Here is a 130,068-nt window from a genome sequence, read left to right as displayed (position 1 = left end):
TGCTCAAATTCGATAGGTCAAATTCAGATCACAAAATTCAGATTAAAAAATTCAGACTAAACATCCGGGACACGCAGGATGAGCAATCGATTCCAGAGCCGTAGAGAGAACAGAGTAGCGACACTCCCATAGAGAACCGCTGTGACGGGGGCGGGACATTTCTCTGCACAGCTCCGGGTGGAGCTCTGTTCATTTCCACTACTGAGCAGCATTTTCAGCTGTATGTTGCTTTGTTTTAAAGAAATAATGAATTTGGTGTCATTAATATACTTAATACTGTTATTGTTTAGCATTTGCTCAGCACTAAATGTTACATGTTTATCTTATTTAATAGGTATAACTGAATTTAGCTCAGTCAGTTAAGCTTAATTAATGCCACACGAGTCTTTTCACCTAAAATGAGGTGATTAATCAAGAGTCTTGTTACAGAAATGATAATAAAACATTAGAGCCATAATAAATCATACTACTTTTACTTTCACACTTAAGTACATTGGAAGGTAAATAGTTTAGTACTTATACTCAGTGAAGTGGAGGTAAAGAGTATTTTACTTTTACTACTACTTTTACTGGAGTAATATTTTACCTACTTCTAATCAACTACATGGTTTGTGTACCTTGTCCACCACTTACATTAGACAAAATGAACTAGTGCATATTATTATGAATTAATTCATGTATTACATGTAGGAATGAATTATTAATCACTCATGAAATAAGAGATGAATGAAGCTATTTCATGTACCTGCACAATAATGTTAAAGGTACGGGAGTGTGTTTATGAATCTGTTCATTCAGTGCAGGTAAACCTTATGAATCCAGCCACATGGCTCAGTGTTTAACCAAAATGATTATTATTATTATTATTATGAATCCTCAGGAAAGTGAAGGGAGATTATAGTTTATGCAAAAAAAAAAAAAAAAAAAAGCTCTTTAATCTCTGTACTGTATATTGTTTATACTACTTAATGATATCACATTATGTAATGTATGCTAATATAATGTACTGTGTGTTAACAAGAACAACCTATTAAGTCATTATAAAAATCTTCCACTTCATATACCAAACTGACATTAAAGCAGATGCAGTAAATGTAAAGGCAGGTGAAAATACCCAGAAATTGTACAATATTTTATTATTTGCCGTTTAATATTTCACTCACTGCTGCTTGTCCCATGACAGCGCCGGGTTTGTTCGGAACTACTGGAGGGGTACATAAACCACGTGACCGCGAGAACAAGAAGTGTCGCAACTCTCTCTCTCTACGGCTCTGCTGTAAACGAAGCCGCTTCGTTGTCACTTGATCGCTGGAGTGTAACTTGATTGGCTGGGTGTCGGTTCGATTTGAGACAGAATCGATCAGAGCCGTAGATAGAGAGAGTTGCGACACTCCTTGTTCTCGCCGCCACACGGTCACGTGGTTTATGTATCCATCCAATAGTTTCAAAAAACCCCGCGCTGTCATGTTCTCATATCCCAGCTAGCACAATCATCTGGTCCAGCTCCCTCTTTTCTATCGGCACAGTCGGCCGAGTGTCAGAATCGGCCAGAATCAGTGTAGCCAGATCCGGTCCAGTTGTTACCACAGCTGGGTTTGGCTGGTGCTCGTAGAGACGCGGAACAACGTCACCATAGCAACAGTGCGATGCGAGCCGTTAAAAAAGAGGACTAATTATTTGTTCGTGTTTGGTAAATTAACGTTGAATCTTAACATTTTACTTAGCAAAATGTAAGCAGAAAGTCTATTAATGAGTTTTGGATTAAGATAGAGAGCAATTTGGAAATGGAAACTGTTAGGTAATGTTATCTATTGAGTTTCAGGTTAACTGGTAGTCTGAACTAATACACTTCAGGTAACGTTAGCTAAAAGGTAAACAGTTTCTTGCATTAGCCAACAGCTGCAAAATAATTAAAGCTCATTCAATAGTGTATTAAATACTTAATAATAATAATTAATAATATAAAATACTTATTTCCACCACTGTATATATATATATATATATATGTGTGTGTGTGTGTGTGTGTGTGTGTGTAAAATATTTATGGTATGTATGTAGGCTGTATTAGTAGATGTAGTTGTAGTAGTAGTATGTTTAGTAGTATTGTGTATGCGTAGTATAGTATGTATATTTACAATATTGTTCACTTTGATAATTATCATTCTTATATGCAATTATATGTTATTTTCTATATATAATATTAATATAGTTGTCATTTTGTTTCACTTTTATAATTTGTCTTATTTTTAATATTCTGATTATTATTATTATTATTATTATACTTGCTGCAATTATCTTAATAAAATACTTTCTGCTGCACAATCTGTAGTTAATCTGTAGTTAATCTGTAGAATAAATGTATTATTTTATCTATGAGGATGTGAAAGGAGAAGAAAACGGGAAATAAATGGTATCGCAGTGTTTTGGGGGCTATTCCGGCCCAGCTGCGCCGGAAGTGGGCCACAATTACAAGGCTAGCTGGGATGGGACAAGCAGCAGTGAATGAAGTATTAAACACTAAATAATAAACATTTGTACAATTTCTGGGTATTTTCAACTGCCTTTACATTTACTGCATTTGGTATATGAAGTGAAAGATTGATGTTTATAATGACTTATAATGAATAGATCGTTCTTGTTAACACACAGTACATTATATTAGCATACATTAAATAATGCCATATCATTAAGTAGTATAAACAATATACAGTACAGAGATTAAAGAGCTTTTTTTCTTTCTTTTTTTTTGCATAAACTATAATCTCCCTTCACTTTCCTGAGGATTCATAATAATAATAATAATCATAATTTTGGTTAAACACTGAGCCATGTGGCTGGATTCATAATGTTTACCTGCACTGAATGAACAGATTCATAAACACACTCCCGTACCTTTAACATTATTGTGCAGGTACATGAAATAGCTTCATTCATCTCTTATTTCATGAGTGATTAATAATTCATTCCTACATGTAATACATGAATTAATTCATAATAATATGCACTAGTTCATTTTGTCTAATGTAAGTGGTGGACAAGGTACACAAACCATGTAGTTGAGTTAAAGTAGAGATATCCAAGGTAACATATTACTCCAGTAAAAGTAGTAGTAAAAGTAAAATACTCTTTACCTCCACTTCACTGAGTAAAAGTACTAAAGTATTTACCTTCAAATGTACTTAAGTGTGAAAGTAAAAGTAGCATGATTTATTATGGTTCTAATGTTTTATTATCATTTCTGTAACAAGACTCTTGATTAATCACCTCATTTTAGGTGAAAAGACTCGTGTGGCATTAATTAAGCTTAACTGACTGAGCTAAATTCAGTTATACCTATTAAATAAGATAAACATGTAACATTTAGTGCTGAGCAAATGCTAAACAATAACAGTATTAAGTATATTAATGACATCAAATTCATTATTTCTTTAAAACAAAGCAACATACAGCTGAAAATGCTGCTCAGTAGTGGAAATGAACAGAGCTCCACCCGGAGCTGTGCAGAGAAATGTCCCGCCCCCGTCACAGCGGTTCTCTATGGGAGTGTCGCTACTCTGTTCTCTCTACGGCTCTGGAATCGATTGCTCATCCTGCGTGTCCCGGATGTTTAGTCTGAATTTTTTAATCTGAATTTTGTGATCTGAATTTGACCTATCGAATTTGAGCAACCTGAATATATATTATTTGAATTTTATAAACTTGAATTTTTGATTTTGAATTTGTTAACATCAAAAAATGAAAGTGAAAATGAGTTATTGTAAAATGTGTGGGTTGAATTCTGAGGCAAAAAAGTTCAGTAATCAAAATTCAAAGGCTTAAAGTTCAGTAATCAAAATTCAAAGGCTTAAAGTTCAGTAATCAAAATTCAAAGGCTTTTAAATTCAAAATCTGATGAGACAGATTTACTTCCATAACTACTGCCACATCTAAAAAACACTGTTTAAACACAATAAAAATCATCTACTACTGCCACATCTAAAAACACTGTTTAAACACAATAAAAATCATCTACTACTGCCACATCTAAAAAACACTGTTTAAACACAATACAAATCATCTACTACTGCCACATCTAAAAAACACTGTTTAAACACAATAAAAATTATCTACTACTGCCACATCTAAACACACTGTTTAAACACAATAAATATAATCTACAACTGCCACATCTAATAACACTGTTTAAACACAATAAAAATTATCTACTACTGCCACATCTAAAAAACACTGTTTAAACACAATAAAAAATATCTACTACTGCCACATCTAAACACACTGTTTAAACACAATAAAAATCATCTACTACTGCCACATCTAAAAACACTGTTTAACACAATACAAATCATCTACTACTGCCACATCTAAAAACACTGTTTAAACACAATAAAAGTCACTTTTCTTCAATTTAAAGTCTTTGTCTCAATTTCAAACATCCTTTTTTAAATTGGCATCTTCATTCGTCCCACTCTTATAGTACTACTACAAAGATTTAGTTTAGAATTAAAAGTAAGCAAGAAATGTTTGTTAAAAGCCATAAAAGCAACACTTATTTTCCACATGGGTCTAATTTAAAGAATCATACTATTGTCATGTCCCTATAGTCAATAATAGAACATTTCATGCACCCTCTGGCAGTGATAAAAGCTAATCCAATAATATCAACCTCCAATAATAGTCTTCCAGCCTAGTTGGATTCCTAAGAAAGTGCCTCATTGGATTGAGTCTTAAATTAGACTCATTCTTTCTTTCAGGGCTCGGGTGAGATAAAAAAAACCTCACTCTGCATATCTGGAGCGTGTATCCAAAGCCATTATGGCATTACCAAGCCACACCATATTCTAGCCATAATAGGCGAAAAAAAGGCAATTTAGGACGACCACAGATTGACTTTCAGTGCTGTCTGAATTCTGCCTATTCTAATAAAAATTATCATTTTAACAAGATTGTTTTATCAGCTCTATGATAAGGTTTTAAGGCCCTGGTGCAGCCATTTTACTAAAGCTAAATCTCCAGCAAACCATCAGGTCTTACTAAGAATCTGATTATGACTTATAAGGTTGTCTGGAGGCCTGCTATAAGAGGCTTAATATCCTATGATGGAGGGCAGAGGCAAATACAGGTAATATATAAGATTGGTTTCATTACACAAAGCATCATTAAAGGAACTTTATTCTGCTCCCTGTGTGTCGCCTCACAGCAAGACGGTCCTGGGTTCGATCCCCAGGTTGGGCGGTCCGGGTCCTTTCTGTGTGGAGTTTGCATGTTCTCCCTGTGTCTGCATGGGTTTACTCCGGGTGCTCCGGTTTCCTCCCACAGTCCAAAAACATGCAAGTGAGGTGAATTGGAGACACTGAATTGTCCAAGACTGTGTTCAATATACCTTGAGAAGTGATGAACCTTGTGTAAGGAGTAACTACCGTTCCTGTCATGAATGTAACCAAAGTGTTTAAACATGACGTTAAAATCCTAATAAACAAACAAACAAACTGCTCCCTGTGCTCAACATGATTTATTTATCATACTTTGTGCTGGTGTGGATGTGTGCGGGAATGCGATGCAGTATAGAAGCTACACTGACTCACTTAAACACAGTCATATGAAACCACTACATCTGTCCTTGTTTCCAGCTCTGCAGCTCCTATCTCTCCAGAGAAAGAGAGATAGCTCGAGCTCTACATACCTGTAGACATAACACTCAAATTCAGGGGAAGGAGTTGAGCACTTAACAATCATGACAGCTCAGATGAAAGCTGGCTCTGAAGCTTGAGGGATCAGCCCTTAAACTGATACACCTTATGTATCACTAAACTGTGAGGGATGATGATATGATGATGATAAAGATCAAACATCAGGTCTCTGCTCAAAGCAATCCTGTAATCTCTAAGCAACTTCTTGACTACTGCTGTTTTTTAGTAGATAGGGGCTGACATGTGCCTGCCAGTCAAATGTACAGTGGGGTCAAAAAGTATTTAGTCTGATTGTGCAGGTTCTCCTACTTAGAAAGATGAGAGAGGTCTGTAATTTTCATCATAGGTACACTTCAACTATGAGAGACAAAATGAGAAAAAAAAATCCAGGAAATCACATTGTAGGATTTTTAAAAAATTTATTTGTAAATTATGGTAGAAAATAAGTATTTGGTCAATAACAAACAAGCAAGATTTCTGGCTCTCACAGACCTGTAACTTCTTCTTTAAGAAGCTCTTCTGTCCTCCACTCGTTACCTGTATTAATGGCACCTGTTTGACCTCGTTATCTGTATAAAAGACACCTGTCCACAGCCTCAAACAGTCAGACTCCAAACTCAACCATGGCCAAGACCAAAGAGCTGTCGAAGGACACCAGGAAGAAAATTGTAGACCTGCACCAGGCTGGGAAGAGTGAATCTACAATAGGCAAGCAGGTTGGTGTGAATAAATCAAATGTGGGTGCAATTGTAAGAAAATGGAAGACATTCAAGACCATTGATAATCTCCCTTGGGGTCAAGATCTCATCCCGTGGGGTCAAAATGATCATGAGAACGGTGAGCAAAAATCCCAGAACTACACGGAGGGACCTGATGAATGACCTGCAGAGAGCTGGGACCAAAGTAACAAAGGCTACCGTCAGTAACACACTACGCCGGGAGGGACTCAAATCCTGCAGTGCCAGGCGTGTCCCCCTGCTTAAGCCAGTACATGTCCAGGCCCGTCTGATGTTTGCCAGAGAGCATATGGATGATCCAGAAGAGGACTGGGAGAATATCATGTGGTCAGATGAAACCAAAATGGAACTTTTTGGTAAAAACTCAACTTGTCGTATTTGGAGGAAGAAGAAAAACCCAAGAACACCATACCTACTGTGAAGCATGGGGGTGGAAACATCATGCTTTGGGGCTGTTTTTCTGCAAAGGGGACAGGACGACTGATCCGTGTTAAGGGAAGAATGAACGGGGCCATGTATCGTGAGATTTTAAGCCAAGACCTCCTTCCATCAGTGAGAGCATTGAAGATGGAACGTGGCTGGGTCTTCCAGCATGACGATGATCCCAAACACACCGCTCGGGCAACGAAGGAGTGGCTCTGTAAAAAGCATTTCAAGGTCCTGGAGTGGCCTAGCCAGTCTCCAGACCTCAACCCCATAGAAAATTTGTGGAGTCCGTGTTGCCCAGCGACAGCCCCAAAACATCACTGCTCTAGAGGAGATCTGCATGGAGGAATGGGCCAAAATACCAGCTACAGTGTGTGCAAACCTGGTGACGACTTACAGGAAACGTTTGACCTCTGTCATTGCCAACAAAGGTTATGTTACAAAGTATTGAGTTGAACTTTTGTTATTGACCAAATACTTATTTTCCACCATCATTTACAAATAAATTCTTTAAAAATCCTACAATGTGATTTCCTGGATTTTTTTTTCTCATTTTGTCTCTCATAGTTAAAGTGTACCTATGATGAAAATTACAGACCTCTCTCATCTTTCTAAGTAGGAGAACCTGCACAATCAGTGGCTGACTAAATACTTTTTGACCCCACTGTAAGTAGGGTAGTTTACTGGGCTACACTGAAATCAAATCAATCATATATGGCAGTTGTAGCATAGCGGTTAAGGTACTGGACTAGTAATCAGAAGGTCACTGGTTCAAGCCACACCACTGCCAGGTTGCTGCTGTTGGGCCCTTGAGCAAGGCCCTTAACCCTCAATTGCTCAGACTGTATACTGTCCCAGTACTGTAAGTCGCTTTGGATAAAAGCATCTGCTAAATGCTGAAAATGTAAATGTATACTGATCAGCCATAACATTAAAACCACCTCCTTGTTTCTACACTCACTCTCCATTTTATCAGCTCCACTTAGAAAAGCACTATATAGAAGCACTTGTAGTTCTACAATTACTGACTGTAGTCCATCTGTTTCTCTGCATGCTTTGTTAACCCCCTTTCATGCTGTTCTTCAATGGTCAGGACTCTCCCAGGACCACCACAGAGCAGGTATTATTTAGGTGGTGGATCATTCTCAGCAGTACAGTGACACTGACATGGTGGTGGTGTGTTAGTGTGTGTTGTGCTGGTATGAGTGGATAAAGACACAGCAATTCTGATGGAGTTTTTAAACACCTCACTGTCACTGCTGGACTGAGAATAGTCCACCCCATATAGCAGAACAGTTACCTACCTGAAGGGATAAAAACTAGCACATGCTTCCTCCAAGACTTTTGGCTAACGCAACCACATTACGCAGCAACACTTTTATCTGAAAACCAATAATGCACTTGTAGAAAAGTCAATTTGATCAATGAGAAAAACCAGAGTAGAAAAACCAGAAAAACCTTTTTTTCCATCCAGAAAGCAACACACATTATCCTCTCTTTTACTTTCAACCAGGGTTGGCTATATTTCAACTCAAACTGATTTCCAATGATAGAAAAACATATTTTATACAGCACCAGTCTAAGTTAGGGGCAAATGATGAGAAGTCAAAAGTAGATGCATCATTTATTCTAATTCAATCTATAATTTTATAATAGAAAATTATTCCATGATTGTGTTTTGCCCCTTGTGTTGTGTTCAGATCTCTCTAAACATTATGCAGTGGGGAAGAGAGTGCCCCAGCAATATTATAAGAACAAACCCAGTTGCAGGATACTTAACCAAACTACAACAATACCGAGTCATGCAAAGAAATCAATAAACAATAACTCAAATGATATGTGGGTAAAACAAAACAAAAGATAACCAAATTAAAATCTGCAGCCTGGAGTGGAGAGGAGATAGAAAAGGCTCACTCAGGAGAAGAGACGTTCACCCCACATTTACAACAGCCTTAGCTACTCCCAACAAATGTCAGAAAACGCAAGTGGCCATGGACTCACCTCACAGGGGCATAAGCAGCATTGCCTCAAGAAAAACACAAGACCACACAAAAAAGCAGGAAAGGATAAATAAAAGAGACAGAGTGAGAGATGAGTGACCACTAACATTACTTGATCTACCAGCCAGTGGCACCCCAAGCTCTCCAGACAGAACAAAGGCAGAGAACCCAATAAAACCTGGTGGTGGCTAAAAGAGAAAAGGACTGCCACTCTAACACCTGATGCTACATGTATGTAGTATAGACCTCGCGTGGCAGCCATGTGACATGAATGCCCACAAGCCAACAGGTCACTTTCCTTTGACCACCTCTTTCAGTGGCAGGGAACACAGAGCCACCCATTGTAGTTCTAAAAAGAACACATGGAAGGGTGACAGTACTCATTAGCTAATTTAGAGCAGCTGAAACTGCAACTATTTAATGAAGCCTGGAGAGCATAGTGACGCTGAGTCTTTATTTTACTATTGACTCAGCCAGTGAGGTAGATGGCCGGCGCTGCGGTATCTTCCTTTCCCTAATAGAGAGCTCTGTTGTCTTTGGCCTCTTTTGGCATTTTGTATTTGTTATCTTGGATCTCTGATCTGTTACCGCAGAGTCACTTCCACCTCATTAAATCGGCTCCTGAAGTCGGTTAAGCCTTCTAACTTCCTTTATCCATATCTTTCTTTTTTTGGAACCCTGTATAGAGTAATTCTTTACTTGTATTCTTTTGTATTTTTCATATTTTTAACCAGTGACTTTCTGTGTTCTGCCACGCCACCACCCATTAGAGCAGAACACCCTTAATTCAAACCTATAAGTCAAACCCTTACCAGCAAATTTGCCATAAATTAACAATATACATACATATATATATATACACCGATCAGCCATAACATTAAAACCACCTCCTTGTTTCTACACTCACTGTCCATTTTATCAGCTCCACTGACCATATAGGAGCACTTTGTAGTTCTACAATTACTGACTGTAGTCCATCTGTTTCTCTGCATGCTTTGTTAGCCCCCTTTCATGCTGTTCTTCAATGGTCAGGACTTTCCCAGGACCACCACAGAGTAGGTATTATTTGGGTGGTGGATCACTCTAAGCACTGCAGTGACACTGACATTGTGGTGGTGTGTTAGTGTGTGTTGTGCTGGTATAAGCGGATAAGACACAGTAGCACTGATGGAGTTTTTAAACACCTCACTGTCACTGCTGGAGTAAGAATAGTCCACCAACCAAAAATATATCCAGCCAACAGCGCACCGTGGGCAGCGTCCTGTGACCACTGATGAAGATCTTAAAGATGTCCAACTCAAACAGCAGCAATAGATGAGTGATACATCTGAGCATGGATAATGACTCAGCACTGCAATCATTCCCAAGCTTTCCCTAAATAGCCCCGAATCAGGTGTGGTGCATTAGCTCTCAGTAGTGCTACAGCTCCTGGGATTTGGGACTATGTTTGGGACTATGGCGGGCTGATTTACGCTACCTCCCATGAAATGGAGCGGACAATGGTAATTGACTCATTACAGGGTTACAGTGTGGGCACAAAGTCTGTGAACATGCATCTGTTTACCATTTTCCTTGAATATACTTTGATAAATTGTTTTTATTACAATTTATATAATCAGCATAACAATTTTAGTTAAAATTCAGATGAATTTCAGCATGGATTTATTTGATACAGACATATTAATAATAGGTGAAACATTGTTGCAATTTAACTTTAACTTTAGGTTTTGGTAAACAGAACGAATCCACCTACTTGGGTTTGGGCTATCAACTGTAAGTTTGAGAGTTCGAATCCTAGCTCTGCCGTGCAGCCACTGTTGGGTCCTTGAGCAAGGCCCTAAACCCTGTCTCCTTCAGGTGTGCTGTACAATGGCTGACCCTGTGCTCTGATCCCAGCTTCCAAAACAAAAGAAAGAAGAATTTCGTTGTACTGTACACGTGTATACAGTACACCGATCAGCCATAACATTAAAACCACCTCCTTGTATATATATCAGTTTTATTCCATATATATCAGTGTTTGCTATATATGTCCTTTGGCTTGCCATAATACATGCATAATACGTGCAGACAATGAAGGGGGGCCAGTGAGGTGGGTAATTGAGTTCATGTCGTGGAGGCCCCCCCCCCCCCCTCCGTAGTTACGCCACTGTATGAATTGTGAAAGTAAGCGTTGCATCAAACTGGAGAAAAATGAAAAACAGACGCAGTTTACTGGTGATCTCAGACTTCATGTGTTTAATCATTCTGTCCCAGGAAAACAGTTGGAAAAATGTTTGGACTGTCATGGCAAACACGTTCTTTACAAATGTATGTAACCTTTTAACTTGAACTGTAGATGAATAAACTGTACACAGTAAGTAATTATACATGACACAGCACCACGCTCGCGGAGGTTCATGTGGCTGAGAAAACATCACGTGATGAGTTCTTCTTTCTCTCGTGCCAGTTTGCTGATCAGTAGACTCGACACGGTTCAGTCAGGCGCTGCTAACCGCTCAGCAGCACAGTTTGCTGCTAACAATGAGAATTACCACCTAACACGGGATTCGAACCTCTGTGCTGAACTCCGACCTGTGCCATTTCACTCAAGACTTGAAGAAATACACCACACACTTTCAGTGACGGCCACGCTGGAGGTGTTTGTCCAAAAACCGAAGGATGGAGATCTGGCTAAATTCCAACCACCGACTCCGCCAGCTCAGCGCGCGCCGGTAGCGCGTGTGGAGAAAATGCTCGTTGGTTTACGCGCGCGCGTCAGGCAAACACGTCCTCGATACAGTCGCGCGGAAAAACCCGACCAGCACCAGCAGAACTAACTTTCCTCACAAAAGGACTTACTCAGTAAACAAGGACAAAACAGCTAATGGAGTAGAGAAACCTGTAGCGGGGTCGGCGGTGAAAGTGTGGGACAAACCGTTTTTGTAGCTCTAGTGTGGTGTGTGAGAGTGTGAGGAATGTTTGGGGTAGGAAGGCTGTTCGGAGTTGTTTCTTTGCCGCTCATACTGGCACTGATGTGCTGTGCTCAGAGGTAAGTCAAGCAAACGCTTTTATTATATGTTTGTTTGATAAATAAACCAAAAACTAACTATTTTTCGGGCCCTCAACCAAAACAGCAATTAGGGCTAAACTTACACTATATATATATATATATATATATATATATATATACACACCAAAAACGAACACACATTTATGACACTGTATACACGCATATACATATTTATCTATCTATCTATCCATCTATCTGTCTATCTATACATACATATGTGTGTTTGTGTGTATGATGTATGTATGTATGTATACATATATATAGATACATAGATAAAAATATATATGCATGTATAGTTTATATATATATATATATATATATATATATATATATATATTATATATATATGTGTGTGTGTGTGTTTTGTGTGTATGATGTATGTATGTATATATATATAGACACATAAATAAAATGTATATGCATGTATACAGTTTATATATATATATATATATATATATATATATGTGTGTGTATGATGTATGTATGTATGTATATATATATATATAGATAGATAGATATGGATATATATATATATATATATATATATATATATATATAAATAGATAGATGATAGATAAATATGTATATTTGTGTATACATTTTATATATATATATATATATATATATATATATATATAAGTGTGTGTGTGTGTATGTAGAATTGTAAATAATAATCACAACTCTAATAGCATTATATTGCACAATTTATGTTCAGTATTATGTTCAGTTCAGTTCTTGCGCAACTTTTCTTGTCACTTTTGCACACTTGGTTCACTTTAAATTGCTTCTATTTTTTAATTATATTTGAAGTTCCTTTTTTCCAATTTCAATTTTCAATTTTCTAATTTTTCTACACTTTTTACATTGTAAAACATTTCTATTTAAGCATTTTAGTATAAATATTTATTTGGTCTATTTTGTAATTACCAGTGTGGCCGAGCAGTCACAAAAAGCATTTCACTGCCAGTTGTACTGTGTATGACTGTGTATGTGACCCTAAATAAACCTTGATTTGATATGATTTGGTGTTTTACTTTATTTTTTCAGCGTCAATGAACCAGGAAACATGTCTTTCGTGAAAGACACAGTGGACAAGCTGTTGAAGGGATATGACATTCGACTTCGACCTGATTTCGGAGGTAAGCTTAGAGTAGTCTAATGTCACGGTATTCCGCACAATCTTCCAAGCAATTAATTGAGCCATACAGATGACATTTAATATGACATTTTATATAAATGAGTTACTTGCAGGTAGTCTTTCTTGTTTGTTCAACACATATAGAATTATGTTAATGTATTGTTTACTCACGTTTTGTATTGTGAGTAAATACTTTAGGACAGTAAGCAATAAAAGCAGCAAGGGGGACAATAAAAATAATGAATTACTGAAGATTGTAAAAATACTGTCCTGCTGCTGCTTTGGCGTAAATACAAAAAAAGTGTGCGGAATTAGTAAATGTATGGATTACTAAAACCTTAGTTACAATGAAAACCTCTTGTGTTGAATTGTGTTGTAAATCATTCTTAAGTCTTAAGACCAATTCATGGTATACTTAATCTAACTGTCTTGTCCATAAACCTTGGTTTTGACATTTAAATGATACCATAAATATGTTTCGATACATTTAAATAGTTATTCATGACATACATTTTACTTTAATGTTTACATATATTATAATGGACCAGCTTTCAGTTTGTTTTATTATATTTATTTACATAAACAATTAAGTTGCTGTTTTGCTAAAACTCATATCCAGATGGGAATGTACAATAAAGCTGTGTTTTATTGTATATGAATGTATGGAATATCTAACAGTAGCTGCTTTGCCTTGAATAATATAATACAATATGATGATGAACCTTCTTTATAATATAATAAACTTAAATTTGGACACATACACTAAGTGTATGTTAACTAATCCAAACTAAGCATATATTACATAATATTCCAGTTTGGTACAATTGTACACCTCTTACAATTATTACATGATTACCTAATTGTAATTAGGTAATGAAGGTTCAATAAGCTACAATCCCAAATTTCCTTTGCATTAAAAACACCAGTTACACTTTCAAATACTGTAAATATCAAATCAATGTACGATCATCTTTTTTTTTGTCTGAGAAAGACCTTTCTTTAACCTTTTTGGACAATTTGCCACTGTTTTGGTTTTAAATATAGTTATACTTTCTGCCTTACCTAAATAATATTGTTTAACACTGTGTAAGCTATGTGTGTATTTCAGAAATATAGTTTATAGTAATACCGACATGGGGCATATGACAATGTTTGTTCTAAACTAATAAAACAGTTGTGTGAATCTTTAGGGAAGTCAAGAGATTATTTAACACTTGAAATGTTCATTTTGGTTTATTAGCATGTTGTGTGACCTTTCCTAAGATAGTTCTGTGACTAGAAAACAATAAATGATAAGTTGATAAATGAAGTTATCCTTTATTTGTTTAGGGGCTCCGGTAGCGGTTGGGATGAGTATTGATGTTGCAAGCATAGACATGGTGTCTGAAGTCAACATGGTAAGTTTATATCACGCTTCCTTTCAAGTGCATAATAAATATATAAATACAAACCCCATGTTAAAAAAAGATGGGACATTTAGTAAAATGTCATATAAAGAAGAATCATAATTTGATTTGTTATTTCTCTTGAATCTTTATTTAACTGACAAAAAAAATGAAATAAAAAAAAAATTCATCTGTTCAACATGTTTTCATTGATCAGCTTCATTGTGTTTTGTAAATATAAAGAAGAAACACCCTAATCTGGGCCCAGGCTTATCTCAGATGAACCAAAAGAAAGTAGAAATGTGTGACGAGGTCAGATGCGCCCACTTTTTAGCTTGTTTTCAGGAAAAATGGGTGTCAATTCTCTATGCCAAAAACAAACAGGACCATCCAGACTGTTATCAGTGAAAGGTGCAAAAGCCTACATCAGTTATGGTGTTGGACTGCATCAGTGCTCACAGCATGGGCGATTTACATATGTGTCAAGGTTTTATTAATGTGGAGGCATATATTGGCATTTTAGAGAGACTCATTCCTGGTAGGTCCATGTTTTTTTCAGCAAGACGTGGCCAGGCCTCATCCTGCATGTGCCATAACATCATGGCTTTGTAGACACAGAGTGTGTGTGCTTGACTGGCTTGTCTGCTTGTGAGATGGGTTTCCTATTGAAAATGTATGGTGCATCATGAAAAGGAGAATCAGACAATGGCAACCACTGATGGTTGGAGAAAAAATCCACTTGCAAAACTATAACAATTGGTGTCCTGTGTTCTCAAATGATTAAAAAGTCTCATTATTAGGAAAGTTGATGGATCACAGAGTTAAACATGCCTCTGTCCCACCTTTCATCACATTCTACATTTGTTTACATTTAAATAAATACAATAAAGTTTATCAGTTTAAAACAGTTCTTTTTTAAATAATGTTAAATAATAAACCATCCATCCCAACCTTTTTGGAAATGACGTTTGTACAACAAAAAGAACAAATGTGCTTTTGGTAAGATGGTTCAGTTTGTTTTCTTGGTTAAGGTTTATAAAGGTTTTAAATAAACACTTTAAATGATAAGATAGCACAAACCTACATCATCTTTTTACCTTAAGCTCTTCACCATCAGAAAGGGTTTGGTACTTTGTTGCTGAGTGAGAGTGCTGCTGTCCATGGTGCTGAAACAATCCACTCCATTGGCCAGGTCCCAAATGGCTATATAAGTGCATTACACAGGCTATGAAATTATACTATTATTATACTATTAAACCCTATTAGACTCAGTGCAGTGCATTACATATCCGGAAGGGAGACAGTGGTGGAATGTGGGTGGCAAATAGCTGCTTCCAATCTACATAAGTGCACTGCGTAAGAGGATGACAGCAGACATTATTTATTGTCGTTATACATACACACATATAAATGCACAGTTTACTGAGCATATCTAACAGTGTGTTGTTGAGGTCTGCAGATTTGTCCTGTAGACCATGTGCTAATGGTCTGTGTTTAGAGTAAGGCTTTGTGGGATATACATTTCACCTGGCAGTGTAGGAAGAATTAATGTGTAGGAAGACCATATTGCTCTCTACTTTCTGTAATACACACTATAGAAACAATGATCTTACTAAGTGTAGAACATTAGCAAAATTACATAGGCATGCTGATTTACTTAAAGCTTTATAAATGACCTTCCTATCACATAGTGGTAAGTCCCTAATTACAGAGGCACCAGGTGTACTTCCGAACCTGTGATATTAGGAAATGAACCCAAAAGTAGGAGCATCACAATACTGTGGCTTAAAAGACATAAACACAAAAGTCAATCATCACTAAATAAAGGAAGTACTAAAACATGAGGTATAAACAAAACATAACCTACTCATGAGTTGTACCCCAAAGCTGGAATTGACAGGCGTAGACATTGCACTACATGCCACACACTCACCATGAAACCAAAACAGACTTAAAGATTTACAAAAGACAGCAAAAGAGTTAATGCTCATATAAGGAGGTTCAGTCCCAAGTGAAACTTCGATCACTTTGCTTTTATCACTTCCCGAGTGTACACTTATTCTGTGTACTGAGTGAGGAAGTAATTAGGATGTTGCAGAACAAGATTTGTTGGACTACTGCAGAAAGCTTGTGTTCAGAACATCTTTTAGTGCTTAAATTTAGTGCATATTCACATTTATTTTATAAATATTGCTTTTTATCTTTCTGATCTTAGTATTTTTTTTTATTTTTTTTATTTAAAATTATTTTTCAACTCCCCTGTAATTGACTGGCAACCTGTCCTTCGTGTTTTTTGCCTTTCGCCCAATTAATCAGACCCACCGTGACCCTGATCAGAATAAAGAAGTTGTAAAACAGACATTAAATGAATGAATACTTTTTAAATTACGTTGACACTAATGCAATATTAAGGTCCAGTCTTAAAAATAATTGGAAAAGCATAAATATATCAGTATTGTTGATTTCCAGCGGAACAACCTGAACTGAACAGTGTAAAATCTGAAAATGTCATAATTTAAATATTTATTGTTTTGAATACTAATGTATTTAAATCTTAGTTTTGTAAATTGATTTTAGTGTTTTAAGGGCTTGATTAATATATAATAAATATAATAAATAAATATATATATTTGTCCATATTAAGCCCATCATGGCCTAATAAAATATATTACTGCTACTAATTTCTATTTATTTAAACTTTCATACAGTGACATTTTAATTTAACTCCTTTTACCTCTTTTTACCTTTTACCCCCTTTTACCTCTATTTTTATTTTTTAATTAGGATTTTAATGCCAGGTTGTACACACTTTGGTTACATTCATGACAGGACAGGTAGTTACTGGTTACACAAGATACATCAGTTCAAGTTTTAATGTCAAACTCAGTCATGGACAATTTTGTATCTTCAATTCACCTCACTTGCACATCTTCGAACAGTAAAAGGAAACCCATGCAGACACAGGGAGAACATGCAAACTTCACACAGAAAGGACCTGGACTGCTCCACCTAGGAAGATAGTTTATAATATAATTTGTGTATGGAGCATCATCAGTATTACACAATAAGTGTCTAACATAAAGACCAGTATCTACCCCCACTTCCTAACAAAGAACAACGTGATCGCTGATTAAACAGGGCATAACATTTAAATGGAGGCAATATAGGTTGGATATACAGTATGTCTTGTAAGGTGTAATGACTGGAAGTTGTTTTTGGGGACTTTTAAGTCAGCAAATGTGAGGGCCACTGTATTGATTGGACAGACATCAAAGAGCATACTATTCTTCTCTATATAAGGAAAACCATCATACTGTCCATTAGGTTGAATAATGTAATATTAAAATTAGGGTAAAGTAACTGTGTAACAGTGTTGATTTTCTTAATGTCAATCACTGTGCACAGATTGGACCACACCTGGTGTGTACCGAGTGCCAACCTCCCTAAATGGACAGTGAGCATATCACCACATGAGGCCAGGCTGAATTCATGGTATTTATGTCCAGTTCAGCGTGGTAAACAAATAGAAGAACAGATGAGCTAGCACTTCCATGTGGTCTCTGGCACATGGAAAGGGCAGTCTTTCCTGTCTTTCCATAGAAAACTGAATCAGCGTGGTAAACAATAACTGGACACTGTGCACTGTGAATTCAGTAAGCACTGAACTGCATTTAGTAAACATGTACAGTGGGGCCAAAAAGTATTTAGTCAGCCACTGATTGTGCAGGTTCTTCTACTTAGAAAGATGAGAGAGGTCTGTAATTTTCATCATCAGGTACACTTCAACTATGAGAGACAAAATGAGAAAAAAAATCCAGGAAATCACATTGTAGGATTTTTAAAGAATTTATTTGTAAATTATGGTGGAAAATAAGTATTTGGTCAATAACAAAAGTTCAACTCAATACTTTGTAACATAACCTTTGTTGGCAATGACAGAGGTCAAACGTTTCCTGTAAGTCTTCACCAGGTTTGCAAACACTGTAGCTGGTATTTTGGCCCATTCCTCCATGCAGATCTCCTCTAGAGCAGTGATGTTTTGGGGCTGTCGCTGGGCAACACGGACTCCACAAATTTTCTATGGGGTTGAGGTCTGGAGACTGGCTAGGCCACTCCAGGACCTTGAAATGCTTTTTACGGAGCCACTCCTTCGTTGCCCGAGCGGTGTGTTTGGGATCATTGTCATGCTGGAAGACCCAGCCACGTTCCATCTTCAATGCTCTCGCTGATGGAAGGAGGTTGTGGCTTAAAATCTCACGATACATGGCCCCGTTCATTCTTCCCTTAACACGGATCAGTCGTCCTGTCCCCTTTGCAGAAAAACAGCCCCAAAGCATGATGTTTCCACCCCCATGCTTCACAGTAGGTATGGTGTTCTTGGGTTTTTCTTCTTCCTCCAAATACGACAAGTTGAGTTTTTACCAAAAAGTTCCATTTTGGTTTCATCTGACCACATGATATTCTCCCAATCCTCTTCTGGATCATCCATATGCTCTCTGGCAAACATCAGACGGGCCTGGACATGTACTGGCTTAAGCAGGGGGACACACCTGGCACTGCAGGATTTGAGTCCCTCTCGGCGTAGTGTGTTACTGATGGTAGCCTTTGTTACTTTGGTCCCAGCTCTCTGCAGGTCATTCATCAGGTCCCTCCGTGTAGTTCTGGGATTTTTGCTCACCGTTCTCATGATCATTTTGACCCCACGGGATGAGATCTTGACCGCAAGGGAAATTATCAATGGTCTTGTATGTCTTCCATTTTCTTACAATTGTTCCCACAGTTGATTTATTCACACCAACCTGCTTGCCTATTGTAGATTCACTCTTCCCAGCCTGGTGCAGGTCTACAATTTTCTTCCTGGTGTCCGTCGACAGCTCTTTGGTCTTGGCCATGGTTGAGTTTGGAGTCTGACTGTTTGAGGCTGTGGACAGGTGTCTTTTTTACAGATAACGAGGTCAAACAGGTGCCATTAATACAGGTAACGAGTGGAGGACAGAAGAGCTTCTTAAAGAAGAAGTTACAGGTCTGTGAGAGCCAGAAATCTTGCTTGTTTGTTATTGACCAAATACTTATTTTCCACCATAATTTACAAATAAATTCTTTAAAAATCCTACAATGTGATTTCCTGGATTTTTTTTTCTCATTTTGTCTCTCATAGTTAAAGTGTACCTATGATGAAAATTACAGACCTCTCTCATCTTTCTAAGTAGGAGAACCTGCACAATCAGTGGCTGACTAAATACTTTTTGACCCCACTGTATGAGTTAAGTAAATTCAGTGCAGTGGGCCATAAGTCTCATACCACTATTACAAAAGCTTTTTTGCAGTTTTAATAAAAGGATTACAATGTTGTTGTTTTTTACCATGTGTACCATGTACATGAATTTCTTAGTATTTGGTTTGGACCGCTTTTGCTGTTATGACAGCATGCACTTGAACTGGCATTTACTCATCAATCATTAGATGATCCTTGTTATCACAGCATGATTTATATATTGATAAGCTAAAACCACCCACATCAAGCATAATATGCTGTCAAAACAGTTCTGACCTTCAGAAACATGGATTACACAAGACATCTAAAGGGGTCCTGTGGTATTTGCTACTAGTATTTGTTACCTTCAACCTCTGTACATTGCTATGTTGATTATCTCACATTGCAACCTGGTACTGTCTCTTCTGTGGGTGAACGATGCAGATCTGCTAAACAGTTCACATGATCTTAGAGAAAAAAAAGGATTCATCAGTGTAATTACATCCCATTGGTTTAAATTCCAGTTCCGATGCCTATATGCCCAATGGTGCTTTTAACAGGAGTTAGCATGGGCACTTTGACAGGCTTGTAAGCCCCACTATATAGAAGAAGAAAGCCTTTATTTGTGATATATACATATACAGGTGTACAGTACAATATCAATTAGCATATCTCAGCTTATTTTGGAAGCTGGGGTCAGAGCGCAGAGTCAGCCATTGCACACTCCTGGAGCAGAGAGGGTTAAGGGCCTTGACCAAGGGCCCAACAGTGGCTGCATGGCAGAGCTGGGATTCAAACTCTCAACCTTTCAGTTGATAGCCCAAAACCCTACCCACTAGGCTACCACTGTCCTACAGTAGGGATTGATAGATTGTTTGTTGTGATACATTTAGTTTATCACTATTATTAAAAAGTAGAGCAGTTTGAGCTACAGTAGCCTTTCTGTAAGTCTATACTATAATTTTCATGTCATTTGGCATCAGTGAGACTTGACTGACCAATAAGCTGTCAGCATTTTGTGGCTTGTACTTTCATGGACCACTGTTGGTGAGCACTCACCATGTTTGTATATGAGAACCTCTTGCTGTTCCGGAGATACTCTAATGCTGTTCCAGTTGTCTGACTTAACCATTTGGCCCTTATTAAAGTCTTGTATATCTTTATTTTACTTTCAACATTTACATTTACACTTACATTTACATTTTTGGCATTTAGCAGACGCTTTTATCCAAAGTGACTTACAGTACTGTGACAGTGTATTGTCTAAGCAACTGAGGGTTAAGGGCCTTGCTCAAGGGCCCAACAGTGGCAACCTGGCAGTGGTAGGGCTTGAACCAGCAACCTTTTGATTACTAGTCAAGTACCTTAACCGCTAGGCTACAACTGCCCCATTTGTACTACAATTAACTACCAGTAGCCCAACATTTGCTATATTTTAACTGTAACATGCACAGCTGTTATGTAATAGGCATTGTCATGCAAAACTTTGGGGGGTGGTCCTGAAGTTTAAGGACAGGGGTTGTAATTACGCTTGCTGGTAATCTAAATTTAACTTTCACAACGGCAGGGAGAAGGGTACTATGAATATGTGGTGAAAACAATATGCATTGCTGACATATAGTAGGAAGAAGTCATTGAATATAAGTGACTATGACTATTAAATGCTAAATGACATTATTTTATTTAGTTTTAAGAGCAGCCGTAATTAAAAACAAACTGTTAACCTAAACAGTTGATCATTGACAAGCAAAATTAAAAAGAATTTAAGCACTAAGCACTTTGCAAATCTTCCCCATTTGTAAAGATTTAGTACACACGATGATGTGAGAATTATACTATTAAGCCAGTAGAAAGTTAGTGAACCCTACAATTGCCTTTTTCTACATGAATTATTTATACAATGTGGTGTTACTTTCTGAGTAGTAATTCTGCAAGGATCACTTTAAAAGCACAGCATGCACAGCTTGCAATGCACAACATTGCAATAACAGTACAATGCACTGATCATGTCTTGAACAGAGCTCATCTAGACATAGCCAGTCATTTCTATGTGGACTCACTACTGAGATTTGAACCCTGACCTCAACGGTGGTGGGCTAGTGTAATGCACTGCTGCTATACAAAACTGTAGTTTTTCAATGAAATAGTCAAACCTTGCACTTGGTCTTTGGATTTGTTCATTTTCTTAACATAACTAAAGCGAATACTTGATCATTGCAGTATAAAACCAGTCAGTTAAATCTCAGCGATCAATCTGTCCATTTTGGAAGCATAAGCAATTGTGAATCAGTTTCTGCCAGAACCCTATGAAAAGGCCAGTGAGCTACTAGTTAGGGCTGGGCGGTATATCGCGAATATCGATATATTCGATATAACTTTTTACACGATGTTAAAAATGGCCATATTTGATATATCGAGTATGTCTAGGATACACAGGTTACCTTTTGAGAACATTTAAAACAGAGCACAGGTGCTGCGCATAACGCTTTTTCTAGGGCAGTTGTAGCCTAGCAGTTAAGATACTGAACTAGTAATCGAAAGGTCGCTGGTTCAAGCCCCACCACTGCCAGGTTGCCCTTGAGCAAGGCCCTAAACCCTCAATTGCTTAGACTGTGTACTGTCACAGTACTGTAAGTCGCTTTGAATAAAAGTGTCTGCTAAATGCCGAAAATGTAAATGTAAAAATGTAGCGCATGAGCGAGTGGGCGTGTGCACGCACACACATGCAAACTGAATCACTGAGCAAAGAGTCAGAAACGACTCTTTTCAAACAAATTATTCATTGGAATCGAATCAGGGAGCTGTGCTCTTATCTATGGTAAAAATTCATTCGTTTTGTTCACACAAATGAATCAGTTCATTTGTGAAAGAGATTAATTTGTGTTTCAAGCCTTGAAAAACAGATGTATAAACCAATCAGAGCTTTCGAATACAGATTTTGGGCCAAATTTCAATCTCTCTCTTGATTGGTTTCAGCTTTTTACCTTATAGGAGGATAAACACAGTAGGAAATATATTAGTATATTCTGGAAATATTCTGGAAACATACAAGGTGGCCTTCAAGAAGAAAAACAAGGTGATTATATCTCTATGGAAGAACACGCAGGTACGCAGGGTTTATGATTTTATGCTGCTGTGTGGTTGATCTGGGTCGCGATGCTGTTGTTTAACGTGCACTTTCATTTTGCAATGATAGCAAAGCATTATTAAATATTGAACTTTTTCGGGATTTTTTTGATGCTCATGTATTTGAAGTAAAATGGACAGCATAAATGTGAGATTCTGCAGGTTTGTTCGATATAAATATTGTCAATATGAATACAAATACAGCCATGTAATAATACAAAATATAAACACTGTAATTCTGTCAGAATGTATCAGTACTACAGTGTTTTGTGTTTTTAATATAACTTATAAACAATATAAGCTAAAATACGGGCAGTGGTTTGCCACTGTACTTTAAGTTTACATTATATCGTATCGTATCGTACATCGCCACTTCTCAAATATCGATATATGAGTTTTTTTGTCATAAAGTAGTGGTGTGCCCTACTACTGGTGTGCATGATTCTGCTTTATGAAGGAGGCATGAGGGCCTGAAATCATCTAGTGGGACCTGTGCTCACAGCTCAGCACCGCACAGCTTCATTAGCTTTTGCCTAAGAACACCAGAATTGGCAGGTCCGCCAGTGGGGCCTTGTTCTCTTCACAGATGTGAGCAGGTTCACACTAAGCATAAGTGAAACACATGTTTGGGGTCTAGAGACTTGGTGGTAAACATTACGCTGACTGCAACATCATTTAGTTCTGGATGGATGACTAAGGCATTGATGCCATTGACTGGCCTTAAGTCCCCCAGACCTGAATGCAATAAAGAACCTCTGGGATATTATGTATCAGTGCATCCGACACTGCCAAGTAGCTCCACACACTGTCCAGAAGCTTACTGATGTCCTGTTCATCAGGTGCATGATTAGGCACATGGGGCCCGTAAGTTGAAAACCATTGTGCGTTGAAAACCATTGTGCTAAAAATACTACTTAGTAGCAGTGTAGTGCTGATTCTAGAAAACTTGCCAATGTCAATAAAGTCCCTGCTGGAATTAAAGGTGTTAGTAGGTACTGATTGATGGAAGTGTCATGTGTCACGCCCATTTACCATGTTCAGCACTTATTAGTCAAACTCATTTACTTTACCGCGAGTATATTAAAAGTGTGTGAAGCTGGCATGTATTGACTTGACAGTTAACAATTTATTGTTGTGTATCTTTACTCACTCAAAGTGATTGTGCAGTATACACCGATCAGCCATAACATTAAAACCACCTCATTGTTTCTACACTCACTGTCCATTTTATCAGCTCCACTTACCATATAGAAGCACTTTGTAGTTCTACAATTACTGACTGTAGTTCATCTGTTTCTCTGCATGCTTTGTTAGCCCCCTTTCACCCTGTTCTTCAATGGTCAGGACCCTCACAGAGCAGATATTATTTAGGTGGTGGATCATTCTCAGCACTGCAGTGACAATGACATGGTGGTGGTGTGTTAGTGTGTGTTGTGCTGGTATGAGTGGATAAGACACAGCAGCGCTGCTGGAGTTTTTAAACACCTCACTGTCACAGATAGACTGAGAATAGTCCACCAACCAAAAACATCCAGGGACCAACTAGGTAGGAGTGTCTAATAGAGCAGACAGTGAGTGGACACGGTATTTAAAAACTCCAGCAGCGCTGCTGTGTCTGATCCACTCATACCAGCACAACACACACTAACACACCACCACCATGTCAGTGTCACTGCAGTGCTGAGAATCATTCACCACCTGAATAATACCTGCTCTGTAGTGGTCCTGTGGGCGTCCTGACCATTGAAGAACAGGGTAAAAGCAGGTTTGAAAAAGTATGCAGAGGAACAGATTGACTACAGTCAGTAATTGTGGTTTTAATGTTATGGCTGATCGATGTAAATAACAGTGTGTGTGTGTGTGTGTATGTATGTGTGTGTGTGAGAGAGCGAGAGAGACCAGTTCAGGTGCATGCTAACAATATAGGTAACAATATAACTCTGGTGTTTTATTAAGAGAAGAATCTGATGGTACACATTTATTGCCATTGTTTAATGATGTAGTCAGTGTCACTACTTAATAAATACAATCTTTGCTTTTGCTCTCACTGAATAAACAATGTGTTTTTTCTAATGTTCAGAGAAAGCAGTTACTGATTTTCTGCTCTCTCTCAGCAACTTAATTATTTATTCTAGACTAGGTTTAAACATGAACACCGTTTGCATTCAATAGTCACAGAGTGAAATAAATTTTTCTTTTTTCTTTTCTTTATCTGGGCAACACTGGGCACAAGGCACAAATACCCTGGACAGAGTGCCAAGCCATTACAGGGCTTCAGCCAAAGAAAAAAAAATCAGTCAATCATGTCTGTGTAGATGCCCAGCTCAGCACCACTGAGATTCAAACCCAGATCGCAGCTGGGGTGGGCTGGAAATAATGGGATTATTTTTTCCCATCTGCTTGTAAACTTAAGAATTCAATAGACCTAATCTTAGATATCTTCAAAATTATTTACATTTTAAAAATGCTTTGTATTTTTAGTGTTGATGACATCATTCGAAAGAGATAAACCAAATCATTTAGAAAACGCTGATTGATGTACGTAGACATTTTAAGAATTGAGATTGTGAATCTCATACTAATAAATACTAATCATTGAGCAAACAGTGTCATGGGACAGTGTTTGCCTCTAACTGTTTTACATCTTTGAACAAAATCTAATATAAGACGAATACAAAACCAGACTGGGTGAGCAAAACAAAAGGATTAACTTGTCCGGTATGCTAGCTAATGACAATATGATTTGCGTTCATGAGACTTATGATTTAAGTATTGGTGGAGACAGCCCTACTAGTGTTAGCCAATGTTTAATATGGCTATAGAGTGGCGCAGCGGTAAAACACCCTAGCACACCAGAGCTGGGATTTCGAATACATCGTATCGATTCTCAGCTCTGCCATCTGGCTGGGCTGGGCAGCCACATAAACAACGATTGGCTGTTGTTCACAGGGTGGGTAAGCCAGACCAGGGTTCCTCATAACTGGTGCAATTACGACCTCTGCTGGCTGATTGATGGCACCTGCGCAGAGTTGGGGAATAATGCTGATCAGGGTGTGTCTCTCCGTGCACTAGGCTGATTCGCATATGAACTCGCCTCGTGCAGGTGAAAAGAGGCAGTCGGTACTGGCGTGTGTCGGGTGCAAAGCTCCTCATTCAGCAGTGGAGGGTTGTATTGGTAGAGGTGAAGTGTAACGCAGTCAGGGTAATTGGATACGACTAGATTAGGGGAAAAAATGAGGGCGGGATTCAGAGTTTACTGTATCTTTTTTAGGGGTTCAGAGCTCAACAGGTTGGATTGTTGCATGCTGACTTACCTCTGCTGGGATATTTGTGTAAAAACTAACAAAAATGCCCACTACACAGACATATCAAAAGTGTTTTTTTCTTCATAGAAGTGACCAGCACTTCACATGTGTGGCAAATGGTGAATGTTGGTTCTTCAAAAAGTTTCCGCACTTTTAAAAACTCTATTTATTAAGAACTTCAACAAATGACATCACTTTTCTACAAAGTCACCTACTGATGCATTTTTCCAGCATCATACTAACTTTTTAATGCCATCAGCAAAAAAAATGTTTTTGGTTGAGCGTGTAGCCACTGATGCACTGCTGCTTTCACATCATCATCACATGAAAATCTTCTTCCCCTTAAAGCTTCTTTGAGTGTACAAAAAGGTGGAAATCAGATGGTGCTAAATCCGGACTATAAGCTCTCTCTTATTCCCTCAGACACGATCAATTACTACTCCTCTCACCCTCACCGTTTCCAACTATAATATAAAAGTGCGGAAACTTTTTGAAGATCTCTCATATTTTGTAGCATGTCATAAATACTATGTGTAAAAGCACAGAAAAGAAGTGTCATTGTGATCAAAAATAGACCACTGTTCCATAAAAACCGAGAGAGTCTGATCTAGGTCTGACAGACTGTTCTTTCCTTTCAGTCTGATTAGTAGATTGGTAGGTCTGCTCTATTAACCAGTGTAAGTTTGCATAAGGAATGATTAACTTTTAGGCACTTTTAACCACTTCATCTACTGGTAGAAAACACAGCTCTGAAAAATAACTAACAAGGACAAACCTTAAAATAATTTTGGATGGGAAGATTTCTGTGTGCTGGCTAATGAAATGATAAATTGAACCAGGGAGTGAAAAACACTTTTATTAAATATTAAAATCTCACCTTCTGTCTGTCTTTATTTTGCAGACATAAACACAGACTGTCTGGAGAATTTCTGTACTTTATTTTGTGTTTGCAGGTATCAGGATCAATGATATGCATATTTGATGATTGTTCCGGATGTGTGAGATACATTGATTCATTTAAATGTTTTATGTGCTGTTATAATTGTTTAAAATCTAAGGGGTTGCCAAAAGTATGTAAACACCTTCCAGCTGAAGGATTTTACTATTGTATGCTACGTATTGCAAACAGATGTTAAACTAATTTAATTGTCATATTTGTGATGTTAAAATTCCTTGTATTCCAGAAGTGTATAAATACATACGATGGAATACTGTTCCTGATCCTAAGTTCTAAGTGGTGTAGTCAAGTATTAAGCAGTTGGTATGTATACATAAATACAGTGACAAAATTTACCAGTATAAGTTAGTATACAGAAAAAGCCTAGTAAAAGTGAATAATATTAATGTACACCAATTAGACATAACATTATGACCACCTTTTTAATATTGTGTTGGACTCTCTTTTGCTGCTCCTTATGCAACAAACTCTGATGCACTGTGTATTCTGACACCTTTCTGTCAGAACCAGCATTAACTTCTTCAGCAATCTGATCTACAGTAGCTCGTCTGTTGAATCGGACCACACGGGCCAGCCTTCGCTCCCCGTGTGCATCACTGAGCCTTGGCTGCCCATGACCCTGTCGCCGGTTTACCACTGTTCCTTCCTTGGACCACTTTTGATACTGACCACTGCAGACCGGGAACACTTTACAAGAGCTGCAGTTTTGGAGATGCTCTGACCCAGTTGTCTAGCCGTCACAATTTGGTCCTTGTCAAACTCGCTCAAATCCTCACACTTGTCCATTTTTCCTGCTTCTAACACATCAAGTTTGAGGATAAAATGTTCACTTGCTGCCTAATATATCCCACCCACTAACAGGTGCCGTGATGAAAAGATAATCAGTGTTATTCACTTCACCTGTCAGTGGTCATAATGTTATGCCTCGTCGGTGTATATATGTATGGATTCAGCTAAATGCATGCAAATTCTAAATAACCTTTGAAAGCAAAGTCATCATAAAAGCTGTTAATCAGTAGCCTGACGAACTGTGTTTTAATGGATGAGAAGCTTCACAAAGTCTGAAGCACACCATTGGACTCTGGAGGTGAATCATGCTTACCTATCTGCTCCCAAATTAACTATACAATGATTCCATACTGCCAAGTGTAACATTTGGTAAAAGAGGTAGTGTAATGGCCTTGGTCTGTTTTTGTTTTCACTGGGCCCCTTGGTTTTACATTGTCACTTACATTTAGTGGCTTGTGTAGGATTCTGTGATTCAGACTTTGTTTTAACATTTTGGGGAATGCACTTTACTCTTTCATTATTACAGTGCTTTAAAATGGTCATGTCCTTAAATATATGATTTGCTGTGGAAGACCCTGTCTGGTCTGCACAGAGCCTTGACCTGTACCTGTACCTGTATCATTTGAAATGAATTAGATTGCTGACTATGAGCCAGGCTTAATCACTCAAAATCAGTACCTGACTTTGCTTTGGTTAAATGAAAGTAAATTCCTCCAGCCATGTTCCAAAAACTGGTAGAAAACTACTTTCAATAAGTAAAGGGTTGTTATACCAGCAACAGAGGGACAGTTTTACTTTAGCATTATTGGTTTTATGTATGATATTAAGATGTTCTGCCTTTCGCCAAATGAATCAGATCGGATGAATCTGATCAGCCATAACATTAAAACCGCCTCCTTGTTTCTACACTCACTGTCCATTTTATCAGCTCCACTTACCATGTAGAAGCACTTTGTAGTTCTACAATTACTGACTGTAGTCCATCTATTTCTCTACATACATTTTTAGCTTGCTTTCACCCTGTTCCTTAATGGTCAGGACTCCGACCACATTCCTTCCTCAAAGATGATGTTTCCCCACTGTCCTTCCACTTTTTAATAATGCGTGGACAGTTCTTAACCTGATTTTAGTAGTTTCAGCAATCTCCTTAGATGTTTTCTCTGCTTGATGCATGCCAATAATTTGACCCTTCTGAAACAGATTAACATCTTTTCCACGACCACAGGATGTGTCTTTCAACATGGTTGTTTAACAAATGAGAAGCTACTCACTGCATCAGTTAGGATTAAATAACTTATTGCCAGCTGAAACATAATCACCCATGCAGTAATTATCCAGTGGGAGGCTCTTACCTATTTGCTTAGTTAAATCCAGGTGGTGACCTTTTTTTTGGCCAGGCAGTGTATATTCAAATGTTCACAATCCTTTCAGCTGCTAACGTCGCCTTAGCAGATCATCCATCTGCATATTTAATTTTGCACAATTTTGATGCCAGATGCCTTTCCTGATGCAACCCACCTATCCATCCAGGATGATCCTCGGAGGTGGGATTAAACCAGTGTCACATGAAGAAAATGCAGAAATCCCCACAAACACTGTGATATGAGGTGAAGTTTAAACTCAGAACCCTGGAGATGCTTAACATTTATGTTACCTACTGTGTGGCTGCGAAGAACCTCAAAGTACAGAAGTTTGATCCAGGTGGAAGGACGTGTATTAAAATTATGGTTTATATACCTGACAGTCACTGGCTTCTCAGTTGGCAACCTGCTCTTTGTTAAAACTCTGATATAGTCTGAATCCATTCCTTACCTTTTCAGGTAAAATACAGAGGCATACACCGACGAGGCATAACATTATGACCACTAACAGGTGAAGTGAATAACACTGATTATTTCTTCATCACGGCACCTGTTAGTGGGTGTGATATATTACGCCGCAAGTGAACATTTTATCATCAAAGTTAATGTGTTAAAAGCATAAGGCTAGACGACTTGGTCAGATCATCTCCAAAACTGCAGCTCTTGTGGGGTTTTCCCGGTCTGTAGTGGTCAGTATCTATCAAAAGTGGTCCATGGACCGGCGACAGGGTGGGCGGCCAAGGCTCACCGATGCACGTGGAGAGCGAAGGCTGGCCAACAGACAAGCTACTGTAGCTCAAATTACTGAAGAAGTTAATGCTGGTTCTGATAGAAAGGTGTCAGAATACAGTTTTTTGCATCACAGTTTTTTGCGTATGGGGCTGCAAAAGGGGGACCAACAATTTTTTTAGGACACGTGGGCAGCAAGCCGTATGCATCTTATCACCTACACTTTGACGAGTGCAGTGCAGCTTAGCTGCGTGTACGGAGGGACACACCCTGAGAGCACTCTTTTCTCATCTCTGTGCAGGCAACATCAATTAGCCAGCAGAGGTCGTAATTGCACCAGTCATGAGAAAGAGACCACATCCGGCTTAGTTCCGCCCATATGAACAACAGGCCAATCGTTGTTCATGTGGCCGCTTAGCCTTAGTCGGCAGGCAGAGCTGAGATTCGATACGATGTATTCGAGATCCCAGCTCCGGTTCCAGCGTGTGTTTTTATCGCTGTGCCACCTGAGCAGCCCATTATTTGAACCTTTGACCTTAACTATGTTTGTCCTTGGATGCATAAGTGTTTATGGATTTATAAATGTATGGATTCTAACTGCCCATTGTAACTATACTCACCCTATATTATTCCTCATCATGTACCATGTGTGCCCATAATAATTTGGACTGGTTCTATTTGATTGTGACAGTATTTATTTTTTTATTTATTTACTAGGATTTTAACGTCATGTTTTACACGCTTTGGTTACATTCATGACAGGACAGATAATTACTGGTTAAACAAGATTCATCAGTTCACAAGTTTAATGTCAAACACAGTCATGGACAATTTTGCACGGTGGCTCGGTGGGTAGCACTGTCGCTTCACAGCAAGAAGGTCCTGGGTTCGATCCCCAGGCGGGGCGGTCCGGGTCCTTCCTATGCGGAGTTTGCATGTTCTCCCCGTGTCTACGTGGGTTTCCTCCAGGAGCTCCGGTGTCCTCCCACTGTCCAAAAAAACACAGTCAGGTTAATTGGAAACACTGAATTGCCCTATAAGTGAATGGGTGTGTGTATGTGTGTGTGTATGTGTGTCTGCCCTGCGATGGACTGGTGCCCTGTCCAGGGTGTTACTGTGTGCCTTGCGCCCACTGAAAAGCTGGGATAGGCTTCAGCACCCCCCCCCCCCTCACTTGCATGCCTTTGGACTGTGGGAGGAAACCGGAACTCCTGGAGGAAACCCACACAGACACGGGGAGAACATGCAAACTCCACACAGAAAGGACCCAGACCGCCCCGCCTGGGGATTGAACCCAGGACCTTCTTGCTGTGAGAGCCACCACGTCACCCGATTGTAGCATTAAGTCATATAGAGAACACTAAACACACACACACATATACTCAAACCTACACACACGGACACACACAACCCATGAGCATATTGGCATGGCATGCCTGCTGAGTAAAAGCCGTTGTCTTAGACACCAGTATAGTTTCCAGTCACTGTCTGAAAGTGTTTACGCCACGCTGGTAAAGTGGGAAGGTGCTGGAAACTGGTGGGATTTATAAAATTGCTGCTTTCACAGCATGAAGCAATAAACCCCCATCATGTTTCCAAAAAGGCCCAACGAAGACATAAATCTAACCATTATTTAAACAAAGCACTGTTTAGTAGTGTGTAACCAGATGGAACTGTGGGTGTGTTCAAAAACCTAGTGAGCTGCCTTGCTGTCTTACTCTCTACATAGGCAGCAGTGATGGCATAGTTACCTTGAAAAAGTAATCTGATTACTGATTACTGATTACTCCTTTAAAAAGTAATTTAGTTACTTTATGGATTACTTGATTTTAAAAGTAACTAAGTTAGATTACAAGTTACTTTATTAGTTATATAATGCGGAATATTTCAAAGATATTCCTTTGCCATACTTTATCATTTGGCTGCCAACTTGTGTGTACTGATGAGATCCCAGAACATGCTAGTGTGAATGCATGGAAAACAAATTTTAATTTTCTTTCAAGAATATGATACAGACTGACCAACACTATTACGCTAAATCAGCATTGAAAATTGACTTTACTTTTAATAGCCTTCTACAATACTGGAGCTTCTTAAAACGGAAGATTTTCTTTTAAATAGAAGTGTTATTTACCTGCTATTAAATTGTTTTCCAACAAAATCCGCCCAATTTGGCGGATAATCGCCCAATCTGGCAACACTGGAATGCGCAGAGCCAGCTGCCGCTTTTACTCGTAGCGCGCCACGAATACTACTAAATAGTACTACTGTACTACTGTAATTGTGTTGGTGGTTGACATTTATGTTGAGTGTGTTACTGCACTGTTTTGGTGAAGAACTACTCATCTGAGGTGCGCTGCTCCTGCGTGCAGAAATGCTTCCGCAAAAAAATTGCCGGCAAAGCGGTGGTGGAGGGGCCAGAGGGGTGGCCGAAGATTACTTTATGGTGGCCATGGCAACCACTGGCCACCCCCTGGCTCCGCCCCTGCCAAGAAGAAAGCAAAAATATCTTTTCACTAAGGAAAATGACAAAAATAGTAACGCACAGTAACTTGGATAAGTAACTTTAATCTGATTACTGGATTACTCGTTACTGAAAAATGTGGTCAGATTAGAGTAACGCGTTACTAAGTGACGCGTTACAGACCATCAGTGATAGGCAGCTGCCTCAGTAGAAAGGATTCTAATAAGTCATCTACTTAGTCAGGTTATTCGAACGTGCTACTTAGACAGCGATAACATCGGGTTTCGCTTACTAAGCTAACACAGTTAGCATCATGCCATTTAAACCAATGGGATGAGGTGGCACAACGCGCTAGCATGTCAAATAACTTCTCCCTCCGTGTACCGAAAACGGTTAAATTGACACTGACAAGTCTGTTCTTTGCTTCACATAATTTTTTTTGTGAGAAAAGTCTGCCGCACTGAATGCTGGGATTGCTTTCACCACTAAGGAAGCATCGGATGCTCCCTCGTTCTCCACTCAAAATACTGCTGAGATTTTAAGATATCTTACCAGTGAGGATTTTAAGGCATGTAGGATTTTGAGGGAGCACGCATAGGATGACGTAAAATGCCGTCTATGTAGAGAGCTCACTAGGTTTTCGAACACACCCTCTGTGTCACGCATGATGCGTGCTTCTTGATGCCTCGTCCCATATATTTTCTTTATGCATTTTCTCCCCTTTTTCTCCCTTTTTAGCGCGTCCAATTGCCCCATTGCGTCATGCTTCCTCTCCACCAATGCCGATCCCTTCTCTGATTGAGGAGAACGAAGCTAACCCACGCCCCCTCCGACACGTGGGCAGCATGCCGTATGCATCTTATCATCTACACTTTGACGAGTGCAGTGCAGCTTAGCTGCGTGTACGGAGGGACACACCCTGAGAGCACTCTTTTTCTCATCTCTGTGCAGGCGCCATCAATCAGCCAGCAGATCCCCATCCGGCTTAGTTCCGCCCATATGAACAACAGGCCAATCGTTGTTCATGTGGCCGCTCAGCCGGCAAGGCAGAGCTGAGATTCGATACGATGTATTCGAGATCCCAGCTCCGGCTCCAGCGTGTGTTTTTACCGCTGCGCCACCTGAGCGGCCCATTATTTGAACCTTTGACCTTAACTATGTTTGTCCTTGGATGCATAAGTGTTTATGGATTTATAAATGTATGGATTCTAACTGCCCACTGTAACTATACTCACCCTATATTATTCCTCATCATGTACCATGTGTGCCCATAATAATAGCATAGGATGACGTAAAATGCTGTCTATCTAGAGAGCTCACTAGGTTTTCGAACACACCCTCTGTGTCATGCATGATGCGTGTCTCTTGATGCCTCTTCCCAAACCAAAGCAAGTGAGTGGTCTGTTACACCCATCTTACATCAGCCAGGAAACACAGGAACATGTATCATTCTGTGTCCTGTCACAATTAGGCTCATCTGAAAGAACTATTCATCTGACAGTTACAGTAAATATGAAACAGAGCTGTAGGCTGGTGGAACGGTTTGGCTTTTAGGGCTCTGACCCAATTTTACCAAAAAAGAGAAAAAAAGGAAACAGATCGTGTGTGTGTGTGTGTGTGTGTGTGTTTGTTGCACTTTAAAAACCTGAGAGTCAAACAAGGTATGAGCCCAGAGCCCTGGGTGCCTTGTGTGGGTGTGTAGCAGAGAGTGCGTCGTCAAGGAGACAGGAATTATTAATATATTTAGCTGTTTTGTTTGCTCTCCTCCCCTTTATTTTTAGTCTGATAGTTGGCTCCGGGGCCTCTAATTGTCCAATCAGGCATAATGCGGGTGTACAGCAGCTTTAAAGCCTCTTACCAATAGCTGCTTATTACCTCCAGCTCAAGAATAAATGTATACATTTTCTGGAGTACTAGGCAACTGGTGTGTGTGTGTGTGTGTGTGTGTGTGTGTGTGGAGGGAAATCCAGTAAGCTTCATTGCTCTGGTTATGCTTGATCTAAAGTTGCAGGGCAGATTGTGAGGAAGTTGAGCTGTCTGTGTTTTTGACTTCAATACTACACTGTAATTTTTGTGATGCAGCAGAGGAGGTGGGACGTGACCCATCATTAAAAATGGGCCCCTGACAAGTTTACAGCTCCCCATTGTGCGGAAGTTTCTATTAACATTTCAGTTCTAAAGATCATCTTTGGTCCCTCACAAAAGTGCCGCAAAACAAACGTGTTTGTGCTCTTATTTGATGATTGCAATTTCACCAAGGCATTACTGTCCATTCCTGGAGAGCTCTTATTTCCCCTGCTTTTTAGGGTATTAGTACGCTTTGTCCGAGGATTGGAGGTTTGTCCCAGGACTCGTGGTACCCAAGAACAAAATTCAGTTTTCTTTTCACACAGATACATAAATGTAGTGACTATCAGGGCAGTAGTGCATCGGGTACAGTGGGTGCTGGACAACAACATTTCTGAGATCCTAAGTTTGATCTACTCACTGTACAAAGTTTTGCACGTTCTTGCTGTGTCTACATTGTTTTTTTCTTTGCACTCCTGGTTTTAGCTTCCCGAACAACATGAAAAGTTAAATAGGCTGCATTAGGTGTGAATAGGGAAATGAATGTGTGTGTGTGTGTCACATTATGATCAACTGGCATCTTGCTCATAGTGTGTTCCTGCCTTGTGCTCAGTGTTTCTGGATGGCACTGGACAGACTGTGACCTCAAACAGGATTAAGCAGTTAATAAAGATTTATAAGTATTAAAAAAAAAATTCTGAATATGTGTGGCTCCACTTACCATATAGAAGCACTTTGTAGTTCTACAATTACTGACTGTAGTCCATCTGTTTCTCTACATATCTTTTTAACCTGCTTTCACCCTGTTCTTCAATGGTCAGGACCACCACAGAGCAGGTATTATTTAGGTGGTGGATCATTCTCAGCACTGCAGTGACACTGACATGGTGGTGGTGTGTTAGTGTGTGTTGTGCTGGTATGAGTGGATCAGACACAGCATCGCTGCTGGAGTTTTAAAATACCGTGTCCACTCACTGTCCACTCTATTAGACACTCCTACCTAGTTGGTCCACCTTGTAGATGTAAAGTCAGAGACGATCACTCATCTACTGCTGCTGTTTGAGTTGGTCATCTTCTAGACCTTCATCAGTGGTCACAGGACGCTGCCCACAGGACACAGTTGGCTGGATATATTTTTGGTTTGTGGACTATTCTCAGTCCAGCAGTGACAGTAAGGTGTTTAAAAACTCCAGCAGCGCTGCTGTGTCTTATCCACTCATACCAGCACAACACACACTAACACACCACCACCATGTCAGTGTCACTGCAGTACTGAGAATGATCCACCACCTAAATAATACCTACTCTGTAGTGGTCCTATGGGGGTCCTGACCATTGAAGAACAGCATAAAAGGGAGCTAACAAAGCATGCAGAGAAACAGATGGACTACAGTCAGTAATTGTAGACCTACAAAGTGCTTCTATATGGTAAGTTGAGCTGATAAAATGAACAGTGAGTGTAGAAACAAGGAGGTGGTTTTAATGTGTAAATGCAAATGCAACAGGCCAGTTTGGCTCAGGACAGGATTTGACCAATGGGTTGGTGTACAAATAAAATACATTTTGTAACATTTATGTAATGCATGAAAGCATGATACTAATGATACTTTCTGTTCCACTCCCATTTAACTCTGTACTCTATGTGCTAAATGTGTGCTAAACAGATGCTGTTTGGACATCTGATAGAAACACACACAGCCTTCTGAGACAGGAACATGACTCAGGACCCCCCCCCCACACACACACACACACACACACAGACTGCTGCACAATGTGTAGAAATCTGCTCACTTGTGTTGCTATTCTGGTATTCTCAGTAGATTTCGTGGCATTAGGTTGAAGCAGATGATGATGATGTACTGGTGTGTGTGTGTGTGTGTGAGATGTTAAAAATGACAGCATTGTTTTAATCCTCAAAAGAACTAATTATCGTTGGTCTTACTGTCAGTCATTCTCATTTGATTCTCTCTCGATGGTTGCAGATGTATTTTTATAGCAAACACACTCATTTTTTCAACTTTTTTCCAGGGCGACACGGTGGCTAAGTGGGTAGCACTGTCGCCTCACAGCAAGAAGGTCCTGGGTTCGATCCCCAGGTGGGGCGGTCCGGGTCCTTTCTGTGTAGAGTTTGCATGTTCTTCCCGTGTCGTGTCCATGTGGGTTTCCTCCGGGTGCTTCGGTTTCCTCCCACAGTCCAAAGACGTGCAAGTGAGGTGAATTGTAGATACAGAATTGTCCATGACTGTGTCTGATATAACCTTGTGAACTGATGAATCTTGTGTAATGAGTAACTACCGTTCCTGTTCCTGAATGTAACCAAAGTGTAAAACATGACGTTAAAATCCTAACAAACAAACAAACAAACAACTATTTCCTCCTTGTTGGACAGTTATGTAAGAGATATTTCACAAGAGCTTTTTAATTATTACATTTATGATAAAGCATGAGCTTTTAATTCAGCATTATTTCAACATCTGTCTGAGAGTGTTTCAATGTGGAATACTGTCACATATCCAGCCTGTCTAGGCTCCTAGTTTGTTTAAGTGCCACGCCCCTCTCTCTGGAAGCACTCTCAGTCTCCAGTCAACACCCCTTTTTTGATTGGTCCCCTGCTAATCACCCACAGACATATAAGGATGCAGCTGTGGAGGAATCATTGGAGATTATTTCCTTTGATTAGCTCTGCCTGGGCTTTTGTCATGTCAGTTTGGTTCCAAACTCTGTTGGTTAGTTCATGCTTCTGTCTAGTGATGGCAAAATGAAGCCTCATGAACCAATGGGGCTTTCCAGTCCAAAGATTCGCCAAAAGGTTCATTACTCGAAGCCTCTTGAACTGTTCTCACTAGTGACACCTGCTGTTAAAAGAGAAATATGACAATCTACAGTAATCTGAGCCAGAGTATCTTTGAATGTCTATATAGGAAATCAACCATCTTTGCCACTCTGTATCAATGAATATAAAAGGTTGTTTGCTAGGAAATATTATTAGGTATTAAGTGATGATAAACACTTAAAATAAATACAACAATGATGACACTGACACTGAATGTAAATGTGCTTATTAAACTGGGAGTGCAAGAGTGCTTTATGAATAATGTGTTTATTGAACTTTGAGTGAAGGACAGTAAACTACGACAAAGAAGTATGGAGAGGGGACAAATTCAACTTATTGATTTTTATTTAAAAACATAACCTTTTTAACAGTGTTGGGGTTTAGGCGATTCCTTTTTTTGGATACAATCTCCCCAGCCTTAGAGAATTCCCTTTCACATGGCACTGAGGAGGCTGGAATGCATAAAAACGTTTGTGCCAACTTATATAAATGTGGATATATATATTTATGTTTGCTCCAGTACATGAGTGGATATTCTTGTCTGGGCAGGTTTACTTCAGATAAGTATCTGTCAACTTCAATGGTTGCATCAACTATTGCACTTGAACTCTGCCTGCTCTGTCCCACATTGGAGTCCAGCAAATGCCAAAGGTCACCTATAAGTGTACAAGGGTACAAAAACAGCAATCAGTGATTGATATTACATTATACACACACATACACACACACATATGCATATATATATGGAAAAGGGTTGTGAGTCTTTGATGACCATATTGACCAGGGCATCATCCACTATTTTCTTTCTGGAATCTGAAACAATATGTAATTGAAGTTATTACAAGGGCCAAACACATGATGTAGATAATTAAATAAAGATTATTTATTTATTATTTACTTTGACTGGTGTCTGGACCACTGGCAGCAGACTGTGCATGCTCATGTATTGCTCTGTAATGCCTTATCATGGAGGATGTGTTGTTGCTGTAAGTGAGCTCCTTATGACACAGCAAGCACCTTACCTGCATCATGACAGTAAAACACATTATGTATAGGTTATGGAGGATATTGTAATGATTACTTTCTGAATATACAATTTTCTGACAATACAATTATGACATACCTTGTTTTGAGCAAACAATTCAAATTGTTCCCAGACAGGAGAAGTCCTCCTCTTTCTGGGTGGCTCCATGGTGTCTATCTAGCCTACAACTAACCTACACTCTATATTAAAATAATATAGATGTATGTAGATAATATAGATGTACTGTATATAAATGATAATACAGATGTATATTAATAATAATATAGGTAATTAAGATATATAATACTATATATATATATATATATATATATATACAGTGTATCACAAAAGTGAGTACACCCCTCACATTTCTGCAGATATTTAAGTATATCTTTTCATGGGACAACACTGACAAAATGACACTTTGACACAATGAAAAGTAGTCTGTGTGCAGCTTATATAACAGTGTAAATTTATTCATTCCTCAAAATAACTCAATATACAGCCATTAATGTCTAAACCACCGGCAACAAAAGTGAGTACACCCCTTAGTGAAAGTTCCTGAAGTGTCAATATTTTGTGTGGCCACCATTATTTCCCAGAACTGCCTTAACTCTCCTGGGCATGGAGTTTACCAGAGCTTCACAGGTTGCCACTGGAATGCTTTTCCACTCCTCCATGACGACATCACGGAGCTGGCGGATATTCGAGACTTTGCGCTCCTCCACCTTCCGCTTGAGGATGCCCCAAAGATGTTCTATTGGGTTTAGGTCTGGAGACATGCTTGGCCAGTCCATCACCTTTACCCTCAGCCTCTTCAATAAAGCAGTGGTCATCTTAGAGGTGTGTTTGGGGTCATTATCATGCTGGAACACTGCCCTGCGACCAAGTTTCTGGAGGGAGGGGATCATGCTCTGCTTCAGTATTTCACAGTACATATTGGAGTTCATGTGTCCCTCAATGAAATGTAACTCCCCAACACCTGCTGCACTCATGCAGCCCCAGACCATGGCATTCCCACCACCATGCTTGACTGTAGGCATGACACACTTATCTTTGTACTCCTCACCTGATTGCCGCCACACATGCTTGAGACCATCTGAACCAAACAAATTAATCTTGGTCTCATCAGACCATAGGACATGGTTGCAGTAATCCATGTCCTTTGTTGACATGTCTTCAGCAAACTGTTAGCGGGCTTTCTTGTGTAGAGATTTCAGAAGAGGCTTCCTTCTGGGGTGACAGCCATGCAGACCAATTTGATGTAGTGTGCGGCGTATGGTCTGAGCACTGACAGGCTGACCCCCCACCTTTTCAATCTCTGCAGCAATGCTGACAGCACTCCTGCGCCTATCTTTCAAAGACAGCAGTTGGATGTGACGCTGAGCACGTGCACTCAGCTTCTTTGGACGACCAACGCGAGGTCTGTTCTGAGTGGACCCTGCTCTTTTAAAACGCTGGATGATCTTGGCCACTGTGCTGCAGCTCAGTTTCAGGGTGTTGGCAATCTTCTTGTAGCCTTGGCCATCTTCATGTAGCGCAACAATTCGTCTTTTAAGATCCTCAGAGAGTTCTTTGCCATGAGGTGCCATGTTGGAACTTTCAGTGACCAGTATGAGAGAGTGTGAGAGCTGTACTACTAAATTAAACACACCTGCTCCCTATGCACACCTGAGACCTAGTAACACTAACAAATCACATGACATTTTGGAGGGAAAATGACAAGCAGTGCTCAATTTGGACATTTAGGGGTGTAGTCTCTTAGGGGTGTACTCACTTTTGTTGCCGGTGGTTTAGACATTAATGGCTGTATATTGAGTTATTTTGAGGGAAGAATAAATTTACACTGTTATATAAGCTGCACACAGACTACTTTTCATTGTGTCAAAGTGTCATTTTGTCAGTGTTGTCCCATGAATAGATATACTTAAATATCTGCAGAAATGTGAGGGGTGTACTCACTTTTGTGATACACTGTATATATATATATATAAAACACTAAACTACTCAACTAACTAGTCTACTAAACCCTAACCTAATAATATAAATATTAGATATAATTATATTAATAACTGATAATATTACTATAATAATTATAACTGATATAATCTATAATGTTATTACTAAACTTTACAAACTAACTGTAACGCACACTCCAATCGCCTCGCAACCAGACCAAACAACGCCAAATCAAAACCCACAAAGTGCCTTGCAGTTTAAACTCTCTTTATGCGGTTGCGTGCCGCTACCGTAGCGGCACGAAAAATGAAACGATGACGTGTCCCACTGAATCCGAGGCCTCGTTTGTCATCAGTCACGTGATTTTTTACGTCACAATACACGCCTCGAACCGGGGCTTCATTTGACACGCCCCTTTTTGCTCGACACAGGCTCCGAAGCCTCGCTTCAAATGTCACATCACTACTTCTGTCTAGGCCATGCTCTCGTCTGTTAGGCCATGCTCTCGTCTGTTAGGCCATGCTCTCGTCTGTTAGGCCATGCTCTCGTCTGTTAGGCCATGCTCTCGTCTGTTAGGCCATGCTCTCGTCTGTTAGGCCATGCTCCCGTCTGTTAGGCCATGCTCTCGTCTGTTAGGCCATGCTCTCGTCTGTTAGGCCATGCTCTCGTCTGTTAGGCCATGCTCTCGTCTGTTAGTTCATGCTCCCGTCTGTTAGTTCATGCTCTTGTTAGGCCATGCTCTCGTCTGTTAGGCCATGCTCTCGTCTGTTAGGCCATGCTCCCGTCTGTTAGGCCATGCTCCCGTCTGTTAGGCCATGCTCCCGTCTGTTAGGCCATGCTCCCGTCTGTTAGGTCATGCTCTCGTCTGTTAGGTCATGCTCTCGTCTGTTAGGCCATGCTCTTGTTAGGCCATGCTCTCGTCTGTTAGGTCATGCTCTCGTCTGTTAGGTCATGCTCTCGTCTGTTAGTTCATGCTCTTGTTAGGCCATGCTCTCGTCTGTTAGGTCATGCTCTCGTCTGTTAGGTCATGCTCTCGTCTGTTAGTTCATGCTCTTGTTAGGCCATGCTCTCGTCTGTTAGGCCATGCTCTCGTCTGTTAGGCCATGCTCTCGTCTGTTAGGCCATGCTCTCGTCTGTTAGGCCATGCTCTCGTCTGTTAGGTCATGCTCTCGTCTGTTAGGCCATGCTCTTGTTAGGCCATGCTCTCGTCTGTTAGGTCATGCTCTCGTCTGTTAGGTCATGCTCTCGTCTGTTAGTTCATGCTCTTGTTAGGCCATGCTCTCGTCTGTTAGGCCATGCTCTCGTCTGTTAGGCCATGCTCTCGTCTGTTAGGCCATGCTCTCGTCTGTTAGGCCATGCTCTCGTCTGTTAGGCCATGCTCTCGTCTGTTAGGTCATGCTCTCGTCTGTTAGGCCATGCTCTCGTCTGTTAGGTCATGCTCTCGTCTGTTAGTTAATTTACATTTACATTTACATTTTCAGCATTTAGCAGACGCTCTTTTCCAGAGCGACTTACAGAAGTGCTTCCACAGTGAACATTTCATTCCTTAAGTTTAGATAGACAACAGTCGAAGAACACAACTCTGCTAAAACCTGTTAGAACCAAAGTGCCCTTTTTTTTTTTTTTTTTTTTTTTTTAAATGGAAAAGATTGGAATAAAATGTTAGTAAATAAGTACAAATCAGCCTAAGTGTTTAGTAAAAAGGTGTGTTTTTAATCGTTTTTTAAAGACAGCAAGAGACTCAGCTGTTCGGACAGACAGAGGAAGTTCGTTCCACAATTTGGGCGCTAGAACAGAGAACAGCCTTGATGCTTGTCTTCCTTTAGTCCTGGATGGAGGCTCAAGTCGAGCTAGACTAGAGGCTCGGAGGTTGCGTGGTACAGAGCGGGGTTTGATTAGACCCCGAAGGTAGCTTGGGGCTGGTCCATTTTTGGCTTTGTAGGCGAGCGTCAGTGTTTTAAACTGAATGCGTGCAGTTCATGCTCTCGTCTGTTAGGCCATGCTCTCGTCTGTTAGGCCATGCTCTCGTCTGTTAGGCCATGCTCTCGTCTGTTAGGCCATGCTCTCGTCTGTTAGGTCATGCTCTCGTCTGTTAGTTCATGCTCTTGTTAGGCCATGCTCTCGTCTGTTAGTTCATGCTCTTGTTAGGCCATGCTCTCGTCTGTTAGGCCATGCTCCCGTCTGTTAGGCCATGCTCCCGTCTGTTAGGCCATGCTCTCGTCTGTTAGGTCATGCTCTCGTCTGTTAGGCCATGCTCCCGTCTGTTAGGCCATGCTCCCGTCTGTTAGGCCATGCTCTCGTCTGTTAGGTCATGCTCTCGTCTGTTAGGTCATGCTCTCGTCTGTTAGGTCATGCTCTCGTCTGTTAGTTCATGCTCTTGTTAGGTCATGCTCTCGTCTGTTAGGCCATGCTCTCGTCTGTTAGGTCATGCTCTCGTCTGTTAGTTCATGCTCTTGTTAGGCCATGCTCTCGTCTGTTAGGTCATGCTCCCGTCTGTTAGGCCATGCTCCCGTCTGTTAGGTCATGCTCCCGTCTGTTAGGCCATGCTCTCGTCTGTTAGGCCATGCTCTCGTCTGTTAGGCCATGCTCCCGTCTGTTAGGCCATGCTCCCGTCTGTTAGGTCATGCTCTCGTCTGTTAGGCCATGCTCTCGTCTGTTAGGTCATGCTCTCGTCTGTTAGTTCATGCTCTTGTTAGGCCATGCTCTCGTCTGTTAGGTCATGCTCTCGTCTGTTAGGTCATGCTCTCGTCTGTTAGTTCATGCTCTTGTTAGGCCATGCTCTCGTCTGTTAGGTCATGCTCTCGTCTGTTAGGTCATGCTCTTGTTAGGCCATGCTCCCGTCTGTTAGGCCATGCTCTCGTCTGTTCATGCTCTTGTTAGGTCATGCTCTCGTCTGTTAGGTCATGCTCTTGTTAGGCCATGCTCTCGTCTGTTAGGTCATGCTCTCGTCTGTTAGGCCATGCTCTCGTCTGTTAGTTCATGCTCTTGTTAGGCCATGCTCTCGTCTGTTAGGTCATGCTCTCGTCTGTTAGGTCATGCTCTTGTTAGGCCATGCTCCCGTCTGTTAGGCCATGCTTTCGTCTGTTAGGCCATGCTCTCGTCTGTTAGTTCATGCTCTTGTTAGGCCATGCTCTCGTCTGTTAGGTCATGCTCTCGTCTGTTAGGTCATGCTCTCGTCTGTTAGTTCATGCTCTTGTTAGGCCATGCTCCCATCTGTTAGGCCATGCTCTCATCTGTTAGGCCATGCTCTCGTCTGTTAGGCCATGCTCTCGTTAGTTTATGCTTAGCTTTGTTCATTTGTGTTTAGCGTTAGCATTTAGTTTAGCTGTAGTTGGATCCGTTGTATGTTTAGATTAGCATTTAGCTTAGTTATTAGCATTAGCATTTAGTTTAGCATTTAGCTTAGTTTGTGTGTTTTGTTTAGCAGTTAGTGTAGCAGTTAGCTTAGCAGTTAGCATACGTTGTGTGTGTTTGTGTCTAGTCTTGTTCCAACCTATCTTGTGTAATCCCTGTCGTGTCTTTTGGTTATTATTAAACTCCTTGTTAACATCTATGCGTGTGTCCGCTCCCTTGTCTAGTCCTAGCCCTAAATTGTTAAAACTACATGGGTATAAAGGTGTCAATTAGCAAACCGAAGGCCATATAAATTTACCTTTAAAGGCAGTAATAAATACATAGTTTTTTGTTTCAAAAAGCATGTTTTGGTTGATGTGCTTTTCTAAATGATCTGTGCTTAATTGTATGTTTCAATAAAGACGGGTTTAGTATGTTTTGCTACAGTAGGATAAGAGCCACTAGAATAGGTGAGTGCAAGGCTTTAATGATGAACTGTCTTGTAAAATTGCCTCTGGACCCACTGTGAACTTGATCAGAGAAACAAGGAAGAAGGTACTAGAGATAAATATATGCCTACAAAAGCATTATAGAATATTGTGTAGAAATGTGATAAATATTGTACTCATTGTTTTATTAAAGAACAATCATGAATGTACACATTAATGTAGATGTTCTGCACTAGATTTTATTTAATAAAAGGTTTTGCAGTAAGAGCTACTGATTTGTTGGAAAGAAAACGACAAACTACTGATGACAAAAAAAAAAAAATTAATTAGTGTTATTTGAAGTTGTGAGAATATTTGTCCTAACCGTCTGCTCAGTAGATCTGCCAAGCTCAGATAGTGGGTGGGTGGAGAAGTGGGTAGTCTCACCATGGTTGTGTAATAGTTTTTTCAGATTGAGCTAAATTCCCAAGTTCGTACATCCATAAACATAAAGATGGAAAAGAATAAAATAAACATAGCATGATAAACTTAAAAGAGATTGGATAGTGGAAGGACAGAGAAAGTAAGAGAAATGCTCTGAAAAATACCATGGGTGTGTTCGAAAGCCTAGTGAGCTCTCTACATAGACGGCTTTTTACGTCATTCTACGTTTGCTCCCGAGAAGGAGGCTGCTCGAAATCCTAGATGCCTTAAAATGCTCACTAGTAAGGTATCTTAAAATTGAAACGGTATTTTGACAGAATAACAAGGGAGCATCCGATGCTGCCTTAACAATGAAGGCAATCCCAGCATTCAATGCGGCACGACTTTTCTCACAAAAAAAACAACAATCATTGATTCTTAAATTTGTATACAGGTTGTACAAGTGAATTTATTTGAAAGTTTGGGCTCGTCAGCGAATGTAACCATTTTCGGTACACAGAGGGAGATGTTAGTTGACATGCTAGTGCATTGTGCCACCTCATCCCATTGGTTTGAATGGCATGAGGCTAACTGTGTTAGCTTAGTAAGCGAAAACTGATGTTATCGCTGTCTAAGTAGTGCGTTCGAATAACCTGCCTTATAAGTCAATGACTTAGTAGAATTTTGAGAGTTCTGTGTCTTAAGGCTTACAAGTTCAATATCAAACACAGTCGTGGACAATTTTGTATCTCCAATTCACCTCACTTGCATGTCTTTGGACTGTGGGAGGAAACCCACACAGACACTGGGAGAACATGCAAACTCCACACAGAAAGGACATGGACCACCTGGGACTCGAACCCAGGACGTGCTGAGAGGCGACAGTGCTACCCACCAAGCCACCGTGCCTCCTCTTACATCAAATAACATAAATACTATTACTTCCCGGCATGGTGGCAAGTGGGTAGCGCTGTCGCCTCACAGCAAGCGGTCTGGGTCCATTTTGTGTGGAGTTTGCATGTTCTCCCAGTGTCTGTGTGGGTTTCTTCCGGGTGCTCCGGTTTCCTCCCACAGTCCAAAGACACACAAGTGAAGTGAATTGGAGACACTAAATTGTCCATGACTGTGTTCGATATAACCCTGTGAACTGATTAACTTTGTGTAATGAGTAACTACCGTTCCTGTCATGAATGTAACCAAAGTGGAAAACATGACATTAAAATCCTAATAAACAAACAAACTATTACTTCCTGTCTGTAGCAGTCTTGCTTAAGTGTGTTCTCAGCTCCTGTTTTAAAGGAAAGCATTCTCTGTAGAGGCCAGAAACAATCTAGTCTTTCCTTATTTAAATTTAAGTATTGTTAAAAGAGCAGATGAAAGTCACCAGTTCAGCCTTTATGTAATTCATAGAATAATGTGTTTGGCCTTAGTCTGCAGGCTTATGTTTTATAATGTAGTGGGCTAAGGGGTTAGTTTCTGCTAATCTATTTAAAGAGGATATGTGTATTACTGTTGTATATAATATAATCAGTCCACAGTTTATTACTTACTCACACATTATGGTAAAATCTTGTTTTTATTACCCCACTAGCATTTTGGTTAAATGCATCATGCCTGTTTATAATGCCTGCTATGTTGTGTGTTGTAAAAATGCATTTATGTTGATTATGCCAGATTTGAACTGGTTTCTTTTTCTTTTACATAATTTCATTACATTAAATTACAGCCTGATTGGCTCTACACCGATCAGGCATAACATAATAATCATTTTTAATATTGTGTTGGACCCCCTTTTGCTGCCCAATACGCAACAAACTGTGATGCACTGTGCATTCTGACACCTTTCTATCAGAACCAGCATTAACTTCTTCAGCAATTTGAGCTACAGTAGCTCGTCTGTTGGATCGGACCACACGGGACAGCCTTCTCTCCCCACATGCATCAGTGAGCCTTGGCTGCCCATGACCCTGTCGCCGGTTTACCACTGTTCCTTCCTTGGACCAGTTTTGATAGATACTGACCACTGCAGACCGGGAACACCCCACAAGAGCTGCAGTTTTGGAGATGCTCTGACCCAGTTGTCTAGCCATCACAATTTGGTCCTTGTCAAACTCACTCAAATCCTTACGCTTGTCCATTTTTCCTGCTTCTAACACATCAAGTTTGAGGATAAAATGTTCACTTGTGTACTAATATATCCCACCCACTAACAGGTGCCGTGATGAAGAGATAATCAGTGTTATTCACTACACCCGTCAGTGGTCATAATGTTATGCCTAGTCGGTGTATATCTTACGTAGTGCACTATGTAAGCTATATTAAGCCATTTAGGATTCACCCAGATGGTAAAGTAATGTCAGAGTACAGTACTTGTTTTCTGCCTGAATTACAGTTCAGAAATATGTGTCCTAAACTAAAACTACACAATTTGGCCAACATTCTGTGGATCACCGGAGCTTGTTAGACATCCCATTTGCAAACCGTAAATCGATAAATCGATATTTTGCATCAGGTTACAAAAGAAGAACAAAGGAAGAACTGTGCTTATTTTCTTATAATAACTGTGCTATTGTTGACAGGAAATGCTATAAGATACTGACTGCACCGCTGTTATTTAATTAACATGTTCAGTGATGGGGCGCTCAGGCAGCACAGCGGTAAATTACACTAATCCATTACTGTTAGGATCCAGGACTCGAATCCCCAGCTGTGCTACCGGCCCATTGAGTGTCTCCACACAGACATGATTGCCTGTGTCATGGGTTGGCGTCCTGTCCAAGGTGTGTTACTGCATTGTGCCCAGTAATTCCTGGGGAAGCCGGACCCACCGCCACCCTGAAAGCTGTGGTTAAATATGAAAGTAAAATAAAGTGTTTAGTTGTTCAACTACTTGTCAATAGTTCAACACTTGATGTTTAATGCTGTTAACATTACTACCATTTTTACTAAGAAAACAGAGGTTTTGATGACAGCTGAGCAGAATAATAATAAACTTACATTTACATCGACCAGGCATAACATTATGACCACTGACAGGTGAAGTGAATAACACTGATTATCTCTTTATCACAGCACCTGTTAGTGGGTGGGATATATTAGGCAGCAAGTGAACATTTTGTCCTCAAAGTTGATGAGTTAGAAGCAGGAAAAATGGGCGATCGTAAGGATTTAAGTGAGTTTGACAAGGGCCAAATTGTGATGGCTAGATGACTTGGTCAGAGCTTCTCCAAAACTGCAGCTCTTGTGGGGTGTTCCCGGTCTGCAGTGGTCAGTATCTATCAAAACTGGTCCAAGGAAGGAACAGTGGTAAACCGGCGACAGGGTCATGGGCATCCAAGGCTCACTGATGCATGTGGGGAGAGAAGGCTGTCCCGTGTGGTCCGATCCAACAGACGAGCTACTGTAGCTCAAACTGCTGAAGAAGTTAATGCTGGTTCTGATAGAAAGGTGTCACAATACACAGTGCATCACAGTTTGTTGTGTATGGGGCAGCAAAAGGGGGACCAACACAATATTACGAAGGTGGTCATAATGTTATACATCTATAACAGCCAACAGTTAGTGAACTAGGTTAACACTTGCAAAGATTAATTTGTGGAACTGCATTACACACTCTTTTTCATGTTTTAATAAATAAATGATCATGTTCAGTTGGGCCTGAGCCAGGTTCGACCATTATGCTATTTTAGCCACTCTTAATAACTCAGGGTGCGGCAAAGTGGCTTGGTGGGTAGCACTGTTGCCTCACAGCAAGAAGATCCTCGGTTGGATTCCCAGGTGTAGTAGTTCGGGTCCTTTCTGTGTGGAGTTTGCATGTTCTGTGTGGAGTTTGCGTATTTGTGTGGGTTTCCTCCGGGAGCTCCAGTTTCCTCCCACAGTCCAAAAACATGCAAGTGAGGTGAATTGGAGATACAAAATTGTCCGTGGTGGTGTGTTAATGTGTGTTGTGCTGGTATGAGTGGATCAGACACAGCAATGCTGATGGAGTTTTTAAACACCTCACTGTAACTGCTGGACTGAGAATAGTCCACCAACCAAAAATATCCAGCCAACAGCGCCCCGTGGGCAGCGTCCTGTGACCACTGATGAAGGTCTAGAAGATGACCGACTCAAACAGCAGCAATAAATAAGCGATTATCTCTGACTTTACATCTACAAGGTGGACCAGCTAGGTAGGAGTGTCTAATAGAGTGGACAGTGAGTGGACACGGTAATTAAAAACTCCAGCAGCGCTGCTGTGTCTGGTCCACTCATACCAGCACAACACACACTAACACACCACCACCATGTCAGTGTCACTGCAGTGCTGAGAATGATCCACCACCTAAATAATACCTGCTCTGTGGTGGTCCTTTGGGGGTCCTGACCATTGAAGAACAGGGTGAAGGGGGGCTAAAAAAGTATGCAGAGAAACAGATGGACTACAGTCAGTAATTGTAGACTACAAAGTGCTTTTATATGGTAAGTGGAGCTGATAAAATGGACAGTGTGTGTAGAAACAAGTAGGTGGCTTTAATGTTATGGCTGATCAGTGTATGGTGCAGCAATAATGGGTTTTTTATGTACCTCTCCTCTCTTTGGCAAATGATTCAGGTGTACAGACTGCTGCACTGCTGGTGGTTTCCTGTCTGCAGGGAGATTCTGAACATACCCGAAAAAGAACAGACAGCCTGAGTTATCACAAACACGTTTCAGAACAATGTCTAACTAGCACCTATTAAGCGGACAGATTGTACTTATTGTAGGGGACAGCATGTCAAGCCTTCATTTTAACCTGGAGTAAAACTGTACAACAGCGTACTACACAGACACACTCACACAAAGTCACAAACCGACATTTTATTACATTAGGTTTAACCTGCCCAGTGTTTCCTGCTGCATACTAATGGTGTTCTGCTACTGGCCTGAGGAAACTGTAAAATACAGGATATAAACTGTGTTTTCAGCAAATAAATGGACATTCAGAAACATCTCAGATAAAATGCCCTTTATGCTGATAGATTATTCTTCCTGGAGTTTCCGACTGTGTAGCACTGAAGTTACAGGGTGTAATTCTTCACTGTGATGTAGAATAGCGAGCTCAGAGAATGGCAAAGGTAAGCGAAATAAATCCACTCAGGGCCAGGCTGGCTGATTGAAATGTTCCTGCTATTGGCAGGCTTAAAAATATACGTCAGCTTCTTTCCAGTCCAGGTTCTTTGGTGTCAGTTTATAAATGGACACCAATAAATCCAAAAAAGTGTATGTGTGTTGGGGAGACTTTGGGATATACGACCCCAAATCAGAAAAGGTTGGGACGGCATGGAAAATGCAAATAATAAAAAAACACAGAGTTTGTTACATTTACTTTTATTTGATTGCAGACAGGATGAACCTGAGATATTTCATGTTTTGTCGGCTCAACTTGATTTTAAGTATTATTGAACATCCATTCCTGCATTTCAGGTCTGCAACACATTACAAGAAAAGTTGGGATAGTAAAGCATTTACCACTTTGTAATGTTGCCATTCCTTTTCACCACACTTAAAAGACGTTTTGGCACCGAGGAGACCAAGTGATTTAGTGTTTCAGCTTTTATTTTGTCTCATTCTTTCTGCAAACACGTCTTAAGATGTGCAACAGTACGGGGTCGTCGTTGTCACATTTTTCCTTTCAGAATTCTCTATTAGGGACAGGTCAGGACTGCAGGCAGGCCAGTCCAGTACCCGTACCCTCTTCTTCTGCAGCCATGCCTTTGTAATGTGTGCAGCATGTGGTTTTGCATTGTCTTGTTGAAAAATACATGGACGTCACTGGAAAAGACGACGTCTTGAAGGCAGCACATGTTGCTCTAAGATCTCAATGTACTTTTCTGCATTAATGCTGCCATCACAGAAGTGTAAATGACCTTTGCCAAGGGCACAGACACGCCCCCATACCATGACAGACCCTGGCTTTTGGACTTGTTGCTAATAACAGTCTCGTCTTTGGTCCAGAAAACACAGGGTCCATTTTTTCAAAAAAAAAAACGGGAATGCTGATTCAGCTGACCACAATACACGTTTCCACTGTGTGATGGTCCATCCTAGATGCCTCCGAACCCCGAGAAGTCGACGCTGCTTCTGGACATGGTTAACATAAGGCTTCTTTGTTCAGCTTAAGCTTGCACCCTTGGCCTTTACGCACTGAAATTCCTCCCGATTCCTTAAATGGTTTAATGGTATTATGCACTGTAGAGGAAGAAATATGCAAATCCCTTTCAATCTTTCTTTGAGGTTCATTGTTTTTAAACATTTCAATCATTTTCTAACACATTTGTTGACAATCTGGAGATCCTCTGATCATCTTTGCTCATCAAAGACTCAGCCTTTCCTGGATGCTGCTTTTGTACCAAACCATGATTACAATCACCTGTTTGAAGTCACATAATTATTTAGTTTTTTTCACCTCATTACTAGCCCTAAATTGCCCCCGTCCCAACTTTTTTTAGAATGTGTTGCAGGCCTGAAATGCAGAAATAGAGGTATATTAATAAATGAAATGAAGTTGAGCAGATAAAACATGAAATATCTAAGGTTCAAACTGTCTGCAATCAAATAAAAGTCAAAGTAAATGTAAAAAAAAACGCTGCATTTTTGTTTTATTTGCATTTTCCACACTGTCCCAACTTTTTCTTATTTGGGGTTGTAGAAAGCATTTACACATTAGGGAACCCAGAAAGATTTACTATTGAAAACCAATTTTGCCTAGAGACGAACTGTTTAATGTAGCTTGATGTCAAACAACTGTTATTTCATTTTCATTACTTACTTGATCCTGGTCATCTTGTCATCCTGAGCAATGTGCCAATCCATTGCCAGACTTTAACCACCCAATCATGTTTGTGTAGATGCACTCCGGCCTATAGCATTGCTAAGATTCAATCCCGGATCTCAGCTGTGATGGGCTAGTGTAATACACACCCTGATCACTTTAAAGCAGCTGTATTTTATAAAAAGGCCAGGATCATTTTACTAGAGGCAGGCATCAGCCAACCTAATTTTTGTGATGTCTGCTGTTCTTAATGTGTTCTTTTTTTAAACAATAGAGCCCCGATTTTAGAAGATACAAGATACAGCTATTTTTAAATATGGTGTCTAAGTGAATGTCATCCATCCTTTTAAATAAAGGTGTTATTGTAAGAATGCAGAGCTACTTTTAAATTAATCTTTTATTTAAAATCTAATTTTTTCTGTCCATCACCTCTTAGTAAAGCATAATACCTACATCGGATTCAGAAAGTATTAAGGCCCCTTGACGCCTTGGAACACTTTTTGTGTTAGGGATTTGATTGTGAATTAATATAATTACCAATTACTGCTGCAAGTCTTCTTGGATACATCTCTTTGCACACTTGGATTTAGGCAGCTTATTCTATTACTATAGCAGATCCTCTCGAGCTCCATCAGATTGGATGGTAAGGGTCTGTAAATTGCCATCTTCAAGTCTCTCCATAGATGTTTGATGGAGTTCAAGTCTGGCTTTGGCTGGGCCACTTAAAGATATTCAGAGACTTGCCCTGAAGCCACTCCAGTGTTGTTTTAGCTGTATGCTTTGGCTCATTTTGTGTTTTTTGCCCAAGTATTTAAGAATTTTCCTGTATTAGACTGCAGTAATTCATCCCTCAATTATTACCTAATGTTTTTGTTCCTGTTTCACGCAGTCCTACTTAATTTATAAATAGTAAATACCCCAAATACCCCAATAGTTCAAACCCCGCCACCACCAAGTTGCCACTGTTGGGTCCCTGAGGAAGACCCTTAACCCTCAATTGCTCATTGTGTAAGTCGCTTTGGATAAAAGCGTCTGCTAAATGCTGAAAATGTAAATACTAGAGATGCATGAGTATCGATACTGGTATCGGGTATTTGCCCGATACCACGCTCATTAACTTCTACTCGTACTCGCAAACGAGGCTCCGATACTAAACATCCGATACCGTGTGCCTAGTGCACGTTGCTGCGTTATGCCTAGTTCACACTACACGATTTTTGCCCTGATTTTCGCTCGGCGGCTGGTCGGCGCTAGATTTGCCAGCTCGGGAGCAACTCGGCGTTCGCTCGGCGATCAAAACTCGGCTCTTGATCGCTAAGTGTGAACTATCCAACAACTCGATCCGACTGGCTTGCCGAGCGCTTGGCGACCAGATCGAGTTTTCTAGCATGTCAGATATCTGATCCAATAGGTATTGGTATCGGTATCGGCATGTACAAAAATACATGTACTTGTACTTGTACTCGGTTGGGAAAAAATGGTATTGATGCATCCCTAGTAAATACTGTAGAAAATGTTATTCTGACCACTATTTATTGACACATTGATTTGATTTGAAATGTGCCCCTTTCTTTTCTTTTTTTCTGTTGGGATTATAACAAAACACACTCTCTATAGGAATGCGTCTTTTGCACTATTAGATTGCAAGGGTAGTTAGGAATAACAAGCTTAGAAATAACAAATAGCAAATAATATTCCATAGCCGTTTATACTGCATTAAAATGATCTATGGAAAATTCTAATGTGTCTAACATACTATAACTGTGTAAATGTAAATAGCTTCTGATCCATCAAAACAGAATTCAACAGTGAAACTGTGGCAAGTTCTTCGAGATGCAGGCAGTAACCTAGACATTCTTTTAGACTGATCTATGAAAAATTCTAACGTGTGTAACATGTGGGTGGGTACATGTTACCACCCTCTGATCCATCACAATAGAGAATTCAACAGTGAAAAGTAGTATAAACAAACATACACAAGTATGTTGAAGTAGTTTATGTTAAATAATTCAAAATTATTTTAAAGGTCTAAAATGGCCTGTTTAAAAAAATGAAATGACCTGACTCATATTTACTAGCAGAGTCATCAGACAAGCTGCACTTTCCTGTGACGTTTATCACGTCCTGTATTCCATTTTTAGACAGTAGCTTTGTCATCAGGAAGCTTTTACTAAAGAAGTCAATTCCTTTTTCCAGAAGATAATTCTATATATAAGTATACTGTCTGAGAGAGCTTGGTATCGCTCTCACTCACTCACAGTGTCATCTTCTGCAAATCAAGTCCTCACAAAAATGCAGAGGTGCGCTTAAGGAATTGCAATTCAAATATAATTTTGTCTGTATTTTTTACCTGAAGAGGTGAATAATAAATTATCTTTTATTTATTCATTCATTCGTCTGGTTTACCACTGCTTTGTCCTGGTCAGGGTCACAGTGGGTCTAATTTATTGGGTGATGGAAACACCTACTGGTCCATCACAGGGCACACACACACACACACGGGGCAATATCTAGTGGCTCCAGTTGGCTTGGCTGCATGTGCCTATCTTTCTGGACTTCTGTGGACTTTGTGGAGTTCTGTCCAGAAGTCCAGAAAGATAGGACTCTGGCTGTCCAGTTGGGGAATCGAACCCAGAACCATTTTGCTGTGAGGTGACAGCACGACCCACAGCACCCATTATTTCTTATTAAAAGTAAAAAAAAAAAAAAAAAACATTCAATATGTGGCAAATGTATGTGGACACTTTCTAATTATTGATTTCAGGTGTTTTATTCACACTTAAATGTTTGGCAACATCATGGCAAAATTATTGGATATATTTATATTTACAATATGGCTGCCAATACCATCATGGATCCCACTCTAGTTGGTATCAGAGATATTACTTATTACATATATTACTTCTGTCTGACCAGATATAGAAATTGTATCAGCTGACTCATCAGAACTTTATATTCATTGCTCAGTTTACTTACACCTAGTTATACATCTTCACACACTGGTCTTTGATAGAAAAGGTTGGTAAATAGCCTTGCTTTTTGTCAAGCTCACATTGTAGAGTTTTTGTTGGGATTGATACTTTGAGCATACAACTAATATTCATTTCATTTTTATCCACCATCTTATGTTGAGAAACAGAGGAAAACACTGGGTGCAGGGGAGAATACCAATCCATTGCTGGTCTTCAGCCATCCCATCTCAGATGAAGCCTGAGAGATCAACCTGAATCTCAGTGGTATTGGGCTAGCATATCTATATATATATATATATATATAGGTATGTTTTGACAAGTTTGCTATGGCTGGCCATGAGTCCTGACCTCAAGCTTAGTACACAATTTTGGGATGAATTGACACGTCAGTTGTGAGCCAGGTCCTGACATGGAGACCATGTCCAAAATCTTTCTGAAAGTCTTCACAGCTGTTATAGCCACAGATTTGAAGGAAGTTTAATATTAATGTTGGTTTTGGAGTACGAGATAGTGGTAGTTCAGTGATTAAGGTACTGGATTGGACTAGTGATCAGAATTTTGCTGGTTTTAGCCCCACCACTGCCAAGAGAAAGACCCCTGTATCAGTCATAATTGTAAGTCGCCTTGGATAAAAGTGTCTGGTAAATGTAAATGTGTAGAATGTCATGGTCACATGTCCACATATTTTTGGCAAGTAAATCTTATCAAAACAATAGGGTTAAGCCAGTGCTTCAAATCCCCAGTGAACTGACATTTTAGATTTCAGCATCAGAGTCTGTATCATTCGTAATATTTAGAATAAAGGCATTGTGAAATATGGCTGGTTTTCCCGAAAGCACAGAGCTAAAACACAGAGCAATCAAACGCCTCGATTATAGACACAACAGCCAAGCCTCTACAGTAACTAAAATACACACAATTCAGGGAAAGCCTTTATGCAGGCATTAATTTGGAATTGAGCAGTTTATTAAACATAATTTTAACTGTAAATATACACTAACAAGGCATAATATTATGACCACCTTCCTAATATTGTGTTGCTCCCCCTTTTGCTGCCAAAACAGCCCTGCAACTGTGATGCACTGTGTATTCTGACACCTTTCTATCAGAACCAGCATTAACTTCTTCAGCAGTTTGGGCTACAGTAGCTCGTCTGTTGGATTGAACCACACGAGCCAGCCTTCGCTTCCCACGTGCATCAATGAGCCTTGGCCGCCCATGAACCTGTCGCCGGTTTAACACTGTTCCTTCCTTGGACCACTTTTGATAGATACTGACCACTGCAGACCGGGAACACCCCACAAGAGCTGCAGTTTAAGAGATGCTCTGATTCAGTTGTCTAGCCATCACAATTTGGCCCTTGTCAAACTCAAATCCTTACGCTTGCCCATTTTTCCTGCTTCTAACACATCAACTTTGAGGATAAAATGTCACTTGCTGCCTAATATATCCTACCCACTAACAGGTCACCTGTCAGCGGTCATAATGCTATGCTTGGTCAGTGTATGTCACAGATTTTTTCACAGATTTTTTCTGCCGGATAAATTCGACTTAGATTGGGACAGTGGTAGCCTAGTGGGTAGAGCTTTGGGCAATCAACCGGAAGATTGGCCGGTCAAATCCAGGCTCTGCTATCAGCCACTGTTGGGTCATTAAGCAAGACCCTTAACTCTGTCTGCTCCAGGGGCGCCGTACGATGGCTGACCCTGCGCTCTGACCCCAGTTTCCAAACAAGCTGGGATATGTGAAGAAAGATTTTCATTGTACTGTACATCTGTATATGTATATATGACAAATAAAGGATATCTTATATCTTATTAAACTGTTGCTAGGTCTTCAATCTATACTCATTTTCTCTCTTATTTGTTTCCCTAGGACTACACACTGACCATGTACTTCCAGCAGTACTGGAGGGATAAGCGCTTAGCCTACTCTGGAATTCCACTCAACCTAACCCTGGACAATAGGGTAGCTGACCAGCTCTGGGTCCCTGACACCTACTTCCTTAACGATAAGAAGTCCTTTGTCCATGGCGTGACCGTAAAGAACCGTATGATCCGACTTCATCCCGACGGCACTGTTCTCTACGGGCTGAGGTGAGCTCCTACGTTTAGATCTGCATGACTGGGAACGCTGTCAGACATTAGTTTACTATTTCTTGAGGCTTTAGTCAATGTTTGTGTAGAGGGAATAGCTTGGAACAGTGATTAATCTATTTAAGAGTGACCTGCCTGCTAAAATGTACCAGGGCTCAGTGACAGCTCATTTTGGTAGTCACAAAAGATCTACAAAAATAATAAAAGATCTATAGCTGGGTGTCCACAAACTTAATAACCAAAGAATGCTCTGTGGATTGACAAATTAAAATTGTAACTTTTTTAGACAACAGGAATCTCATTATGAGAGGCAAAAAGCAAATACAGCATTTTATGAAGGAAACGTTATTCCAGCAGTCCAGTGTGGTGGTGTGATGATTTGGGACTGGTATATCCATCAGGGCCTGGATGATTCAGGATTTTTCCCTGCTGATAACCCACCTACAGAGGCACTTTCTCCCCTTTCAATTGGTCGTGGTGCCCAGTGTAATGGCAGCATAATTGGTCATGGTGCCTGGTGTGACCCACTGTGACCCATGGTTGAGGTACCCACTGTGAACACAGTTGGTTACGGCGCCTGGTGTGATGGTAACACGTTAGGAGCTTGTTCCATCCCCTCTCACCCAATCTCTGAATGCTGGGCTCTATGCTTCCAGAAGGATGTTTCACGATGGTCCTTTAGAAGTACTCAGAACACCGGGAGCTGTTCTTTTGGTTACTGTAAAGTCTTTAGGTGCCATGTTTAGTTTGGTCTGGCTGTTGGAGGTGGTGCAGTTGGACAGATAGTGTGTTTTTTTTACACTTTAGAACATTACCTGTGCTTAATCAAATTTTGCTTGCTGCACTTAAGAACGATGCTGTAAAAAGCATACACTGTGACTTTTGCTGGCATTCTTGCTGGCATTCTCTGGCTCTGGATTTTGGGAGCTTTGTCAATGGACATTAGCAGATTTCTGGTTTTGTAGCTGTAGCATGTAGCATGCATTTATCTGTTACCCAAGTTCCTCTTGGATGATTCAGGATTTTCCCCTGCTGATAATCCACCTACAGAAGCACTTTCCTCCCTCTTAATTGGTCATGGTGCCCAGTGTAATGGCAGCATAATTGGTCATGGTGCCTGGTGTGACTGCAACATGGTTGATCTAGGTACCCACTGTGACCTGCCCGTTATAATAAAAACACAGTTGGTTATGGCGCCTGGTGTGATGGTAACACCTTAGGAGCTCGTCCCATCCCCTCTCACCCAATCTCTGAATGTTGGGGTCCATGCTAGCGGAAGGATGTTTCACGATGGTCCTTTGGAAGCATTCAGAACACCGGGAGCTGTTCTTTTGGTTACTGTAACGTCTTCATGTGCCATGTTTAGTTTGGCCTGGCTGGTGCAGGTGGTGCAGTTGGACAGATAGTGTGTTTTTCTTTTAAATACACTTCAGAGAATTACCTGTGCTTAAGCAAATGCTGCTTGCTACACTTGAGGACGATGCTGTAAAAAGCATACACTGTGACTTTTACTGGCTTTCTTGCTACTGATTTTGGGGACTTTTGGGACATTAGCAGATTTCTGGTTTTGTAGCTGTAGCATGCACTCTGCTACCTGAACACTTAACTGTGATGTGAGTTGTCCTCTCTTTTTTTTCGGGAAAGCCATGATGTGACTGCAACATGGTTGATCTAGGTACCCACTGTGACCTGCCTGGTGGAATAAGCACAGTTGGTTATGGCGCCTGGTGTGATGGTAATACGTTAGGAGCTTGTTCCATCCCCTCTCACCCAATCTCTGAATTGGCTCTATGGGCTCTATGCTTCCAGAAGGATGTTTCACGATGGTCCTTTGGAAGTACTCAGAACACCGGGAGCTGTTCTTTTGGTTACTGTAACATCTTCATGTGCCATGTTTAGTTTGACCTGGCTGGTGAAGGTGCTGTGGTTGGACAGATTTTCTTTGAAATACACTTCAGAGCATTACCTGTGCTTGTTAATCAGATGTTGCTTGCTACACTTGAGGCTGATGCTGTAAAAAGCATACACTGTGACTTTTACTGGCTTTCTTGCTGGCCCTTTCTCTGGCTCTGGATTTTGGGAGCTTTGTAAATGGACATTAGCAGATTTCTGGTTTTGTAGCTGTAGCATGCATTTTTCTGTTACCCAAGTTTTCCTCCCTTTTTTCATGGGGGAGCTGGCACTGAAACATGACAGTGGGTGGATTAGCTGTCAATCTACCCAAATATTGAGTTGCACTCAAGCTTTTTTGTTTCTTCTTAAGTCTGTAATTATAACTGTTTTCTTGAAATTATTATAATCATTTCTGCTCCATTAATGCAGTCACCCATCTGTCTTTTCTTCTTTTGAGTTCCACTTCAGTATTGTTTTGTGTACCTCTCCATTTTTTATTATGTATAATTCATTCACTTATTACTTTCCTGTTATTTGTTTTTGCCACAGTATTGTTCTGCTTTGGTTAAACCTTCTGCAGGGGTTACTCTTGGCACCTCTGGCAAAAAGTGCCCAACATGAGAATGGGTCCATGAGAATGTAAAGTTATCTGACCATGAGCTGAATCTATGCCTTGGATTAGGTCAATCCACCAGGACAACTAGCACAAGGGCAAACCCACATCTAAATGAAACATAAACAGAAAGTTATGAAGTGGCCTGCAGCTAACCACTTTTTTGTGGGCACAGAGGCACATATGATTAATGGTTGAGATTCTTTTGATTGATTGATATGTCAGTTTCTCTTAATTGATTATCACCTGCGTCTTGTAAACGTTCATTTGCTTCAGATAGGTTTTTTGTATAGTTTTTTAATATTTTGTTATACATCCCATGCCAACAAAAGACCAGACCTGACCAAGCAGCCAGGTCTCACAGTTTTAGAGAAATAGCAGGTTTGCCAACAAAGGAGCTGGCAAGAGTGAGAGAGCGAAACCGTGATTTATAGAAAAACTTCCACCTGTGGCGAATTAACGCTCATGAGGTGCAAGTAATTGGGTGTGTTTGAAAACCTAGTGTGCTGCCTTGCTGTCTTACTGCCTACATAGGCAGCTGCCTCAGTAGAGAGGATTCTAATAAGTCATCGACTTATAAGACATGTTATTCGAACGCACTACTTAGACAGCGATTCCATTAGTTTTTTTAGCCTCATGCCCTTCAAACCAATAGGATGAGGTGGCACAGCGTGCTAGCCTGTCAACTAACATCTCCCTCCGTGAAACTAAAATGGTTAAATTTGCTGACAAGCCTGAACTTGCAAATTAACAACACTTGTGCAAGTTTATACAAATTAAAAATCAATAATAATTTATTTACGTTTGAAAATAACTCGTTTCTCCGCACCGTCCGCCATGTTTTTTATTTTTCTGTGAGAAAAGTTGTGCCGCACTGAATGCTGGGATTGCCTCCACCGCCAAGGCAGCATCAGATGCTCCCTTGTTGTTGAGTCAAAACACCGTTGAAAGTTTAAGGTGCCTTACTAGTGAGCATATTAAGGCATCTAGGATTTCGAACAGCCTCCTTCTCGGGAGCGCACGCATAGGATGACGTAAAATGCCGTCAATGTAGAGAGCTCACTAGATTTTTGAACACACCCATTGTCAATCAAGAGAAACTGACACATCTGTGCCTCTGTGCCTACCAAAAGTGTTTAGCTGCAAGATCAGTAGGGATGCATCGATACCATTTTTTCCCAACCGAGTACGAGTACATGTATTTTTGTACTTGCCGATACCGATACCAATACCTATTTAGAATACCGTTTTTTTTAAACAAAAACACACGTGAGAAGTGACGAGAAGTTTAATGATACCATGTCCAAAAATGCACGTCAACAAGTAGCGAGTGATCAAAGTGTTTGTGCACTGACGTGATGAGGAAAAATAAATGAATCTGAGTGGATTTGGCAACACCAATAGCATGGATTGTTCTGTAATGAGTTGGAGGTTAATAAATATTTTTGCAATGTTGGTGTTTTGTTGTTATGTTTTGTAGAGAACGATCAGGTCAGAAATACTGTAAAACATGTGTGTGTGCCGGTGTATTCTGATATAAACTATATCATCCCCCTGTCCCACCGGTTTACACTCCTCTCCTGCGTTTTCCCTCACACCGTATCCTGCGTTCTCATTGGCTGTTCGACATGTCACTCATTCCCAGTCGCACATCTCGGATCAGATATCTGACGTGCTAGAAAACTCGAGCGCTCGGTGAGCCGGTCGGATCGAGTTGTTGGATAGTTCACACTTAGCGATCGAGAGCCGAGTTTTCGAACGCAGAGTTGCTCCCGAGCCGGCAAATCTAGCGCCGACCAGCCGGCGAGCGAAAATCAGGGCAAAAATCGTGTAGTGTGAACCAGGCATAACGCAGCAACGTGCACTAGGCACACGGTATCGGACGTTTAGTATCGGAGCCTCGTTTGCGAGTACAAGTTAATGAGCGCGGTATCGGGCAAATACCCGATACCAGTATCGGTACTCATGCATATCTAAAGATCAGTTATACAGTATGTTATGTCAGGGATTAAAAAAGGTCACAGTTTGACAGAAAGTCTTTAGAATAAAATGCCTTTTGTTGCAGCAACTTCTGTTTGTCAGAGAACGTTCAGGAAAGTGACTTGTGTTGCACCAACTTCCATGTTGCCAGAGAGTATCTTATTCTGGTCAGTGCACTCGACTGTTAAATTACATAAGAGCTGATGTGTGCCCTTATCTCATTAGAGGCCTTAAGCATTATCAGGGTTTCAATGCTCCTCGACTCATCCCGACGTGTAAGAGCCTGGGTGTGTCTCCATCCACTATTTCCTGCCTGAATAAAGGAAGAGTAATAGAGCATAGCGTGATTGAGCTTTTTATCTCACAAATAAGCTTTTGAGCCATATTGGGTGTGTTCGAAAACCTAGTGAGCTCTCTACATAGACGGCATTTTATGTCATCCTATGCGCGCCCCCGAGAATGAGGCTGTTTGAAATTTTAGATGCCTTAATATGCTGTCTAGTGAGGCCAGTGATAGCTCAGTGGTTAAGGTACTGGACTAGTAAACAGAGGGTTGCCGGTTCAAGCCCTGCCACCACCAAGTTGCCACTGTTGGGTCCCTGAGCAAGGCCCTTAACCCTCAATTGCTCATCGTGTTCAGCTCATTGTGTAAGTCGCTTTGGATAAAAGCGTCTGCTAAATGCTGAAAATGTAAAATGTAAAATGCATCTTAACATTTCAATGTTATTTTGACTCAAGAACGAGGGAGCATAGGAAGCGTCTTTAGTGATCAGGGCAATCCCAGCATTCAGTGCGGCAGCATTCAGTGCTCTTCTTTCACAGAAAAATAAAAAAACATGGCTGACGGTGCGGAGAAACGAACGTTATTTTTCAAACGATTATTGATCGTCAAATGATTATTGATTTTTAATTTGTATAAACGTGCACAAGTGTATTTATTTGCAAGTTCGGGCTTGTCAGCAAATTTAACGGTTTTCGGTACATGAAGGGAGATGTTAGTTGACATGCTAGCGCGTTGTGCCACCCCATCCCATTGGTTTGAATGGCATAAGGCAAACTGTGTTAGCTTAGTAAGCGAAACCGGATAAAAACGCTGTCTAAGTAGTGTGTTCGAATAAGGTGCCTTATAAGTAGATGACTTATTAGAATCCTCTCTACTGAGGCAGCTGCCTATGTAGGCAGTAAGACAGCAAGGCAGCTCACTAGATTTTTTAAAACATCCATTGTATCCCCTGTAATGCACAACAGTCAGATTAATCCTGAGTAATATCTCATAACTACATACTTTATGAAGATTTGATATACAGTAGCATTAGCAATCCCTTTTTACACCACATTATACATTTATCCTGAGCAGCTAATGCAAATATCAAAGGAGTTGATGGTACGGTACAGATGGAAGGTTTGCATCAGCTGAGGCCATTGAGGTTTGTTTGTGCATTCATGTATAGTAATGCATGTTAGTGTGCTCTCATTAGTAGAAATCTGAAAAAAAGGTGTAGGGGTTCTTCTGCTTGCGAGGCCGTGTGCTGCTAAAATGCTCTCTTAAATCAGCCATGCATGCAGGGAAAACATGCTGTGTTTTTAAAATACCTGAAATTTACAGCACAAAATGTTCTTACTATTGTGTAAAATGATTACAACATACACTGATCAGCCATAACATTAAAACCACCTCCTTGTTTCTACACTCACTGTTCATTTTATCAGCTCCCCTTACCATATAGGAGCACTTTGTAGTTCTACAATTACTGACTGTAGTCCATCTGTTTCTCTACATACTTTTTTAGCCTGCTTTCACCCTGTTCTTCAATAGTCAGGACCCCCACAGGACCACCACAGAGCAGGATGTTCTAGAACTACTACAAGTTCTAGGTTAATTTGGAAAAGCTCCCACTCTGGTTTTAACAACCGTGTCTATAGTGTTCCCGTAGGAACTTACAAATGATTGCATGGCTTTAAATGTACAGTTTAACATTAATGAGATTTCTGTTTAATCAGGCATGGCTTTGTTAAAAAATAATCTAGAACCCTCAGTCATAATAAGTTTTTTGTTCTTCTATGGGTGCCAGACATGACTGAATCTAAGCTAAAGGCAGAAAGAAACTGGTGTGCACTGGATTTAATAGCAAATATTATTAAGCACAATTTATAGAATGACATAACACAAACACCACAACATTATTATTATATTATTGGTTCTTTCTAATAAATGTAACTCTCAAATCTCAGACCTCATAGACAGAGAGACAGTGCAAATCAGTTTGATATTAAGGCCTAAGCTCACATTTGGTGGGTAATGAGTTGATAGAATAGAAAGGCTTCATCTGATCACTGCAGATGAGATGCGCTTAATTTCCCATGAGCTGACCACCAATTTCTTCCTCTCTCATTCTGTGATTCATCTACAGTATTTTAACCAAACAACAACCATTGTTTTTTTTTTTACCAAACATCCTAAAGCGATAATGAATATGGAATACATATTTTTACTTAAATCTTTGACCGTTCATACATATGTGATATTAGGAATATAATTGTGGACTGCTCTAGATTTACTTCAAAAGCATTTTGAACTTTGGAAGTTATACAGTAATCAGACGTGCTGGTGCAGTGGACTTCTGGCTTGCACTGGTTTCCATTTAAAATCAGTTATTCCGGCTAAAGCACAGCACAAGGTGGACATGCAATAAATTACACAAGCCTCAAGAATAACAAAAGGGGTGTGACATAAACTCGGATGTTTGTAAAACAGCGGATGTTGTAACAGTTCAATTATTTAGAAATTGCCACAAACTTCCCTCGGCTCAACCTGACCTGAAATAAACTGAATATAATGGAAAAATACACCGATCAGGCATAACATTATAACCACCTTCCTAATATTGTGTTGGTCCCCCTTTGGCCGCCCATGACCCTGTCGCCGGTTTACCACTGTTCTTTCCTTGGATCACTTTTGATAGATACTGACCACTGCAGACCGGGAACACCCCACAAGAGCTGCAGTTTTGGAGATGCTCTGACCCACTCGTCTAGCCATCACAATTTGGCCCTTGTCAAACTCACTCAAGTCCTTACGCTCGTCCATTTTTCCTGCTTCTAACATCAACTTTGAGGATAAAATGTTCACTTGTGTCCTAATATATCCCACCCACTAACAGGTGTCGTGATGAAGATATAATCAGTGTTATTCACTTCACCTGTCACCTGTCAGTGGTCATAATGTTGTGCCTGGTCGGTGTATATTGTGTTCTGGCAATGTTTTAAATACATTGTAAAAATAATGGACCAGGGAGGAACAGAGTAATCTGAATGGTTAGCAGTATAATATTTAAAAGGCTGTCTCTTTGTCTCTGTCTCTAGTTTTTGGAAGGTGTTGCTGGCACTAAACTTGAATGAAATTTGTATTTACCAAGAAATTCGAAACTCGGCGTTGCCACCGGTCGGCTGGGCGCCATCTAGCGGGCATAATTGGCAGTGCCTGCAGCAGACACACTTCTGCTAGGGCGGGATGTCCAGATTATGTGGGTGGGGTCTTCAAACGCTGTGTAAGGACCCTGATTATCAGATATAGAGTCGCCTGTGCAGAATGCATAGGTGAAAAAGGGTTCCGCAAAGGGCTGCGTGCGAGTCGGAGGAGGCGTGAGCAGCTACATACCCACCTCGACTGCATCAGGGATCCCCCAGAAGCGGCAGAAAAATTCATTCATTCATTCAGTCATTCATTTATTTCTTATCTGCTTATCCAATTAGTGTCGCGGGGGGCTCACTGTAACAATTAACACCCTGGACGGAGCACCCTGGACAGGGCAGACACACATACACATACACACACACACACACATCTATTCACCTATAGACCAATTCAGTGTCTCCAGTTAACCTGACTGCATGTTTATGGACTGTGGGTGGAAATCCACGCAGACACGGTGAGAACATGCAAACTCAGCACAGAAAGGACTCAGACTGCCCTGCATGGGGATTGAACCTTCTTGCTGTGAGGCGACAGTTTAAATAAATACATTATTAAATAAATAAATAAATATAAGTTAATAAATAAGTAATAAAGTAATTGAGGTAAAGCATGAAATATTGTCTTTGTTCTGTTTTTATTTATTACTATAGCAGCATGCAGACAGACACAGCCAGTCATGACTGTAGAGCACTTAAATCAGGCCAGTGGCACAGCTTAGACTCAAACCCATTTTAAGACCACTGGGTCACCCGAATGCTCCAACTTTTTATTTTCAAAAGCTGTTCATGTACTGTCCCAACTTTTTTTTAGGGTTTTTAATTTAGATTTTTTTTTTAACCTAGTAAATCTGCATCCTATAGAAAAGCCATTTTAGCCAGAGGTAAAATGGAGGTAAAAGCTGGAACTTTGTGTGTTGGATCTTTTGACTGTGGTAGATTCTCAAGTGTGCAGCATGCTGTGAGAGGTGTTGTAAACAATGCTAATGGTTCATCAGTTACTTAGACTAAACCTATACCTGAATACATCTGGTCCTGGTGGGGGTCAAAAAACAGATTCATTAACTGGCTCATCATATGCAAGCACAAACTACAGTGAATAAGAAAACCCAAAGCAGACTGAAATGCCTTTCTATACCACCATTAAGTGTACATACCACAGTAGCATAGCTTATTGCGAAAATGGCTTGCTGTGGTTCAGTTCTGCTGAAGTATATACATAGCAGTCTAGTTCTTCTCTAAATTGCATTATGGAAGAGTTGAGGCATGGCCCTGTAGTGCACACTAAAGCTATACTGGTGTTAAAGTGGGTCTTTGGACGATTGCTGGATTCATTCATTCTACTGTCTTAAAACTCTATTTTTTTCTCTGTCACTTCAGCATGAAATACACAGATCAGCCATACTTTGTTAGCCCCCTTAAATGCTGTTCTTCAATGGTCAGGACTCTCTCCGGACCACCACAGAGCAGGTATTATTTAGGTGGTGGATCGTTCTCAGCACTGCAGTGACACTGACATGGTGGTGGTGTGTTAGTGTGTGTTGTGCTGGTATGAGTGGAGTTTTTAAATACCATGTCCACTCACTGTCCGCTCTATTAGACACTCCGACCTAGTTGGTCCACCTTGTAGATGTAAAGTCAGAGACGATCGCTCATCTATTGCTGCTGTTTGAGTTGGTCATCTTTTAAACCTTCATCAGTGGTCACAGGACGCTGCTCACGGGGCAATGTTGGCTGGATATTTTTGGTTGGTGGACTCAGTCCAGCAGTGACAGTGAGTTGTTTAAAAACTCCATCAGCGCTGCTGTGTCTGATCCACTCATACCAGCGCAACACACAAACACACCACCACCATGTCAGTGTCACTGCAGTGCTGAGAATCATCCACCACCCAAATAATACCTGCTCTGTAGTGGTCCTGGGAGAGGCCTGACCATTAAAGAACAGCATGAAAGGGGGCTAACAAAGCATGCAGAGAAACAGATGGACTACAGTCAGTAGTTGTAGAACTACAAAGTGCTGCTATATGGTAAGTGGAGCTGATAAAATGGACAGTGAGTGTAGAAACAATGAGGTGGTTTTAATGTTATGGCTGATCAGTGTATTGTTAGTTAAAGCAGAATGTTTGCTGCCTTTGGTACAGTTTGGTGAGAAGGTCATGAAAAGCTCTTTGATTAATGATTAAAAATTCTTTACATTGTAATATGTAATTGCCCCCTGACTGCCTTTGTTATTCCTTATTTGTTGCACTGAAAGATTTCAGATCATTAAACAAAACTTAAAAAAAATTACAAAAAGGAATTAAGGAAAAACAAAAAAATCATTTCCATCAACTGCTTTATCCTGGTCAAAGTTACGTCAGGTCTGGTTTCATAAAGAAACACTGAGCACAAGGCAGGAATACCCTAGACAGGGTGCCAATCCATTTAAGGGCTTCGGCCACCTCCCTGCAATCAGACATTGCCAATCATGTCTGTGCAGAAGTCAGGCTGACTAATAACACAGCTGAGATTCAAACCCAGAAAGACGGCTGCACCAACCAGGACGAGCCATTATTTCCAGCTAAGGAACAGTGGTAAACTGAATGATTGCAGAAATGCCATGCCTGCTAAATCTTTTTTAAGAGCTCACTGATGTCCAATTTAGAAAGTCAAGATTGCTTAAAAAGGCAGCAACTGCATCCGGGATAAATGTAAAAAGACTTAGGAAGAAACTGGTACGTTTGTCCAAACATGAACCCAGTTTAGTTCTGCATCTTGTGGTGAATACAGAGGACCCTTTGAGTTATGAATGGTTTACCATATGAACATTTTGGGTTATAAACGATCTTTTTCAACTTAACGTACGAACAAATTTCAGATTACGAAACGAAATTTGCTAAACATATGACATCACGAACAAGTTGACTCTGAGCGTCTCTCTCTCTCTTTCTCTCTCTCTTTCTCTATATGTATATATATATATATATATATATATATATATATATATTAGGGCTGTCAAACGATTAAAATTTTTAATCGCGATTAATCTCAGAATTTCATATAGTTAATCGCGATTAATCGCATTAAAAAAAAATCTGTGTAAATGTTATAGAAAACAAGGATTTTTATGTGAAATGTTACAATTAAAATGGTGAACACATTTTATGCTAAATGTACTGATGTTAAAAACTGCTGGGACAAGAGAAAACTGTAAGGGAGTTTTATTCACTCACATACTAGGCAGTAAATGTCAGATTGTAGGTTAGAATTTCTCCATCAGCAAACATTGTAGATCAGCGGTGCTTTAGGTGGGATAAGGCGTAGTTATTGTAACAGACTTTTCTGTGGTTGTATTGTGACAATGGTTTGATGGCCGTTTCTACACGAAGTGAGTGTGTTTTGGTGTGCATGGACTAACGTGCTTGACTCAGCTTTCCGGTATTTGGTACCTTAACAGAATAAGTTAATAAAAGTGTTCTGCTCCCGACAACTTGTGAATATAGCGTGTATTTATTTCTTTATAAGTGCATCACTACAACGCTCGGTTACATTATGTTAACAAACCGCAAATGAAAAACAATGGCAAGTCCGACATTAAAACGTTTGTTTTAACATAATGTTAACATAATGTAACCGAGCGTTGTAGTTCTACCAGTCAAGTCTCAACATGAACTAGAATTTGCGTTAACGGCACTATTATTTTTAATCGCGTTAAATTGAAATCGCGTTAATGCGTTATTATCGCGTTAACTTCTACAGCCCTAATATATATACATACAGTGAGCGAACATTCAGACAGCGGGCAGTGTTTATTCTGTGTTTTCTTTATATTTTGTAAAATTCAATATCAAAATGGCCCCAAAGAATGTGCAGAGAAAGCTTAGTGATGAAAATGAACAAATCTATTGCTATTTGTTGTGTTGTATAATTGGAGAAATAAGGAGATATTACAGAAATATGAGAGTTGTTGTTGTTTCTGGTAGATACATTTTCTAAAAAAAAAGAAGAATTTATTATGGTGTATGGTACATCACACGTACTGTACTGAAATGTGATGTGTGTTTATGTACAGTACAGTACTACTGTGTATTGTTGTTCATTATTGTTTATTACAGTAATGTCTATTCTATAATTTAAGATTAAGGAAAAATATACTTGTATTTGTAACAAAAAAGACCATTTAAGACATTAGAGAGGTTAGGTAAGGGGGTGGTTTGGGAGGTCTTGCACAAATTAATTCTATTTACATGATTTCCTTTATAGACCTAATAAATCTCTGACTGTTTATACATATGTGATATTAGGAATATAATTGTGGACTGCTCTAGATTTACTTCAAAAACATTTTGAACTTTGGAAGTTATACAGTAATCAGACGTGCTGGTGCAGTGGACTTCTGGCTTGCACTGGTTTCCATTTAAAATCAGTTATTCCGGCTAATGCACAGCACAAGGTAGACGTGCAATAAATAACACAAGCCTCAAAGAATAACAAAAGGGGTGTGACATAAACTCGGATGTTTGTAAAACAGCGGATGTTGTAATAGTTCAGTTATTTACAGATTGCCAAAAACTTTTCTAGGCTCAACCTGACCTGAAATAAACTGATGTATAACAGAAATATATATTGTGTTCTGATAAGGCAGTGTTTTAAATAAATTGTAAAAATAACACAGCTGAAATTCAAACCCAGAAAAACGGCTGCACCAACCAGGACGAGCCATTATTTCCAGCTAAAGGACAGTGGTAAACTAAAAGATTGCAGAAATGCCATGCCTGCTAAATCTTTTTTAAGAGCTCACTGACGTCCAATTTAGAAAGTCAAGATTGCTTAAAAAGGCAGCAACTGCATCCGGGATAAAATGTAAAAGGACTTAGGAAGAAACTGGTACGTTTGTCCAAACATGAACCCAGTTTAGTTCTGCATCTTGTAGTGAATAGTGAGCTCTGCTGCTGTTCCTTTATAGACCTGATCATTCTGTTTTTGTTTATGTGATGCAGAATTACCACGACGGCTGCTTGCATGATGGATTTGAGGCGATATCCGCTTGATGAACAAAACTGCACTCTGGAGATAGAGAGCTGTGAGTGTTCTCTCCTTAATGCACACACACACGCATGCACAGCTGCAATTCAAATTATTCAACCCCCATTACGAATTGGGGTTACACTAGAGAGTGGGGTCGACTGTTTATAGCTACTGTAATTAAAGTAAAAGTGAAAACTCGTTTGAGAAATGTTCTATAACATGACTGAAGAAAACATGCAAATGTGTTTCAAAAAAAGATAATTGCACCATTTTTCATAAGCTGCCGCATTAAAGAGTAATGAAGTTAAAGAAAAGTAATTTCAAAAGAATTATAGAAAAAGAAGTAAGGGTTAATGCTTATAATTAAAGACTTTTGGTTTAGCATGTTGGTTATAAAGGACTAAACAAGTTATGTAAAATGAAAAATAGTTTGACATTTATAGTATTAAATTAATTAGTGCACTACACGAAGTCTGTTGTGTGCATTATACACTGATCAGCCATAACATTACAACCACCTCCTTGTTTCTACACTCAGCAACCTACATTTTGTCTATGATTTTTACCACAACCCAGGTAACACATCAAAACGAAACACAAAACAAAATTACTTAATAAAAATTGTAGCAATCTGGTTCCATTAGGGTTTACAGGATGTAAATAAAAAGCCTCCACAAGGGGCATACATGTACAAGTTCATTTTGTGTTTATGTGCCTGTTAAATTTTGTTTATTTAATTGGTATTATTTTTCTCTGCAACCCATTTTTTTAGCTCGTATCCCACCCAAGTGTCGCAACCCCAGGTTTACAAAATGCTGCTCTACAAGTATAAGAGTATAAAATATAAGTATAAGAAAATAGAGTCATATGTAATGTTTGTAAGCACAGTGATGTATTAATGATCTACAGTAAGTGTACATGCTCGTAACTAATGGATATGTTGGTTTGGCAGACGGCTACACCACTGATGATATTGAGTTCTACTGGAAAGGAGGAGACGAAGCAGTAACTGGTGTGACACGTATTGAACTTCCTCAGTTCTCCATTGTGAATTACAAACTGGTCTCTCGAAACGTTGTGTTCTCCACAGGTGAGGCATTACAAGCAGGAATATGATTACCTATTTAATGTGTAATATGTATATCAGCTTTGTTTATTAGGATTTTAACGTCATGTTTTACACTTTGGTTACATTCATGACAGGAACGGTAGTTACTCATTACACAAGGTTCATCAGTTCACAAGGTTATATCCAACACAGTCATGGACAATTTTTAATCTCAAATTCACCTCATTTGCATGTCTTTGGACTGTGGGAGGAAACCGGAGTACCCAGAGGAAACCCACGCAGACACGGGGAGAACATGCATATATATATATATATATGCACAGATTGTGGTGCATGTTTTACAAAGTGATGCTTTACTACCTCTCCTAATAAAAGTAGTACCAGTTTTCAGCAAGTTAATGTGCAGTACTTCTTAGGCATTTTGAACCAAATATATTAATATATGGTCAATGTTTCCCTGTGTGTAAAGATTTAAAAACACTTTTTAAAAAAGCTACGTTGTTAAAAGTAATGGTCCATAACCATTGAATCATTGTAGAATATTTTACTGCTTTTTCTTACATTTATTATTAATTTATTAATGATAGATGGTTTACTGTTGATTTCATTTTCATTTTGCTCAGTTTTGCTCCTTTACTAGTGAAGCACAAAACCTCCCAACTCAAAAAAACCCTTTCTGTGAAGGTTGAGACATTTTGTAAAGTGCAATAAAGACATAAATCTGTGATTTGTTTGTTTTTTTGAACTCCACAGTGAATGAGGTACAGTTTGAAATAATTATTTATTTATGTATTTATATTATTTGAACGGGGGCGGCACAGTGGCTCGGTGGGTAGCACTGTTGCCTCACAGCAAGAAGGTCCTGGGTTCGATCCCCAGGCGGGGCGGTCCCAGTCCTTTCTCCGCATGTCTGTGTGGATTTCCTCTGAGAGCTCCGGTTTCCTCCCACAGTCCAAAAACATGCAGGCAGGTTAATTGGAGACACTGAATTGCCCTATAGGTGAATGGGTGTGTATAGGTGTATGTGTCTGCCTTGCGATGGACTGGCGCCCCGTCCAGGGTGTTACTGTGTGCCTTGCGCCCATTGAAAAATGGGATAGGCTCCAGCACCCCCTCCCCTGTCATGTTTTACACTCTTGGTTACATTAATGATAAAAACAGTAATTACTAACACACAAGGTTCATCAGTTCACAAGTTTAATGTCAAACACAGTCATGGACAATTTTGTATCTCCAATTCGCCTCACTCGCACGTCTTTGGACTGTGGGAGGAAACCAGAGCTCCTGGACGAAACCCACACAGACACGGGAAGAATATACAAACTCCACACAGAAAGGACCCAGACCACCCCACCTGGGGATTGAACCAAGGACCTTCTTGCAGTGAGACGACAGTGCCACCCACTGAGCCACCCTGTCTATTTTGTTTTTATTGCATTTTACAAAATGTCTCAACTTTTCTGAAACCAGGGATTGTAATAAATAATGAGAAGGAAGTGGTATTGTTTAAGAACATCTTTAAAATGTCAATATTATTCTTCACTTTGTAAAAAATAATGATGATGCTGTTAATAAGCAGAGGAAACAAATAGCTGATCAAAAAACAGCATCTTTATGTTTAACTGAACTGTGGCATCTTTGCTCTGTAATAATTTACTTAGAAATCTAAATCCTGTCTGCATAAGATGCTAGAACTGAAAATAGATTTAAATAATTCACTTAAACAAATGGATTGCACCACACTTTTGAGGTCAGAGACCTTTGTGATTGGCTATTGTAAATGGTTCAGCTGTTTAGTTTGCTCACTTTGTTAAACCTCTGGCCTCTGTTATACCAAGCAAAGCTGCTTCTCCATAAGCTTCACACTGCATAGTGGTGCATATCTCTGAGTGTCACAATACGAGGGTGTTATTTGTTTCTGGGGGTTTGTGGCCATACTCTCTCATGGATCGCTTCTTTTAGAGGCAGAGCTAATTACTGGCTTTGCATCATGCCTTGTCATATAAACATTAATTTAGGCCATTGACAACGTGGGGCCAATTACCTCTGTTTTTTCAAGCTGTTGAAAAGGAAAAGAAGAGGAGAAGCACTTGATCCAAGGCATCATATATTCATGAGACGGAGGACTCGCTGCATAAATTATTCCCCTCTAGAGCTGAACCACTCACACAAGCAGTGCAGTAATGATTATTCCTACTCCTGAATTAATGACACATAGAACAAGATTTACCAGCCTTTGCACATATTGGAGGGGAATCAAAAAGTATCCTGGGTGTTACTGAGCTCATGAGAGGGAGGATATTGGGGCGTGGAGTAAAACTTGGCCTCATTGCGGAGAAAGGAATCAAAATCCAGAAAGTGCATCAAAGATTTTCCTGAAATATCACATGAAGGAATGCTCACATCAAAGAAACAAGCTTTGTCCTAATTCTGAGTGGAACGTGGGTGTGCGCCGTCTGCATGTGAGCTGTTTGATGTGTGAACAGCGTTTGAAACGAATGCTGAACAGAACTAGGCTTTGCGTACTTTCATACTTTGCATACTGAGTATGAGAGCCGCACTTCTACTACGTACATTGTAAATCCATGTGGAAAAAGAAGCAGCAGCGCCGATCTTATTGGGCAGCACACCACACAGCTGCCGATATGTTTTTCAGCCTCTGTAGTATTGAATGGCCTTGGACATTGTATCTCAACGTGTACCTTGTGCAGGTACCTGGGCAATTTGATGTACCATTAAATCAGCTTTAAACACCTTTGCTGAGAAGTTCAGGGGGGGTTTTTTCTCTCCATTGTGGTGCCAGCTTTCAAGGCTGAGCTACAACAAATCACAATTTATTCCACCACGGATGCCTGTTGCCGTAGAGACAGAGGCAATCCGCACCGCCATTGCCATAGAAACTAAAACAAAACATAAAGTATGGCTTCACACCCGTCAAAATAAATAGCCTGTCTGTTTTGCGTCTCTTCAGCTCTGTCTATCTCTCACTCACTTTTTGACTTTGTCCCCAACAGGTGCATATCCACGACTGTCCCTGAGCTTCAAACTGAAAAGGAATATTGGTTATTTCATCCTGCAGACCTACATGCCCTCCATTCTGATCACCATCCTGTCCTGGGTCTCCTTCTGGATCAACTATGATGCATCAGCAGCTAGAGTAGCTTTAGGTATTGTTCTCACACCACACTGATAGAAATGTACACGTGCAGTATTTACAGACATTGCCACTTTATTACCAAGATGTATTTTGAATGCACAAACTGACCATTTTATTATGTATACTTAACTGTTGTGACCTATTCATTCTCACAACTTTGAGCCAATAGCTCAGATCTCAATGGTGGTATCAGACACAGTTGGCCATGTCCGTAATAGGAAGAGGGGCCGAATCCCTGCAAAGGATTGGCACCCTGTTTAGGGTATTCCTGCCCTGTTTGTTGCCTCTTTGGGTTTTTAGCAACCCCTTTTCTCTTTTAATTGTATTTATTAAAAAAAAAAAAAAAAAAAAAAAATTATGTCATGCTACATAGGATGCCTTGCGCTTGTGTAACTAACCACCTAGCCTGCTTTTTACTATATGTACGTGTGTAAGTGTTTGTCCAGCAATGGTTTGTTGGCACTCCAGATTGTATTTCTGTCTTGTGTCCAATTGTTCCTGGAAATTGAACCTGCTTTTACCCTTAGAAAGATGAAATGAATGAATGAAGTATCCTAGTGCAGAGTGCAGTCTAATATAAAACTCAGCTGAATAGCCATCTCTTCTTCAAGGCTCATGTTGATTCTTACTTTTATAAATCAAGAGGATTCAGTTATTCCTCTCTATGAAAGCAACTCAGATTATTGTTCAGAGCAGTGCCTCATTAGCAGATCTTCTCATGTCCATCATCAGGCCTGATGCAAAATGTAGCAACATGATGTTTATCCAAACTCTGCTACATTGCCCCACTGCTACACCACCTCCACTGGTCTACTTTAGCTGCCCACATTTCATTTAAAACAATAATGTTTGCCTAAAAAGCCAAAAAAGACCAAACCTGACCCACCTTATTGCATCTATCAAACTTGGTTCTGTACCTTATACCCTTCAAGGTAGACAGGCATCAAGACTCTTCTCTGCACTAGCATTCAGTTAGTGGAATGAAATTTATAAGGTCAATTTCTAAGGTCAGCTGATAGATAGATAGATAGATAGATAGATAGATAGATAGATAGATAGATAGATAGATAGATAGATAGATAGATAGATAGATAGATAGATAGATAGATAGATAGATAGATAGATAGACAGACAGACAGACAGACAGACAGACAGAGTGCTAGATCATGCTCACGGAAGATCACGGAAGACAAAGATTACATTTGACTGGATTGGAGAATTTATTATTATGATTGTGGGTTCTTGCAGCAGTGTATGTAACTGTGGCCTCTCTTTATACTGCTCTAGTCACTTAACAGTTTCAGCACAACCTCTAAAGCTTAATAATAATAAACAATAATACATAAACATTGCCTCTAATTTGTGCAGCTTTCAGAACTAAGTTTCAGCTACAGCTCACGCAGAACATAAAGATTTAATATTTAGTTGGGAGGCTTTGTGGCGTTTGTAGGAGGCAAAAAAAAGTTCTGTCAGGATTGTATCTCCTAGATGAGGTAGATTTGGCGTTTGTGTGCGTGTACATGTGTGTTTGCCTAAGCCTTCAAAAAAGCATGTGGTGGTTGCAATGAAGAAAAGTAAACGTAATAACAAGACGCTCTGATGGTGTTGATGTTGTGCCGAGTTTAGATTTTTCCAGCTTAAAATGATCTCAGACTTTCTGTGGTTTTCTCTGTCCAGTCTCCTCTGTTCACCCCTCGCTATTTTCTCTCTCTCTCCATTTTGCAGTCCGCGCTATCAAATATTGGCTGAGTCCTAAATCGCATACTTTCATACTGAACAGTACGCAGGAGCGGCAAGTATGTCCAAATACGTAGTATTCATTGAACTGTACGCGAAAAGTAGCAGGTTTAAGTCCTGTTAAGTACTGTTTATGTATGAGATTTCGGACACAGCCCTCGGTTTCTTCACGTCACCTGACCACAGCGTGAACGCGTTGTGCAAAAGTAAAAGTCATCCGTGAGAAACACCATGAGCTGTATATAGTTTTATGGATTAAACGACGCATCTATGCAAAAAATTTGCATCAATGATTTCTTAGTAATTGAATTACTCGGGTTTCTTGAGGAATCGTTTCAGCCCTATATTCATAGATCCTGGTATTTTATTCTTTTTAAATGTATCCTATACTGTAAAAGAGGGAAATTTTTAATCAATGTTTTAGGGTTAAAGTTGCATCATTTGCTGAAATCCTGCCACGGTGGTTACAGAAACATCACAGCATTGCAGTCTCCAGCTGGAGTGTGATAAGTGTAACCCAGGAGAAAGATAATCCTGCAGTCAGAGCTGTAGCCGGCATGTGTAATGATGCTTTGTGATCTTGTTAGGTAGCTCTGATGTTCTCTTATATCCACTCTCAAAGATGATATTGTCAAGCTGGGCCTCATTCAGGCACAAATCAATGTGGTCTTCCTGCTTACCTGCTTTTCCTCCCTCGCTGAGGGTGTTGTGCCAGGCTCGCACCAGCCCGGCTTTTCCGATGGCGCATACATCAGCATTCTTTATATTCATTCTGGGAAACTTAGCCGGCCATGTGTCACTATTTTGGCTCCTGCTCTTTCTGTCATCATGTAGAACCCACCCTCGGAGCCGCCTCTGGGGTCAATGTCACAGCATTTTGTAAGTGGATCACACACAGGAATCCACACTGATTTCAAGTAGTGTCAGCAGGTGGAGTGGCTGGTTCCACTATCTCTGTTTCCTTGTGTACCCACTGCAAGTTTTCTCTTCTTATTCGATTTTTGAGAACTTGAGTTGGCACATGCTGCTGGCTGTTACAGCTATCTCTTCCTTGTCTTCCTTTTCTCTTCTTTCCTAACACCTGTACAGTGTTGACAGCATGTACAGTGGGCACACAGGTATCAGAAGTGGACATTAGAGCAATGTAAGGAGGGCTACTGGGTCAACAAATGCTGTTTTCTCCAAGATCATTTGGTTGGCCAGGCAGCTGTGCATTATTTAGCAGTGGAAGAGATGACATCAGGATTCACTGTTGGATGAGCCACTCTTGCACCCCCTGTGCTGTTGTTTCCTATGGAGTGTGGCAGTGCTGATTATCTTGCTGCTGCGTTTCCCTAAACGTTGCGCACCGCGCACTTTTGCCGTGTTGGGCTTGTTGTTTGCACTTAACCTGATTGAACTTGATCGACCCAGTTTGCCACTGACCATTTCAGAGCGCCTCCAATGAGACGAACTGTTTGATATGACGTAGTTAAAGCGAGGTGGTCTGAACAAAGCTTAACGTGACTTATTTTATTAAAACAACGACCGAAGAATTCCATTAGTTTAGAGGACTTATGATCAGTAATAATTAAGATAAAACAGTAAACCACATTAAGATTTTTTAACAATAAGCGTTTTATACTCTCTCAGAAAAGCTGATTTTCACAATTTCTCAGCACCACAAGCAATAACACAAGTTTAAAAGTACGCTAGCTCACCAGAGTTGGGGTTTCGAATACATCGTATGGAACCTCAGCTCTGCCTTCCGACTGGGCTGTGCGGCAGTATGAACAACGATTGGCTGTTGTTCAGGGTTAGGGGTAAAAAGTCGGATCATAGGTCCTCATAACTGGTGCGACTGCGGCCCCTGCTGGCTGACTGATGGCACCTGCACAGGGCTGAGGAATAATGCTGATGGGGGTGTGGCCCTCCGTGCACAGTGCCTGTCAAGTATATGAACTCGACTCGTGCAGGTGAAAAATGCAGTCTGTACTGACTACGTGCCGGAGGGGGCGCATGTCAGTTGAGAGGCGTCCTTAGTCAGTGGTGAAGGGTCGAATCAGTATAGAGGACGCAATCAGGGGAATTGGACACGACTAGACTGGGGAATAAAAATTGGGGGAAAAAAGTGAAACAGTGAGGAAAATACAGCTACACATAGATGTATGTAAAGCTTTCAGAGTGAATATGACGGTTAATCCACACAAATGCAGATTCATCTCATATTCAAACTTTAATGGCGTTTTACCGCACCACTTAAGCCAAGTGCTGAACAAAGCGGCAGTTTGCGCTGAGGCTCACAGTGAACGAAGCGCAAAATGCTTCTCGTGTGAATGCGCCCTTATATCCTGGGTATCCAGATACCACAAGACTTCTTTACATGCCATAGGAAGTCCATGTCTCAGCAGGTCAGAAGTGTTTTGACAGTATATTTGACATGTGGCCCTAATGTTGTGGCTCATCAGTGTTTATTGTATTAATCTTTGCATAGAAATAATATGCTAAACGCAGAACATTTCTCACTCTGTGACAAATGATGTATTGCTGAATTATTAAAGCTGAAGCAGGAATATTATTCTGACCAAGCATTGACATTCTCTCAGAATTCATAATTTACTCTGCATATCCCTCAGTGTTTGGCATGTCTGAAGTGTAGCTCCAGGAATCATGATATGTGTGTCTTTAAAAGTAAATGTGGCTGGTAGAACTAGGTCAGATCCACTTTGCAGTCAGTACACAGAGGTCTGTCTGGTTATGAAGTTAACAGATTTCTAGATGGAATTGAAATGATCTCGATATGGTTTGTTTTGGGGTTTTTTGGTTTTTTTTTAGTAGGCGCTCAGGAGGCACAGTGGTAAAAAAAACATGCAGAGCTGACACACAAAACAGAGCTGACATTTCAAACTACATGAACGATTGGCTGTTGTTCATACAGGGTGGGAGCCGGATAGGGACTGCTTCTAACTGAGGCAATTATGACCTCAGGGATGAGGGATAATGTGTTGATCAGGGTGTAGCTCGCCTTACACAAAGCTGATCCACATATGAACTCGCCTCATGCAGGTGAAACGATGCAGTCGGCTACTGCACACGTGTCGGAGGGGGCGTGTGTCAGTCTCGCTCTCCTCAATCAGGATAGGCATCAACATCAATAAAGAGGAAGCATAATGCAATTGGGTAATTGGATACGCTAAAAGTCTGAATAAAAAGGGGAGAAAATGCATAAACAAAAATATAAATCCTTTTTTTTTTTTGTAAATTTGAAAATGACCCATTAATTACTAGTTTTAGCAGGCTTACTTTCTCCAGTCTTTGAAAAATAGGCTTTACACAACTCTGTGTCCCACTTGCTATCACCAGTTCATAAAAGAGAAAATTTAGCAGCAAGTGAGTTGTGCAGATTATAATTTTACTTTATACTGACATCACTCATCATAAAATTGTGAAAAACGTAAAGATTTTTAATGGTAGACTTTTCAAGTCAGAATGTTTGTGGTCAGTACTTGGACATTTCATTGTGCAGTTTCTTGTGGACTTTCCAGTTCCCTAATAACTGTTCATGTTTCAAGTTTGCACAAAGGCCAAACCGCCTAGATGGGTTTGTGGTGTCTTATTATCTTATTACTTTTTCCACACTGATGTAGTGCATTAAATGACCTCCAAGAATTGATTCAGAAACATATTTATTTGGCCTGAAAACAAGCTGAAATGTGGACTCATCTGACCACAGCACATGTTTCCACTGTCCATTTGAGATAAGCCTGGGCCCTAAGAACTCACCAACATTTCTGCATAGATTTGATGTATGGCTTTCTCTTTACGGGCGGCAGGGTGGCTCGGTGGGTATAACTGTCGCCTCACAGCAAGAAGGTCCTGGGTTCGATCCCCAGGTGGGGCGGTCCGGGTCCTTTCTGTGTGGAGTTTGCATGTTCTCCTTGTGTCTGCGTGGGTTTCCTCCGGGAGCGCCGCTTTCCTCCGACAGTCCAAAAACACTCAGTCAGGTTAATTGGAGACACTGAATTGCTCTATGGGTGTGTGTATGTGTGTGTATGGTGTGTGTGTGTGTCTGCGCTGCAATGGACTGACACTTCGTCCAGGGTGTTACTGTGTGCCTTGCGCCCATTTAAAAGTTGTGATAGGCTCCAGCACCCTGCCAACGTGACCCTGATTGGATAAGCTGTTAAGTGAGTGAGTTAGTAAGTATTAGGCAACGAGTTGAAGGTGAATAGACAAATCATCTTGTTGTAACACTTTCATAGTCTGTGCTGATGTGCTGTTTTATATGACCTCTTGGTATATGAATAGTTCCTGATGCAATGCTAATGTATCTAATCACAGTAGGTCTTTTTTCAATTTGTCAAAGTTACAGTGAACTGAATGTTCTAGGGGATTTTTAACTCTGGCATTTATTAAAACTGTGATAAAAAGCCCCAATTACCTTTAAGTTTGCATTAAGAAATTAAAGAATTTAAACTAGTTATCAGAAAAGAACTTTAATGCATACACTGTTATCGTAAGTGCTAGGTTTCACAGTGTGATTGTGTAATTGGGTTGAGTAAGCATAGCTCATTTTTGGCATTTGTGCAGTGTGACAGAACTCAATCTGTAGCACCCATCCGCAGAGTCCAGATTAATGGTGGGTGGCAGAGCAGAACTGTCAAAAGAGAAATATTTCATTACACTTGTTTTGGCCAAGTATCTGAATAATCTCAGCATCACAGTGCTGTCTCTTTCTGTCTATACAGCCTTATATACACTGATCAGCCATAACATTAAAACCACCTCCTGGTTTCTACACACACTGTCCATTTTATCAGCTCCACTTACCATATAGGAGCACTTAGAAGTTCTACAATTACTGACTGTAGTCCATCTGTTTCTCCACATACCTTTTTAGCCTGCTTTCACCCTGTTTTTTAATGGTTAGGACCCCCACAGGACCACCACAGAGCAGGTATTATTTAGGTGGTGGATCATTCTCAGCACTGCAGTGACACTGACATGGTGGTGGTGTGTTAGTGTGTGTTGTGCTGGTATGAGTGGATCAGACACAGCAGCGCTGATGGAGTTTTTAAACACCTCACTGTCACTGCTAGACTAAGAATAGTCCACCAACCAAAAATATCCAGCCAACAGCGCCCCATGGGCAGCGTCCTGTGATCAGTGATGAAGGTCTAGAAGATGACCAACTCAAACAGCAGCAATAGATGAGCGATCGTCTCTGACTTTACATTTACAAGGTGGACCAACTAGGTAGGAGTGTCTAATAGAGTGGACAGTGAGTGGACACAGTATTTAAAAACTCCAGCAGCATCGCTGTGTCCACTCATACCAGCACAACACACACTAACACACCATCACCATGTCAGTGTCACTGCAGTGCTGAGAATGATCCACCACCCGAATAATACCTGCTCTGGTGTGGTCCTGTGGGGGTCCTGACCATTGAAGAACAGGGTAAAAGCAGGCTAAAAAAGCATGCAGTTATATAAATAGACTACAGTCAGTAATTGTAGAACTACAAAGTGCTTCTATATGGTAAGTGGAGCTGATAAAATGGACAGTGAGTATAGAAACAAGAAGGTGGTTTTAATGTTATGGCTGATCAATACAGTGGGGCCAAAAAGTATTTAGTCAGCCACTGATTGTGCAGGTTCTCCTACTTAGAAAGATGAGAGAGGTCTGTAATTTTCATCATAGGTACACTTCAACTATGAGAGACAAAATGAGAAAAAAAAATCCAGGAAATCACATTGTAGGATTTTTAAAGAATTTATTTGTAAATTATGGTGGAAAATAAGTATTTGGTCACCCACAAACAAGCAAGATTTCTGGCTCTCACAGACCTGTAACTTCTTCTTTAAGAAGCTCTTCTGTCCTCCACTCGTTACCTGTATTAATGGCACCTGTTTGACCTCGTTATCTGTAAAAAAGACACCTGTCCACAGCCTCAAACAGTCAGACTCCAAACTCAACCATGGCCAAGACCAAAGAGCTGTCGAAGGACACCAGGAAGAAAATTGTAGACCTGCACCAGGCTGGGAAGAGTGAATCTACAGGTTGGTGTGAATAAATCAACTGTGGGAGCAATTGTAAGAAAATGGAAGACATACAAGACCATTGATAATCTCCCTTGGGGTCAAGATCTCATCCCGTGGGGTCAAAATGATCATGAGAACGGTGAGCAAAAATCCCAGAACTACACGGAGGGACCTGATGAATGACCTGCAGAGAGCTGGGACCAAAGTAACAAAGGCTACCATCAGTAACACACTACGCCGAGAGGGACTCAAATCCTGCAGTGCCAGGTGTGTCCCCCTGCTTAAGCCAGTACATGTCCAGGCCCATCTGAAGTTTGCCAGAGAGCATATGGATGATCCAGAAGAGGATTGGGAGAATATCATGTGGTCAGATGAAACCAAAATGGAACTTTTTGGTAAAAACTCAACTTGTCGTGTTTGGAGGAAGAAGAAAAAACCCAAGAACACCATGCCTACTGTGAAGCATGGGGGTGGAAACATCATGCTTTGGGGCTGTTTTTCTGCAAAGGGGACAGGACGACTGATCCGTGTTAAGGGAAGAATTAACGGGGCCATGTATCGTGAGATTTTAAGCCAAGACCTCCTTCCATCAGTGAGAGCATTGAAGATGGAACGTGGCTGGGTCTTCCAGCATGACAATGATCCCAAACACACCGCTCGGGCAACGAAGGAGTGGCTCCGTAAAAAGCATTTCAAGGTCCTGGAGTGGCCTAGCCAGTCTCCAGACCTCAACCCCATAGAACATTTGTGGAGGGAGTTGAAAGTCCGTGTTGCCCAGCGACAGCCCCAAAACATCACTGCTCTAGAGGAGATCTGCATGGAGGAATGGGCCAAAATACCAGCTACAGTGTGTGCAAACCTGGTGAAGACTTACAGGAAACGTTTGACCTCTGTCATTGCCAACAAAGGTTATGTTACAAAGTATTGAGTTGAACTTTTGTTATTGACCAAATACTTATTTTCCACCATAATTTACAAATAAATTCTTTAAAAATCCTACAATGTGATTTCCTGGATTTTTTTTTCTCATTTTGTCTCTCATAGTTGAAGTGTACCTATGATGAAAATTACAGACCTCTCTCATCTTTCTAAGTAGGAGAACCTGCACAATCAGTGGCTGACTAAATACTTTTTGGCCCCACTGTATATTTATATATATATATATATATATATATATATATATATATATATATATACTGTATATATACAGTGTATCACAAAAGTGAGTACACCCCTCACATTTCTGCAAATATTTCATTATATCTTTTCATGGGACAACACTATAGACATGAAACTTGGATATAACTTAGAGTAGTCAGTGTACAGCTTGTATAGCAGTGTAGATTTACTGTCTTCTGAAAATAACTCAACACACAGCCATTAATGTCTAAATAGCTGGCAACATATGTGAGTACACTCTACAGTGAACATGTCCAAATTGTGCCCAAATGTGTCGTTGTCCCTCCCTGGTGTCATGTGTCAAGGCCCCAGGTGTAAATGGGGAGCAGGGCTGTTAAATTTGGTGTTTTGTGTACAATTCTCTCATACTGGCCACTGGATATTCAACATGGCACCTCATGGCAAAGAACTCTCTGAGGATGTGAGAAATAGAATTGTTGCTCTCCACAAAGATGGCCTGGGCTATAAGAAGATTGCTAACACCCTGAAACTGAGCTACAGCATGGTGGCCAAGGTCATACAGCGGTTTTCCAGGACAGGTTCCACTCGGAACAGGCTTCGCCAGGGTCGACCAAAGAAGTTGAGTCCACGTGTTCGGCGTCATATCCAGAGGTTGGCTTTAAAAAATAGACACATGAGTGCTGCCAGCATTGCTGCAGAGGTTGAAGACGTGGGAGGTCAGCCTGTCAGTGCTCAGACCATACGCCGCACACTGCATCAACTCGGTCTGCATGGTCGTCATCCCAGAAGGAAGCTGACGCACAAGAAAGCCCGCAAACAGTTTGCTGAAGACAAGCAGTCCAAGAACATGGATTACTGGAATGCCCTGTGGTCTGACGAGACCAAGATAAACTTGTTTGGCTCAGATGGTGTCCAGCATGTGTGGCGGCGCCCTGGTGAGAAGTACCAAGACAACTGTATCTTGCCTACAGTCAAGCATGGTGGTGGTAGCATCATGGTCCTGGGCTGCATGAGTGTTGCTGGCACTGGGGAGCTGCAGTTCATTGAGGGAAACATGAATTCCAACATGTACTGTGACATTCTGAAACAGAGCATGATCCCCTCCCTTCGAAAACTGGGCCTCATGGCAGTTTTCCAACAGGATAACGACCCCAAACACAACCTCCAAGATGACAACTGCCTTGCTGAGGAAGCTGAAGGTAAAGGTGATGGACTAAACCCAATTGAGCACCTGTGGCGCATCCTCAAGTGGAAGGTGGAGGAGTTCAAGGTGTCTAACATCCACCAGCTCCTTGATGTCATCATGGAGGAGTGGAAGAGGATTCCAGTAGCAACCTGTGCAGCTCTGGTGAATTCCATGCCCAGGAGGGTTAAGGCAGTGCTGGATAATAATGGTGGTCACACAAAATATTGACACTTTGGGCACAATTTGGACATGTTCACTGTGGGGTGTACTCACTTATGTTGCAGCTATTTAGACATTAATGGCTGTGTGTTGAGTTATTTTCAGAAGACAGTAAATCTACACTGCTATACAAGCTGTACACTGACTACTCTAAGTTATATCCAAGTTTTATTTCTATAGTGTTGTCCCATGAAAAGATATAATGAAATATTTGCAGAAATGTGAGGGGTGTACTCACTTTTGTGATACACTGTATATTAAGGCCTTATCTAATTCACGGCTGGGAAAATCACGTCATGGATCATGAAATGAGCAGTTTCTCATGTAATATGACACTTTTTTATTCACGTAGCATTCTAGTGCCTCAATGTTTACTGGTTTATTGCACTATGAGGCGGTCCTAGCAATTCTATGGCAATTTAGTTTGCAGTCGGTTAGTCAAAATTCCAAGAAGTCGAAGTATAAAGCAGCAAAAACACGACTCAGGAAACTACGTTTGGAAAACTCCCAACCAATTCTGTGGATGTGGGACGGGGGTGTCAAAACACGGACAATAATTTTCGAACATAAAGCCTCACACCGTTGCTGGATGTTTTAGGTTTACATTCAACCATTAAGGTGGTCTGTGCTGTGTATTGTAGCTTCCATTTATTCTATCATTCAGTCTATGAGTGTTATTTAATGAAGGCCACGAAATGGGGCACTTTTCTTTAAAAATCTTTTGTACCTTTGTCAGGTAAATAAAGCTTTAAAAAATTGGATTCACATATTGGAATTTGTGAAATGCAAAATGTCAGATTTCCTGCACTTTTTGATAGATGAATGATAACTTGCTTCATATTAACATGAATGTGTTCTTTTTTTAGGCGTCACCACTGTGCTGACAATGACCACCATCAACACCCATCTAAGAGAGACACTCCCCAAGATCCCATACGTCAAGGCCATTGATATGTACCTGATGGGCTGTTTCGTCTTCGTCTTCTTAGCTCTGCTTGAGTACGCCTTCGTCAATTACATTTTCTTTGGTCGAGGCCCTCAGATGCAGAAGAAGCTGGCTGAGAAGGCTGACAAAGCCAACAACGACCGCAGCAAATATGACGGAAACAAGGTAAGCGACATTACAAACTGCTGCTGACACTGATTTATTCGAACGCTTGCAACATCTCTGCATTTAGTTGTGTAATTCTGATAAGGCAATTTACATATAATCTCACTGTAATTTAAGAATGGTTGTATCGCTTGATAAGAAGACAATGATCTTAAGGAAACACATTACCCACAGACTTTATAGACTTATGGATAAAGTTACACAAAATGCAAGTGATAGTGTGAGAGCAAAAGCTCTTAGCATTGAAATCAAACTGAATTATCGAGTTATTGCACTTCTACTATGCACTTGTGGCAACCTTGATGGATAGACCTTAAAGATATAAGCTGATAAAACTGCCATAACTTCTTCTGCACATTGCTACTCAGTTTATTTTATATGGTTCCATTTTTTAAAATACAGTTTCTTAACTTAGATTGTACACCGACGAGGCATAACATTATGACCACTGACAAGTGAAGTAAATAACACTGATTATCTCTTCATCACAGCACCTGTTAGTGGGTGGGATATATTAGGCAGCTAGTGAACATTTTGTCTTTAAAGTTGATGTGTTAGAAGCAGGAAAAATGAGCGAGCGTGAGGATTTGAGCAAGGTTGACGAGGGCCATATTGTCATGGCTAGACGACTGGGTCAGAGCATCTCCAAAACTGCAGATCTTGTGGGGTGTTCCCGGTCTGCAGTGGTCAGTATCTATTAAAATTGGTCCAAGAAAGGAACAGTGGTAAACCGGCGACAGGGTCATGGGCGGCCAAGGCTCATTAATGCACGTATGGAGCGAAGGCTGGCCCTTGTGGTCCGATCCAACATAGGTACTACTGTAGCTTAAATTGCTGAAGAAGTTAATGCTGGTTCTGATAGAAAGGTGTCAGACTCCATGTCTCACGGGTCAGGGCTGTTTTGGCAGCAAAAGGGGGACCTACACAATATTAGGAAGGTGGTCATAATGTAATGCCTAAGTGGTGTATATTTCAATATATAAAAAATTTAATACTATATGTACAGTATGTATACTATATGTATAAAAAGAAAATGTACTTGTTTAATGTCCTTTAGTCTGGAACATCTCTATAAAATACCCTTGTGGTGGCAGAATTCTGTAGTGGTATTTTTTATATGAGAACACAGTACACAGTTCTGTTGTTTTAGGTAATAACGTTTGACAAAGAAACATATCATCACAAAAATGAGACATTACCACAGTGCTAAGCATTCTTGGCCAGAGCAATGCTTGGCTTTAGATTTTAATGAAGAGGAATTGTACTATGTGTGTTTTCTGGGCAGTCTGTTCAGGAGGGAGGGAATTGCAAGTCAGCGGCTGTTAAACAGTCCAATCAGGTACAAGGCCATCATCACTCACAAGGGGTGAGTGTGTCTGTATCGCTGGCTGTTCCATCAGTGTCTGTGACTTTCCACTAATATACCTCTCATGTTAGTGCATCATTGTCAGTCTGCAGATGTGTGTAACAGCTCTAGCAAACTAGCACTGATTGTGCTTGATTGTTTTCCATTAGTGCACATATACCTCCAGGTCAAGATTACCTGTAACTGCTTACCACGATCAACATACTGGAATCAACATGAAACATCCTCAAGTCATTTAGATGAGGATAGTTAGATAGACAGACAGGCAGACTGATAGATAGACAGATAGTATAGATAGATAGATGGATGGATGGATGGATGGATGGATGGATGGATGGATGGATGGATGGATGGATGGATGGATGGATGGATGGATGGACGGACCGATAGATAGATAGATAGATAGATAGATAGATAGATAGATAGATAGATAGATAGATAGATAGATAGATAGATAGATAGATAGATAGATAGATAGATAGATAGATGGACAGACAGACAGATAGTATAGATAAATAAAGAGATAGATAAGGATAGTTAGACAGACAGATAGTATAGATAGATAAATAGACAGACAGATAGTATAGACAGACAGACAGACAGACAGATAGACAGATCAAAATAACTTTTGTGTTTTTAAACCATGAACATTAAAACATAAAATTATTTATTTTTGGACATGCCACTCACAGCAGTGTAAGACTCTAGCCCACCACCCTGATCTCAGTGGTGCCAATGGCTGTCCAGGCATCTCCAAAGACATGATTAGCTTTAAACCAGCCTTTCAAAAATCCTGACCAAGATAAAGTGGTTGATGATAATAAAAGCTAATTTACAGGATTTTGTGTTGAATTTAATTTATAAAATAACTATTTGACTTATTTAAAGTTCATCTGGCTACAAACCCACTTTGTAGTGCCGTTCATCTTTTAGTGCCATCTCTGTATGCCACGTATGAGTCTTCATTCCTCAGTGTTTTGTGTACCTCCAGCTCATAATCCATCTGTTTTAAACTGCTTATTATTTTGGTGTTTTTCTGATGGGCTATTAGACAGACATTAGAAAGAAGCTTTATTATAGATTCAGACCTAATAGTCTGAACATAGCCCCACAGACATGCTGACTTTGCATTTCGCCGCAGGTGGACTCTCAGGGGAACATTCTGCTGACTACGCTAGAGATCCATAATGAAGTAGCCGGAAACGAGATCACTACCAGCATTACCGATGCTCGAAACTCCACCACCATGGTGTTGGATAATGCTGGCATCCAGTACCGGAAGGCGACCGGCCCACATCGAGATGCAGGAAGACACGGTCTGGAGCGTAATGCACAGCCCAAGAAAGCTCGACTGCGCAGACGCTCCTCGCAGCTCAAAATCAAAATCCCTGATCTAACAGACGTCAACGCCATCGACCGATGGTCACGGATAATATTCCCCTCTGCCTTTTCCCTCTTTAATTTGATCTATTGGCTCTATTATGTGAATTAAGCTACAGATCCCAGTGCAGGGTGGCTTCTCCCGTACAGCTGTTGTTTCCAGTTTAGAGCTGAAGAAGACGCTTTTTTAAAGGGACGTATTTGTGCACCATCACGTTAAGATTTTTATGTACTTGCAATCAATCCCTTGCATTTCTGTGCAGGGTACCAATGGACAACAGGCTGCAACAAAATGGGCTTTCTCATCCCACACACCTACACGCATTCACACATACATAAACACACTCACTCTCACACAAACCAGATCTGTTTTATAAATACTGTATGTACATAGGAACATAAGTTTTGAATCCATGGGACGTCTGCATGATGAGTCCAACAGCCTCTAAAACAGTGAGCGGAGAAATCATCATCATGCAATCAATGAATCTGCAACACTACAGAGATTAAACATTTACAAATTATTTACTATTGTTTCATGTCAATAAACCTCGAACACAGAGACAATGAGCGTAGTATTAAACCAAATGGTGAAAATGCAATATACTGTATTTAAGGGTATGTGGTTTGATTCAAAGGTTCCTCTTGGGTTATTTTTCCAGTTGTGTTCAAATGACTTTTATTGATACAAATACATTATTGTGTATGAATGGCTTGTTTGTATATAGCCATGTTATGAAATGCTTTAGGGATTTCCATCTGCCTTGGGTTGCTATAGATCATTTTTACAGATTTGGTGCAAGTGCATTAGTACATCTAACAGACTATTGCTTGTAACTCTCGTTTAATTTAAAGAATCAGTACATATACATGCAGAAATGTGGAATGTTTGAATCAGGTTCTGACATTGACTTCCATAAGGCCTATATATGCATTGTAGAACATTATAGGTATTGTACCTAGATTTGTTTTAAACTTTTCCTTTTTGTTAGTAGGTAAATAGTATTTAGCAAGTGTCATTCTGAGTAAGATATGCCTCAAACTAATATTAATAAATGTTTGAGTGTGAAATTGACATAGGCCTTATTACTAACCAAAACTGTACCTAACCCAGTGGTATTCAATCTTTTTGCCACACCCCATACAGTGTGCAGTTTTTTTGTGTCATGGAGTTAAAATTGTTACAACTGGATAATTACCTTCAAGTAGCATTTCCAGAAATGTTGGGACACATAAAATGCAATAAAAAGAAGAATCTGTAATTTGTTTATTCTCTTGAATCTTGACCTACGTACACGTTTAGAGTTTGATGCCTGCAACACACTCCAAAACATCTGTCAGATTTCTGGGAATTAACAAATCACAGATTCTGGTTTTCTGAATGGGCACAAATTCCCACAGACAGGGTGTTGTTATAGCTGAAAAGATCACACAGAGGTCACTTTATTTTAATACAATTTGTGTTTGAAATGGGGTGTCTTAACAAGCCCATGGTCAGGTGTCCAAATACTGTTGGCCGTACAGTGTATGATGATGGGTTTGGGCAGCACTGTGGTCTAATATGCCAGCCCACCACTACAAAGAGCTTAAGCTGACACGTTCAAATCTTAGCTTAGCTAGATTTCTGACAGACTCCTCAACATGCACAATTGTCCATGCCTGAAGGAGGGAGGGTCAGTTGTGTTTCTTGCCACTGCACAAATACGACCTCTGCTGTGTGTTCGAGGCACCTGCATGAGTGGTGAATGATTCACGGAAGGCATAGTAGGACTTTGCATGTCAGAGGGGGTGCATGTATTTGTACGATTTTAAGCCAGTAGAAGCTCAGTAGTTAGGGTACTAGACTAGTGATCAGAACCCTGTTGATCTCCCTCCCTCAGACACAGCCAACTGCACCTGATAGGATGCTTGGCCAGGTTGATATCACAGCTGAGATATAAACTCGAGAGCATTGTGGGTTAGCACATTAGTGTAAGATCCAGTTTGGGGCCATAGCAGCATTTAGTCCCTGGTCAACATTTCAGCTCCTGTTTGTTTCATGCATAAAAGTCACATGACGTGTGTAACGTGGGTCATTGGCTAGGTAGTGTAACAACTATATCTATGAACCATCAGTAGGAACCTCATGAATATTGCTTTCCGGTGTATACTGAACCCAAGCAAACCCAATGATGAAATGTTTACCCTTGCCACTAAGTCCAGGTCTTTTTTAAATGGACATCAGTGGCCAGTTAGACTTCAGTGGGCATTTGACAGGCATACGATTATTCAGTTGTCATGAAAATAATGTTCATCTCCAGACTATTTTATAAAGGTGCTTAGACCCTGATTATAGCCATTTTTAGCAAACACTTTTAAAATACTCGACCCAGGGGACACGCTTTACAGCTTGAATACCACTGAACTAACATTTTCATATATTTTTTGTTCAACAATGTTTATTTAAGCTAAGTTGTAAACAAAAATAATAGTTGATTGGATTCTGATAACAAGATAAAATGTCTCTCAGGGTAAAATTATTCCAAATTATTCATGATTCATTACATATTTCTGTTGTTGGTCACATGCATATTATATAATATTTGCTGCAATTAATTTGTAGGTATATTCACATGTACGCTAAGTGCAATGACTGCATTAACCACTTAGCCTTCTTATTACAATCGCATGTTATTGTTTATATCTACACAACTACGATGATTGTATCCCATCTTGTGTTAGATCAATTTTCTATGGTTTGTGTGACATACCTTGCTTCAGGGACCAATTACCTTGCTTTTTGATGAAAGAATATTTTTAAATAATCCTTCTATGTTTGTACTTCTCTGTTTATGATACTCCTCTATGCACTGTAAGTTCATCACATTTACACTAACCGGGCCACTTTGCAGTTATGTTGTGTCAGTAGTTGCTTGTTATTACTTTGGTTGTCGATTTTTCTCCTGTTATGTTGTAAATATAAACTAAATCTTTGGGGGAGCTGTTGCTTTTAATTGTTTTTGTTTCATTTCATGATTAATTATTTTGTGTTGATCCGCAAGTCACTGAACTTCTACGAATTAAATATGTCTAAATCTCTAGGTATTTGTGGAAGGGAATTGGTTTAAAAATAATAAACCTTGCTTTTAAGAATGTCGTTTTACTTAAATCAGATTTGCTTTGTATTTTGTTAATATAGAGAAGAAAAAGGTTAGCTAGACTTTCATGCCTTCCATCATAAAGAAAATTAAAAGTGCAGCTGTTTATTTACATCCCCAAATCAGAAAAAGTTGGGACAGTATGGACAGTATGGTATTTGCTTTTTCCATGCCGTCCCAACTTTTTCTGATGGGGTTGTATTTACTTTTTTAATACTTATAATAAACACTAAGCCCTGACTGAACTTCTGCACTAAAATTTAATCTGTAAAGCATTTATCACACACAATATGGCCAATAGTATGTGATTAAATATAATATGGAAAACTATTATGACTTGTCCACACTTGCTTTATGCTTTTTGATAATGTTATTACATTCTTACTGGAGTCAAAATAATTCAGTCATTGTAACATATGGCCGGCTGAAGTGGCACAAAGCAAGTGCTGAGCTGTAAGGGTTGTTTTAATAATTCACCAAACAAAAACAATGTACTGTAAACAAAAATAATCGATTAAACAGCCCCATACAAGAGACACCAATTACAGAACTCAAGGACATGAAGGCACTGAAGTGAGCAAATGATAAAAACAGTCAATACTTAACCAACTACAGAGGAAACAAAATTGTTTACTTATACCCAAGCTAATGCCAGGAAAGACGGAACAGACAGGAACAGGTGGAACCAATAATCAAGGGAACAGTCATGTGACAGGGACGAAGACACATGATCATCTGACATGTGAGGACACAAGAACAAAACAAAAGCACATATGGAGTGTAGTCAATACCATGGTAACGCTAGAAAAGAGACTGGCCAGAATGTTTCACTCACTCAAACATGATCTGCACATTCCTTTACAGAATAAAAGAGTATTTATGCTTGTTCAAAAGTTGCTAATCTTCCTGCTTCTTAAACCTCAGACTTGAGATCTGTACACGTATTTAAAACAAGCCCACCTGCCGTGGAGATCGGCGGCATGGCTCGGTTATGGAATCGTGTCCTCCTGCCTTGACTAGTATTGCCAGCAGATGGGGCATGGAGGCGCAGATAATTGATGTGTCAGTTCCTCTTAACTGACTGTCACTTGTGCCCTGTTGAAAGATAATTTGCTCCAGGTGGAAGTGTTTCTATTTATCACAGTTCCTTTTAGGAACACGTTCAGTGTCATGGCCCTTTTCAGGCATCATGAGGGAATCGCCTGGATGAGCGAACTACTCCAGAGGAGGTGTGCAGACCCTTTTCTGGACCACACCCCACGCTTGGACCCACACTGGGCTTATACAGAGTCAGGTAGTGGGTTGGGTGTGTTACCATTTGTGCATTCCTTTTTGCAATACTGTGACAACCAGTTTTCATTTCTGTTCTATCCTTTTTCTAACCACTTTCTCTGTTGCAGGCTGCGGACGTTTTTGTGTCTCTCAATTGTTACTTTGTTTTTGTTGATGTTTTTATCTTTTGCTCTGAACTTAAATAGCCATCTCCGAACATGAATTCTGTTTGTGTGTGGAGATTACATGACTGTATTTTTTTTAATTCACTTGGTAACAGTATGTACCTTAATAATAATTAGAATGGGTGTAGACATAATTTTTTGGAACGAGTGGATCAGACACAGCAGCGCTGATGGAGTTTTTAAATACTGTGTCCAGTTACTGTCCACTCTATTAGACACTCCTACTTAGTTGGTCCACCTTGTAGATGCAAAGTCAGAGACGATCGCTCATCTTTTGCTGCTGTTTGAGTTGGTCATCTTCTAGACCTTCATCAGTGGTCACAGGACGCTGCCCACGGGGCGCTGTTGGCTGGATATTTTTGGTTGGTGGACTATTCTCATTAGAGCAGTTACAGTGAGGTGTTTAAAAACTCCAGCTGTGCTACTGTGTCTTATCCACTCATACCAGCACAACACACACTAACACACCACCACCATGTCAGTGTCATTGCAGTGCTGAGAATGATCCACCACCTAAATAATACCTGCTCTGTGGTGGTCCTGGGAGAGTCCTGATCATTAAAGAACAGCAGAAAAAGGGGATAACAAAGCATGCAGAGAAACAGATGGACTACAGTCAGTAATTGTAGAACTACAAAGTGCTTCTATATGATAAGTGGAGCTGATAAAATGGACAGTGGGTGTAGAAACAAGGAGGTGGTTTTAATGTTATGGCTGATCGGTGTATGTCTCTTACAGAGGAGTCTTACAGAGGATTTTGGGCCACAGGGGACCCACCACCCCAGACAACACCAACTTAAAATCCAAAAATTAAAATCCAGCACTGTTGCATGTTATAATCGGCCTTGATTTCAACATGCAAGCAACATTGTGCTTACAGTGGGATTCACTATTTGATGCAAGACTGGTGTTTATAAGAAAAGAGCAAAGCTAAAGAGCAGATATTACAGTTTAAATGTAATTTTAATTGTAAAATTCTCTTGCCTTTCCTTACTCCCTCGTGTCTTCATTTCCAGTTTTTTCTCTAAAATGAGACATGATACTCTTCACACCTGGTTTGAGAGCAGACTGAACCATCTCATGTAAATTGAAGTGCAGTAATTCAGCCCTTGAGCAGGAAAATGGCCTAAAATGAACTAGTTTATTATAACAAAATATATTGTAATTATTACATTGTGTATGTTTGCATGGTACCATTGGGCAGGCATTCATAGGTAATTACATATTTTTTAACAAGTCACGCTTGGCACACGAAGGGGGGCGTATGCCTAAAAAGGTTGAAAACCCCTGCTATAATGCACTGGTTTGTGCATCTAGCGGCTAGGTATCTAGGACAATTTAGTGTTTTCAATTAGCCTGGTGGCATGTTTTTGGACTGTGGGAGGAAACCGAAGCACACAGAGGAAACCCACGTGGACACGGGAAAAACATGCAAACTCTGCACAGAAAGGACCCGGACCGCCCCGCCTGGGGATCGAACCCAGGACCTTCTTGCTGTGAGGCGACAGTGCTACCCACTAAGCCACCGTGCCGCCCTGGCCTGTACACCAGCCTTTTTAACAATGTGACCATCAGAGCCTCGGGTTCTGGATTTAATAAAGTATGCACTGTTGCTTGAAGAAAAAACATTGGCTTTGATAGGTGACACACTGGCCATTATGAGCCATTATGGATTCTGTAGCTACTACATCCTGCCCACAGGCCTGAGCAGAGGCATCGGCATCACCCCCAGGAAACACAGGAAACCAGAAAAAGTATTTGCTACTGAACATTTATAACAAAGAAAGATTTCAGATCTTATCCAACATCAATGCCTGACCTCTAATGCTCTTTTGACTTAATGGGCACACATCTCCAGACATGGGGGGTTGGGTGGTTTCCATACTAATGACCAGTGGGTTGACAACATGCTTTTAGCCAAATAGTGTATGCGACTATACACAGAGCCAAACTTGTCACAGTTATTGACACCCATTAAAAAGCATGTTCAAACATATACACCGATGAGGCATAACATTAAGACCACTAACAGGTGAAGTGAATAACACAAATTATCTCTTTATTTTTTGCTAATCTAAGTTAATGCTGGTTCTGATAGAAAGGTGTCAGAATACACAGTGTATCACAGTTTGTTGCGTATGGGGCTGCATAGATGCAGACCACTCAGTTAGGAAGGTGGTCATAATGTTATGCCTGATCGGTGTATATCACTTGATTTTTTTAAAGTTCATCTAAATGTTTGAGGACTCATTTCATTCACAAGTTCCTATTTTACCAAGGTGTAAATATGAAGTGTCTAAAAGCCACATCTAAAGCTTCATCTAGCCATGTTTAGATGTGTCTATTCACAAAAATAGTCATTGTAAAACAACAAGTCTACAAGGGAAGTGATGAGCGTCCTTAGAGATGCAAAAAACTGGATATTTGCAGATCATGGCAGCATTTTGGCATCAACATGCCTTTAGTTGTGTTTTACCAAAAAACATCAGCCACTGGTTATATAATAAAAAATGGCAACAAACCATTGTTTGTGCCAGTGTTTGTACCAGTGTGTTTGACGCAAATAGAAATAGTGGGATCATAGTGGGATCTTTTTGCAGTACAAGGATCTGATTGTAGAACTATACAGTTACAGAAAAAGAACAGGTTCAGAAATCATAACAGATGTAAGTTGCAATACCATATATTTATACCCTAAAGTGGATATAAACTTTTTATTTTAATTGTGCATTGATTACCCTAAATAATGTATTTAATAGTAGCCAACATATTGCAAAATAAGCCCATGATTTACAGACTAATTTCTAATATAGTATATGGCCAAAAGGATGTGGACAAGAGGAAAGTTTCTTAGGGCAGCATATGTACCTTATATGGCAGCATATGTCTCTTTAAAAGGTTTTATTTCTTGAAGCAGTGGTGGTCTGTGTTAAGTGACAATGGTTTTATAAAGTACTTCTTGAACCCACGTGGCTCTATTTATTACAGTGACAGAATGTTTTCACATGGAATGCTGTCTAAGGGCTCAAAGGTCAAGCAAGACAGCCATTCAGTGACAAAAACAGTGTCTATAGGCTGTGCCTCTGTCCCATCTTTTTTAAGTGTGTTGCAGGCATTAAATTCAAAATGTGTTTATATTTACATAATACAAGCAAGTTGTATCTTTATCAAAATGTCCCAACTTGCATTATGGAAATTGGGGGTGTACCAGTGTTACAGCAGCACTTAATTCAAAGCTTATTTCAATATGAGAAAAACACAGAATGTTTTTTTAATGACCCTAGTGTTTATGATTCAAAGTATGATTTTTAGATAATCACACCCATTTACACTGTAAACTATCAAAACATAGTAACAACCTTCCCAGTCTCCCCTGCTATACGGTCAGTGCAGTGACAGCAATCTACATGAGTTCTATTTTTGTTTACCTCACCTGATCTACAGCTCCTGTCTGTGATTAACTCACTGTCATTGTCTACACCAGTTTTCTGTTGTGTTTCTGATTCGTTTAGGTATTTTCACTCCTTTTTGTTCTTCTGTTCTACTCAGAATAACTCAAAGTCAAATGTATTTATACAGCACTTTTTACAATGGACATTGTCTCAAAGCAACTTTACAGAATCCAGGCTCAATAGACAAAAAAAAACCCTATTGAGCAAGCCAAGGGTGACAGTGGGAAGGAAAACTCTCTTAAAATTACAGGAAGAAACCTTGAGAGGAACCAGACTCAGCAGGGACCCACATCCTCCTTGGGTGGCCTGGAGGATACTTTAAATAAATAGGATTTACACAAATCATACAAACACATTATGAAAATGCAAAAAAAAATGATTGGAGTTCTTCATTGTTCAGTCCAGTCTGTGATAAAGTCTGTTGTATGTTCTGGACATTTTTGGTGCAAACACTCCCATCTAGTAGGAGCAGCATTGTTGGCTCTGCAGTATCGACTTGCAGTCTTTAACCTCGAGAGGGTAAACAGGTTTCTGTCAGAACCACCTCGGGGTAAAACAACAGAAGATGTAGTTACAATGTGAAATCGTTAAGAGTTAAATATCAGTTCTACAGAGAGTAGCTTTGGACTCCAGCACCCCTTATTATTACAGCATAACTAAAAGGGAGAGTGAGCAGGTAACAAGGTCATGAACCTCCGTGCTCTGCACCTTTGTCTATATATGGGGTGGGCATCTCCGGTCCCAGAGGTGAATATTGCACATGTCATTGCTGGATGCAAAGCCAAATCCCTGTCAAGTTAGGTACAGAGTTTCTAGTTTAAGAGATAATGCCTAGTCTTGTCATTGAGTCTTTGTTTAGTTCTCTGGTTTATACCACTGCTATAGGCAGAGCCTAGTTGAGTGATTATTCCTTGTATCCTAGTTAAGCATTGACTATCCTGTTTAATAGATCTAATCCCTGGTCCTGTTATCCAGCGTCGTCCCATGTATCATGATTTAGGTCTGTATTGATCTCCCGGCTTTGACCAATGCTTGATGAATGGACTATGATAATGGATTCTGCTTATAAATACTCACCGTTTATATATACGGGTCCTGCCTCCTCCACTGACCCAGCATTATAAACAGCATATGCAAATCAGCATTATTTATTGGGATCTGAATAGGGCAAGAGCTAAGACTGCATTACTGGGTCATTTCAGGGGATTCATTTCTTTCATCTTATTCTTAATAGCAGCTGGCAGACTAATTTGGACTCGGGATATGATCTTTATGCTACAGGTTTTACCTTAATTGAACAATTGAATCATTACCATTTATTTTAATACACAAAGCAGCACAATGTCATGATACATTAGCAAGTACAATTTCAGAATTTATTTATAGTGCCTTTTTTTACGCTAGCTTTAAAAAGTGCATTACAAGCATGTAGTAAGTGATTACACACATGTTTTAATAATGTCCAAATGACTTTGACTTTGTCCCTTCATGAATGCAGATTAAGGTTGGGTTTGTATTGCTGAGTTACTGGCATGAAGCTTACAGAGCCAAAAAAGGTTTATCCGAGCTGAACAGTAAGGGTTAATATAATAAATATATAGAAATGCAATTATTGTATTATTATTATTAATAGTAGTAGTAGTGGTAGTGGTAGAAGTAATTGCAGTACTATACATTCCCCTTTAAATGGTTCAAATGGCATCAAGTCTATATATACACCGATCAGCCATAACATTAAAACCACCTCCTTCTTTCTACACTCACTGTCCATTTTATCAGCTCCACTTACCATATAGAAGCACTTTGTAGTTCTACGATTACTGACTGTAGTCCATCTGTTTCTTTGCATGCTTTGTTACCCCCCTTCCATGCTGTTCTTCAATGGTCAGGACTCTCCCAGGACCACTACATAGTAGGTATTATTTGGGTGGTGGGTCATTCTTAGCACTGCAGTGACACTGACATGGTGGTGGTGTGTTAGTGTGTGTTGTGCTGGTATGAGTGGATCAGACACAGCAGCGCTGATGGAGTTTTTAAACACCTCACTGTCACTGCCGAACAGAGAATAGTCCACCAACCAAAAATATCCAGCCAGCAGCGCCCTGTAGGCAGCGTCCTGTGAACACTGATGAAGGTCTAGAAGATGACCGACTCAAACAGCAGCAATAGATGAGCGATCGTCCCTGACTTTACATCTACAAGGTGAACCAACTACAGTGCCTTGCAAAAGTATTCAGCCCCCTTGAACTTTTCAACCTTTTGCCACATTTCAGGCTTCAAACATAACGATATGAAATTGTAATTTTTTGTGAAGAATCAACAACAAGTGGGACACAATCGTGAAGTAGAACGAAATTTATTGGATATTTTAAACTTTTTTTAGAAATAAAAAACTAAAAAGTGGGGCGTGCAATATTATTCAGCCCCTTTACTTTCAGTGCAGCAAACTCACTCCAGAAGTTCAGTGAGGATCTCTGAATGATCCAATGTTGACCTAAATGACTGATGGTGATAAATAGAATCCACCTGTGTGTAATCAAGTCTCCGTATAAATGCACCTGCTCTGTGACAGTCTCAGAGTTCTGTTTAAAGCGCAGAGAGCATCATGAAGACCAAGGAACACACCAGGCAGGTCCGAGATACTGTTGTGGAGAAGTTTAAAGCCGGATTTGGATACAAAAAGATTTCCCAAGCTTTAAACATCTCAAGGAGCACTGTGCAAGCGATCATATTGAAATGGAAGGAGTATCAGACCACTGCAAATCTACCAAGACCCGGCCGTCCCTCTAAACTTTCAGCTCAAACAAGGAGAAGACTGATCAGGGATGCAGCCAAGAGGCCCATGATCACTCTGAATGAACTGCAGAGATCTACAGCTGAGGTGGGAGACTCTGTCCATAGGACACAATCAGTCGTACACTGCACAAATCTGGCCTTTATGGAAGAGTGGCAAGAAGAAAGCCATTTCTCAAAGATATCTATAAAAAGTCACCTGGGAGACACACCAAACATGTGGAAGAAGGTGCTCTGGTCAGATGAAACCAAAATCGAACTTTTTGGCCACAATGCAAAACGTTATGTTTGGCGTAAAAGCAACACAGCTCATCACCCTGAACACACCATCCCCACTGTCAAACATGGTGGTGGCAGCATCATGGTTTGGGCCTGCTTTTCTTCAGCAGGGACAGGGAAGATGGTTAAAATTGATGGGAAGATGGATGGAGCCAAATACAGGACCATTCTGGAAGAAAACCTGTTGCAGTCTGCAAAAGAGGAAGATTTATCTTCCAACAAGACAATGATCCAAAACATAAAGCAAAATCTACAATGGAATGGTTCACAAATAAACGTATCCAGGTGTTAGAATGGCCAAGTCAAAGTCCAGACCTGAATCCCATCGAGAATCTGTGGAAAGAGCTGAAAACTGCTGTTCACAAACGCTCTCCATCCAACCTCACTGAGCTCGAGCTGTTTTGCAAGGAAGAATGGGCAAAAATTTCTGTCTCTCGATGTGCAAAACTGATAGAGACATACCCCAAGCGACTTGCAGCTGTAATCGCAGCAAAAGGTGGCGCTACAAAGTATTAACGCAAGGGGGCTGAATAATATTGCACGCCCCACTTTTCAGTTTTTTATTTCTAAAAAAAGTTTAAAATATCCAATAAATTTCGTTCCACTTCACGATTGTGTCCCACTTGTTGTTGATTCTTCACAAAAAATTACAATTTCATATCGTTATGTTTGAAGCCTGAAATGTGGCAAAAGGTTGAAAAGTTCAAGGGGGCTGAATACTTTTGCAAGGCACTGTAGGTAGGAGTGTCTAATAGAGTGGACAGTGAGTGGACACAGTATTTAAAAACTCCAGGAGCGCTGCTGTGTCTGATTCACTCATACCAGCACAACACACACTAACACACCACCACCATGTCAGTGTCACTGCAGTGCTGAGAATGATCCACCACCCAAATAATATCTGCTCTGTAGTGGTCCTGTGGGGGTCCTGGCCATTGAAGAACAGGGGAAAGCAGCCTAAAAAAGTATGTAGAGAAACAGATGGACTACAGTCAGTAATTGTAGAACTTCGAAGTGCTTCTATATGGTAAGTGGAGCTGATACAATGGACAGTGAGTGTAGAAACAAGGAGGTGGTTTTAATGTTATGGCTGATCAGTGTATATATACAGTACATCAGTTATCTTTATCTTGGGGCTTCAACTTCATATGGTCAACAAAATCCTGGAACAATGACAGAATGTAAAAAACATTTTCTAGATTTAATGCAAAATTTTTTGGAAAAACTATTAAACATTATTCTGATCTTAGTTTGTTTCATGCTGGTGGATTCAAACCCTTAATTCGTCTTTAGGACTGAGTGAGTAAGTAGGTGAGGAAATCGCTGAATGTGTGGCCTTGTGATGAACTAGTTGCCTGTCCAGGGAGTGTTTCTGCTTTGTGCTCACTGTTTCCAAGCGGTGTTGGACCAAGTGCATTTAAAAATAGATAGAAAGAAGCCTATATGCTTGGGATGATGTTGCAGGATGTGTAATTTACTGGTAATGTTTAGGACAGGTATTAACTGGGCTCATTTAGTCCCAGATAAATGTGCTTTCTTCACTAATAGTTTCAAAGATGAATGAAATCCAACTGCAAACGTTTAAACATGTGAGCTGCTTGATGTATCCATGTTAATAGCAGTTAATAAATGTTAATAAAGTCTTCTGTCATAGAGGGAAGTCATTAAGACAAGTACATAGAATTCATTATATTACACAATCAGTCCACCATCCAATGCTAGTTAAATATAACAGAAAACAGAAAACAAAAAAATCTACTGAATAGTTGTTACTGAGATCTCACTGGGGAAAAATAAAATAGCAGACAGAAGGTCAGTAATCAGGACAAGGGATGGAAATTGTTTGAGAATGAGCAGCAGGTAATGATCTTTAGCTGTCAATCAGTAAGCTGGAATGGAGTGCTGACACTCCCGTGAGTACAAATTAACTTGGATGGGACTGGAAAGTAATCTTCTCATGTTAGTGTAGAAAAACAATCTAAATTATGTAGAATATATACGCTCATCGAGCACTTTATTAGGTATCAATTTGGTACATTCATTTATTGATTCATTTTTTTAATTTTCATCAATCACAAGGCAGGAATACCGCTGGGCTTAATCCATCCTCTCTACTCAGAGATAGCCAATTATTTCTGTGTAGATGCCCGGCCAACTGATAGCATCTCTAAGATCTCAGTGGTGATGGTCTACCGTTGCTCTCTCCATGGTGATGGTCTACCGTAGATCTCTTCATGGTGATGGTCTACCCAGATCTCAGTGGTGATGGTCTACTGCAAAAGATTGCAAGCTCCTTTTTATTCATTACTAACTACACATACCATCCAGATGAACTTAATGGGTATGCAGTTACTGATTGCAACTCTTATTTTGCTGTGTACACTTTGTCACCTCCCTGTACCCCATTAATCAATCACAAGAAACCCCATGGGACACCCACATACCAGATGTTATTTGGGAGATAGACAAGGCATTGCAATAACATCAACATGGAAGTACAATTTCAAGATTCACAGTGGAAGTGGTTTATGAGCATGAGGTGCAACAGTGTTGTCTATAACTTATAACTTATTGTCTATAACTGAATACTGTCTTTAACTGCAATAAATGCTAATAAGGTATAAAAAAAGAGGCCAGTGTGGTGCAGGTGGGAATGAGCAGTCATTCTTGCAAAATAGCCTAATATTAATTTGAAACATATGGAAAAAAATCATTTAAATTTTTTTTTAAAGTTTATAAACTTTATGAAAAATGAAAAAAAATGAACAACAAAACAAACAAAAGAAAGGAAAGAAACGAAAAAAGGAAAGTAAAGAAAAAAAGAAAGAAAGAAAAAAAAAGAAAGAAAGAAAAGAAAGAAAGAAAAAAGAAAGAAAAAAAGAAAAAAAACAAAAGAAAGAAAGACAAAAAAGAAAAAAGAAAGAAAAAAGAAAGAACAGAAAAGAAAAAAGGAAAAGAAAGAAAAAAGGAAAGGAAAGGAAAATAAAGAAAAAAAAGAAAGAAAAAAAGAAAAGAAAAGAAAGAAAAGAAAAGAAAAAAAAGAAAAAAAGAAAGAAAAAAGAAAAGAAAGAACAGAAAAGAAAAAAGGAAAAGAAAGAAAAAAAGAGAAGAAAGAAGAAAAGAAAAAAAGAAAAGAAACACTAAAAACCTGTTTAAACCTGCTTTAAATGGTCTTACTTCAACTACTACTACTACTAATAATAATAATAATAAATCTTTTAATAATAAAGATTTAGTAAATTTTGTGATATTGTATAATGAATATACCATTTTGCTATATAAGGTGATCTCAACCACGCTGTTTAATCTTTATATAAAAGCACTATGTTAAATAAATGAGTAATGTATTACTAAATGGAAATGAAAGCTTTTTTATTGTGATGACCAAATCCTTTCTGACTCCTTAATAGGTTTCATGCCTCAACAGAATTCTTATTACAGTCTCATTCTCAGATTCTCAGAAACCATTTTTCCTGGCTGTAGTTTGTTATCCTGGTTGTAGTGTAATTAAGTGTTTAGAGGTCAGAGGTCTCACACCTGCGGTACACTGGTTAATTGTACAGGCTGAAACTCAGAGGCTATAATACTGTTGCTCCATTACTTATCTCAGCCTAAATGTACATTCATTTAAACGTCCCATGTTACAAACACGTTTAATGTGGGACTCAGTCATCTTGACAGAGTGATTGATTAGTGTAGCAGCAAATGTCATGAGATGAATAATTACAGCATGCATGATTAATTAAAAAGAGCTATCAGTGTTAGCTCCGTCACACAGAATACATTAAAGGTCAGATTCTATAATTAGTTTATTTGGAGGAATACAGTGAGATAAGCATAAAAACAAGCTGCACTGCTTAAAAATACATTTTTGACTGTGCTTGTCAATTTAAGCAGTAATTGGCATGTAGATTAGAAATTTAATGCTGGGAGAAAAGATATTGTCTGCAGGGAATCGTGGGAGGCAAATTAAATAATTTTCTTGAAATACAAATGCTTTATTGCTGAGTACACAGTTTAGCCAGGTGTTTTTTTGTTCCAGTGTAAAAGCTGTACAGTACATTATTAATATAGAATAGGAATTGTTTCACCAGTAACTGAAGGGAGCACATCTACTCTCAGTAAACAAGCAGCACAGTGGCTAAGTGGGTAGCACTGTCGCCTCACAGCAAGAAGGTCCTGGGTTCAACCCCCAGGTGGGGCGGTGGTGCAGGTCCTTTCTGTGTGGAGTTTGTATGTTCTCCACGTGTCTGCGTGGGTTTGCTCTGGGTGCTCCGATTTCCCCCACAGTACAAAAACATGCAAGTGAGGTGAATTGGAGATGCAAAATTGTCCATGACTGTGTTTGATATAATATTGTGAACTGATGAATCTTGTGTAATGAGTAACTACCGTTTCTGTCATGAATGTAACCAAAAGTGTAAAACATGACGTTAAAATCCTAATTATAAAACGGATAGTTCCGGTCCTAAAATCTGATTGGCTGAGCCGCGTTCGAAGCCGTTGTAAAATCCCCGAGAAACGCACACCTATGACCACCTCACATCATTCCATATTAATATGCCACTGAAAAGAAAAAGTTAATGTTATTTTCGCCCTCATGTTGCCTAGCAACACTGTTAATCGAACTACCTGGCGTCGCGGAAGAATCCTTTATTGTAAGTTTATACACAATAAATACATTTATGAATTAAACATTGTTGTATTTATTGTACTTTATGTTGACCGCCGTTTTATAAAAGCAATAAGCCACTCGAGACCGTGCGTTACTGCTATGATTTTAGCACGGGAAAGAAGTTTTAGACGCAAAAACGTCATCCCCGTGCTAAAATCACAGTAACGCACGGCCTCTCGTGGCTTATTGCTTTATAAACAAACTCTCAATAAAGTCTGTACTCACTGTAATGAGATTAAAAGTCTAGAGAAACTCATGAGAGATTTTTTAACTTAAAACTAGTTTGGAATGAATTCTTATTAAAGCAGGACTGCACTCATTTCCTAAAGACTCAAAGAAATAGCAGTGACTAAAATAAGACGTGCTCCTGCATTCATTCGTACTTAGTAGTGTCTAATCAGTGCAGAACCACTAACATCATTACACACTATTTCCGGTGTTAAGTGTAGGCTGGCACGGTGGCACAGTGGGTAGAACTGTCAACTCACAGCGAGAAGGGCCTGGGTTTGATTCTCTCACTGCTTGACCATGTTCATATGAACCACCGTCTTTAACATTTCAAGGGTGTGAACAACCTTGTGCTCACTGTATCTCTCTGCCTGTAAAACCAGAATTTAACCCTTAGTTTCCTCAACCTTTTATTTCACACTAATAGCATGATCAATCGTTTTTTTAAATCCCAGTAAGTGAGTTCCTACTACACAAGGATAGTGTAGTAGCATTGGTTTTTAAACGTTTCCTCATTAAATGTCACGAATCCAGCATCTCTGTGCTCCTATGTGCCACACCTCTCTTTGAGAGCTCTCGGTCTCCAGCCAACACCTCTTTTTTGATTGGTTCCCGGCTAATTAGCCGCAGCTGAACCTTGTTGAGGGCTAATGCCCTGTGGATATAAGGAGGAAGCTGGGGAATAATTGGTGGAGACTATTTTGGTTTGACTCTGTCAGTTTGATCCTAGCTTCTGTTGGTTGGGTTGGGTTGGGTTGGGTTGGGTTGGGTTGGGTTGGGTTGGGTTGGGTTTTGATTTTGATTTTGATTTTGATTTTGATTTTGATTTTGATGTGACTCTGTTCTGTCTGTCTGAATTCTTTTGATTAGACTCTGTCCTGTCAGTTTGCCTTACTTTTGCCTTTGTCTGATAGCATGTTTAGCTCTGTTAGCTCTGTTTGTTAGGTTTGTCTCTTGTCTCTGTCCAGTTCATGTTTAGCTTTGTTCGTTTGTAATTAGCATTAGCATTTAGTTTAGTCTTAGCTTTGTTTGCATATGTTTAGATTAGCTTTAGTATGTAGTTTAGTCCATGTGTGTTTAGCATAGTTCATCTGTGTTAAGCTTTAGCAGTCTTAGCATAGGGCACATGGTTGTCTGTCTGGTCTTTTTCTAACCTGCCTTGTATAATCTTGTCTTGTCCTTTTGTTATTAATAAACATTTAGTTTAAACGTCTCTGTGTGTGTGTCCGCCACCTTGTCTCATCATAGTCCATAAGCGTTACATTAAACAAGATTTATTTCAGGTGATTATTACTCTGCAGCTAGAAGCTAAATGTTACTTGGTTACAATTAAGTGTACCATGTTCATCCCAAATCTCCTCCATAAAATATGTCAGTAGGTTGACTGCATAGGTGTGAATGACTGGTGCTCTGTCCATGGTGCTATGGGCCAGTGATAGCTCAGTGGTTAAGGTACTGGACTAGTAAACAAAAGGTTGCTGGTTCAAGCCCCGCCACCACCAAGTTGCCACTGTTGGGTCCCTGAGCAAGGCCCTTAACCCTCAATTGTTTCGCTCATTGTGTAAGTCGCTTTGGATAAAAGCGTCTGCTAAATGCTGAAAATGTAAAATGTCCACTGTATAGGACCATCTTGTTCTGAGTTTTATCAAGACAAGCTTTAGATCCTTCATGATCCTGATCATTATAAAGTGGTAAATAAATACGTAAGTTAAATAATGATTATAAGTAAATTAAATGAATTTAAGTAAGTAAAATTTCTTCATGAAGAAAATTTTGCACTGCACACATCACAGTGATGAAGTACTTTAGTACTGTTTATGCATAACTAACCAGCAACTGTTTGGTCGTTAAATTTAATCAAGAACATTTAATCAAAATGTAAATCATTGCATTACACAGTTAATTAGTTTCCCCTCTATTTAACACACACACAGCAACATCAGAATGTGTTTTATTTTCTTCTAGTGAAACACACGGGACATTAAACTTCTTTATGGTCAAAAGGATGTGGACATAAAGTTCAGGCACACCCACAATCAAGAGGTATATAAAATAAGTTATATGCTTAAAGCTTTTCTACAACAGTTTGAGCAAGGACCTTTTTTCCTTACAGCATAACTGCAAGCTACATAAAGACTTGGTTTAATGGGTTTGGTGAGGAGAGAATCCACAGACTACGGAAAAGGCATAACATTATGACCACTGACAGGTGAACAGAATAACACTGATTATCTCTTCATCACAGCACCTGTTAGTGGGTAGGATATATTACGCAGCAAGTGAACATTTTATCCTCAAAGTTGATGTGTTAGAAGCAGGAAAAATGGACAAGCTTAAGGATTTGAGTGAGTTTGACAAGGGCCAAATTGTGAAGGCTAGACGACTGGGTCAGAGCATCTCCAAAACTGCAGCTCTTGTGGGGTGTTCCCGGTCTGCAGTGGTCAGTATCTATTAAAAGTGGTCCAAGGAAGGAACAGTGGTAAACCGACGACAGGGTCATGGGTGGCCAAGGCTCATTGATTCACGTGGGAAGTGAAGGCTGGCCCGTGTGGTCCGATCCAACAGACGAGCTACTGTAGCTCAAATTGCTGAAGACGTTAATGCTGGTTCTGATAGAAAGGTGTCAGAATACACAGTGCATCACAGGTTGTTGCGTGTAGGGCAGCAAAAGGGGGACCAACACAATGTTATGCCTGATCGGTGTACATTGTTATGAGAAAAAATACCTTTCAAAACTCGCCAATCCCAGAACCAACTGACATCGAGTTTTAAGGTACCACTGTACATATTATATACAGTATTTCTGTCTTTTTTACTGTATTATATTCATTCATAAATACATTCTATTTTATTTAGTTCTATTTAATTTTATTTTTATTTAGCTTAATTCTATGTGTACTTGTGTTTGTATGTGTATGTAAGCTTCTGGAACACTGTAATTTCCTTTCAGGAATCAATAAACTGACCTCAACCTCATTAAACAAATGGAATTTGATCATTAGCCAGGCCTTCATATTTAACATTAGTGCCTGACCTCACAAACACACTTGGCTAAACAGGCACAAATTTCCACAGATTCCGGGGGTCAGGTGTTATACATTTGGCCGTACGGTGTACATTAATTAGAAAAATCTAAAGAAATTGTTTAGCACTTTTTGTTTAACATGCACAAGGAGACATAATACTAATGTGTCCTGTTAGATCAGACCTGGGCATCCCCAACCGGCCTGCATGAGGTCAGTGACAATTAAAAATCAGACGTAAATAAATGTACATCACACATGCCATATAACAGGATTCTTTTTATTTAGACTGGAGCACTATTTCTTTACATTTCCGCAAGTTTTGATAACAGTGTGAGAACAGTGTATCCAGCTTCACCGTAATGTGTCGGCGAACAGAACCGACTGACAGAGACGATAGAGTTTTTAACAAGACATGAACTACAAAAGTCAGGTGTAAAGCTGTTTAAGGATCACAATTTAAATCTAGGGTTTATATAGGGGTTACAGTCCTAAAAACAGAGAAATACAAGAACTTGAATGATGCAGAGCGTCACATTTACATTTTCAGCATTTAGCAGACGCTTTCATCCAAAGCGACTTACAGTATACAGTCTAAGCAATTGAGGGTTAAGGGCCTTGCTCAAGGGCCCAACAGTTGCAACCTGACAGTGGTGGAGTTTAAACCAGCGTCATTCTGCTTACTAGTCCAGTACCTTAACCGCTAGGCTACAACTGCCACACATTGGGGGAAAATGTATGATTATGTATGATTATATATACATCTGAAGCTTCACTAACTTCACTAATTAAACTGCAAATCAACACAGACTTTTTATGAAGTTTTACACATCCAGGACTGGAGCAGTTTGTGTAAAGTTAATGCACATTTTGCCCACATTTGTTTTCAAGAAAGTTGATTAAATAGTGAAATAATGTTGATGTTTTTACCTGCTTTTCATTTTCTGATTGTAACATCTACTCTTAACAGCAGGCCCGGAGTGGCTAATCGGGAGATTCGGGAGGATTCCCGATGGGCCGGCTCATGTCAATCTCGAGTTTGGGCCGGTTGGATGGGAAAAATAATTTTGACACATCTGTCACTTATCGAATCTTCTTCTTGCATTCATTCATCTGACAGCGCAGCCCTTACATCACAGTAGATTAGATGGGTTCTACCATCTGAGGGAATTCTCCCCTCCCAAATGTTTAAGTTGGTTGGGCCCACCAGGCGTCTTTTCTGGAGCGCCGGTAAAAGTAAACATAGCAGAAAAGCGCAAACCATCAGTCGGTGGTGATGGAGGCCAGGTGGAGCCGAAAAGGCCAGGTTAAAAACAGAAAGTCGTTGGAAGAAGATGCTGCCAAATGTGCCAAATTAACAGACCTGTTTTCCAGTGGACAGACCCCATGCAGCCGGTAAAGAGAGATATGGAAATAATTTTGTATTGTCACTGTAAGGCTATTGTGCAACATTTTCAATGTCAACTTAGCGTAGTTTATTTTGTAGAACCCAATACACACCATTAATCACAAATATCCAGTTTCAAGCTGAAATTAATAAACATAATTTGAAGCAGGGCCGGCGCTAGGGGGGGGCTGAGGGGGGCATTGCCCCCCCAAATTGTGTCTTTGCCCCCCGAAGCAGGGGCGTAGCACCAAATTCTGGGCCTTATGCACAAGAAGTGACCGTGGGCACCCTTCGAACCGCGGCCGCTCTTGGTGAACCAGCGCTCGGTCGCGTGTGCTACGCGCGTCTTCCGCCACGACCCCCTCCCCTTGGTGAACCTGCGCTCGTCCCCGTATTCCTCCGACCCGCCCCCCTCCCCTTGGTAAACCTACGCTCGGTTGCATGGACCGGGCACGTCTGCCGGACTGCCGATCCACATCGGGTGCTCTATTTCTACGTTTCTTTTCTCATTGTGCCCTCTAGGACCCTCACCCGATTTGGGGCCCTAGTGACTCTATCCCACTTTGCCCCCCACTGCGATGCAAGCAAAGCGGTCCAGAACCGGGGCTGATTTGAAGTGTAATATATTAAAAAGCCTAACTCATTAATGGAATGTTTTTGTTCCGATGCTACTGTACTGAGGACAGTCTAACAGAGTTATTTAAACTAACATACAGTAGTTATCTGTAATGTAAAATATAACGTAACATGATATATGTTAAATTGTTCAGACATTCATAAAGATGTCAGCACGATAACCTAATTTATTTTAACAAATGGAGACAAATAGCCTAAATCATTATCAATTTTACACCATCATAATATAGGCTAAATTGTAAAAAAAAAAAAAAAAAGCATGTTATGTTATTCAGCAAAATACCCTTAATGAAATATTTTTTTTAGCCTCACAGCAGCAGATAAGCCATGTCTCATGTCTATAGACAATGACACCGTTATTAATAAAATTGCAGAAACCAGTGCACTGCTTAGGAGGCTTTTGATGCTGTAGGTAGCCTACTAAATATGCGTGTAGTGAAGCTACTTAAGAGTTTAGTGTAAACCTAACAATAGAGCACCTCTCTGTTGGGAAGACAAATGCAATTTTTATTTCAAATTATTTTTATTTCAACTTATTGCTTCTGTACAAATGTAAATACATTTTCATCTTTATCACATTTTTTTACCTTTTAAATCTTTTAAATTTAAATTAAACATGTTTAAGTGAAGTGTTTTTTGTTATATACCCAATAAAAAGGCATTGTAAGAGCTAGCTGCTGTTTCATTTATTCAAATTCCTCCTCCATGGAAAAAGTGGGCCGGGTTTGGGCATGAAACTCCCGGGCTGAAAAAGGTGCCCACTCCGGCCCTGCTTAACAGTAACAGCTTATCAGAACTGTAACATTTGGGCAATAAAAAGAAATCTTATTAATATTGAGCAGAATGAAGTTCACCCTATTGGTCCGGCCCTCCACAACAGTAAAAGTTTCTTATGTGGCCCCTTGGAAATTTAATTGCCCACCCCTGTCTTAGATCATATGTAATGTGTCGTTTAGACGAGAGATTTAATATTATTGAGGCCCTAGTGAGCATTGCTAAGTAGTAATGTTTTATTGAGAGAATGTAATTAACATGTTATGACACAAAGGTGTAACCAGGTTATTCAGAGAGAAATATGATGAAATTCTCTTTCAAATGTCATGATTCTTTTTCCTTGTCTAGGCTGAGGAGTAACATCAGTCTTCTTTATGGCTGACCTTTTCTTCTCTGCTCTCTGAAATAAACTATTAGAGAATAAACTCTCTCTCTCTTTCTGTCAGAGTGCATGCTGGGAGTGAGTGGGCGGAGTGTGATGAACGTGAGTGCGAGTGTGTGGTTGAGTGACTCTCTCATTTGTCATTTCTTTGATATCTTTGAGATCAATGTAAACATCTTTTGCACATAACACTGTACAGGAAAGTTTAGATTTTACGCTTAGTATCATCTGAATATTAGTATTATGCTGCTTGTGCATTAAATCATCATAGTCATATTGGAGTGGAAAGTACAGAGACAACGTCTGTCTTAAGCCATTGCAAGATGTTGTAAGCACATAAGGAATAACAATTACTACAGAATGTTTACACCCAAGCTTTAGAGAAAGTGCTAAAAAGGTAATTAGACTAGAGCAGTATAAAGGGAGGCCCACAGTTCTGTTCTTTGTTCTTCAGCTAATACACTGCTGTAAGAAACCTGGGTGCATTCAGAATAAACACTGCTGTGGTTTTGTTATTAAACTCTGTTCATGGGAGCTCAGGTGGCACAGCAGTAAAATACTCTAGCACACCAGAGCTGACATTTTGAACTTGTCGGTTCTAAACTCAGCTCTGCCATCTGGCTGGGCTGGGCGCCTACATGAACAACGATTGGCTGTTGTTCATACAGGGTGGGAGCCGGATAGGGACTCCTCATAACTGAGGCAATTACGACCTCTGTTGGCTGATGGATCGCGGCTGCAATGGATAATGCATTGATCAGGGTGTGGCTCTCCATACACGAAGCTGATCCGCATATGAACTCGCCTCATGCAGGTGAAAAGATGTAGTTGGCTACTGCACACGTGTCAGAGGTGGCGTGTGTCAGTCTCGCTCTCCTCAGTCAGGGCGGGGATCGGCATCAGTAGAGAGGAAGCGCAATGCAATTGGGTAATTGGATACGCTAAAAGTAGGATGAATGACAATGATGAATTTAATGTAAACAATAAGAATTGTAGAGAACATTGAGAATAGCAAAAGTGGTGAGAGCAGCTTAAGAAATAGTGGTGAGCCAGAGCAACACACACACACACACACACACCAGTGTGATCAGCAACTCTGCCCCCTCCACCTCCTCCTCCTCTTCAGCACAATCTGACACTGCAGCAACTTACACCAGCACCACTAAACAGCCAGATTTGAACCCAGACCTAAACCAAAACCCTGATGATGAAAACAAATTACACTGATTCTCTTATAGACTGTAAAACAAGCCTGGACCCGACAGACCCGACCAAACTCTTTCTACAACACCCACAAAGAGGGAGATAAATAAAGGGAACAACACGGCTACAAAACGGCCAAAATAAAACTAAAAGTGAGCCCTCTGTGACTTTATTGAGGGCGGCTGGGTCAGAAAAAAACTGTGATGTCAACAAAATAAATATCTTCCGCAAAACAACCAAAAACCAGAGAGTGATGAAAGTACGTGACTAGTGATTAAAAAAGACTGTTTGTAAACATAAAGCTTAATGTAAATGGCGTTTGGAAGTCAAAGAGGTGTACAGAAGGTGAAAAAATAGTGACATAGCTCAACAACATGCTAAATAACACTGACAGTGAAGTGTCTTGGATCTTTTACATCTTTTAAACTTATGACTTGATTACTCTTAACTTATTGACACCTTGTTTTCATCTATTTTATCACTACCCAGTATAGGCACACATCTTCCTTTATTATCAGTAATGCAAGAGGCAACAAAAAGGCAGGGCTGTATACATTGTCAAGACAAATACACACTGCTGTATTTTTTACACAGGAAACACAAAGTCACATGAAAGGGATCCATTCTGCCGCTCAGGTGGCGCAGCAGTAAAACACGCTAACACACCAGAGCTGGGATTTTGAATACATCGTATCGAATCTCAGCTCTGCCATCCGGCTGGGCTGGGCGTCTACATGAACTGCGATTGGCTGTTGTTTAAACAGGGTGGGAAAGCCGGACCAGGGCTCCTCATAACTAAGCAAATTATGACCTCTGCTAGCTGGTTGATGGCATCTGCACAGTGTCAAGGAATAATGCTGATCAGGGTGTGGCTCTCCGTGCACAAAGCTGATCTGCATATGAACCCGCCTTGTGTAGGTGAAAAGATGCAGATGGCTACTGCACAAGTGTCGGAGGGGGTGTGTGTCAGTTCGCTCTTCTCAATTGGGGGCGGGGGTCAACTCCAGTAGAGAGGAAGCATAAGGCAATTGGGTAAAAATAGGACGTGCTAAAATAGGGACAAAAGTAATACAAGACATGCTAGAAGTCTCTAAGCTTTTTGGCCTAAATATGGGTTTTATCTATTTAGATAAAATACATCGATACTGGTGACTTCGGACTTCGAAGTGAAAGCAAGGCACTTTTAGTCAGACAGTTACGTAGTTACACCACAAAGCTCCTGCAGGTCTCCACTGGCAAAACGGTTGCTCTAAATATGTGTGTTTTTAAAAAACAGTTTTACATAAAATAAAAGGACGTTTAAGTAATTGGACACAGCTGATACCTGAAATGTCTTACAGAGAATGCACACTCAAAATCAGCAACCTGGTAGCAGTCTCCCTCTGGCACAAGGTTGCCTGTATCGACCCTTCTGTAACCCTCTTGTCAAAAATACAGTCAGTTCTACTAAACTTTTTTGCAGGGACAAACTGCACTGGGTACTTCAGGGCACACTATTTTTACCCAAAGAACAAGATGGTCAGGGTTTGGTGCACCTACAGAGTGGAACTGCTGCCTTCCACCTACAGTTCTTATAGAAGCTTTAGGCAAGTGCTATGTTTTTTTTTAGCAGGATACATGTCGCTTCAACTACAGTATTTTAAGATGGTTTGGAAATAGAAAATGTGACTAAACCTTGTTTGTAAGTTTAAAATGACCAAACACCTCTGGTCTTCCAGGATTTTATACTTACACAAATTCAGAAAGATTATCTAACAATAGAATGTATGAATTATTGATCATTAAAACCACCTCCTTGTTTCTACACTCACTGTCCATTTTATCAGCTCCACTTACCATATAGAAGCACTTTGAAGTTCTACAATTACTGACTGTAGTCCATCTGTTTCTCTATATACTTTTTAGCCTGCTTTCACCCTGTTCTTCAATGGTCAGGAGCCCCACAGGACCACCACAGAGCAGGTATTATTTGGGTGGTGGATCATTCTCAGCACTGGTGGTGTGTTAGTGTGTGTTGTGCTGGTATGAGTGGATCAGACACAGCAGCGCTGATGGAGTTTTACCATTTACCGTGTCCACTCACTGTCCACTCATTTAGACACTCCTACCTAGTTGGTCCACCTTGTAGATGTAAAGTCAGAGACGATCGCTCATCTATTGCTGCTGTTTTAGTTGGTCATCTTCTAGAACTTCATCAATTGTCACAGGACGCTGCCCACGGGGCGCTGTTGGCTGGATATTATTGCTTGGTGGACTATTCTCAGTCCTGCAGTGACAGTGAGGTGTTTAAAAACCCTATCAACGCTGCTGTGTCTTATCTACTCATACCAGCACAACACACACTAACACACCACCACCATGTCAGTGTCACTGCAGTGCTGAGAATGATCCACCACACAAATAATACCTGCTCTGTGGTGGTCCTGTGAGAGTCCTGACCATTGAAGAACAGCATGAAAGGGGCTAACAAAGCATACAGAGAAACAGATGGACTACAGTCAGTAATTGTAGAACTACAAAGTGCTGCTACATGGTAAGTGAAGCTGATAAAATGGACAGTGAGTGTAGAAACAAGGAGGTGGTTTTAATGTTATGGTTGATTGGTGTATATCTACACATGCATACATACAAAGTGCCTACAGACAAGTCAATATAGAATATTAAATAAATTAAATAATGGCTCTCATTTATTAAAGTTGCATAACAGAGTGATTGTTGTGAGACCTCAAACACAGGCTAATTTAGGCAGTTCTGTAAAGAATTGTGGGCTTAATGTATCTACACTAATGTGAAAGCCTATCAAATTATTTAAAGTGTATAGTTAACACAACTGCTGTTAAAGGTACTAAAGGTTGTGCAACCATGTCTTCAGTTAAGGGAAATTTGATTTGGTTAGGGCTATGGATATGTTTTCTTTTAAATAAATTAATGTTTATAGTTTTCTCTTAAAGAAGGTCCTGGGTTCGATCCCCAGGCGGGACGGTCCGGGTCCTTTCTGTGTGGAGTTTGCATGTTCTCCCCGTGTCTGCATGGGTTTAACTCCGGGAGCTACGGTTTCCTCCCACAGTCCAAAAACATGCAGTCAGGTTAATTGGAGACACTGAATTACCCTATAGGTGAAAGGGTGTGTGTATGTACTGTACTGTTCCATAGACTGACGCCCTGTCCAGGGTGTTACTGTGTGCCTTGCACCCATTGAAAAGCTGGTATAGGCTCCAGAACACCCCCCCCCCCCCCCCCCCCCCCCACACACACACACACACACACTCCCCGCCCTAATTGGATACCGGTTAAGAAAGTGAGTGAGTTTTCTCTCGGGTTGTCTCTGTGTAATACACTGTAAAATGTGATCATGACATGAAACAACTCTAAGATGATTTACTTTGTATTTAGTTATCTTTTGATGAAATAAAAAAAATTAATAAACAAACTGATCATCAGAAGTCTGTCAAAATGTACTTAATCACTTCTCATTAACATTTCACTTTTTTGGCAAGGAAAACTCCCTTACTGCATGAGGTAGAAAACTTGAGAGAAATTAGGAACAGACGGGTTGACGCTGGGTCATCAGAAACGTTAGGGTGGTGAGACTGTGAAGCCGAGAGGCTGGGAAAATCATGGATAGTGAGTGTATGTGTGTGTTCCTTAGAGAAGCTGATATGCAGATGGTGTGCTGCTGAGATCTGATTTGCAAATGAGGTTGGTTGAGTTGCTGTATCTAGGTAACGATGGCTGGGTTTTGATGGTGTAGCCTTGGGCTGTCAGTCTAGATATGATTGTGGCACCATTTAAATTAGTGTTTTGTAGCGGCGATATGCCTGCAGTGGCTGATGCATGGAAAGTCAGATCGTGTAGTCCTGTGGTCTGTATGTGAATGTTGCTTTTGGTTTAAATGCATGGTGAGGGATGGTTTAGGTGGGTTGTTATGTAGGGAGAGGAGCTGTTGTCTGTGAACTGGGAACTGGTGTTGATGGATAAGGGAGTTGTATGGGTTTTGGCTGGATTAATAGTGTGTTCATGATCATAGGGTAAATGATGCTGAGTGTCCTTGTTTAGGTTAGAGTTAAAAGCATGCATGGGGGGTATCTGGTGGGTAATGTGGTTGGAAGGTTGGATGAACAAGTCTGCTTGAAGCACTGAGGTGGGATGTGATGGTGTATAGGTGCCTCTGTCTGAACCAGATGTGGGATGGGGGTGTTGCAAGGATCCATGAAGCATGAATAGGGGCAGTTGTAACCTAGCGGTTAAGGTACTGGACTAGTGATCAAAAGGTTGCTGGTTCAAGCCCCACCACTGCCAGGTTGTCACTGTCAGTTTCTTCAGCAAGGCCCTTAACCTTCAATTGCCTAGACTGTATACTGTCACAGTACTGTAAGTCACTTTGGATAAACAGCATCTGCTAAATTCCAAAATTGTAAATGTAAATGGAAGAAAGAAATGATGGGTCAAATATGTAAGTAGTCAATTACCCTAACCCTAATAACCCTAACCCTAAACCTTAGCTAATCCATAACTCCATTAAAGCACTAATTACTTTTTTAAATAATTCTAGATTTTTTGTTATTATTTTGTTATTGATATGAATGATTGCAGAAATATTAAAAAAAATTCTACCTGCTCATGGTCTTAGTTCTTCCGTTCCCTTCCCCCAGCTTATACTTTGATCCACTGCTCTATCTATCAGCGGAATACGTTTCAGTTAGACAGATCAGGCACATACATCTGAGCTTGATGTGAAAGTGTGGGGCAGCTGGCCAGCTGCAGTTTCTTTCTTAAATGAACAGTACCCCATCAATGACTTACGGATGATGATGGAGAGCAGGGTGACTAATCAGGTCAGTCAGCAGCGGAAGGCTAAATGTGCCCTGGCGGCCTCAGCACTAATACATCAGTCAGAACATTTCCAGAACAAGCATTTACTCTACGAGACATCACGGTGTCCGGTCACCATTTGCAGGATGGACTCTTAAAGAATTTTAAAAGCTATAAATCCCATCTGGATCAGCCGAAGATTTCTTGCCGTGTCTGAGCAGGGACCGTCAATCTGACCAGTCTATAATGGCTACACCAGCATAGCAGATTTATTTTTCTCCCACCACCATCCTTGAGGTTTAACTATTTTGTTCTGGCCTCTGCTTTAGTAGCAGTATCATCTACCATTGCAACACTGAGCAGTTTTTATGTTTTCAATTTTACCAATTTGATTTGAATTGGTCATTTCAAAATGGATTTTTTATTTATATGATTACATGTTCCTATTAAGTTTTACATAATGAACCACTGACCAAACACTCCTGCAAAGTTTCTTTTTTTTCAATTTTCCTCCCAATCTAGTTGTATTCAATTACCCGATTGCATTACGCTTCCTCTCTACTGATGCTGATCCCCACTTCTGATTGAGGAGAGCAAGATTGACACACGCCCCCTCCGACACGTGTGCAGTAGCCGACTGCATCTTTTCACCTGCACTAGGTGAGTTCATATGCGGATCAGCTTTGTGTACAGACAGCCACACCCTGATCACACTATCTGACTCTGTGCAGGCACCATCAACCAGCAAGCTGAGGTCGTAATTGCATCAGCCATAAAGTCCCTATCCGGCTTCCCGCCCTGTATGCACAACAAGCCAATCGTTGTTCATGTAGCTGCCCAGCCCAGCCGGATAGATAGATATAGATATACTTTATTTGTCATATATACATATACAGATGTACAGTACAATGAAATTCTTTCTGCGCTCTGATCCCAGCTTGTTTGGAAGCTGGGGTCAGAGCGCAGGGTCAGCAATCGTATGGCACCCCTGGAGCAATCGGGGTTAAGGGCCTTGCTCAAAGACCCAACAGTGGCTGCATAGCAGAGCCTGGATTTGAAGCGCCAATCTTCCGGTTGATAGCCCAAAGCTCTACCCACTAAGCTACCACTGTCCGAGAGCTGAGTTTTGAACTGACGAGCGGCCTTCCTGTAAAGTTTCTTGTTATGATTTTTTAATTCATAGTTTTATTAATGATTACAAGCTGTCCAAATCCTGATGTCCAAAGCATGATGCTTCCACCACTATACTTCACAGTCAAGATAATGTTTCAATGGTATAATTCTTTGTCTTTCTATTTCCAGAGCACTCTGCACTTTGTTAAAGGGTTTAGTTTCAAGGAGCAATGCTATTTTACAATGCTATTTATGTGTTTATCCATGAACACTACTTGTTACCTTATTAAAAAATCAGCATAAGGTTGGTAAATGGCATTCCACAGGATTAAATGTTTGCCTGTAATAGCAAGCCCTATCAAGCTTTATACCTTACTTAATGCACTTACTGTACATTATAATGTTAACACATGCAGGGTTGAGATGCTTCTTAAATAATTTAGCAGTCGTCAGAATGACTTGTTCTAAAAGGAAAGGTGTATAACTCGGCAGACAATTGTATTTAATTCAAAAGAACTTCTTACAAATTATTGACGAGACTCTCCTGGGAACCCTTAGCTTGTACTCATACATTTTTAATTCTCATTTCAGGAAGTGGCAGTTCTACTGGACCCGATTTTCTATTCTGGAGCCATGGTTTCTGAATACAAGGTGCATGAAAATAAATCAAACATGACGGTTTTGCTTCGTATATCCGAGAATGTGTTTACTAAATTCCACTTATTTTGCTGCCAGAAAGCCAAAAAGAAAGTTACACATGCCACTTAATTTGTGTTTTTCTTTTACATTTATTTAAAAATCTGGAACAGAATGTGGCATGCAAATAAAAACCAATAGAAGTGATTTGTGAACCAGTGCACTTTAATCCGTATTTAAACAAAACATTACAAAAAGAAGACATTTAATGTTTTACCTTAATGCCAACTTTACTGTGTTTTGTGAATTTATGCTTATTCTGAAAATCACACCTGAAACAAAGTTCAAAACACGTTGGGATGGGGGCAGTTTAGGACGAGGAATATTGTGATATTGCATGTTCAAAATACATCTTACATGAATGTACTTACATTTAACAAATGATGCTTTAGTATAAATACACACAAGAAAAAAGCCTTTATGAACAGGGATGGGTTAAGGCTTGTCTGTTAAGTTAAATGTTAAATTGTCAAATAAAAAGCAAACAGCCAGTTTAAATTCAAATAAACCAATAAAATATACTGTCATCATAAAAATGCTAATATAAAAACATGTGTTTTAACTGTTTTTAAATGTGTTTAAAGATTAAGTAGCTCTCAGCTCCTTGAGAATTCCAGACCTTTTGGGCCGCAGATTCCTCACTCATGTTTTGCAAATGTACCAGGGACATACCCAGGCAGTGCCAGGTATGTTCCGACAGTGCAGACAGACTGCTGAGTGAGTGCTGAAATGCTAGTCACACAAGAAGGACATGCCACTCACACACACACACGCAGCCCCCCACTGCAGCCTATTGTAAATATGTGTGGAATTGTTTTATTCCTTGTATTTTTTTTATTATTTTTATAACAAAAATAAAAAGCATGGAAACAAATAACAGTTGTTCTTTTGTATATTTTTCACACTGAAATTTCAGTCCTCTTGACTTAGACACAAATGCTTCTGGTCATTACTCACAGCTGTACCTTGCTCTAAAATTTCTAATTCTCTATTTAAAATATATAAAAAATGATTCATTGTTTCAGTGCTTTTTTGCTCAAATAAAACTAAACTAAATACAATATGTATAGTCTTTATATTATCAAATACAATAAACTGAATAGAACTAACTAGAAACTAAATGGCTAAACTCAATGGAAAACAACAACCTCCTGTGGTGCGACAGTAATGGCCTTATTTGCAGAACAAAAGACGGTGATTATAGGATGTTAGCTAAAATCCTTCAGGTCATTCGACCCGTCTCTGGGTTCCAAAGTTAGAAATGTTAAATGACCCCTCTCTGGGACTTCTAGTGTTAAAGAAGAAGTTACAGGTCTGTGAGAGCCAGAAATCTTGCTTGTTTGTTGGTGACCAAATACTTATTTTCCACCATAATTTACAAATAAATTCTTTAAAAATCCATCTCATTTTGTCTCTCATAGTATAAGTGTACCTATGATGAAAATTACAGACCTCTCTCATCTTTCTAAGTAGGAGAACTTGCACAATCAGTGGCTGACTAAATACTTTTTGGCCCCACTGTACCCACTTCGACTGCAATCAGGGATCCCCCAGCAGCGGAAGACAAATTGACTACACTAAATTGGGAGAAAATGGGAGAAAACGCATAAATAAAATAGAAAATAAAAATAAATAAATGATCCGACGAATGATCCGATGTGGTGACCTAATAGGGGAGCTAAAAGGAATTATTCATTTATTCAATATTACTAGACATTTCACAGAATCTGAATGTATTACATGTACAACTGTACTAATGTTGAATTTTATTTAATAATAAGATTTTTTTGTAGTTCCTAGAATTTAAAAAAAATCACAGCAAGAAGAAGAGCATTCTCAAAGTTTTGAATAATCCTCCAACCTCTGGGATTCAGATACTTATTACTTAAGCTTTGGTTTAGTTTTATGTAAAATTGTGCCTGACTTCAGTCCTGGAGGTCAGCGGTGTTTGGTCCTGGAATCTGTTAAGTTACTTTGAGGCAATGTCCATTGTGAAATGCACTATACATATAAATTTTACTTAAATGACTTAAACAGGACCCTATTTTAACTATAGATGACCCCTTTTGTTTATGAGGTAAAGTGTTATGTAAAAAGGTTCAGGTTTAAGATGTATGATGTACCCTCTGATTATATATCCTCTCTATTTCAGTCTTATTTTTAATTGTAAATTATTAATGACTAACCCAGACAGACATACACAGCCCAGACTGACCAGCCACTGACCATTTTATATCAAAACTGTATGTCAATGTAGTTTGTTTAAAACTGACTTTCTCTGCTTGCAAATTAACATTTGTATTTTTTTTTTTTACTATATTCTAATTGATTAGGTGCTTTTTTCCCTACTCTGGCATTTCTTCAGGGACATCATTATACATTCTGAGCCCTGCGCTTGGCAGGAACTGAGTGAGAGTTTCAACTGCATCCATTATCCTCCTCCACAACTTCACTTAGCGTTAATGATAGAATCATTAGCACAATCAGCCCAGGCTCTTCTGTCTGCAATCTCCAAGCACTTTCCTGGCCAGAGTCATTGGCTGTATTTTCTGTATATGTGTACTCTTCTGTACATGTGTTTGCTCGCTTGCACAAGAACACACTGGTTGCATAGTGTTCCCTCTTCTTAATTATTGGCGGGCTGGGTTTGCCTCTGTCTTTGTTTGTGTGTATGTGTGTTGCTGTACAGTACCTGGTGGAGAGTTGGTGAAGTGAATGTGTGGAAAACACATTGTTGAGGTAAATCTCATGGCTGAGATAGAAATCAAGTCTGATGGATGTTCTGTACAACAGTCAGACAGAAGACAAATTGGAATGGCCAGATGTTGTGTAAAACAGCATAATTAATTTAACTGTACAAACTGAGAGTTAATTTTGCTAAGCTATGAAGCATTATGTTTATCCAATGTGTTACACAACTGCGTCTAGCCCACCTTCACAAAAATTCCATGTTTGAATTCAGCCAGACATGACTGGTGTCCTGACTATGGCATTCCTGCCTTTGTGCCCAATTTCCCAATGGTTGATGTAAATGAATTGAAATGAATAAGGCTACTGTGGCAGATGGGCTGTGCTAATGTCATGGAAAAATATGGTGAGATGATAAATAAAAACAAATAGTTTGTAGTTTATAGTTGACTGGATTGGATTGAAGAATATATTGGCACGTCCGTGGGTTCCTCCAGCAGTGTGTCTGGACAAGAACACAGAACAGATGCTATAGTTTTCCCTTTATACTGCTCTGGTCACATGACATTGGGTGTTAGACCTCTATTCTGTTAACGGTTACCCCCTACTGATTTACAACTGTTTACAACCATTTACTGCTTAACAACAGGTATGTTGCTTATCTAACTCCACTCAAGCACAATACAACTAAGAATTCAGGGCACAAAACACCATTCTACTATAATTTAAGTAATATAAAGCATAACATTCAATTTCTCCCATAACACTAACAAGATCAACAATCTTTTTGTACACTTGGATTTTATTTTTATTGGGCTATTTTTGTGCTACGTAAATATGTGTCTCTGTGGTAATTTGTGCTGCTTTATACAGCAACATTGTGTTTATACTGTAGCGATAACACGGGTCTTTTTCAGTTTGCGTCATCAGTTTGCTGCTACATATTGTGAATTTTAAATATTGTGGGTATTTTAAATAATCATTTTCAAAAAGCATGAGAAATCATCACTAGACAAAATTACAGTTATTAATTGACGCTTTAATATCGTCTTTGGTCAGAGCCGCATTTGTCTCGTCAGGCATGTGCGAGCACGAATACAAGCAAAATGAACACAGACAACTTTCAGAGGAATTTGCATGTAAAGCGCATGAACTGTACACGGAACATTACTGCATACTGGTGTTAAATGGATCGCAATGGACTGTATAAATGCTTTAACAGTTAACGATGTGGGTCAACATGACATTATATGTGTTGCACAGGGGTGTAATACAGGGGGAGCGGGGGTCCGCCACGACATGAACTCAACCACTCACCTCACAAACCCCCCATTGAAAATACCAGAGGCAGGAATTTGGACTTGAAGTCTAACTTCTGAGTGAGTACTTTTAATTCATTCTGATCAGCTATCGGCATGTGCAAGTTGTTGAGGGGGCCCAATTTTTTTTTTCACTGGGGCCCATGAGCTCCTAGTTATGCCACTGGTGTTGCATCTAGAAATGGTTCATATTATGAGAGCCTGTTTTCAGTGGCAGGGTTACGAACAGGAAAAGATCCTCACTTTTGTCAGATAATGTGAACAGACTTGTCATTTTAAATAACTGACAAAAAATAATTTAGATTTAATAATTTTATCAAAATTTTATGAATGTTTTTATTGGTAAACATGTTCTTGCAATAAAAATGTGCATAACTGCTCAAATTGTGCTTAGTTATTAGTTAGTGATTAATTGCAATTAATTTGGTTCTTTATTCGCGATTAATCTCAATTAAAAATTGTAATCATGTGACAGCCCTACTTGTTTTACATCCTTGCCTCACCACAAATTGATTTGGAAAAAAAAGTTCTTTGAACTTCATGGGCCCTTATAGAACCAAGTGTGCCATTCCAAACTATGTCCACCCAATTCATATTGCAACAGGTGGACTCTGGTTGAGTTCTAGACACAGCTCAAGAATCTTTAAAACAAACAGGATGCATCTGACCACAAGTTGGAGCACCACAACAAAAGGTCTAAATTATTATAATATTTTTTTTTAATAATAATAAAAACATGTTTTATTTCATTAAGTAGTTTGCAATTAAGTGTAGATTGATTGTTAAACTCTAGTGATTCAGAATCAAATCCACAACACAATAGTGTGCCAAAAAGGTCAAGGGTTCTAAATCTTTTCTAAATCCACTCTATGTGTGTAATTTTGGGGTATTACATTGTTCTGATCATGTAGAGGAAGTTGAGTGTAAAGTGTGTGTGGAGAAAACAATACTGTTCAGTGTGTGGATCCGTGTCTGTGTAGGATCACTGGATTCATGACTCACACCGATCGGGGTAAAAGACTCACTCAACAAAACTGCATTCCCCCAGGCAATGGCACGACCGCTCATTTCCCTCAGTGCTTGTGAATGTCAACAGAGATATAACCTTCATTACTGTCCTTCTAAACACACACAAACACACACATACACACACATACACACCTCTACACATGTTCTCCAGAAGTATTAATTCATTTTCAATAACTGTTTCACCCTCTTTGAAGGTCATGGTTGAACTGGGATTACCAGAAAACACTGGTGGCAAACTTTATCCATTCTCTCGCTCCTGTTCAGCTTAGGAAACTAACCCACTGACTGCATGCTTTTGAGAGGTGAATGGAAACTTAGGTGCCCCAGTGATCAAAGACATTGATTAAGTGAGTACACCCCTCACATTTCTGCAAATATTTCATTATATCTTTTCATGGGACAACACTATAGACATGAAACTTGGATATAACTTAGAGTAGTCCGTGTACAGCTTGTATAGCAGTGTAGATTTACTGTCTTCTGAAAATAACTCAACACACAGCCATTAATGTCTAAATAGCTGGCAACATAAGTGAGTACACCCCACAGTGAACATGTCCAAATTGTGCCCAAATGTGTCGTTGTCCCTCCCTGGTGTCATGTGTCAAGGTCCCAGGTGTAAATGGGGAGCAGGGCTGTTAAATTTGGTGTTTTGGGTACAATTCTCTCATACTGGCCACTGGATATTCAACATGGCACCTCATGGCAAAGAACTCTCTGAGGATGTGAGAAATAGAATTGTTGCTCTCCACAAAGATGGTCTGGGCTATAAGAAGATTGCTAACACCCTGAAACTGAGCTACAGCATGGTGGCCAAGGTCATACAGCGGTTTTCCAGGACAGGTTCCACTCGGAACAGGCTTTGCCAGAGTCGACCAAAGAAGTTGAGTCCACGTGTTCGGCGTCATATCCAGAGGTTGGCTTTAAAAAGTAGACACATGAGTGCTGCCAGCATTGCTGCAGAGGTTGAAGACGTGGGAGGTCAGCCTGTCAGTGCTCAGACCATACGCCGCACACTGCATCAACTCGGTCTGCATGGTCGTCATCCCAGAAGCAAGCTGACGCACAAGAAAGCCCGCAAACAGTTTGCTGAAGACAAGCAGTCCAAGAACATGGATTACTGGAATGCCCTGTGGTCTGACGAGACCAAGATAAACTTGTTTGGCTCAGATGGTGTCCAGCATGTGTGGCGGCGCCCTGGTGAGAAGTACCAAGACAACTGTATCTTGCCTACAGTCAAGCATGGTGGTGGTAGCATCATGGTCTTGGGCTGCATGAGTGTTGCTGGCACTGGGGAGCTGCAGTTCATTGAGGGAAACATGAATTCCAACATGTACTGTGACATTCTGAAACAGAGCATGATCCCCTCCCTTCGAAAACTGGGCCTCATGGCAGTTTTCCAACAGGATAACGACCCCAAACACAACCTCCAAGATGACAACTGCCTTGCTGAGGAAGCTGAAGGTAAAGGTGATGGACTAAACCCAATTGAGCACCTGTGGCGCATCCTCAAGTGGAAGGTGGAGGAGTTCAAGGTGTCTAACATCCACCAGCTCCGTGATGTCATCATGGAGGAGTGGAAGAGGATTCCAGTAGCAACCTGTGCAGCTCTGGTGAATTCCATGCCCAGGAGGGTTAAGGCAGTGCTGGATAATAATGGTGGTCACACAAAATATTGACACTTTGGGCACAATTTGGACATGTTCACTGTGGGGTGTACTCACTTATGTTGCCAGCCATTTAGACATTAATGGCTGTGTGTTGAGTTATTTTCAGAAGACTACACTGCTATAAATGTTTCTGTGTAAATCTACACTGCTATACAAGTTGTACACTGACTACTCTAACTTATATCCAAGTTTCATGTCTATAGTGTTGTCCCATGAAAAGATATAATAAAATATTTGCAGAAATGTGAGGGGTGTACTCACTTTTGTGATACACTGTATATACATATAAAAGCGCACACATACACACACAATTAGATAGATAGGTACATGTATATATGTGTTTATATACATTTGGCCCTTGTCAAATTAAGTATGTATGTCCAGGGTATCAGGTGTGTAGATAATATTGTATTTAATCCTAGAAATATACACTGATCAGCCATACCATTAAAACCATCTCCTTGTTTCTACACTCACTGTCCATTTAGAAGCACTTTTCTACCATTTTTCAATTACTAACTGTAGTCCATCTATTTCTCTACATACCTTTTTAGCTTGCTTTCATAGTGTCCACTCACTGTCCACTCTATTAGACACTCCTACCTAGTTGGTCCACCTTGTAGATGTAAAGTCAGAGACGATCGCTCATCTATTGATGCTGTTTGAGTTGGTCATCTTCTAGACCTTCATCAGTGGTCACAGGACGCTGCCCACGGGGCGCTGTTGGCTGGATGTTCTTGGTTGGTGGACTATTCTCAGTCCAGCAGTGACAGTGATGTGTTTAAAAATTCCATCAGCATTGCTGTGTCTGATCCACTCATACCAGCACAACACACACTAACACACCACCACCATGTCATTGTCACTGCAGTGCTGAGAATCATCCACCTCCCAAATAATACCTGCTCTGTGGTGTTCCTGTAGGGGTCTTGACCATTGAAGAACAGCATGAAAGGGGGCTAACAAAGCATGCAGAGAAACAGATGGACTACAGTCAGTAATTGTAGAACTACAAAGTGCTGCTATATGGTAGGTGGAGCTGATAAAATGGACAGTGAGTGTAAAAACAAGGAGGTGGCTGATCGGTGTATATATATTTTTATTTAATCTATATCAACCTCTTTATCCTTGTAAGGGTCGTGGCAGGCCCAGTGCCACTGGGTAACACTGGAAATACCCTGGACGTGTCACCAGTCCATTGCAGCAAAGAGCTTAAATAAAAAATGATGACATGCAGCAAAATATAGCAGCAAAAAAAATCATTTTATCCATCAGACATTACGAGACAAACCTGAAAAAAGCCTTTAATTTTAAATTGCTGTTAAAAAATAAAGTAAAAAGAATAGTGTATTAGGAAAAAAGACCACTACTAACTGTCTCTATTCCAAAGACAACATCAAAATCTTACATTTATTCATATCAAAATGATAATGACGTGATATATGGTCTTTTAAATAAAATATTATCTTTACTACACCATTTAAAACAGAATTCACAACATGTTTATTAATACATGATTATGTCTGGAAAGCTCTACTAAATCTGTGTCCTCTGATTACTCTTTCAAGTCTGATATACATTTTTTATTTAAGAGTAACCATGAGGCGAGAGAGTGGGACATGAGCAGATTGAGGAAGACTGCTCATTAAAACCTCTCAGTATCACTGAGGGAATAGATCTTCACTCCTCTGTGTTATTGATGCCGTTTCTATCTTTTATAGAAATCAGGAGAACACTGCATCTGGGTCGAGGCCTACTTCAGCTGTCTAAGAGAATTTATCAACAGTGTATTTGAACTTATTTTTATATGATAGTTGTTTACTCACACAGCATACATACTGGCCATCCAGGCCTCTTTGGAACTAGTTGAGATATGAGGTTCGTCTTTCTTTCTTTATGATAGAGATAAAGATATGCAGCCATCTTTCGATTTATATTTAGCATTTCGAGGAATGTGTTTTACTGTCTCTGCCGGGGCGGCATGGTGGCAAGTGCAAGTGGGTATCACTGTTGCCTCACTGGGGTTCAGTCCAGGTCCTTGACCATGACTGTGTTTTTTATTTATTTATTTATTTTTTTTTTTTCTTTATGCATTTTCTTCCCTTTTTCTCCCTTTTAGCGCGTCCAATTTCCCCACTGCATCATGCTTCCTCTCCACCAATGCCGATCCCTGCTCTGATTGAGGAGAACGAAGCTAACCCACGCCCCCTCCGACACGTGGGTAGCATGCCATATGCATCTTATCACCTACACTTTGACGAGTGCAGTGCAGCTTAGCTGCGTGTACGGAGGGACACACCCTAAGAGCACTCTTTTCTCATCTCTGTGCAGGCGCCATCAATCAGTCAGCAGAGGTCGTAATTGCACCAGTCATGTGAGAGAGACCCCATCTGGCTTAGTCCTGCCCATATGAACAACAAGCCAATCGTTGTTCATGTGGCCGTTCAGCCTCAGCCGGCAGGCAGAGCTGAGATACGATACGATGTATTCGAGATCCCAGCTCCGGTTCCAGGAATGTGTTTTTACCGCTGCGCCACCTGAGCGGCCGTCCATGACTGTGTTTGATATAACCTTGTGAAATGATGACCATTTCTGTCATGGATGTAACCCAAGGGTGTAAAACATGACAGTAAAATCATAATAAACAAACAAACTGTCTCTGCCAATTTAGGAACCTTGGATTCAGAAAGCTTGAGTAAAAGACCAGCTGATGCTTTTCTCTGTTTGGGTTGGTCCTAATAGACCAGCGATAGTGTCATCCCTTGATTCTCTTTGCTTCCTTTCTGCCCACACATGCTCATACTGTCACGGATCCAGCCTCTGTGTGCTCCCGCTAGCATTATTTTGGTATGTTTGTCTGTTCCTGTTAGCTCTTGTTACTTCCTGTTTGTTCTTGTTTAGGTTTGGATTTAGGTTCCTGTTTCATTTGTGTTAGCCTAGCTTAGGGTTTTGTATACTGTGTTTAGTATAGTTTTGAGTTCAGATTAGTTTAGCATTTAGCATTTAGCATAGGTCTTGTTACACATGCTTCTGAAAGCCTTTATCATAATACTGCTAGTGAATGTGCTTTGTTTAATTTTTGCACTCATATATACAACACAGAAAACAAAAGAATGTATCAACATTTAAGGAATACTCAAGCCATGGCCTGAACTGATACCAGCTCAGGTTTGTGGCCAAGTGTGTGTTTCAGAAAAGCTTTAAAACCTGACTGTGATGGCTAGGAATCATTCAAGCTATGAGCTGCTTGTGTGAGGGAAAGACCACTAAGAAAAACTGGTATCTGATATGACATGGAGGTGCTAGCAAATGTGGCATTGGCAACTTCAACTCCTTATTTTTAAATAAGAAAACAAAGCATTATAATTTTTTATACTTAGCTGCCACTAGCTAATGGCTAATAAAACAGCCTTTGAAAAATAGCTTTTACATGCTTTGTGCTTGGAGTGCAGAGAGAAAATCTAGGGGAACAATGCCAACCCCAGATCCCCCCTATAAGATTTAATCCAAGGATTCTGATAGGGGCCTCAAGCTGTACTACTGCACTGCCCCCAAAATGACATTACATGTCATAAATTCTTTAAGATTAGTTCATTACGAGATCAATAAATAGAGAAATAAATGATATTATAAAATATATGAGAGCGAGAGAGAGCAAGACAGAGAGAAAAGAAGAGGAAGTGCACCCCACTTCCCCCAAGAGTAAAATGTGCTGAGTCAGATTTCGGTTAAATCATTTTAGTGATAATGCAGCTCTTAAAATAAGATAAGTCCTCCAAACGCCCCATCATTTAATAGAATTTTAAATATCATTACAGTTTATAAGCAACCAATAGAGGAAAAAAATCATGATTGTTTAATTATTAATCAATCTGGGATTGATCTGCTGACAAGTATTTCTTTAGCTCTAATTTCATTATCTTTCTCTCTCTCTCTCTCTTTATATGCACTTATGAGCCATAACATTAAAACCACCTCCTTGTTTCTACACTCACTGTCCATTTTATCAGCTCCACTTATCATATTGAAGCACTTCTACAAAGAGTTCTACAATTACTGACTGTAGTCCATCTGTCTCTCTACATACCCTTTTAGCCTGCTTTCACCCTGTTCTTCAACCCCCACAGGACCACCACAGAGCAGGTATTATTTGGGTGGTGGATCATTCTCAGCACTGCAGTGACACTGACATGGTGGTGGTGTGTTAGTGTGTGTTGTGCTGGTATGAGTGGATCAGACACAGCAGCACTGCTGGAGTTTTTAAATACCATGTCCACTCACTGTCCACTCTATTAGACACTCCTGCCTAGTTGGTCCACCTTGTAGATGTAAAGTCAGAGACGATCGCTCATCTATTGCTGCTGTTTTAGTTGGTCATCTTGTAGACCTTCATCAGTGGTCACAGGACGCTGCCCACGGGGCACTGTTGGCTGGATATTTTTGGTTGGTGGACTATAATCAGTCCAGCAGTAACAAAAAGGTGTTTAAAAACTCCATCAGCACTGCTGTGTCTGATCCACTCATACCAGCACAACACACACTAACACACCACCACCATGTCAGTGTCACTGCAGTGCTGAGAATCATCCACCACCCAAATAATACCTGCTCTGTAGTGGTCCTGTGGGGGTCCTGACCATTGAAGAACAGCATGAAAGGGGGCTAACAAAGCATGCAGAGAAACAGATGGACTACAGTCAGTAATTGCAGAACTACAAAGTGCTCCTATATGGTAAGTGGAGCTGATAAAATGAACAGTGTGTTTAGAAACAAGGAGGTGGTTTTAATATTATGGCTGATCGGTGTATATTAGAATATACATTACATTTGCATTAACCAGACTGTTAAGGCATCATGTTGATCAGAAATGATTGTAAGTGGCCTTCAGCTGAGAAGGTGTGGCCCTTAGTCTGTTGTGTTATAGTTCTTGATGGATTGATTAAATGTTTGTTAAGATGCTCGCTACTCTGTTCCAGTTTAATTAAAACGGCGACTTACCCTCTGGCCAAACAGTCTGTTGTTTAGGCACTGGACCGTTTCCACTACACTCGCTTGTGGAAACGTCTGTGTTTCAGCTAAACTTGCCACCATTCTCTTGACTTTTTCCAGAGATAAAAATAACACAATCAATTATAAAGTTCATTACCCTGATTAATTTGGGTTTTCTTTAGCAACTTTCTTTAGAAACTCCACAATTATACCAAACATTTAGAAGCACAATGCTGGCAAAACCCTTTTAATAAGCAGATCATTTTTACAAGCAGCGACTGATTGGTGATGCTCAAATTGCTACGGATCAGCAGTTAATAAACCGGAGGCGTATAAATTATTAAATAAGACAAGGTATTTAATGAGGTTTGTGCACAAAGAACCTGCATTTGCATCGCTAACATGCATTCACAGCTTTATGATTTATGATCTGAGACATTTTTTTTCTCTTATCCTGCAGCAAGAAGAAAAGTGCTGCAGTTAATTAAACAACAGCAAGAACGTCTATGACATTCAGGAGAGTTTTTTAATTGTAACAAGACAATGAATGAAATGAATAGGCCGCTGTGTGTGTCTGTATGTGTGTGTGTGTGTGTGTGTGTGTTAGAACAGTATATCATTATTGTCAACTGG

General features: G+C 40.1%; 1 protein-coding gene across 1 annotated transcript; it reads left to right on the top strand.

Moving 5' to 3' along the window:
* The first annotated feature begins 56,118 nt into the window (after positions 1-56,118).
* On the top strand, positions 56,119-87,805 carry gabrb3 (gamma-aminobutyric acid type A receptor subunit beta3). The gene is made up of 6 exons (XM_062997967.1): positions 56,119-56,339; positions 69,278-69,360; positions 70,258-70,395; positions 73,389-73,541; positions 84,703-84,947; positions 87,455-87,805. Exons 1-6 carry the CDS (start codon positions 56,134-56,136, stop codon positions 87,803-87,805), a joined length of 1,176 nt encoding a protein of 391 aa, XP_062854037.1. The 5' UTR covers positions 56,119-56,133.
* Positions 87,806-130,068: the final 42,263 nt, after the last annotated feature.

Source organism: Trichomycterus rosablanca, chromosome 6, assembly GCF_030014385.1.
Source record: "Trichomycterus rosablanca isolate fTriRos1 chromosome 6, fTriRos1.hap1, whole genome shotgun sequence".
Taxonomy (NCBI): domain Eukaryota; kingdom Metazoa; phylum Chordata; class Actinopteri; order Siluriformes; family Trichomycteridae; genus Trichomycterus; species Trichomycterus rosablanca.
Note: the sequence above shows the minus strand (reverse complement) of the source record. Positions and strands in the feature narration are given on the sequence as shown.

Coding starts and splice junctions, on each gene's coding strand:
- gabrb3 (XM_062997967.1), top strand. CDS start 56,134: ATGTACTTCCAGCAGTACTGGAGGGATAAGCGCTTAGCCTACTCTGGA. Junction 73,542..84,702: donor AGCAGCTAGAGTAGCTTTAG/GTATTGTTCTCA, acceptor TTCTTTTTTTAG/GCGTCACCACTGTGCTGACA. Junction 84,948..87,454: donor GCAAATATGACGGAAACAAG/GTAAGCGACATT, acceptor ATTTCGCCGCAG/GTGGACTCTCAGGGGAACAT.